Genomic DNA, 122,266 nt, shown 5'->3' with positions numbered 1-122,266 from the left:
AAGTACGGAACTGTACGTTTTAGTACGGGAAAATGGTGAGAAACGGGGAACACAAAAGGTGTCGGCCCAGTACAATTTCTTCTTCTTTGGTGTATAGTAAAACAAGCACCTTAGTAAAACAAGCACCTTCTGACATGGATTGTGACTTTCACAACAAAATTGCAGCATTGACAGCTCTGTATTTTTAAAGAATAACCCTGTTCCAGTCAATATAGCTTAGAAAATCACTATCATCAACAACGAACGTTTTTGCTACACATCATAGTTTTAAGTCCATGTTCATATTTCCAATACACATCTGTCATGGCTACCAGTCTGGAGTAGTTTTTTTAATCCATCCGCACATGAATATAGTCATGAAAAACACAGACAAAACAACTGTTAAAGACATCAGAAATGACACAAAATGTACACAGTGTCAGTAAATACATTTAGAATTTAACATGTCAAAGTAGGGATGGCTTTAAATTGGGAACTTCAAAATTTCAAAGAACTACTTCCTAGGATACAACGACCCGGAAGTACTTCAATACCGGGGTGACACCAAAAAATATAGAACGCGAACAAGTACCACCGTGTCCAACGTATATGTTGCATTTACGGCGGGCACGCTAAATACACGGTTTATTGTACTGGTTCGAGAGCTCATGGACTTTTATTGCAACAATTGAGGCCAAAAGAAGTTTATACTTTTTTGGAAACAATATTTCATATCCTCCAAGAAAACCCATGTCTTAAGTGTCAAAGCCGTGCCTATCTATATTTTGTTCACTTATGTTTGTGACAGGGGAGGTAAAACTCACTTGTAAAAATTTAGGGGGTAGGGTAAAGTTTACGTCACTGTTTAATTACATTAGCTACTAGTATCTGATTGTCAGTAAATGTATATATGACAACCAATGTCAGCAAAAAGAAATTCATCAAAAAGGAATGAAGGGTAAACTTGATATGTAAGGACAAAGCTCAAATTTATGTACAAATCATAAAAAATAGCATATTTGAAATTTATTTTTATTCTTAAAAATTAGTTTGTTATCATAAGTCATTCAGCTTTATATATGTAATGTATATATCAGCCAAATTCAGAAATGCAAATCTTATTGCAAAACGTCCAAGTCAATACTGATAATTGAAGGTCAAAGTTCATTTTCATGCAAAAATGTGAAAAATGTTACCTTTACTTTTTCTAACGTTTTTAATATGTATTCACATTATTAGTCACTGAAGTTAATTCGTGTTAACGTCTGTATGTCAGGCAAAGTCTGCAGTGCAGATGTAACTCCAAAGCTGCCAAGGGTTAAGCTTATATCAAAGGTCAAAGGTCAAATTTGTGTGGAAAAATTGCATGAATAACTTCCTGCTTGAAATATAACAGCTATTTCTAACCATTATTTGTAATTGATCGTAATTTATTTTAATGTATATATGTACTACAATGTCAGTGATAAAGATATCGTCTGAAATCAGACAAGTTCAAATGTGATATCAAGGGTCAAAGGTCATTTTCAAGTAAAAGAATGAAAAAAATAGCTCTTTAACTTTCTTCTTGTTAATAATATTTTGTCGATATTAATCAACGATATCAGTTCATTTTAATTTACAAAAATTAGGCAATGTCTGGTATGCACATTTTATTTCAAAATATTCAAGGTCAACCATAATATCAAGGGTCAAAGGTCAAAAAAGTAAGTGAAATGTTGCAATAATATCACCTGTTTGTAATAATTTTTATTGTTTAAAAGTATTTGTTTTGTCATTTTAGTAACTGATCGTTGTTCATTTTACTGTGTATATGTCAGACGATGTCATGGATGAGAAAATAAGTCAAAGGCGAACCTGGTAATAATGGTCAGGGGCCATTTTTGTGTAAAAGATCAAATTGTAGCATACTTACTCATTACTTTGTTAAAAATAATAGTTTTTGTTATAATTTTCTGTTAGCAATTTCTTTTAATGTATACATGTCAAGCAAGGTCAGGAATGTAATCCAAATAAGGCAAAACAAAACCTATTATCAAAGGTCAAAGGTCAAATTTGCGTAAAGCAACAAAAGAAAACAGTATTTTTGCAATGATTTTTCTTTATTTTGTTAGGCTATTTCAAAACTAGTAACTAATTATTATTCTTTTTAAAGTATGTATAACAGATGATGTCGTTCTTGAATTAATAATGAAAAATTAGTCAAGATCAAATCTGACATTAAAGGTCAAAGGAGAGGGCCTTCAAAAAACTCGCCCCCCCCCCCCCCCCAAAAAAAAAAAAAAAACAAAAAAACACTGGCTTGAACAAGTTGGGGAGCAAATGCAAAGATCCTCTGCAAGTCTACACAGGCAACGTACGGTCCGTAGCAGAGTACACGTCAACCCCATTGGTAACTCCATCCAAAACCAGTAAAGATAAACTGGACAAGGTTAAATTTCAGGTCTGAGGATAATCCCAGAGCAATGAAAACAACTCCAATAAAATAAATGGAAAAGACAGCCAACCCTGAGCCGTTAGAGATAAGACGAGAACACAAGCTTTTGTACATGCAGAGAAGGCAAAGAGACTACCATCCCACCCACACCACTCAAACCTCGAGAGCAGACAGAGTCTCAACCGCATCGTCAAAGAACTGCAAAAAGGGAAAGCAACAGCACTGGACACAGAGGCAGAGCCGCTCGAACCCAATGAATGGGTTCCCAGGCAATGTGCTCCCAAGATCAGATTGGAGGTGCCAGAAGTAGAAGAAAAGGGAACGCAACATCAGGCTTACCAACAATCTTTTACGCTAGAAATGATCAATAGCCGCTATCCAGCACACTCTTGGATCCAAGCATATACCGATGGATCAGTGGAAAAGGCAGTTCAGAACGCCGGGAGTGGTGCCTTCATCAAATTTTCAGACAACTCCTCTCTCACACTCTCTCATCAAGTCGGCAAGAGATGCTCCAACTACAGATCCAGATGCAAGCCCTCACATCGGCGACACTCGAACTGTATGAGCGAGGAGAAAAAGGACAATATATTCCTAATAGACTACAAGTCAGCTCTTCAGGCTCTCTCAGCAGGTCCATCAGATAACTTAGCCAGACAGCTGTTGCAAAACATCAATCTCGTGTCTGAGAACAATAATGTAGCATTTCGATGGATTCCTGCACATGTGGCCTAGCTGGAAATGAAGCTGCGCACAAACTTGCGAAGGAAGCAACCAGGCAAATACAGCCCTAACCTCCAACTTCAGACAGAGAAGCCCAGACTCTGTGGAAAAACAGCTTTGCGTCAGGCTGAAAGAACATAAATGGAGGCTACCTGCCAAATCAGAACAGTCTACATAAGCTAAACAGGCATAGCCAATTAACTGTCTTCCGTCTGCGCACTGGAGATTGTGGCCCGAGAAAACATATGAAGAATATTGGTGTTGCAGAGACAGCTAAATGTCAGTGCGGATCAGAGGAAGAAACACCGTTTCACATTCTGCAAAGCCGTTCATATCTGGAAGAAGCACGCCAGAAAGTTTGGCCAACAGACATCCCATTTTTGACCAAGCTGTGGAGAGATGCCAGCGACCTGCAGAACACGGTGCAGTTCATTGCCGCATCTAATCATAAGATATAAAACGGCCACAAGAAGATGGAACGCAGTAAGGAAGTAAGTAAATGTTAACATTGAAATGAATTAACATCAAGTTATAACAAGATATGTTTGAACAAAGAAGTAAAGTAACATTGCTAACTTTTAAATTTATTACCCGAAAATGAATTTTTAAACTTTAACATCAGGGCTGATCTAGACTCACGTCTTATCATATCTTCATTGTTGACATTGACACACATATATATACGTGTATGAAACTTCAAGGAATAACCATAAGATACTAATAATGACAAAATACCTTTAAACAATGAAAAGTTTTGCAAAAAATGCTAATTTTACGATCTTTCACGCAAATTTTACCTTTTACCTTTGATATAATCTTTACAAATCACTGTTTTTGAATTTAGATCTGCATTGCTGACGTTGACTTACAAATAAACATAAGACAGAATTATTTTCAATGAACAAAATGACAAAATAATTTTTAACGAAGAAGAAATTAAAAATGCTGTATTTTGAATTATTTTACATGAAAATGACCTTTGACCTTTAATGTCAGGTTTGACCTTGACTAATTTTTCATTATTATTTCAACAGTGATATTGTCTGTTATATATATACTTTAAAATGATTAATGATCAGTTTTACCAGTAGTGACAAAAATAATCTACACAATAAAGAAAAATCATTGCAAAATTGCTGTTTTTTTGCGAATTCTTACACAAATTTGACCTTTGACCTTTGATAATAGGTTTTCCTCTGACGTATAGGGATAAGACCTACATTGCTGACCTTGCTTGACATGTATACATCAAAGTATAGTGCTAACAGTGAATTATAACAACAAGCTAATTTTGAACATAGTAATGAGTAAGTATGCTACATGTTGTGATTTTTTATAAAAGAGTGATCACTGACCTCCAATACCAGGTTTGACCTTGACTTATTTTCTCATCCATTACATCATCGTCTGACACATATACAGTAAAATGAACAACGATCAGTTACTAAGATGACTAAACAAATACTTTTAAACAATAACAAGAGGGCCATGAAGGCCCTGTATCGCTCACCTGACCTATTGATCTAAAGATCATCAAGATTAACATTCTGACCAAGTTTCATTAAGATATGGTCATAAATGTGGCCTCTAAAGTGTAAACTAGCTTTTCCCTTGATTTGACCTGGTGACCTAGTTTTTGACCCAACATGACCCAGATTCAAACTGGACCTTGAGATTATCAAGATTACCACTCTGACTAAGTTTCATAAAGAAACAGTCATAAATGTGGCCTCTACAGTGTTAACAAGCTTTTCCTTGATTTGACCTGGTGACCTAGATTTTGATTCTACATAACCCAGATTCAAACTGAACCTTGAGATCATCAAGATTACAATTCTGACCAAGTTTCATGAAGATACAGTCATAAATGTGGCCTCTAGAGTGTTAACTAGCTTTTCCTTTGATTTGACTCGGTGACCTAGTTTTTGGCTTCATCTAACCAAGATTTGAACATGACCTATAGATCATCAAGATTAACATTCTAACCAAGTTTCATTAAGATATGGTTATAAATGTGGCCTCTACAGTGTAAACTTGCTTTTCCTTTGATTTGACCTGGTGACCTCGTTTTTAATTTTACATAACTCAGATTCAAACTAGACCTTGAGATCATCAAGTTTACCATTCTGACCAAGTTTCATGAAGATACAGTCATAAATGTGGCCTCTACGGTGTTAACAAGCTTTTCTTTTGATTTGACCCGGTGACCCAGTTTTTGACCCGACATAACCAAGGTTCAAACTCGACCTAAAGTTCATCAAGATTAATATTCTGACTAAGTTTCAGGAAGATACAGTCATAAATGTGGCCTCTAGAGTGTAAACTTGCTTTTCCTTTGATTTGACCTAGTGAACTAGTTTTTGATCCCACCTAACCTAGATTTAAACTTGACCTATAGAGCCTCAATATTAATATTCTGACCAAGTTTCATTAAGATACTGGACCTTGAGATTATCAAGATTAACATTCTGATTAAGTTTCATGAAGATACAGTCATAAATGTGGCCTCTTCAGTGTTAACAATCTTTTCCTTTAATTTGACCTGGTGACCTAGTTTTTGACCAAAGATGACCCAATATCAAACTTGTCCAAGACTTTATTAAGGGTAACATTCTGACCAAGTTTCATTAAGATTGGGCCAAAATTGTGACCTCTAGAGTGTTAACAAGCTTTTCCTTTGATTTGACATGGTGACCTAGCTTTTGACCCCAGATGACCCAATATCGTCCAAGATTTTATTTAGGGTAACATTCTGATCAAGTTTCATTAAGATTGGCTCAAAATTGTGACCTCTAGAGTGTTAACAGTCAAATTGTTGACAACGACGACGACGAAGACGGACGACGGACGACTGTCGACGGACGACGACGGACGACGACGGACGACGGACACAGGGCGATCACAAAAGCTCACCTTTGAGCATTTCGTGCTCAGGTAAGCTAAAAATTATTACAAATAGGTGATATTATGGCAACATTTTACTCACTTTTTTGACCTTTGACCTTTGATATTATCGTTGACCTTGAATATTTTGAAAGTATATGTGCATACTAAACATCGCCTAACATTTATACATTAAAATGAACTGATTTCGTTTACAAATATCGACAAGATATTATTAAGAAGAAGAAAAGTTAAAGAGCTATTTTTTTTCATTCTCTTACATGAAAATGACCTTTGACCCTTAATATCACATTTGAACTTGTCTGATTTCAGACGATATCTTTATTACTGACATTGTGGGACATATATACATTAAAATAAGTCACGAGCAATTACTAATAATGATTAGAAATAACATTTATATTTCGAAAAGGAAACTATTCATGCAATTTTTCACACAAGTTTGACCTTTGACCTTTGATATAAGCTTTACCCTTGGCAGTTTTAGGGTTACATCTGCACTGCTGACTTTGCCTGACATACAGACATTAAAACGAATTAACTTCAGTGACTAATAATGTGAATACATACTAAACAGATAAAAAAGTAAAGGTAACATTTTTCACATTTTTGCACGAAAATGAACTTTGACCTTCAGTTATCAAGGTTGACTTGGACGTTTTGCAATTTTTTTAAGACTTGCATTTCTGACTTTGGCTGAGATATACACATTACATAAAACTGAGTGACTTATGATAACAAACTAATTTTTAAGAATAAAAATAAATTTCAAATATGCCAATTTTTGTGATTTATACATAAATTTGACCTTTGACCTTAAATATAAAGTTTGCCCTTCATTTCTTTTTGATGAATTTCTTTTTGCTGACATTGGTTGACATATATACATTTACTGACAATCAGATAGTTACTGTAATTAAACAGTGAAAAAACTGGTAGACGTAAACTTTACCCTACCCCCTAAATTGTAACAAGTGAGTTTTACCTCCCCTATCACAAACATAAGTGAAAAAAATATAGATAGGCACGGCTTTGACACTTAAGAAATGGGTTTTCATGGAGGATAATATTATTTTTTCCAAAAAGGTATAAACTTCTTTTGGCCTCAATTGTTGCAATAAAAGTCCGTGAGCTCTCGGACCATACGTTCGATTACCTGCATTTCCTGTGGATTTTGTCAACACCCTGCATGGTGAGATAAGAAAAACTACTTATTTTCATTGAAGTTCAACGTGTTGAAAGAAGCGATATATTCAGTACGAGCGACATATCATTCACGCTTCCCATGGTAATGTGAATTTGACTGGTAATTTTCTAGTTTCTTCAAACATTCGAGTTAACTGACGTGTGGTGTCGGTTTCCAACGCAGACATTCACTTTCAAGTTCACGTTTGTCTCCCAAAACTATTCTATTGACTTTTCATCTGTTTAACAAGAGAATAGTATAACAATTTACTAATAAAAATACAATGGGAAATTATTTGTTATTTGTTGCTTGCCTAACCTATCTCAGCAGAACAGAACAGAGCATAATTTAATTTCAGTAACTTATACATATACAGTATCTTGTGACATACATACAAGTTTATATATAATAATTTCATATCAGCATACACGTGTACGTTTTTCTTCATATTTTATCTGAAAATAACAAAAAAAACCCCAAAAAACATGTGGTAGTCAATACGAGTAAATGTTACATAACGCAATACTTAATATGTCTATTATTACATATGTAATTCTTTGACTGGTTATTAACGTTCAAAATGTTAAAAAAGTAAAAGATATATGCGAATGAAAAAATATAATTCATGATCAATAACTATAAAAGAGAACAACCTTTATATATGACGTATTTCTGCAGATATGCCGGTTTATGGGACGTACAACACTATTTTTGGCACATAGCGCCCATGCATCAGCAATTTATGCCGTGATATATATTTTTATATAGAGTGTAATCAAACATATTTTACTTGATATATAAACTTGTATGTATGTAACGAGATACTGTATATGTATAAGTAAACAAAATATTCATCAGTCTCCATACAAAGAAACAAATGATGCACTTTTTGATAATACCATGACATTATTTTTGAATGAAACGGGATGAACTGGCTCATATACCTATTATCATATCTTAATGATTTACCTATCGATTATCAATATGACATCATAAATCCATTACACTTGACGTGTTTAGCGTCTTATATTTTATATTCTAACATGGCTCAAATTAATTACCAGGTAAACAAAGAAGAAAATCAAACGCAATTTATCCTGCGATAAACAACGGTTGACGCACGGACCGGTAAGAGAGCATTATGACGTCAATTTTGACGTCATGTAGCCGCCTGACGTCCGATACATTACTCCTCGCGTAAATGAATTCCAGCATATTATCTATTGAAATATATCAACGTGCATGTCAGAATGAAAACAATCAAGGCCTTCTTGTGATTTATCATCTAATTTACCACGGTTCATCGTTCAGATGCTTCAGTATTTAACCACTCGGGCTAACGCCCTCGTGGTTCAATTCCTATGCATCTGAACTCTGAACCGTGGTAAATTAGACGATAAACAACGCGAAGGCCTTGATTATTTGTTAAATATGGGCTGTTCCATGAGTGACGAAAATTAAAGTTGAAGTAACAAAATATTCAAGAAGAACATACCTGAAAATATGAATGAATTTTCTTTGTTATCTTCTTATTTTAAGTATGTAGAGACATGACGGAATGAAAGTTTTGAAAACAGTTTGACGTGGTCGTGCATGGTGCGTATATTTGACTTCATTTATGCTACAAATTATGTGTATCTCCAACTTAGCATCATATATTTTGAATATCTACTGAGAAACTGTTTGATAATATTTTACTGAAAAATAACTTAAACGTGCATTTTTGGTTTCAACAAGGGCCTTTGATTTATAAACGTTAAATTATTTATTTGTAAAATATGGTAGAATTTCAGTTTGCTTTGATAACTCAATTTCTAGTTTCCTCTTGAACACAAGAAAAAGAATGATTTCCGAATATCACAAACTCTAATGAAATACTTGTAACATGTCACTAATACAGTTCTTTTTTGTTATGGAATTGGTTATATGTGAATAATAGTAAACTATACGGTTACAAAACATGTATCAAGAAGTAGAAAAATATTCTCAAATGAAGAAAATCAGTAACTACTGACTGAGTGGCTAAAGAGAATGACAGTTTTATATGACGTATTTCTGCAGTTGCGCCGGTTTATGGGACGTACAACACTAACTTTAGCATAGCGCCCCTACATCAGCAATTTATGCCGTGATATATATTTATATTAGTAAATTGTTATACTATGCTCTCGTTAAACAGATGAAAAGTCAATAGAATGGTTTTGAGGGACAGAAAGTGAACTTGAAAGTGAATGTCCGTGCTGGAAAACGACACCATGCGTCAGTTAACTCGAATCTTTGAAGGAACTAAAGAATTACCAATCAAAATCACATTACTTTGGAAAGCGTGAATGATCTGTTGCTTGTACTATAAGTATATCGCTTCTTTCAACACGTTGAACTTCAATGAAAATACGTAGTTTTTTTTTTACCTCACCATGCAGGATGTTGACAAAATCAACGTTACAGGAAATGCCGGTAATGGAACGTACAATAAACCGTGTATTTAGCATATCCGCTGTAAATGCGACGTATACGTTGGACACGGTGAGTACGGATAGCTACGGGGTACTACGTTGAACAACGTTTTACTGCGCCTGGCAACTTTCTCAGCGCGTGGACGGGTCTGCACTTAAGTACGCGCAGCCTCGGATATCTACTGGATCAACACGCATGACAACGGCAAGGTACGTTTCAGTACAGATAACGACGTTTTAGTACGTTTAACTACGGTTGAATAAGTTTCAACCAAGTTGGACTAAAGTCATGCTCAAATGGCTACTGATCCCTCAAACTTTTGTGCATGTTCGAAAGTTGGAGAAACGTGCAAGTCTGAGATAAGTCTTGAATACGTTTTGATCAAGTGTTGGTACGGATTGATACGGATTACTACTTTGAGGTACGGCTCAGGTACGGATCGATACGGGTTACTACGTTTCTATCCGTGGCCAGACGTAGCTATCCGCGCCGTATGTGTGAATGGGTTATAAGACAAAAGCACAAAAGTTTGAGCGATCCGTAGCCATTTGAGCGTGACTTTAGTCCAATTTGGTTGAAACTTATTCATCCGTAGTTAAACGTGCTTAAATGTAGCCATCCGTACTGAAACGTACCTTGCTTTTTTGATCCGTAGCTGAACGTAGTTTTCCGAGGCTGTCCGTACTTAGGCGTAGTTTAACGTAGTTCACCGCAGACCCGTCCACGCGCTGGGCAAGTTGCCAGGCGCAGTAAAACGTAGTTCAACGTAGATAATGAATTATTATTAAAAAAACACACACACAAAATAAACTCGATAAACTTAAGTTATTTCTGTTTGTTTAGTCAATACTTTGCAAGTTTATTTAATACAAGGGCATGCATTATCGCTGTGCAAATCAGTTTGCAGGGTCGATACGGCTCGCATGCATCAATATAATTAAGGTTGTTATTTGATACTTGTAAAGGTAGTCGTTCGTTTCTTCTTTCAATAAGCGTCTTCTTAGGTATCTAGAATTTTCGCATTATTTAGCTGTAGTATACATGTAGATTTACGTATAAGAAACAACTTTATTACATTTTTTCGGACTAACTTTAGCAGGCGCATAGTATTACGTATGGATCTTAATGTGTGTATATGTAAGTATGAAACATGCTTGAAATTCTACAGGAAAAACTCGCTTATCACGACAACAAAATACACAAAAATTAATCAGTTTTTCATTTAATTTTTGACCATTTTCAACGTTTAATTGCTTTTAAAAGCATACGCGGAAACAATTTTAAACTCGACTATTTAAGATTCAAATCACCTTTTCGTCGTTGTCGGCATGTGCGTTACCAAAGTTTTGTATATAAGCAGTATTTTTTTCAACAACTACAAGGTCAAATGCTTTCAAACTTCACCTATGTTTGTAGCATAATAAGACGACCTCACAGAGCAAGTTATATAACTAGCCCGCCCACTTAGCTCAGTCGGCAGAGCGTTGGTCTACGGATCACAGGGTCGCGAGTTCGATCCCCGGGCGGGGCGTATGTTCTCCTTGACGATTTGATGAAAGACATCGTGTCTGAAATCATTCGTCCTCCACCTCTGATAATTCATGTGGGGAAGTTGGCAGTTACTTGTGGAGAACAGGTTTGTACTGGTACAGAATCCAGGAACACTGGTTAGGTTAACTGTCCGCCGTTAAATGACTAAAATACTGTTGAAAAACGGCGTTAAATCCAAAACAAACTAACCAACATATACTTAGTACGAGGGATGTTCGAAATGAATTGCTTATTTCTATCTGGAGACTTCAACTTTCAAGTAAGCCCAAAAGGGCTCATTTCATGCCCTCGAAGTACTCCCCGTGGCTAGAAATGCAAAGTTTCAGCCGATGTATCCACTTCTAGAAGGCGTCACGGTACGCTGATTTGGGCACAGTAATAAGGTACTGATGAATGGCAAAATAAGGTGAACCGTTGATAGTGATATGCCTATCTTTCGTGCAATATCACGAACTGTAAATCTAACATCTCTTTCAATGATTTCCTTTATTTTGGAAACGATTTCTTTACGAGATGCAGATTTTGGCCTACCTAATTTCGGTGCATTTTTGATGGACTCTACACCAGACTCAAATTTCTTTTTCCACCGCCGAACTGTGTCATAAGACACACAAGAAGGTCCATAAGCAGTAAAAAGTTCAGTCATCAGCTGCTTCAAAGAACAACCAAGTTTTGAGCGAGCTTTGATGTAAGCCCGTATTTCATCTTTCTTGTCGACGCTTCTACCAACCATTTTTACTACAGTGGTCAATGATTGCGTGTATTCAAATGGCAAATTTTATGTCTTACACTTAGTCTAACATGTACATTTATACACCGTTGTGTAGGTATTGAATAACCCTATACAGGTAGGTATTGGTTTTAATCGTGCCCCACGTGGATATCGAGCTAGAGGACAATAAGCAATTCATATTGAACACTCCTCGTATATAGCTTTGATTTTGTCAAAACTGTACCCATTTTAGGTTAAAGTTTTGCATGTAAGCAGGTTTCTCAGAAACAACTTGGCCACATGCTTTAAAACTTCTCGTGTTTGGAAGTTCGAGATTAAGGGACAAGTTACATAACTCTGGCTTTTGTTTAGTTAAAATCGTACCTCTTTTCAACTGAGAAATTTTGCGACAGTTTTGTATGTGGGCATGTTTCTTAAAAATTACATGATCGAATGTTTTCAGATTCCTCACACATTTTTGGCATAATGAGATGACCTCTCCTGGTAAGTTTCAAAACTCTGACTTAAGTTATATTTTAGCAAATTTGTGCCCCTTCTTCAACATAGAAAATTTTGCTGATGTATATAATCTAGTATTTAGTTGGAAGAGCTTCAATTTGGCCGAGCATGTTGTCATTAGACATTTATAAACATACAACTGATTTAGAAATAATCATTTCTGAATAGGGCACGTTACAAAACTCCAGTTGTTTAGTTTATACATACTTTATTTTAGGTCGATTGTGAAGGAAGTTCTACAACTTATATTAATCACACTCTCGACACCTCATTCCTGATGGAATCCATCGCCACGAGGGTGTGAGGGAAGAGGCCAGTTTCCCTTTTAATGCTGAGCGCCAAGCAAGGGAGCTACTGGTACCATTTTTCACGTCTTTGGTATGACGCGGCCGGGGATCGAACCCACGACCTCCCGCACTCGGAGCGGACGCTCAACCACTAGGCTATCGAGGCGGTTTTTGAAGTTTTACCATCTAGTTGATAATGTAGTTACAGTCTTATTCTATTGTACAAATATGTTCCTTATGTTACGAATCAACAATGAACAAGTAGAATTTTGTGTGCAAAATACGTTTCAATCCACATTTCTACTGTAGTGTCGGTGCCGTCTAGGTTAGCTAAGGTGGTTAAGTGCAACACATTCAAATAACAGGTCACCGGTTTAATCCCTAGACTGACTGACTTACTATTTGGATGATTATGCAGTGTGGGAGACATGCGTTTTTCTCAAAAGTAGCTCTAGTTACTTTTTACTATTCTAGAATGCAAAATGTGCATTAGGTTTTACACAGTTTTAAATAGGGAATGCAATTAATAGCAGTTTCTGTTACCTCAGCTATGAGGAGGTGATATGTAATATGTTTTACTATCTTGATATGCAATGCTTGGTATATATTTTACTGTATTTTAACCTTTAGCCTGCTGGCGGAAAGTGATTCTGCCTTTGCGACCAGTGCAGACCAAGATCAGCCTGCACATCCGTGCAGTCTGATCATGGTCTGCACTGTTCGCTATTCAGTCAGTAAATTTTCAGTGAATACCCCTTCTATTAATAAATGGTACTGCCCAAATTGAAAGATGGACCAGTACATTATAGGAATTTAGCAGGGTAAGGGTTAAACAAATGTACAAATTTAATAATAGCCGAGTCTCTCATATTTCTATTTTATGATATATATATAATTATTAACGAATGCTTCTGATCATTTAAGTATGGTAAAAGCAAAGGTATTCGTGTTAATCTTATATTGGTGTGAACAGAATATAATAAAAGCCGGGGACATTCAAATAAATAGTACAATAATTGTAAATAACTTGTAATATAATATGAATTTGTACACAAAAGAAGTTGTTTGTTTTGGTCAGTTGTCAATTTAATACAGCCTTTTGTTATCTAGATCCCCCGCGGTAAGAAGCCTGGACTATTTCTATTGTAAATCTGTTGATAAAACTAGATTTTCAAGTGCTTAAGTAACATAGAAAAATGAGACACATCAAAGTTTACTGACTAGTTGATTTTGTTTAAAACAGATTAAACAAGTTTTGATTTTTTATTTTATTCTGTTCAAGTAACTGTTTTTGGAATTTTCAGAAAAAGAGGTATGTTTTTATTCAATCATTCTTTTTTAACCAATGGGGCCTCCGTGACCTTGTGGTTTAGATCGCTGACTTCAAATCGCCTTTCATCGTTGTGGGTTCAAACCTCACTCGGGACGTAAAATCCTTCACGTGAGCAAGCCATTTAACTGCATGGCTTTGGGAAAGTCGGTGGTTCCGAACAAGAGAACAAGAGTCTTCCTCTACCATGAAAAGGCGCCATATTATTTATAACTGTACCGGTGTGACATTCAAAACCATATCTTAATTAACAAAAACTAATTTATTTGGACTTAAAACAGTTAAACTGTTTGTGTGTGTGTGTGTGTGTTTTTTTTTAAATGTCTGTATATATTTATTTTAAATTCTATATATCAAATACATTTTATATGAAGTTAATGATGATAACTACAGATTAACTGTAAAACAATGAAGTTGCCTAAATTATCTATTTTACAAATGAGCCGCACCATGAGAAAACCAACACAGTGCATTTGCGACCAGCATGGATGCAGACCAGCCTGCGCATCCGCGCAATCTGGTCAGGATAGCTTGAAGTCCTTCCTTCTACTTTGGCTATTTTAGTTCTGTAAAATAATGTGTTTTTTCTATTTAGGTCGTTTAATACCGTGTGAAAGGAGAACTCATTTCTGACATGAGACAAAGGTTAAAAGATGGAAGAGTCCGTAATACACACAGTAAAGAGGCTGAAAAACTGGTTTCTCGTTATATTGATGGTACCATTTGCACTCGTCCTTAGTTGTAAGCATACTAGTATTCAATTGATTAAGGTACAACATAATATAGCATAGCTTAAGCACCGATCAGTTCATTAGCTACTTTATCAGTTACTAATTTATATCACCATACATGTAATCTGTTATAATACAGAAAACGCAGACGTTCCGACACGTTAAAACAACCAGTGTTTACAGCTGCTAATTATAATAAACTATATTGATCAAAATAATAGAAAATATTCAAAAGCGAAGACATGTAGTGTGATAGGAATGCTACATAAATATGTTTTTAAATATGATGTTGTTTCTTCAGCAATGTTACAAGTTCTTGTTTGCCGATTGCAGAATGAGCTTCGGTTCCGAACCGAACCCTAATATTAATGAGCTAGCTTTAACCCGGGTCAAATGCTACTGCTACAAGCTAGTCTAAGATCACTAAATTATTCATATACTATACGTAACGATATGACTAAAGACACTGTCTATTTTCACTATTATTTAATGACGTTAATGCAAAAATAATAAATACAGTTTTCGAAGCCGAATTTGATTTCAGATTCACTAACTGGTTCGGGGACATTTCACAGGAACTGGAAAATAAGTAATTTGAACCAGTACCAGTTGACTGTCGTCTTGAAAGATAATCGACGTATTGACGTAACTGAAAAGACGCCTGTAGAGCCATTACATGTTTATTCCACTACCGGACACGAGGACAGAAAAACATCTGCTCAACAAAATACATCAGTTATAACAACTGCCAAGGATGCGACGACTTCTGCTTCAATGACGCACATAAGTAAGTCTGGCTTTGTGATTACATTTGTCAGACAGACAGACAACTTTTTTTTCTCCCAAAGTAAACAGTTTACAACATGGGGATGAACTGCATCCAAAATTGAAACTACAATAATACTTGTAAAGTTGGTTCGATGTCGTCACGTTTTGTTGAAGTGTTGACGGCGGCGATAAACGAAGGGAATAAAATGATCAATCTATTTCTCCAGCTGTCAGACTGTGAATAGCAACTTTCCACAAAATTGTAAGAATAGCTTGATAAGACTTGTGGACGTTTTTGTAAAAAAAAATGTGATGTATAGGTCATCCGGGAACGTATCAATAATGCAACTATTTCTAAGTTTATGATGAGCTATTGTTACCGCCGTGTGTGTGTGTTGTCCGTCACGGTGTACATTAGTTTGACTGTTAGTTTAGTTTATACTAATTTGTTTTAGATCGATTGTGATGAAAGCTTCAAGCTAATTGTAACCACTCTCGAGTCCGCTTCCTGGAAAAACAAGTACTGATGTCATATGAGAAGTCATGGTCGTGACTTTTTTTGTTTGACTGTTATAATACCTGAAAGGTCGCAATGTCAGACCAGTCTTAATGAAACGTGGTTGGACTATTTACCGCAATCAAATATTGTACTAGTTTGATGCTAAATCATCTTGGGTCAGAAACAAGGTCACTAGGGGGAAAATAGAGAAAAATGATATATATTGATATTGTTTGCAGAACAAAGGCCACATTCATTTCTACCTCAGTATCTTGATGAAACTTTGTCAGAATATGTATCCTATATAATGAAGTCTTGGTGAATTTTGAAACTTGGTTATCTGTGTTTAACACAAGGTCACTGTTTAAATTCCTAGTTGAAATTATGGTCATTAGTTCAAGTCGTAGATAAACATGTGAGCACTGTAAGGACCATGTTCATGAAAGTTTTCCAGAACGTTTGTCTAAGAAATCTAGGCCATGTTTGAAACTGGGTTATTTGTGAAAAAACTAGGTGGCAAGGCCAAAGTATAGAAAAAACTTGGTTACAGCTAGCATAAAACTTAGTCAGAATGTTTGTTTTAATTCAAAAGGGGTCGTCCGCGAGAAGAACTAGGTCAGATTAGCGATTAAGGACCTTCATGATCCTCCCGTTATACTTTAATGTTTCTGTTTTCAGAACGAGGCAACTTCACGGGTGTCATATTGTTGACGTACATGCGCAGTGGATCCTCGCTGACTGGTGACATTTTGCAACAGCCAAAAGACACATTTTACTTGTTCGAGCCTTTGAAAAGTGCGGAACACATTCAAAAGAGAAATGGATCCATTTCATACTTAAACGGGACAGTGATGTGAGTATATTTTAAAAAAATGTAGTATTTAGGCTAGTTAAAATATTGCTTATATATGGTCACATGATGGACAAGAGCGCTTATCACGAGAGCACGGCTTCACAGTTTCCTTTCCGTTCGCGTTATTTGATATTTCATTATAGCCTCCCCGCCAGCGGTAATGGTTTCTGTCCGTCCGTAACACCTTTTGTCCAGAGCATAACTCCAAATCTTTTGAAAGGATATTGTTAAAACTCCACACAATGACAAGATACAATTGAGAGGAAATGCAATGTAAAAGAACCATGACTCTACATGCTTACATCTTGAATTATCTCCCTTTTTAGCTCACCTGAGCAAAGGCTCAGGGTGAGCTATTGCGATCGCTCAACGTCCGGCGTCAGTCCGTCCGTCGTCCACACTTTCCTTTAAACAACATCTCTTCCTAAAACACCACCCCAATTTTGATGAAACTTCACAGGGATGATCCTTGGATGGTCTTCTTTACAAATGGTCAAATATGGCCCCACCCTGGAGTTTACATGGTTTATAAAGATTTGTTTAGAAGAAAACACTTTAAAAAATCTTCTTGTCTGGAACCACAAGACCCAGGCCTTTGATATTTGGTGTGCAGCATTGCCTTGTGATCCTCTACCAAGATTGTTCAAATTATTACCCTGGGGGAAAAGAGGCCCTGTCCCGGGGGTCCCCAGTTTTACATAGACTTATATAGGCAAAAACTTTAAACTGATTATCAGTGACCATGAGACCATCAATGTGACCTACTGACCTACTTTCTTGTGGTTTTTTTTTAAGATACAGCCTTGAAATTTGGATGGCATGTACAGTTTTGCAAACGGATCTTAAAACTGACTTTCAGTGACCATGAATGTGACCTACTTTCTTGTTTTTAAGATACAGGCTTGAAATTTGGTAGATATGTACAGTTTTGCATACCGATCTTAAAACTGACTTTCAGTGGCCATGAATGTGACCTACTGACCTTTCTTGTTTTTTTAAGATACAGTCTTGAAATTTGGGTGACATGTTCAATTTTGCACATCGATTTTAAATCTGACCTTCAGTGACCATGAATTTGACCTGCTGACTTACTTTCTTAATATTTTAGCATCAGTTTGATATTTGAAACAAGTAGCTCATATAACTCAGGTGAGCGATATAGGGTCATCATGACCCTCTTGTATAATTTAATCACAACTGTTTTGTCCTATTGCAGAGATTTTGTTAAAACTTCACACAATAATACACGGCATTGAGAGAAAGTGCAACACATAATATGTTTCTTTTATAATCATCTCCATTTATTTAACTTATAACTCATAAATCTTTTGCACAGAGCATAAAACATTAGGGTTTTTATAAAAAAAAATCAAAGAATTTTTTAATTATCTCCCTTTATTCAATTTGCTCATTACACTCTACTTTGGGGCAGAACTAAAAAATATGAAGGGGTCTCTTATAAGTTCATGCAATAACAGAGGCCTTAAAGAGAAATGGAATTTACAAGAAGCATAGTTCTTGCTTAGTTCTTGTTTGTTGCTTACTTCTTTAATTACCTTGTCTGAAATATAAATCTCTAAATACTGAAGGGATTTTTTATTGAAACTGCATACAAAGATGGAGTAATTTGTGAGGTAACCTTTTCTGTGCTTACTTCTTTACTTCATCGGCATCACTATTCCAAAGCAATTCAAAGGGGTTTGCTAAAACTTCTCACATTGACAGAAGACATTGAAAGGAAGTGCAGTGTACAAGAACCATAACTCTACTTTTCTAACTTACTGATTTCAACTCCATTTAATGAGTTTACTTGAAACCTTTGAAAGAAATTTATTTAATATTTACAAGTTTGTAAAAATTAGTTAAGGAACTGTGGTGTGGTTTATGTATGCATACTAAACATAGTAGTCTTGAAACCCCTCTTTTTCTTCTGTAACTAACATGTTCTGAACTATTTTCTCATAGTGTCCACCTTTTGCACCAAGTGTTTGCTTTGGCGGGGGAGTGACCATGTCCAACAAGGCTCTTCATTTTGTACTGTTGTATTGTAGTTGGATTGTATCTGTTTATTTGAATCATTTACTAGTCTGGTTTCTGGGAAAAGTCAGTACTAAAGTTATTCATATGTGGGTTTGGTTTACAAGATGGCCTCTCGGTTGAGTAACCGACACCTCATCCACTACATCACCACTCCTATTTTAACCTTTACCCTGCAAAATTTCTAAAATAAACTGGTCTATCATTCAGTTTGGACAGTACAATTTATTATTCAAAGGGATGTTCACTGAAAATTTACTGACTGAATAGCGAACAGTGCAGACCATGATCAGCCTATGCGGATGTGCAGGCTGACCTTGGTCTGCACGTTGCCGCCAGCAGGCTAAAGGTTAAGTCAAGTGTTTTCCCAGTTTTATAGCTGACAAAAATATTTATAGTGAGCAATAATTTTCAGGAAGATTTATGTAATTTATTATGTATTTTACTTATCTGCAGGACAAATGGAAGATATAACTTAAGTGCAGTGTACTTGGATACACTATTGGGTTGGCTAACCTGCAACTTTTCTAGAGTATACCTGGAATCTTTGTTGGATCTAGAATTCCTCGCATTTGGGAAGACACTTCAACAGTATACAAGTTGCATTTACCGAGCTGGTCTCGGAGACTTTCCTGAAACCAGTAAACCAATATTATACAACATTACAATACATCAGAAAGAATTACTTAAAACGTGCATGGAGGACTTGCGTAACGTGTGTTTACGTTCTAAGTACCGAATAGTGAAGACGATTCGGACAAAGATGTCCTTAGCTGCGCAAGTTTTAGAACAAGTTGTAGACAGTAAGTTGATACACTTGGTCCGAGATCCAAGGGCCACTATAGAATCAAAAAGTCACAGAAAGGTGTGTCCTTTAGGGCTGAGTTTTTGTATCAGCCAACATTGTCAAAGAGTTCGAGACGATATCATTGTGGAAAAGAAGTCAAGGTCACCTGAACGCTTTCACACAGTGTTTTACGAAAACATTGCTAGCAGACCGATCCAAACGGCGAAAATGATGTACAAATTTATAGGAATGGAATTAACACCCGTTATTTCAGACTATATCTTTAATATTACACTTGGAAAGAATAAGTCTGGTTGCAGTGTATGTACAGCAAAATGGCAAATTGGAAACTCCGCCTCCAGTTCAGAGAAACATGTTGACGCATGGAAACAGAAGTTGCCACCAAAGTATATAAATAGAACTCAACAGTTATGCAATGACGTGATTAAACATTACGGATATGAATATTATGTTGCTCCTTATAGAAGAAAATCAAAAAATAAGAAAGTGCTAATGAAGAAAGTAATACAAAGTGTAGGCAAATTTCAGCGGAAAGTTTCCTGAAATTTTGTCTAAGTAGATATTACATAGTAAATATTCAAAGGTGGAATACAAGTTTTCGCTCCGTCCCAATAGCCATAAGAAAGATAACTAAACATCTCTGCCTGGCATCCAGGATTGTAATGGACTGCCTTTTGGTAACAAACTTTATTCTAGTTTATTTTGTCGGTACTTTTTAGATCCTTAGAATGTTAATAACTTTCAAGATATTCCATAAATGCCAAAACAAATTATAATTATGAACTTCTTAAGAACAAAATTCGTGAATAAGGCACCTGGGTGGTCACACATACGTGATGGGACATTTCTAGTTGTACAGTGAACAATATCTGGAAAGTCTATTTTAATCAATATTAAAAATGAAGTGGAAATATTTTTGCAAAGAGTTTGAGTTTACAATTAATTACTGATGTGGCTATATTGTGTGTTACTCACTTCCAGAGAATAATGGCAATCACACTGAAAATTGTTCACACTCACAAATGAAATGTTAATGTATGTAACTGAACGAACTGTATGTCCATACTTTCCACTTTGCCTAATATTATATCTTCGCTTTTCATCATATTGAAAGTATAGTTTGTGTTCACCTAGTAAAACTGAGCATTCATATTAGCGTGTCGGTCACATATTTTGAGGCACAAAGATTACATTTCAAATCGGCCATGAAGAGAAAAACCGATAATCATGAAACGCCAGAGCTGTCTTATGTTAGATGAATATGAGGTATCTTCTTAATTTAGATTAGTGTCTTTTAAAGATCCTGTTGTGTCTTGTTTATTACTGTGTTATCATGTTGAGTTGCAATGCTATCATGTCTAATGTATGTACTATTTTGCCAGTGAGGCGTATTATTTTGTTAAACAACCATCCTATTTTCTCATAGCAACATGCTATCATGTCCAATTAACATACTATCTGTCCAAATGACGTACTATTTTGTCAGTGTGATGTGTTATTTTGTTAAACGACCATACTATTTTTCTCAAAGGAACATGCTATCATGTCTAGTGTGTAAACTATCTTGTCAGAGTGACATGCTATTTTGTTTAACGACCATATGACAGCTCCAGCGTTCCATAGATAAAGATACATTCTATTTCTGTGTTTTTGCGACATCTTCACATAAAGGAAAATTCAAATCGTTTGTTTTCGCTCTCATTTTTCTCCCAGTTTTGATCCCAGATGACCCAGTAAGGAATCATCAGAGATTTTATTGAGGGTAACCTTCTGACTAAGTTTCATTAAGATTGGCCAAAAATTGTGACCTCTCGAGTGTTTACAATTAAATTGTTGATGATGCATGACAAGGCATGATAACTTCTGTCACAGAGTGATTGCAATAACTCACATAGAGCACTTTATGCTCAGGTTAGTTAAAACAAGAGGGCCATGATGGCCCTATATCGCTCAACTGTTATCATTGTACTTGAGGACAAGAAGGTCCTCAGAAAAAATATCTAAGTCCAAAGGACAGTAACAACAAAGGGAAGAAATTTAACCAAAAAGAAAAAAAAAATTCTTACAAGGTACAGATATGTCAAAATACACCTAAAAATTGGAGGTACCATCCATGTTGTACCACAGAAAAGTGGTCCCGGTTTTTCCCTACGGCCAATAATAAAAAAGTTACTAAAAATAAGCTATTTATAGTAATGTAAAAGGGAAGTAATTAAAAAAGAATTATTGTAAGTGAACGAAAGAAGGATCTGCCAAATAAATCTGTTGACATAAATGAAATTTCAGATCAGTATCTTCATTAGTTACGGAGATATATCCATTTTAATTTGAAATAAAGGGAGGTAATCTGATATAAAATCAGTCCATAGTTATCTACCCTGATTGGCTCAGTCCAACTAATGACAATAATGAAATTTCAAATAAGTCCTATAAGTACTTACTGATATAAATCTATTTTGATTACAATCAGGGGAGGTTATCAGATATAAAATAACTCTGAACCTACGCTTGGATCTGACTTGTCATGGAATCCAAGAATTATTGTTGTTGAAATTATTTTGGAAGTTTGTATCAAATAAAACCATAAATGAAGTCTCTATATGGCTGCAAAAGCCAAAATAGCCAATTTTGGACCTTTAAGGGGCCATAACTCTGGAGCCCATGAGGAAATATGGCTAGTTCAAAAAAGGAACCAAGATCTTGTGGTGATACAAGTTGTGTGCAAGTTTGGTTAAAATCGAATCATAAATGAAGCTGCTATTGTGCAGACAAGGTCAAAATAGCCAATTTTGGCCCTTTCAGGGGCCATAACTCTGGAACCCATTATGGGATCTGGCCGGTTCAACTAAGGAATCAAGATCTTATGGTGACACAAGTTTTGTGTAAGTCTGATTAAATTCAAGTCATAAATGAAGCTGCTATTGTGCAGACAAGGTCAAAATAGCTAATTCTGGACCTTTCAGGGGCCATAACTCTAGAACCCATAATGGAATCTCGCCAGTTCAAGAAAGGAACCAAGATCTTATGGTGATTCAAGTTGTGTGCCAGTTTGGTAAAAATCAAATCATAAATAAAGCTGCTATTGCGCAGACAAGGTCAAAATAGCTAATTTTGGCCCTTTCATGGGCCATAACTCTGGAACCCATAATGGGATCTGGCTGGTTTAAGAAAGGAACCGAGATCTTATGGTGATACAAGTTGTGTGCAAGTTTGGTTAAAATAAAGTCATAAATGAAACCACTATCGTGCAGACAAGAAATTGTTGACGGACAGACGCACGCACAGACGGACTGACGACAGACAAAGGGTGATCACAAAAGCTCACCTTGTCACTATGTGACAGGTGAGCTAAAAAGCCATAATTCTTACAAGAGAGAATGATGGTTCCTTGTCCACCTATTCACTTAATAATGACAAACATTATGAGCAAAGTTTTAAAAATATAGCTCTTTTAGTTTTCAAGAAAAACTTAACCTAAACAAAAAACAACACCAAAGCCTTTTTTTTTTTTTACTTAAATAAGGTAAAAAGGTATTTTTACATAAAAAACACAAAATAAATACGTGTGTGTATTTGTGTGCAGGTTTAGCATTTTTTTCAACACTTTCAGTAATATAACTAGAGATGCTTTTGAGAAAAGCGCATGTCTCCCACAACTGCCCTATGAAAAATGACTAGTTTCTCGGGATGGTCTTGAAAAATGGATCAGTAATTCAAGGGCCATAATTCAAAAGTGCCTTAGCGGATTTGGCTAGTTATCTAACCTGGCCGAGGTCTTATGGTCAAACACATTCTGTTCAAGTTTGGTGAAGATCCGATGAGAAATGTTTGACTTAGAGTGCGGACAAGCTTTGTGACAGACAGACAGACAGACACACACACAGACAGACACACACACAAACAGGAGTAAATCAGTATGTCTCCCACACCACTGTGTGGTGGGAGATATAACAACTGTGTCGACTAGAAGCAGTGAGCACAATGCCAAATTTTATAGTGTTGCATCACTAAAATAGCATGCAATAGACACGTGACACGATATTCCAACCAGTCACATTACACTGACACCGGACTGAACTATACCCTTTAAATGCTTAGCACCAAGTGAGGAAGCTATTCGTACCATTTTTCACATAACTACAGCATTCATACCAGTTCAAGCAAGCATCTAAATACTATGTTTACCTTTTACTTATCTGGTAAAGTACACAAATAGAATGCACTTCATCAACAGACTGTCAAATGATCTTAAAACTAAATGTGTGTCCATAGGACCATAACTCTGATATGGTTGTGAAATCCCCCAAAAAAACACCAGGTGCAAAACTTCACATGCTATATAACAATCCTCTAATTTTATGACTCCAGGTCAAACACTTTTTGAAAGCATGGGCCATAAACTTCTATGCCCTTAATGTATAGTTTTGACTAAGTCAAGGGCCATAACTCTGGTACTGCAGAGTGAAATAAAAATATACTTAGGTGCACAAATTCATTCTGAATAATATTTCTACATGATTTCATGACTCTAGATCAAATATATTTAAGACATATGCAACACAAACTTTTAAGCACTTTACATGTATTTTTCACTAAGTCAAGGACCATAAGTCTGGTATAGCTGAGAGAAATCCCAAACAGAACACTTAAGGTTCACAACTTCACATGCTATATATGATTAAGTCATGCTTGAAAATTTCACACTATGTAAAGAATCAAGCAGAGCTTTAAGCAACACATGTTCGGTAAAAAATTGTTTTCACCATGTCAACCTGTAAACTTCTGTTCTCTGTACACATCAATAATAAATAGAGGTAGCTTATACAGTACAATTTTTATCCATGCACCAGGTTTTATATTGAGTTTGTTCGATATTGTTGAGCACTCAAGAATCTTTGGCTGTTTTTGGACCACCAGGTTTGTTGCGATATCGTTCATAAATTTTAATTAGCCTTTGCTGAACATCTCCCAGAACAGGACGCTCCAATGGCTTGTTCTCCCAGCACTTGGACATCAACTCCCAGCATTCATCGTCAAACACAGGTAGATATTCTGGACGTAAACCTATTTATATTGAACAAAAAATTATTGTAATATTTAAAGCAAAATTCTGGGAGCTTCTCTCCAATAAAACATATGCATATATTTGTTCGCTGTCAGTTATGATATAATATTTTTACCTTAGCCAGTCTAATTATAATATCGTGATTGATTCCAGGATTCTACTGCAATGTTTAAGAATTTGAGCCGTGCCATGAGAAAATCAACATAGTGGCTTTGCGACCAGCATGGATCCAGACCAGCCTGCGCATCCGCGCAGTCTGGTCAGGCTCCATGCTGTTCGCTAACAGTTTCTCTAATTGCTATAGGCTTTGAAAGCGAACAGCATGGATCCTGACCAGACTCCTTGCTGGTCGCTTACCCACTATGTTGGTTTTCTCATGGCACGGCTCATTTGTCTCATTTGGATATGAAGGAGTTGGTCCTTTATAACATACATATTATCTTTCATTGCATCTTAAAGCTTCTACCACCAGGTGGATTTACATTTTGTATACAGACCACATAAGTCATATTCAAATACTAAGGTTCATTATTAAAAGTTTTAGGTTTACTATCGTACGTATACCATTAAAAGTATTACTGTGTTTAGACACAGACAAAAAGAAAAGATAAATGATAAAAGTCTTTTTGTTTTTTTTAAAATATCAAGCCAAATGACAAAAACTGTACATGTATAAAAATTGAATCCAAATAAAACTGCTGAACAAAATTTAAACAAAAGCTGTTTGTAAAATACAGTGGCCGCATGACGACTCTTTAGAGTGGGCTGTTACCTTGACTTTGACATTAAGAGGCCATACCTCTCTCAACAACTTCCTTCAATGCTTGATAATAGAGAGAACAGCCAAAATACAACTCCAAAAAAGTCATATAGAAATTACATTTACTAACTCTTCAATCAAAACTGAGAATAGATCAGCTCTATTGTCTTGAGAACACCAAATACATTTATAACTAAAGAAATGCCAATGATTGGAAAATAAGCTATCGCCCAGACAAACTTTTGTGACAGCTGCACAGACAGACTGACAGACATATATTCATTCCCATATATGGGGAGAAAAAGTTCATTACCAAGTCTCATAAATGTGTGACTATTTAGTACAACACAATATCAGAGTAAAATAAGCCAAACTTCATACGCTCGAACTCAGTAATTCAAAAACTGCCCTCTACTTATACTTAAAGGATGATAGGGGAACAGTTAGGTGTAAAAAAATTGTTTGTTTCCGGTATCCCGACCTACCCTAAATTTTTAGCCCGTCCCTAAATGTTTTTATGGCCTTGGAGAACATTTTTTTCGACTTTTTAATAAAAAGTTGCAAAACTCCACTTTTTATGCTTTAAACATGGCCAGTGATGTTAGAAATCAACTTACTGATGCTCTAAAGGCATAACCGCCTTATTTATATTCATTTTTTGACACAAAAATAATTTCCGAAAAGTCTCCCTTAATAACCCCACCCCCCACCCCTAAAAAAATTTGCCGACCTCCTACCCTAATTTTTTTGAGCATGTTACCAGAAACAATGAATTTTTTTAGGCCTTAGCCAGGAATGGTACGCATACCTTTTTTCAATTTAGCAGAAAGCTGGTCCTTGTTTGCAAATTGCTCAAAGTTCTGTGGTTTTCTAACATTACCGGCACACACATGCCAGAACAATATGCCAAATGCATACACATCAACACTACTGTCGTACTGACCAGTGAATAATTCTGGTGCCATGTGAAGTGGTGTGCCTGAAATTGAAATTGTTTCATATTTTAATTTTTCAGAAAAAAGAAAGAAAGCTAAAACATAGATGTTTCAACCTTTATGAACACAGGTCCAGTAAAACATGGGACTGCTCCAAGTTGCAACGGGATAAGAAAATTCCTCAAGGTATCCTGGGTTTTCAGCCATCCTTATGATAACTAAAACATACATGTAGGCAAACTAAGACTGGAAATTTAAGTTCATATGTTTTTTATTTACAACCCTGTCAAGGTAAATTTGTTTTAAAAATACAAGGAAGAAGACCTGGACCAGGCTAACTGCTGGAGTGAACCTGGGTGCTCCAGCCACTGAAGCCCAAGTCAGCTGTGTTTTACTGTAATATATAATCTTAGAAAACCTGGTGATATGGATATAAGATGGGATCAGTAATACACAGGTTTGTTATTAGTGCCAGATTAAATTTGAGATGCTTGCATAAAACTGACATAGATCCAGCATAACTGCAGCAAGAATAGATGCTGCTTGTAAAATATCAAATAACTCACCAACAATACTACCACTAATCATGGCTTCAGGCTTACAGAAACCCAGATCTGTAATTTTACCCCTGTTTTCCGTGTCAAGCTGGAAACCAGAAAACATTTACTCAAACAATGCCTCAAAAATGTACCTATGTTGACAGGTGACACATTTTTTATCTATCAATTAATTACAGTTTGTTAAAATCATTCAGCTAACATAATAGCACCATCACATTTTACAGTTTTTATTTGAGAAGTATTTCACAACACAATAATGGAAATTTAAAAACTTAGTTATGTCAAATATGTTTTGCTTTAATTAGCTTCTGCAATTGATATACAATATGTCTTAAGGTAGTTCTGCACATCTGAAAAACTGGAAGAATTGGTGTAACATTACTTATCCAGATAAGGCGGAATAAAGCCTGGACTCGATATACAGAAATGAAAACTGTTTGTGAATGGATGGCCACCTGTGAATTTTTTTTATCAAAACGACAACTTTACTATCTTTCTAAAGATAAAATATCACACTCAAATGTTTGATACATTAGAGGATTCCAAATAACGTCAACATGTAATGTGTGGATCTCTTAAACCATTGGCAAATATCACAAAAACAAGCACACAAACCTATACATTTTATTTCACTAAAGAAGATATGTTGATTTATGCCTGTGATAAATTTTTATAAAATCTACATTGTACTAAAGTTCTGTTCTCAAAAATGTTATCAAAATTGTGATATTCTGATAAACTTGCGCGAGATCCAAATTTCTCAAATCAGTTTAGCAAAAAGTAAATCACATGACCCTATCTTTTTTATTTGCCAAATTTTCCAAATACATTCTGAAGTTTTGAAAAATCTGAGAATAATATATCATATTCTATATTGTAGAAAAACAAGAGCTGTCTCCATAGGATGACACATGCCCCCGATGGCACTTTAAATGAATAGTTATGGCCGATGTTAGAGTTTAGGACCTTTGACCTACGGAGCTGGGTCTTCGCGCGACATGTCGTCTTACTGTGTCACACATTCATGCGTACTTATTTTAAAATCCATGCATGAATGACAAAGATATGGACCGGACACGCCCATCAATGCACTACCATGAAAAATGACCTTTAACATCTAAGTGTGACCTTGACCTTTGAGCTACAGACCTGGGTCCTGCACGTGACATGTCATCTTACTGTGGTACACATTCATGCCAAGTTATTTGAAAATCCATCCATCGATGACAAAGATATGGACCGGACACGCCCATCAATGCACTATCCCTTAATGTCTAAGTGTGACCTTGACCTTTGAGGTATGGACCTGGGTCTTGTGCGCGACACGTCGTCTTACTGTGGTACACATTCATGCCAAGTTATTTGAAAATCCATCCATGGATGACAAAGATATGGACCGGACACGCCCATCAATGCACTATCCCTTAATGTCTAAGTGTGACCTTGACCTTTGAGCTATGGACCTGGGTCTTGCACGCAACAAGTCGTCTTACTGTGGTTCACATTCCTGCCAAGTTATTTGAAAATCCATCCATGGATGACAAAGATATGGACCGGACACGCCCATCAATGCACTATCCCTTAATGTCTAAGTGTGACCTTGACCTTTGAGCTACGGACCTGGGTCTTGCCCACAACACGTCGTCTTACTGTGGTACACATTCCTGCCAAGTTATTTGAAAATCCATCCATGGATGACAAAGATATGGACCGGACACGCCCATCAATGCACATCCCTTAATGTCTAAGTGTGACCTTGACCTTTGAGCTACGGACCTGGGTCTTGCGCGCGACACGTCGTCTTACTGTGGTACACATTCATGCCAAGTTATTTGAAAATCCATCCATCGATGACAAAGATATGGACCGGACACGAAAAATGCGGACAGACCGACAGACAGATGGTTCAAAAACTATATGCCTCTCTTCGGGGGCATAAAAATATCTGACTGTGCAGAACTACTTTTAATACAGACAACAGCAAACTGGGAAAGGAGGCTGGTGCATCTAATGGACATTGATGTTTTGATGCTACCATTGGTGTATATAAGTGTACATTATAAAATAAAGTGGCTTTGTATGTTCATATCTATACATTACAAAGAGTTCAATATAAGATTTCCTAGTTTTGCATGAGCTTGTTTAAGTATAAAAGAGTTAAAACATGACTTTGTTAATGGGTTTTATCTGTTTAACCATAAATAATAACTTATTATTATTATTATTATACCAGATTTATAATAATAATGATAATAATGATAATAATAATAACTTACTAGAACATTTTTCAGTTTGATATCCCTGTGAACAAGACCCAGGCTGTGTAAAAACCTAATTCCTTCAACCACATCAATGGACACTTGTAATCTGTAATTCAAGCATAAATTTTCAAATACTGAGCCAAAGCTAGCATCACAATACTTTAGACTATAAGATTCTTTTGCTGGTTCGCTGGCCTCGAGGGTAACTGTTTAGGCGGTAAGTCAGCAGAGCCTCGTTACCATGTAAACAGTTACCAGATAGCCGGATATTCCCATCTGCACCTACAGCCAGTGACAGAATCTTTTTCTTGCATACCATATTCAAGAAATAATAACAGAATTAAAATCAATTGAACAACTTTCTTTTTACAAGTATCTCTTATAGCAGCATACTTAAACAAAGCATGTGAAATAAACGTCTGTAAACAGGACCCTATGTGCAACCAAATGGAACTGTTTGAACAATCCTCATAGGGAATCATCCAAAGAACAGCCATGCCAAACTTCCTGAGCTTCAGTGGAAATGTTGTTTGAAGAGATGTGTGAATGGATGAACAAATGAATGGACAGATATTCAATGGCAGAAAAATGGTAAATGGTCACTACAGCTCATCCTAGCAGGTTTGGCTCAAATGAGCTAAATATCTTCTTTTTTTTATTTTTAATTTTAAATTATACAAAATTAATTTTCTGAGAAATTTTATGCAAACAAAGTTAAACACTTAAACTGTTTTTAATTCAAAGTCTTAAAGCTGACATTCTAAATTCACACACATAATCATAATGTAAATGACACTTGTTTCTGTGCTTACTATGTTTCTATATAAGAAATGTAAAACTTACAGACTAACCCAGTCCAAACGTTGTTCAATTGCTGTGTGGAGATCCCGCTGTAGCCTATCCATGATCAGCAGTACTGCAGGAGTTGTTCCCCCTCCATATGTGTAATCTATGATTGACCCATGTAGCCTAACCACCCTGTCATGGTCTGGTATATTCCTATAAATTATAGATAAACATGTAATTTTTAACAAGAGCACCGCCTACGGGTGCAATCACTCATCTGCAAGTGCTGGTCAGTATGTAAGAAAAAAAGTCATAGTTCAGAATTTGTAAGTACAAAAAGGGCCATAATTCTGACAAAATGCAGGTCAGATGTTAGTGAGTAAACAAACTGAAATATAGCAAATTTTGTCAATCAACGGGATATAACTCTGGACATACTGATCCGATCTAGCCCATAATCGAACTCATCTGAGGTCTTGTGACCAAAAACATTGTGACTAAGTTTGATTAAGATTGCTTTGAAATTGTGGATGCTTCAGTGTAAACAAACTAAATGTGAATGGACGACGGACGGATGGACAATGGACTTCATCAAACTGAATCCTACTAGCTCATCATGAGCCTTCGGCTCAGGCCAAGTTAAAAATTTAACATAAAATTTAACTTCATGAAGGAATGTCACCATAGCATTATAGAATCATAGAACTCAACATCAACAAGCAAATTCAGATAATTTATAATTATCTCCCTCCAAATAAGTTGTTTTTGTGAATGTTGGTGGGGGGACTATACTTTGACAGATATTTAATTTCCAGATATACACAACTAATGTATAGGAGAGATTGTGTTTGTATACAATTACGTAGCATTTTCTATTTTTAGAACTGATAAGACACTGATCGGGTGGGCAGACGCCGAACGTCCATGTTTTTTGTAAAAGTGATGTTTTTCTAATGACCTAAACTTTCTTAAAACACAAATTATATAAATAATTTTTTGATCAATGGAAAGCTTATAAGACAAGCAATTTATCAATTACTTTTGATTATTATTTTGAAATAAAATGGATTAATTATGAATGCTTAACTTAGTGTTTTTCTAAAAGTTTTGAACATCACTACGTCGCTATTAAAATTAAATGTTATCTAAAACAGTTATTCATTTAAAAAAGATATTTGAATACAATAATATGAAAATTGTAAGTATTTAAAACTTTTTAAATTTTGAAAATCCATAAATGAGCAAAAACATTTTTAAAATAAAAAAAATTCCGATCCCATACACAAACGGTGGAAAAAAATTGTTTTTGCCCAACACCATGAACAGATGTTAATGCGTGATGTCACAGCGATCTTTCCTATAATAGGACTATGCAATGTTTTGTTGGTTCCTATTTTTTACCAGATAAAGGGGAAAATTTCTGCTCTAATGTGCTCTATATTTGTATTAAGTTTCATGAAGATCCAACAATGGATTAGATGTGTTTTGTTCTGAGGGAATTTAAGAGTTTTAAAACAATGAAAGAGCAATATCACTGCAGTAACAAAACAGATCCTGAATATGAAATATGTGCATGCGCCACTGCCCTATAGTGATCTATATTTGTGTTAAATTTCATGAAGATCCATCAATGAATTACTTTGTTATGTGGTAATTTATGGATTGTAAAACAAATGAAGGGCAATAAGTCTGGTTTTTGAAGTGATCCTGAAAAAAGCTGCACATGCGCCACTGCCCTATACTGATCTACATCTGTGTAAAGTTTCATGAAGATCCATCAACCGGTTATTTGGATACATTCAAAAATCCTTTTTTACAAAATTAAGGGGAAAAACTCTGCTTCTAATGGGTCAAGGGGCATAATAATTAAAGTGAGCAAAGGTCATGTGCTAAATAATGATTATGTAAAGTTTGATGATTCTAGCTAAAATTCTTTTTGAATTATAAGCATTTCTTTTTTTATATTAAATCAAGGTAAAAAACTCTACTGTTACTGGGTCAAGGGGATAATATACTTATGTGAGCAAATGTAAAGTGCTAAGTGAGGTTTGTGTTTCTAGCTAAAATTCTTTTGAATTATAAGTATTTTCAATCTTTTTTACCAATTCATCAGGAAAAACTGCTTTTACTGTGTCAAGGGGATAATATACTTACGTGAGCAAAGGTAATGTGCTAAGTGAGGTTTGTGTTTCTAGCTAAAATACTTTTGAATTATAAACATTTTCAATCTTTTTAACCAATTCATCAGGAAAAAACTGCTTTTACTGGGTCAAGGGGATAATACTTTATGTGAGCAAAGATAATATGCTAAGTGAGGTTTGTGTTTCTAGCTAAAATACTTTTGAATTATAAGCATTTTCAATCTTTTTAACCAATTCATCAGGAAAAACTGCTTTTACTGTGTCAAGGGGATAATACTTTATGTGAGCAAAGATAATATGCTAAGTGAGGTTTGTGTTTCTAGCTAAAATACTTTTGAATTATAAACATTTTCAATCTTTTTAACCAATTCATCAGGAAAAACTGCTTTTACTATGTCAAGGGGATAATACTTTATGTGAGCAAAGATAATATGCTAAGTGAGGTTTGTGTTTCTAGCTAAAATACTTTTGAATTATAAGCATTTTCAATCTTTTTAACCAATTCATCAGGAAAAAACTGCTTTTACTGGGTCAAGGGAGATACTATATGTGAGCAAAGACCATGTGCTAATTAATAAATTAAATATGAAGTAATGATTTTAGCTAAAATACTTTTTGAATTAAAAAAAAAATTCCATTTCAGATGGAGAGAAACACAGATGGACACACATGGACAAAGAGCTGGATGGACAATGCCAAAACAATATCCTTCCTCCTTTTGGCGGGGAATAATAAAGAATGTGACCCTGTTTTAATGAACAACTCATTACACTGCAGTATTCCAGTTTGGGATCTTATCAATAAACCATTTGAAAGAATTCTACTCATATCGGAGGCTGGAGTTCAAATACAATGTATATCAATAGAAAGTCTGTAACTAGACTTTCTGCTATAGATCAGTGACAGAATGCACCAGTCCCAGTTCAAAGATTAGTTTATACTAATTTACTTTAGCTTGATTGCGATGAAAGCTTAAAGCTTATTTGAACCACTCTCGAGTCCACTTTCTGGAAAAACCAGTACAGTGTCATTTGAGAGGTCATGATCTTGACCCTAGTTACCAGGGGCTGGAACTCACAACCCGGGTTCAGTGCCTGACACCTTTTGAACTGAGAATGAACCAATAGGATGCTGGAATGTTGAGACTGGTCTACAAATTCAGCTTTAAATCTTTGAGAACTTGATATGATTTGTTTCAAATGGTGATACATTCCAATACTTACTTTGTATAGAAGAATTCTAAAGCAAGATCATTCAAGTGTTTGTCGTCGAGGGGAACAACTGATTTTATTGCACAGGGAGAGTGACCTGCCCACTTATCACAGCTGTGAACCACACCATACTGTCCTCGACTAATTTCTTTACCCATTTGAGGCATTCCTGTAAAAGTCCAGTAGAAGAAGTGATTGTTATACAGGAGCTTTTTAGGGTACAAACAAATAAACAGTGCATGTGCTGCTATTTTTTCACAATGGGTTTCTAAAACCTGACATTGAAAACGTGAAAACTCTTTTTTTTTTTGTAGAAAAAAGCTTTGTCCTCTCATGAATAATATGCTCAAAATAGATCTATCTGTGTAAGTTAATTATACTTAATTATGGTAATTCTAATAATGTGACTGCACCATTTACAATAAAAACATGTTTTTGTTTTCAATCAAGTAACACACAGCAATATACAAATGTATTGCTTTTAATGACTGTTAAATTATTATAGAAATGTACCATATAGGATGAGATCTTTCAGAGACGTACTCTCAAGCGCTACCTTTGCCAAGCGTGGAGCATGCACTTTCTGAAGTTTTAGTCTTTCCTCCTCAATCTTAACCAGTCTCCCAACATGCTTCGTGTCAAGCTGCTCGAGTGCTGACAGGAATGCCTCATGAGGTTTCTTCAGCCGATCTTTAATCTGCGAGGATATACTCTTTGCTAACCTACATCAGGAAACAATACGTGAAGTCACTCAGTGAATACCACTTACGATATAGTTAATATTTAACACAGTTTTTTAACCTTTAGCCTGCTAAATTTCTAAAATGAACTGGTCCATCCTTGAATTTGGGCAGTATCATTTATTATTTGAATTTTCAATGAAAATTTACTGACTGAGTAGGGAACAGTGCAGACCATGATCACATGCCACCAGCCTGCTAAAGGTTAAGACCAGGCTTAATTTTGACAATCAACAATAATTTTGTTGTTGTTTTTTTTTTTGCTTCAACTTACAGTTATTCTTTGATAAATTTTATTTGAAAAACACTTTTCCAAGCTTGTGTCTGTAGTTAGCAGGTGAAATAACACTGTTTCAAATTTTCCTTTCAAAATAAGCAAGTGCCTTGTATGGGATGATTCTTTGTGAATTGTTGATACTTGATATGTGCATAAAGGTAGGATTGCTTGAGAACCAAAAGATGAAATTTTCCATGATTTGCAATTTCAAAAACAAGAGCTGTCGTAAGACAGTGCATTCGGCTATCTAACAGCTTTTTAGTTGAACAAGGGTGACATAACTGGGCAAGGTTAAGTAACTGTATTATCTTATTACAATTTATTATATTTTTTTATGCCCCTGGCACCTAATGATGCGGGAGGCATATAGTGATTGTCCTGTCCGTTCGTTCGTTTGTCCGTACGTACGAGGTTAACCAAATGGGACTGTTTCGTCTAGTATCAATACCTCTTACTAGAATGACTTGATACTAATGCAGATGTAACCTGTGACCATTTTTCATCTTCAGACATCACCTGACCTCAGTTTGACCTTGACCTTGAACTCGTTTTGGACTTAGGTTGCTTTGTATTGACAAGGATGCCACCGGGGGCATCAAGTGTTTATTGAACGCAGCTTCTTGTTTTAAATTTAAATTGCAATAATAGCAACTTGCACACAAATCTAACTTATTTTAGTAGGTCTGATCACTGGGAAGTGATGTGTGAAGTTTAAATGGCAATATATATAACGCCTTGATAGCTTGTTGCAGGCGAAACTTTAATCAATGCAAATTATCTAAGCTGAAAAAGGGATATAATCTGAACTAAATGCAATCATGAGTTATCTAACTTGGTTATTTCAGTAGGACTGGAAAATGTCAATCCAATAAATGCAAATGAATAGACCAGCTAGATACTAAAACATTGCTGGCTACAGCACCAATTGCTAAACCTCTGGTGGCATCACTTGAGATATTCAATTTTCCTTATATTTTCTATGTTAAGACTGCCAGAAACCTTTTATAACTCAAGCATTTGGCCCATTTCCTTGCAACCTTAAGTAACTGACATTAATTACCTGAGAAAACATGAATATTCATAAGGGACTAATTTTCAGTTGTCTCAGTCCTTGGAATTTAATCTTAAAATTCCAACAAATTTAAGTCTCAACAAAAATTTTGTGTAGACGAAATCAGATAGTTTCACAGTATGGCTACCAGCTAGTGAATAAAACTGAAACTTAAACTGACTAACATATTGGCACTCACCTTGCAGCACTAAGATTAGCTAACATATCGGCAGCAACTTTTGTCTTCCATTCATTATCAATCTTGGGACTATGGCTCCATGGCATGGCTTGAACTAGCTGTAGAAAATATACTGTTTGATCCATCTAATCCATAACAGGATTTTTCCTGGACTGCAGATTTATTTAAATCCAGATATAAACTACATTGTATACATTGTTCTAAAGATCTTAAAGGGTAGTAGATTCTTTTCAACTTTTTTCAATATCTTAAATAATGTATTATTGCCAAAAAGTATTTTTCTCATCACTGAATTGTGCAATATCACATGAAGATGTTGCTTTTATGCTAATTAAGATATCCTGAAAGTTTTATTATAATCAATTCCTTAATAAAGTAACAAGAGCTGTCAGAGGACATCAAAGCTTGACTTTTCAGCACCCCCTGTCACTAAAGATATTTAAATAAATGAAAAGAAAAGTCAGAATACCCGGTAAGGGGCATAATCTTGTAAAAATTTAAAATAGATTTATGGAACCTGTACAATGCATGTCAGGTCATTACAGTGAACTAGTGTGTCGAGTTTCAATATATTCCTATAGAGTTAGGGAACTTGTCCAATACGTCAGATAGCCACAGTGAACAAGTGTGTCAAGTTTCAATTCACTCCCAGAAACCAGTTTACATGCAAACACTTAACCAACTAGATGTGTGTCCATAGGACACTTGTGCCCTGACTTCCTGTCACTGTACATGATTTCATGGCTCTAGGTGAAATATTTTTTTAAGATATATGCAACATAAATTTTTAAGCACTTTATGTGTATTTTTCACTCAGTCAAGGTCCATAACTCTAGTGTGGCTGGGTGAAATCCCAAACAGAACAACAGGTGCATAACTTCACATGATACATAACAATCTTCTAAATAAATTAATCGTCACCTTAGCACAAAAAGTGAGTAAGTCCTTCTTTAAGTCAATGGAGTTATCCACTTTTTGCACTGAGGTGATGTAATGTTTTATGACTCTAAGTCAAGTACATTTTAGGATACATGAGACACAAATTCTTATGACTTTAACAAATATTTTGACTAAGTCATGGGTCACAACCATGGTCTGGCTGTGAATAATCCCAATATAAAAACACATTAAAAACACCAGATATACAAATTCACATGCTAAATAACAATCTTGTGAGGTTTGATAACTCTAGGTCAAAAACTTTTTGAGATACCTGGTACATGTGACACAAATTCTGATGGACAGATAGATGTACAACTACAAGGGCAACTCTAAGTGCCCCCTCCATCCCTCCCCTGCCCCCCACCCCACAAAAATGTGTATTGACTTGTTCCCTACAAGATTTGACACTTCCCAACATGAGTGGTGGTCTAGTGGTTAAGGTGTCGGACGCTCAATCCAGGGGTCGTGGGTTCGAGCCTCACTGGGGACACAACCATGACTTCACATATGACACCAGTACTGGTTTTTCCAGGAAGCGGACTCTAGAGCGGTTCAAATAAGCTTTCATCTTTCTCCAAAATCGAGCTTAAATAAATTAGTATAAACTAACTAAACCGAGGTACAGGGCAAAATAATTCACACATGTTGTCTCCCATCAAATAGATGCAAAGAACATTACACACAACTTGTGTCTTCACAATTCAGTCTTGATATCTACTTATTGAGTAAATAATATGAGTTTTACTATGGTCATAGAAATGGCAAAATGTGAAACATCCACAACTTATTTTATGTCACCTCTCTGACATAAAATGTCTACCTTAATTATTCTTCAAGAATATATTTGTTGTCATGTAAAACTATCTTGCAAAATGCTGTTTGCAAAGAATTTAGATTTAAAATAATACGAAAATGATTATTGAGCTGTGCCATGAGAAAACCAACATAGTGCATTTGTGACCAGCACTGATCCTGACCAGCCTGCGCATCTACAGGCTGGTCTAGATCCTTGCTGGTCGCAAATGCACTATGTTGGTTTTCTTATGGTGCAGCTCATATTATCTGTACATATTGTTTAGGTGTCCTAACATGTTCTTGATTAAACTACCACCAACAAGCAGAAATTAGGTATGTAGAAACATAGACAGTGGATATATTTATCAATGTAAAAGATATAAAGAAAGAGCTATGATACCTGTTTCATTCCTTGCAGAAGAATGTTTATAATACTAGAACTTGATCGAACCGTAATCTCAACTTGGTATGCTGCATTCAGAATCTGCAACGGAAAGACAGACAGACATGCTTCATGCATTTTTACCAGACTGAGTACCTTTTAAAATTTTCCTCTGCTGGGCTTAAGGTGGATACAGGTAGAGCAATATTTTGTCAAAAGTAATTTTGGAAATGAGAAAGTACAATACTTATATTCATAGCTAAGAACATACACTCTGTGGACTGAAGATTTGTCAAATGTAAAGTTAAACTTACAGTAAACAAGAGTGCTCAACTGTCACAATATATGCTCATCACAGTAAACCAATTCAAGGGCCATTACTCCAGAGCAAAAACGACTACCTGACTGATTATCAAACTAGGCCAAGATAATATGCCTATAAATATTCTGGCTAAATTTGGTGAACATTTGATAAGAACTGCGTAACTTATTACCGGGACATTGTCAATTTTTGTAATTTTATGTTTATTAAAGGAACATAACTCAAGAGTGATGGAAGTATATGGCTGGTTATCAAACTTGTTTGAAATATTATGCTAATAAACATTGCGAATTAGTTTGGTGAACATTGGATGAATAAGAACTGCTAAAGTCAGGGAGCAGACAACTTTAGTAGGTGCCATCCACAGTGTCACTGTGTGCCTGCTCCTGCAGGTGATCACGTCTCATTTCACAAGCCGATAAAAAGGAAGACATTTGTATCAAACTTATAGCTCCTCTTCCATAGTGATTTCAAGCTACCTGTAATCACCACTCAGTACCCACAGAAAAAGCATACATTGACAAAAACCCTACACAACTATATTATAAGAACAGAAAAAGAAACTCAACTTGATCAATACATATCAAGTTATCAGGATTTTATAAGAAGACAAGTAATATTTGAAGAATAAACAAAAAAAATATAGATATATAAGATGAGATAATTCATACAAATAGGAACAACTCATAAAATGTATCTGAAAACAACATCACCAACATAATTATATGTATATATCATTTATATACTGTTGAACCTGTGTCAAGCAGCCAGTCAAGGGAGCAACATAATCTGGCTGCTAAAGGCAGGTGGCTGCTTAAGAGAGGTTGAAATAAGAACAGAAAGTCAATTTGGGAAGTAAGTTGACTGGCCGATTAACGCAAGTGACTTGTTGATAGAGGGGACCGCTGTTCAACTGTACATTACAAAATCAATACAATTCTACTCGTTTCTCTTCAATATTTTGTCCAATAAAGATCAGACTTGCATTTTATCCTGGTGAGAGACACTCCTTAACAGGAACTTCAATGTAACTTCATCAGACTTAAGATGTTCCATAGCATTTGTCACAAAATACTGTGTGAATGATAATTTGGAATTGATCTAAGCCAAAATGCCACCAACAACCCATCTGAATCATCACTAACATAAATTTTAATTTTGTCAATATTTTATAGACTTTTCTGCTTTCTGATATTTTTTAAATCAATATTTCATTCTATGAAAGTACTTAGGAACAAGAGGGCCATGATGGCCCTATGTCGCTCACCTGTTATCATTGCACTTAAGGACAAGTCTTCAAGGTCAAAAGATCATAATAGAAATCAATGAAAAGAATTATGAGAAAATATAGTTGAAATTTTCTTTAAGTAACTTTAAAAACAAGATTTGAAAACTTTTTGTAGAGGTCCACTAGGCAATGCTACATGTCAAATATCTAAGCTCTTCTGGTTTATTTTTAGAAAATTTTGAAGATTTTTCTATGTACAATCAAGTAACCCCATGCGGCAGGGTCAATTTGACCCCAGGGGTCATGATTTGAATAAACTTTGTAAAAGTCTACTAGGCAATGCTACATGTCAAATATCTAAGATCTAGGCCTTCTGGTTTATTTTTAGAATTTTTTTTTAAGATTTTCCTATGTAAAATCAAGTGACCCCTAGGGCGGAGTCAATTTTTACCCCAGGGGACAAGGTTTGAACAAATTTTGTAGAGGTCCACTAGGCAATGCTACATGTCAAATATCTAGTCTCTAGGCCTTCTAGTTTATTTTTAGAAAATTTTTGAAGATTTTCCTATGTAAAATTAAGTGACCCCTGGGGCGGGGTCAATTTTGACCCAGGGGGTCATGATATGAACAAATTTTGTAGAGGTCCACTAGGTAATGCTACATGTGAAATATCTAAGCTCTAGGCCTTCTGGTTTATTTTTAGAAAACTTTTGAAGATTTTTCTATGCAAAGTCAAGTGACCCCTAGGGCAGGGTCAATTTTGACCCCCGGGTCATAATTTGAACAACTTTAGTAAAGGTCCACTAGGCAATGCTACATGTCAAATATCTAAGCTCCAGGGCTTCTGGTTTTTGAGAAGAAGATTTTTTAAATATTTTCCTATGTAAAATCAAGTGACCCCTGGGGCGGGGTCAATTTTGACCCCGGGGGCCATGATTTGAACAAATTTTGTAGAGGTCCACAAGGCAATGCTACATGTCAAATATCTAAGCTCTAGGCCTTCTGGTTTATTTTTAGAAATTTTTTGAAGATTTTCCTATGTAAAATCAAGTGACCCCTGGGGCGGGGTCAATTTTGACCCCGGGGTCATGATTTGAACAATTTTAGTAGAGGTCCACTAGGCAATGCTTCACGTCAAATATCTAAGCTCTAAGGCTTCTGGTTTTTTGAGAAGAAGATCTTTTAAGATTTTCTTATGTAAAATCAAGTGACCCCTGGGGCGGGGTCATTTTTGACCCCGGGGTCATGATTTGAACAAATTTGGTAGAGGTCCACTAGGCAATGCTTCACACCAAATATCTAAGCTCTAGGCTTCTGGTTTTTGAGAAGAAGATTTTTAAAGTTTTTCCTTTCGGTTGCCATGGCAACCAGTGTTCTGCATGGAATTCAATTTTTTGAACAATTTTGAAAGGGGGCCATCCAAGGAACATCCCTGTGAAGTTTCATCAAAATTGGCCTGTTGGTTTAGGAGGAGATGTTTAAAGGAAAGTGTGGACGGACGACGGACGGACGGACGGACGGACGCCGGACGGTGAGCGATCACAATACCTCACCCTGAGCACTTTGTGCTCAGGTGAGCTAAAAATTGCCAGTGATTATCAAGAAATGATATTACCAACCACCTAATGCAAAATTGTCCACACACTTACAAAAAATTACTTCTGTGTTAGTGTACCTGTTTCAGGGCCTCTGTAGTACAGTTACCAGGATTTTCTCTTTCTACCTTCTCTAAACTTTCTAAACATCTTGTCAACGTCCCTGAAAAATAAAACAGAATTATACTAAAAACAATGGGGAGTCTGACACAAATTTAACAAACATTTAAATGGATGTGTACCAGAGACAACCTTCTAGTAGTTTAGAAGTGAAGACACTTTATCCACATCTCTAACAAAACTTTTGTTATTCTTGTCTGGCTGAGTGAAATCCCAAACAGTGCACAACTTCACATGCTGTATTACAATCCTCCAAACTAGGTCAAATACTTTTAAGACGCAGATGACACAAACTTTTACGCCCTTAATTAATGCACATTTTTGACTAAACCTTAAGGACAGATCCAAACTTTCAGTCTGGTGAATGACCTATATTTTGTAATAAATATAAACATTAAGTCAGCAAAAAACTTTTCTTCATGATCCATAATCTATCAGTAAAATCATCTTTAATTTTCAACTTGGTAAAAAAAAAACAAGTTTCCATGCAGAAGTTACAAGAAACAGATATTACTACGGTAATAAGAAAAAAAATCTCTCTGACTACCAGTTAAAAATACAAGAGGACCATGATGGTCCTGAATCGCTCACCTCTTCCCACATGACCCAGTTTTGAGTATGACATCGTTTTTTCTATTATTTGACATAGTGACCTAGTTTTTGAGCTCATGTGACCCAGTTTTGGACTTGACCTAGATATTATCAAGATAAAAATTCTGACCAATTTTCAAGAAGATCCATTGAAAAATATGGTCTCTAGGTTTTTCTATTATTTGACCTATTGACCTAGTTTTCGAAGGTACATGACCCTGTTTTGAATTTTACCTTAATATCATCAAGGTGAACATTCTCACTAATTTTCATGAAGATCTCATGAAAAATATGGCCTCTAGAGAGGTCACAAGGTTTTTCTATTTTTATACCTACTGGCCTAGTTTTTGACCGCACATGACCCAGTTTCGAAACTGACCTAGACATCATCAAGGTGAACATTCAGATCAATTTTCATGAAGATCCATTGAAAAATATGGCCTCTAGAGAGGTCAAAAGATTTTGATAATTTTAGACCTACTGACCTAGTTTTTGACCGCAGTTGACTCAGTTTCAAACTTGACCTAGATATCATCAAGATGAACATTCAGACCAACTTTCATACAGATCCCATGAAAAGTATGGCCTCTAGAGAGGTCACAAGGTTTTTTATTATTTGACCTACTGACCTAGTTTTTTACGGCAGGTGACCCAGTTTCAAACTTGACCTAGATATCATCAAGGTGAACATTCTGACTAATTTTTATGGAGATCCATTCACAAGTATGGCCTCTAGAGAGGTCGCAAGGTTTTTCTATTTTTAGACCTACTGACCTAGTTTTTGACAGCACGTGACCCAGTTTCGAACTTGACTTAGATATCATCAAGATGAACATTCTGACCAACTTTCATGAAGATCCCATGAAAAATGTGACCTCTAGAGTGGTCACAAGGTTTTTCTATTTTTAGACCTACTGACCTAGTTTTTGACCGCATGTGACCCAGTTTCGAACCTGACCTAGATATCATCAAGATGAACATTCTGACCAATTTTCATAAAGATCCCATGAAAAATGTGACCTCTAGAGTGGTCACAAGCAAAAGTTTACAGACGCACACACGGACGCACGCACTTTGTGACAGGTGAGCTAAAAAATCGTAAGACAAATAATGTGTATATTAAAATGGAACAGTCAAACTTTTAAACATCTGAAGCATGTGTAATTTCAAACACTGACCTGTGTATGAATCTCTCATGATATCCACAGAATTGACAAGTTTGCTGGCTACTGCCTGGGTCAGTCCACCTAGCACAAGCTCTTGGATCTGCCCTGTACAGATTTTCAGTCCTTTATGGGTCAAGACTTCTCCTGTCTCACTAAATTCAACACCTAAGAAAAACAACATAAAAATAGAAAACAAATACATATCACCACTTACACTTTTCTGGATATATGCATTTTGAGTTTATAGACATTCTGTAGGTGTCTTTTTTTCTTCAAAATAACATTTTACATCGAAACAATGCAGGCCATGCAGGGCCTTTCCAGCTTTGAATTGAAAGAAGACTTTGAACCCTCTGGGCCACTGGGCAAAACCAAAAACTTTTCAAAACCTTACAGACATAGGTGATCAATAGTTGTGCATCTTCTTTGTAAACACTGATGGTTAACTCTTCTCAAGGCTCAGAGCAAAATTTCATCACTGGATGTTTACATTTCTACTCATGTTGCAGTTTTGTTTTCTTTCCATTTGGATTGGCCAAAAAGGTTTTAACCCTTACTGTGCTAAATTTCTACAATGAACTTATCCATCTTTCATTTTGGACAGTACCATTAACTGTTAAAAGGGGTGTTTAACCAAAAAGATACCGACTGAATGGCAAACAGTGCAGATCATGATCAGATCGCACGGATGTGCAGGCTGATCATGGTCTACGCTGGTCGCAAAGACAGAATAATTCGTATCCAGCATGATAAGGGTTAAGTATTTTGGCTTGAATCAGAAGTGCACATTATATGTGGGTCCACATTATACCTGGGACTACTACTATGGTAGGCCATAAAAAGAATAAAAACAAGAGCTGTCTGTAAGATAGCACACTCGACTTTTCACAGTGCTTGACTCTGAATTAGAGCTTTGCCAGTAAAAACTTTATAAAACTTTAACCAAACAAGAGGGTCATTGACCCTAAAGCGCTCATTTGTGTACAAGGCTTCAAGTCTTCTACGTTAGCCTATATTATATACATGTCACACACACTTTTGAACCTATGGCAATAATTTGAACAATTATGGTAGACATTACAAATCTGATATCACATGCCAAATATCAAGGCTCTAGCTATTATTCATTCAGAGAAGAAAAGTGACCATGCCCCCCTGGCAGCCATGTTTTTTGACGAATCGGAATAATTTGAACAATCTTGGTAGAGTGTCACACAAGAACCATTTGCGTAAAATTATTTTAAAATCAGGCTTGCATTTTCAAACAAGAAGATTTTTAAAGTTTCCACTATATACATATAGGGAAAAGTGACCACGCCCTCTGGCGGCCAATTGTTTTTTGACGAATCAAAATAATTTGAACATTCTTGGTAGAGGGTCACACAAGGACCATTTGTGTAAAATTATTCTAAAATCGGGCAAGCAGTTTCACACAAGAAGATTTTTAAAGCTTCCACCATATACATATAGGGAAAAGTGACCACCCCCTCTGGCGGTCATTGGATTTTTCTCCTGATGTAGACTTTGATAGTAAATAACTACTTTAAGTTTCAAGTCAAAAGCTTTGATAGTAACAGAGATATTTGACTTTATCAAAAACTTTAATCAATGGCGACGGCAATGCCGACATGGGTCGCTGTCGCCGGGGTGAGTGCAATAGCTCTACTTTTTCTTCGAAAAGTCGAGCTAAAAACGTGTTTTATTTTCAGTCAAAAGATACTGAATTCAGTCACACTTGCTTTTGTAATGTATCATCTTCACTTACCAACAAAGTCATAATCGTGTGCTTTTTGAATAAGATGAGCTTTCCTGTCTGCAATTGTACATTCAATCATTTCTTTAATCTCGTCACCTTTTTCAATTGTGATTTTCATTAATGATTTAAACAATTCTTTTTCTTTGTCACGGGCAAACTGGATCTTCTTTGGTGTAATAAGGACTTCTCTTGTCATGTCAAAGGCACAGATTATGAATGTATCGAGACATCGTTTATGAGTATTGTTTAAAACAGTCACAGCATTTACTAAGTAACGCTGCATTGTTTGTTCCGAAAATGTTGTGAAAGACTGTTGAAACTGGTGCAAGTCTGTAACTAATATACTATCAACTTGAAAATAATCTTCCACCTTTTTTTGACTGAATTTTCTAACACCTGGTGTTTCTGTAAGATATCCAACATTACAAAGTTCGGTGAATATTGTGTGACAGTTATTTGGTGGTACTGTCGTGACAAAAGCTTTACCCATTCTGTCACTAGGGGATGAAACTGTAGGTAAAGAGGACTCTGGCTCACCAGAAGATGTGGATAAATAAAATGCATTTATTTTGTCTTTATCACATTTTGCACATTTCGTGAAATTATCTAACGCATGTTTTGTTTCACTGCTTTGTTGATTACCACTTTGAACATTTGTATCAGCACACAAATTACTTTTGGTGCTCTCGCCATTTTTTAGCACATTCTCAGTTATTGTATTATTGTTGTGTTCACAACTCTGTGAAGACCGCTTCCCTGTCTGAAGTGTTGGACTGTGAACAACACCACAGTATAATGGATCTCCTTCTACAGTCTGTGGCATCGTTTCTGGATCAGGGACACGTACAAAACAAACTGGCTGAAAATTGGTAATCTCCTTCAGCAGTTCTAAGTCTTGAATCTCCTGAAATGCGTAAGATCGAAATATCTGATAATAGGAAACCGTAGCATACAAGAAATCATGTATTTTCACTTGGTAAGTTTTTAAAATCGACAAATTACTAAAAAATCTTATATATGACTCAAACAATGAACAACAGAAAATGATTCTATCACTTTTCATCAAAAATGGAAACATATGCTTAGAAATGGGCTCCAGGTGCACCCATCATTTACATTTAATTGGTTATATAACTGGTAGAAATTCCTTTAAATCATTCTAACAAGACCAGAAATGTGTTAATTTCGACAATATTTCTCCACTTGTTCTGCATAAAATTCCCCACTCAAACCACTTGACCTGTTAAAGTTATGGCCAGGGTGATTTAAGCATGCAGGCAAGGCAACCAATTTTTCTTACTGAAGTGAGCAATAGTTGCTGCGAAATTCTTTTTGAAATGACAAAACTACTAACAGAATTACCTTGGTGGTGAAAGATTCTGTATGAAATGCATAGATAAGTATTGGTGATATGTTTTCCATGCAGCGCTTGAGTTCCTCCTCAAAGAGCACATTTGATGCAGCCACCACTAATGTACACCCACATCTCAACAACTGGTGATTAAATGAAACCTCCAAAACTGCAGTTCCTACTGCTGAATCAGGCTCTTCATTCTCAGAGATCTCAAGATCTTTGCGTGGAATTGTATTCCAGGGACTTTTGTATGCTTCTAAGTTCTCGGCAAGAGAATATTCATCAGGCAGTTCAAGATTGATGCAGAGATTTTCTCCATACTTAAATCTCACTGTTCGGTATCTTCTTTCAATATCATTCGGATAAAATGTTGGGAATATAGTTCTTTGAAATAATTCATTCACCATTTGTGACTTGCAATATTCATTTTGTCCAAGAACAACAATGCCAGGAAGTTTGTCAGCAGATGACAGGATTTCTTCTACCGCTTCATGAAGTACCTCGAGCGACACAAGTGGACCTGAAAAACAAATAAACAATTCAATTCTTTTGCCACATTATTAAACAGTTGTATTAACTGATTGAATTATCATTATTTTTCACCTGAATGTTTGGTAGCATCCGGCCAATCCATGTTTTCATAATTATACTAACAAGGGCTGTCGGAGGATGGCAACGCTCGACTATTCAACAGCCTTGTCAATTGAATGAATATTAAAGTCGAAAAAGGTAAATTCACTTTAACAGCAAGAAACTGCTTATCAACTAAAAAATTTCCAATTTTGTACTATAAATCAATAATAAGTCTTGAAAAAAAGTAAAAACTTACTAGAAAAAACAAGAGGACCATGATGGTCCTGAATTGCTCACCTCTTCCCACATGACCCAGTTTTGAGTATGAGTAGTTTTTTCTATCATTTGACATAGTGACCTAGTTTTTGAGCTCATGTGACCCAGTTTTGAACTTGACCTAGATATTATCAAGATAAAAATTCTGACCAATTTTCATGAAGATCCATTGAAAAATATGGTCTCTAGAGAGGTCACAAGGTTTTTCTATTATTTGACCTATTGACCTAGTTTTCGAAGGTACGTGACCCTGCTTTGAACATTACCTAGATATCATCAAGGTGAACATTCTCACTAATTTTCATGAAGATCTCATGAAAAATATGGCCTCTAGAGAGGTCACAAGGTTTTTCCATTTTTATACCTACTGGCCTAGTTTTTGATCGCACGTGACCCAGTTTCGAAACCGATCTAGATATCATCAAGGTGAACAGTCAGATCAATTTTCATGAAGATCCATTGAAAAAATGGCCTCTAGAGAGGTCAAAAGATTTTAATAATTTTAGATCTACTGACCTAGTTTTTGACCGCAGTTGACCTAGATATCATCAAGATGAACATTCAGACCAACTTTCATACAGATCCCATGAAAAGTATGGCCTCTAGAGAGGTCACAAGGTTTTTTTTATTATTTGCCCTACTGACCTAGTTTTTTAAGGCACGTGACCCAGTTTCAAACTTGACCTAGATATCATCAAGGTGAACATTCTGGCTAATTTTTGTGGAGATCCATTCACAAGTATGGCCTCTAGAGAGGTCACAAGGTTTTTCTATTTTTAGACCTACTGACCTAGTTTTTGACTGCACATGACCCAGTTTCAAACTTGACCTAGATATCATCAAGATGAACATTCAGACCAATTTTCATACAGATCCCATGAAAAAGATGGCCTTTAGAGAGGTCACAAGGTTTTTCTATTATTTGACCTACTGACCTTGATTTTGATGGCACATGACCCAGTTGCGAACTTGACCTAGATATTATCAAGGTGAACGTTCTGACCAATTTTCATGAAGATCTTGTGAAATATATGGCCTCTAGAGAGGTCACAAGGTTTTTCTATTTTTAGACCTACTGACCTAGTTTTTGACGGCACGTGACCCAGTTTCGAACTTGACCTAGATATCATCAAGGTGAACATTCTGATCAATTTTCATGAAGATCTTGTCAAATATATGGCCTCTAGAGAGGTCACAAGGTTTTTCTATTTTTAGACCTACTGACCTACTTTTTGAAGGCACGTGACCCAGTTTTGAACTTGACCTAGATATTATCAAGATGAACATTCTGACCAACTTTCATAAAGATCCCATGAAAAATGTGACCTCTAGAGTGGTTACAAGCAAAAGTTTACGGACGGATGCACGGACGCACGCACACACGGAAAGACGACGGACACCGCATGATCACAAAAGCTCACCTTGTCACTTTGTGACAGGTGAGCTAAAAAAGGAGTATAAGGGGAAAAAATTGGTCCCGGTGGGGCATGAACCTATGCCCCCTTGAAAAATTCAAGTCAAAAGTAGGTTTATGGTAGGATGGTAGGAAGACTGTTGAGTTATGCACGGTTCTTAATCTACTTACTTATTTAATAATGATATTTTAAACAAGTCTGCAAAATTTCAAATGTCAACATGATGTCAACGCATAACTGTATTTTTAACAGTGTTAAAATATGGGAAGTTGCACATACAGCAGAATAACTTACACATCTACCAAGTTATTTTTCATGTTTAATAACCTATGTTTGGATTTGTTGCGTGTTGTATTGCATGTTGTGCCTTGACCTAGAAGAACTAACGGTAAGTGACACACAACACAAAGTGAGACAATGCAGCTTGACACAGGATAAGACCAGCGACAATAAGACACAACATTGTGTCAGACATTAATGTCATGCATCCTAAAGCACTTTAGTACATTCTGTTGCATTGTTTTGCCTCCTGTTGCATGTTGTGATGTATTGTTACACATATTGTGTTGGCTTTAAACATAAGGGACGACACACGACATGAGCTAAACAGGATTCGGGACTTCAGTGACGTGGTTTGAGTGTCCACTTAACGATCATGATGTTCAAGTAGGGACTTGTTTAGGTTTAATTATTTTAATAGTGACAAAGAAGTTTGATGGGCTTGTGCAGACAGCATAGAGGGTAATTCTGGAGAGCTGGTCAGCTCAAAAAAGTAAATGTGGAGAAGAATTATTACAGCCAACTACGGACCAAGAGTTCTGGATTTTTAAGGCTGCGACTAGACCTAGACCTCTAAATTTCCATAACTGCTGACACTTTACATGCTTCAGGTTTAAATGCCGATTATGTCACAAATTGGCCATAAATTCAAATAAAACTTACAAAATTGTCTCAAAAGGGGATTCAATTCCTCGTTGATTTATCTAATCAAATATTTCCAAAATTACGAATTTTCTGGTGATTTAAACCTATGTTTGTACTGTGCATGATTTTAAATGTTTACTATGTCTACACAAAATATACGCAAGCGATAAAACCAATGACTTTACATGACTGTGTACTGTGATTTATTCTCCATTAGTTTGGTCCTTCGGAATTTTGACATCAAGCATGCAGATTAAGAATAAGTTTGCCAGTCACAAATAGAAAACAATCTGAACGTCGAACTATCTTGACTACTTATACACTGGTTAATACAGTAGGCCTACATAATAATACATGTATATTGATCAACGGACCCCAAGCCACTTCCTTATTTTATACCTTGATAACTTGATCTTCGGGCCGTAATATTAGCTGCGCTATCCTGGCCCCTCTTGTGAAGTATCTTCTGAGTAAATCTCAAAACTAATTATTGCTAAAGTCTCTTCAACGTTTAGCCTGCTGGCGGCAAGTGATTTGCCTTAGCGACCAGTGCAGACCAAGATCAGCCTGCACATCCGTGCAGTCTTCAAATAATAAATGGTATCGCCCAAATTGAATGATGGACCAGTTCATTGTAGAAATATAGCAGGCTAAAGGTTAATGTACTCTTCTTTTTTTTAAATTAAATGTGAAATTTGCCTCACCAGTTTCGTTTTTGCCCCTTGTATTGATATCATCAAAACATCGTTTTGTTCCTTCAAGAATTGTCTGCAGTCTTTCAGAATGGTTACAGAAACACTCTATCCCTGAAACTAGTGTTGACAGCATTTTGCACCTCCTGTCATTTCTTCCATAAGTCATGGAAGACTGAATTCAGCCGACTGGTTGTTGTTTTTTTTTCAGCGAAGGAACGTCACTCCCGATTGACCGGTGATCAGGTAAAAATATTCAACAAGTTTGCACAATTTCGAAAGTATTTTATGAAATACTTGGTCGAAATTTCATTTAGCGCATATATTTTTTACAATACTCTGTATGTCTCCATCAATTTCTACCCATCTATATGGTTATGGTATTGCTTGGTTTATCAGTTTCTCAGCATCTTATGTGCGAAGTACTCGGATAGTAATTTTTCGGACGGCAGTGTCTAGTTTTATCTATCTACCTATTTATAATGCATCACTCCTCTTTACGGTGTTAATGCGTGATGTCACGGCGATCTCTCCTATTTACATATAAAAGCAGTTTAAAAACAGGTCTATCACGTTAAGCATTGTGTGCAAGTTTGGTCAGACGCTGCTTAAACTGGTTCAGGGTGGGGGCTTGCACAAGTTGTACCGGAAGTGAATTCCAAAGCACTATGGTTGCTAGAAAAAATTTAAGAGTACTTACTGGTACTGATGATAAACTCGAACAGATGATAAAGTCGACCACCTTCAAATTATTCAATTGCAACTGGTTTTTTATATTATTGAACATGCCGTCTGATAGCAACCACTTACAACACCAACTGTTGTAAACAAAAACAAAATTGGTAAATAATATGTAAATAATAATCTGATAGATATATAGCGAAGAACTAACTCCAGATATGTACTTTTTACTTTAAAACTAACATGTTTCATCCATTGGACTTCATCAGAGTATAATAACAAAACGGTATGACGTCATAGGAAAGTACGACGTCAAAACTTGTTACCCATAAATAATATGTATAAATAATTGACTTACATTTGTCTGTTTAAAAAATATTTATCCAAAAATACTGGGGAAGAGGATGTTTTTTGCGCATGCTCACTGTCAACACATGAAGGCCTGACATTGGCCGATTGGGTCACTTTTCATTACTTGATCGGGAATGACTGTTGCAACATTTTTGGGAAAGTTTCAATATAATACTATGGAGATTTTTTTTAAATGACAAAGTGGTCGAATTTATTATCAGTCAGCCTTTGTACAGTCCCCATTTTACATACCCCTTTCAGGGCCTCACTTCTTGTGAGTTTGCTTATTAAATATAAATTTAAATTATGTCAATTATTCAGTAAGAGCTAAGCTTTATTTTGATACCAACCATTGATAACAGTTTGCAAAAATAAAAAAGTTACAGGTGAAAAACCTCATTTTCTGTCCGAGTTTATCATCAGTACCAGTATAGTAATTACAGGGAGTGAGGATCTGGGTATAGGCGTGGGGATGCATATGTCTTGTTAGATGGGATGTGGGGGCTGACATAGGGAGTAAGTGGTACAGCAACCAAACCATTCACTATTTTGTAGAACATTTAAGGAGGCATGAATCAGATCTCCTATTTTCAAGGGTATGCCATCTCAGCTGACTTAGCGTGTTTGTGACAGTGTGCTGTAAGGGGACTAGTCATGATTAACCCATCGCGCTGCCCTCCGCTGAATCATTTCAATTTGGTGGATGTTGTGTTGGGTATAAGGGCTCCAGACGCAGCTAGCATATTCCAGCTATGGCCTGACTAGAGCTTTATAAGCTACTTCCCGAACTTTTGGGGTTTTGCATGGAATTTTTTGCTTAATGAAGTTAAGTGTTCAGGTAGCTTTTGATGTGACTAAATTGAAGTTTTTATTCCAGTTAAGATCTGAGGATATAGTGACCCCAAGATATTTTGCATCAGGAACTGTTTCCAAGACTTGGCCATGGAGTGTATACTTTGATTTGAAAGGGTTTTTTTGACCTTGTTATGTTCATAACTGTGCATTTTGAGGGTTTAAACTCCATGTCCCACTTACATTCCCATAACTGTAACCTATTCAAGTCTTGCTGGAGGATGTTTTCTTGGACTATTTACAGTTAAATAGACAGCAGTGTCATCGGCGAATAAACAGACCTGTGAAATCAGATTTTCAGGCAGTTAATTTATGAAGAGTAAGAATAGAAGGGGGCCTAGGACGGAGCCTTGTGGGACTCCGGATGTTACTGGAACTTCATCTGATGCTTCACCATTCACAAGGACAGATTGGCACCTGCCTATCAAGAAAGACTTGACCATTGCAACGTGGTGCCCTGAACACTGTGTTGATGAAGTTTGTACAGAAGTTTCAGATGGTTAACCTTGTCAAATGAAAGGCATATAGAGCAAATCTCGCTAACATCACAGGGGTCTCGCGAGGGAGTCAAGAAGTCGTTATCTATGCCCGAACTGTGCTTTATTCCATGATCAAAGTGAAATCAACTTTGCCCGCAAAATTTCAAACCAACAACAAATCGAATACATGTCAATTTGTGCCTGAAGCGTTGACTCTGCCCACTCGACTGTCAAAATTTCTACTGTGTAATGCGTCTGCAGTGTTTATTGATAAGCTTGTAATTAAAAAGATGAAGAAACACGTTGTTTATAGTGTGTGAACATGAAGCACAATCATCTTATGGATTGAAGGAACTGCGACTGTTTGTTTGATGCACACATGTTCAGTCGCTGATGTGCAACGCTTGACTGTTTAATGGATTAATGAAATTGCAACCGCGGCATACTTAAACTGACACTTTCAATGTGTATTGATATATTTTGTGGTATAAGATGGCTGATGTGATTGATAAAAAATTTATTGACTGATAGAAAAATGATTACTTGATTTTATAAGTAATGATCTTACTTTATGACTTATGAACTGATGTGATGATTTATTTACCTATTAGACAGTGACTATTTGATGATTGAGTAACTGTATGATATTTCACTTGTTTATGTATGGTTGTATACTTAAACTGACCATATAATTAGCTGTCAAATAAAGTGTCTAGCCATCTAGTAACTGGACACCTAATACTGTCATTTAACTGACACTGACTACATTTTACACAATTTTTATATTTTGATTAAAATAGATAAAGACATTTTAACTTTCTAAAACATATTTTTGTCTTTATGATCATGTTTATGTTTTAAAATAAAGCATGTTAAAAGAGGAAATTATCATTACTTCCTATGCAGCATATCCTCTAACGTAACATTTCATCTTTGCCATCTTCTTTTAAACTTCAGTTTTTCAATATTTTAAACGAAATTAAATATACAGTGAAAGTTTGAAACACAGCTTGCTAGAGCATTGATAACTGAAACTCTTAATCTTACCTATATAATTTTATACATATAGTTTTCTATAATTCAGTCTCTAGAAACCCTGGCTTACTCAAGCATTTTGCCTATCCCTTTGCAACCCATAGTATTCAGTGTTTTATAGTATATACTTTTTAAAAAAATATGATTTTCAGTTTCATTTCATGTTAGTTACCCCTTCATGAAATACAGTGGCATGTCTTACACTGTTTCGGTTTTTAGCTCCACTATTCGAAGAATAAGTAGAGCTATCCTACACACCACGCATCGGTGTCGGCGTCACACCCTGGTTAAGATTTTCGTACCAGTCCACTTTTTGACAAAGTCTTTTGAGATAAAGCTTTGAAACTTTCAACACTTGTTTACCATCACCATGTCCAGTTGTAGGCAAGAGTACATTATAACTCTGTCAAGCATTTTGACTGAATTATGGCCCCTTTTGACTTAGAAATCTTGGTTTAGTTTTGTGTACCAGTTCATATTTTGACAAAGTCTTTTGAGATAAAGCTTTGAAACTTTCAACACTTGTTTACCATCACCATATCCAGTTATAGGCAAGAGTACATAACTCCATCTAGGATTTTGGCTGAATTATGGCCCCTTTTTGACTTAGAAATCTTGGTTAAGTTTTTCGTACCAGTCCACATTTTGACAAAGTCTTTTGAGATAAAGCTTTAAAACTTTCAACACTTGTTAACCATTACCATGTTCAGTTATAGGCAAGAGTACATAACTCCATCAAGGATTTTGGCTGAATTATGGCCCCTTTTGACTTAGAAACCTTGGTTAAGTTTTTCGTACCAGTTCATATTTTGTGTAAAGTGTTTGACGTATGGCTTTGAAACTTTTATAACTTGTTCATTATAATCAGTAGACAAGAGTACTTAACTCTATCATCTATTTTGGCTGAATTATGGCCCTTTTTGGAATTGGAAATTGGTTCTGTTTTCGTACATGTCCACATTTGTCAAAGTTATTTGACATATGGCTTTTAAACTTTAAACACTTGTTTATCATCATGATTTCCATCTGTAGGCAAGAGTACATAACTCTGACAACTATTTTGGCTGAATTATGGCCCTTTTTAGCTCGACTATTCGAAGAATAAGTAGAGCTATCCTACTCACCACGGCGTCGGCGTCACACCTTGGTTAAGTTTTTCGTACCAGTCCACATTTTGACAAAGTCTTTTGAGATAAAGCTTTGAAACTTTCAACACTTGTTTACCATCATCATGGCCAGTTATAGGCAAGAGCACATAACTCCATCAAGGATTTTGGCTGAATTATGGCCCCTTTTGACTTAGAAATCATGGTTAAGTTTTTCGTACCAGTTCATATTTTGACAAAGTCTTTTAAGATAAAGCTTTGAAACTTTCAACACTTGTTTACCATCACCATGGCCAGTTATAGGCAAGTGTACATAACTCCATTAAGGATTTTGGCTGAATTATGGCCCCTTTCGACTTAGAAATCTTGGTTAAGTTTTTCGTACCAGTTCATATTTAGACAAAGTCTTTTGAGATAAAGCTTTGAAACTTTCAACACTTGTTTACCATCACCATGTCCAGTTATAGGCAAGAGCACATAACTCCATCAAGGATTTTGGCTGAATTATGGCCCTTTTTGACTTAGAAATCTGGGTTAATATTCCGTACCAGTTCATATTTTGACAAAGTCTTTTGAGATAAAGCTTTGAAACTTTCAACACCTGTTTACCATCACCATGGCCAGTTATAGGCAAGAGTACATAACTCCATCAAGGATTTTGGCTGAATTATGGCCCCTTTTGACTTAGAAATCTTGGATAAGTTTTTCGTACCAGTTCATATTTTTTGTAAAGTGTTTGACATGTGGCTTTGAAACTTTTATCACTTGTTTAGTATAATAGTCTCTATCTGTAGGAAAGAGAACATAACTCTGTCATCTATTTTGGCTGAATTATGGCCCTTTTTGGACTTTGAAATTGGTTCTGTTTTCTTACAAATCCATGTTTTGTCAAAACTATTTGACATATGGCTTTTAAACTTTGAACACTTGTTTATCATTATGATTTCCATCTGTAGGCAAGAGTACATAACTATTTTGACTGAATTATGGCCCTTTTTGGACTTTGAAATTGGCTCATACAGTGCCATTTAGTGCAAGACTTATCGAAATCAAAGAAATACAGGAACATTGTTTGTCTAATCTATTTATTTCTTTTGTCTGAATATCCGTGGAAATATTTTGACCCCATTCTTCAATCAATGCTTCGAATAGTCGAGCGCGCTGTCATCAGACAGCTCTTGTTGAACTTTGAAATTTGTTCAGGTTTTCTTACAAGTCAGCGTTTTGTCAAAACTATTTGAACTGTGGCTTTGAAACTTTTAACACTAGTTTATCAGCATGATTTCCATCTGTAGGCGAGAGTACATAACTCTGTCAACTATTTTGACTGAATTATGGCCCTTTCTATGCCCCCGGCATCTACTGCTGCTGGAGGCATATAGTGATCATCGTTCATCCGTCCGTCCGAGCTCACATTTGCATACTTAGGTGGCTATAGGAACAATAGGTAACTGTACTTTTTCTTTGATGTCATTCATTCCTTAAGGCTTTTATATGGCTATTTAATAATTTTTCTCTTACGTGGCTAAAAGAACAATAGAGAGAACAAAAGAGTAGCCACATAAGTATCCATATGTAGGAACTTCCGTACAAGGTTAACCAAATGGGACCGTTTCGTCTAGCATCAATACCCCTTACTAGAATGACTTGATACTAATGCAGATGTAACCTGTGACCATTCCTCATCTTCAGACATCACCTGACCTCAGTTTGACCTTCACCTCATTTTGGACTTAGGTTGCTTTATATGGGCCATCTCTTGGTTAACCAAATGGGACCGTTTCGTCGAGCATCAATACCACTTACAAGAATGAATTGATACTAATACAGATGTAACCTGTGACCATTTCTCATCTTCAAACATCACCTGACCTCAGTTTGACCTTGACCTCATTTTGGACTTAGGTTGCTTTATATGGGCCATCTCTTGGTTAACCAAATGGGACCGTTTCGTCTAGCATTAATACCGCTTACAAGAATGAATTGATACTAATACAGATGTAACCTGTGACCATTCCTCATCTTCAAACATCACCTGACCTCAGTTTGACCTTGACCTCGTTTTGGACTTAGGTTGCTTTGTATCGACAAGGATGCCACCGGGGGTTCTTTTATTGAACGCAGCTCCTTGTTGGACTTGGAAAGTTAAATTTTTCATACAAGTCCATATTTTGCCTAACATATAACATAACATATTTGCCATCATGGTCACACATTGCCATTTAGTGCAAGACTAATCAAAATTCACAAGTACAGGAACATTTTTGTGTTTAATCCATTTTTTCTGAAAGTCTGTGGTAATATTTTGACCCCATTCTTCAATCAATTTTTAAAATAGTCGAGCGCGCTGTCATTCGACAGCTCAAATGTTTTTGTGTGATAAAGGTGAGATCTGACTGGTCAATTTGTGATGTCTGTACTTTAAATTATTTACAGTTCCACACAACCACCAGAATGAACCAGAGAGTGGAAACATTCTGGGACCTGAGGAGGTTCCTGAAGACTGAAAATGTAGAAATAGAGGGACTTATGAAGTCCGAATTGAGGAACTGGTATACAAATGAGTACAAGACATACAAACAACAGATATCACCCGATGAGAAGCTCCCAACATTCTTTCTTATCATGCAAGCAGTGTATAAACTGAAGATAGCTCATTATGAAGATGAGAAACTAGTCCTTGGACCGAGTCCGGAGATGAAAAAAGAGAGAGAGAAGACAGCAAAACAGAAACCCCAGAAACAAAAACACCTGAAACAAATGAGAGTAACAGAAAATGTCAACCAAAGGGATAAGAGTTCCTCACAGAGTTCAGCACAGAAATCTGCACAAAGATCCCCACAGAGGGATGTACATGAAGAAATTGCGAGACATGAAGATGGGACTATGACATTAAATGGAAAGATGGTTACGAGGAAACAGCTGATGAAAAGGCATAGAATGGCTGTTGATCAGCATCTGACGTTCAAGTCTGGTCTTGCTAAAGTTGTCAATCAGCCGGATTTTAAAGGTAAATCAAATTTTTCTGGAGTACACTATTAGCAATTTTATAATTAGAAAATACGGTGATCTTACATGTATGTTGCTTGATATATGGAATCTATTGTCACCATAGGTTTTATGCCAATAGAATTTGTCATATATCATTATGTGGAAAATTTTATATCCAGGTTGTTCTTCAGTTTATGTTCATAAAATTTGCTACAAATTAGAATTTGTGGTCAGATGATCACAGTTAGCTGAAAAGCTGCGATGAGCTTAAAAAATTAAAAGAATGACACAAATCAGTAATAATATATTTCTGGGGTGAAAATTCCTCAGATGTTATAGTTAATTTGCCAAGTAAAGCTTATAATCCTCAGATATCTAAGTTTATATGAAGGTAATTCACCAGGTATAGGTACTAATGACAGGTATTGTTTTCTACAACTGGCAGAGGTTTAAGTAACAATTACAGAATGATTGCCCTATAGTTTTTAAGAGATTTATCTTAGAAATAATATAGTTTTAATAAGTAGTCTTACTAGTATGTTGGCACATCTATGGCACAGTGCTAAAATTGCAAAGGTTAAGAGGTTATTCCAAGGTTCCAATTTGCATCTAAAGTAATGGCTGGTGGGACACCTGTGGTCTTCCTTCAACATTAGTTTCAAAGCTGTAAAATTGCCATATGACACTTGATTTTATTAACATTTCTTTAAATTTGTCTGCACTAGGTGACCCCAATGAGTGGAAGTTTATAGGTAAAACTGAGAGAGGCTTCTACTGTACACTTTGTCAGTCAAAGCTCACATCACATCCTGATGCAGAGAGACATTTAGAAGGAAGAAAACATAGATTGGCTACCTCTATGAACCTGATCAGATCTAAAAAGTAAGTGGCAATAGTTTCTCACGTCTCATTATATTTCAAGAAATTGCCTTACTTTCCAATTTACTTTGTCTATAAATTTGTACTGCTGTTATTTTTATAGGTATTTGTTTTACGTTATTTCTAGATTGAAGCTGTATGTAAAGGATAAGAGTAGGTGCTTTGATATATGATCTTATTACATACCTTACTGTAGATAGTTACAAAACTGCGTAGGACTAAATCCTGTAACCCAGACCAATTAACAGGAAGCAGGCATTGTAACGTTTTATTGACCCACCAGAAATGAGTGACGTCATTTTTGATGTAATATTACCCAGTGTCGTCGTGATAAAATATTTGTTAACGTCAGTATTTTATGTTATTATTAAATCTGTATTTATAGTCCTTTCTATTGGTCTAGATGTAGTCACATGATCAATGATAAAAAGTCGTATTGACTCAAAGGCGGAGCCAAAAACAAGTATTGACCTCCAGCTGTGATGTCATCACGGTTTGATGGCAAAACAATGTGACCTCATACACAATTTACCACGAAAAATGACCAAAGTCTGCAGATATTTGTATTTAAAAGTTATCCTTATTAGTAGGCTGGATTTAATAAACAATTTTTGCCTTTTAAGTTCGATCGATATGTGGATTTATCGACCTCGCCAAAAGGCAATAATTGTATATTATTAACTGATTCATCATGTACTGTTTAGGTATACAAATGTACATTATAATAAACAGCTCATAAAATGGCAATGACGTTCCTTATGTGATATTGGCACTCAGTGATACTCTCTTGTGCAGTATAGGTTTAGTCATGTTAATACCCACTTCAGGCCTGCCATTGCCGTTTGAAATTAAAGTCTCGTCACTTGTAGGATTACTGTTGTGCAAGCATATCATGCTGTAGTCTGTGGTCTTTAAATATAATTACCTCTTGAAAAATTTTTAGCAAGGAATGTTAATGAAACAGGTATTATGTTTCATACAAATTTCATCACACACATTGGGTTTCTAATAAATTTAAAAGTTTTACTTAAAAAGTCAGTTCTTGTTTTTCAACATTTTAGCTGATGCATGATTGCTATATGTCTCATTGATTATTTCAGATACCGGTATATACTTTTCAGAACATTTACCACATAAATACAGTAATGAAAAAATTACCATGCAGTTCTACTGACCTTGTATAGCTTGAAAATTAATTTAATATGTAGGTTTGTATTAGGCTTATAGCATCTTCAAATAGTGCTTAAAAATCTATTACGCTCGTCAGTTACAGTCAACATGGAAAGTAGTCCAAACATGGTAACCTTTTTTTTTAATATGAGAACTTCAAAACTTTCTGTGAGTCTATAGCATCAGGTTATTTTGCACTGTGCATACATGGCTTCTTTCTGTAACATTCTCACATATTTGAGCTGCATCATGAGAAAATCAACATAGCGCATTGGCAACCAGCATGGATCCAGACCAGCCTGTGCATCTGCGCAGTCTGGTCAGGATCCATGCTGTTCGCTTTCAAAGCCTATTGCAATTAAAGAAACCGTTAGCGAACAGCATGGATCCTGACCAGGCTGCGCGAATGAGCAGGCTGGTCTGGATCCATGCTGTTCGCAAATGCACTATGTTGGTTTTCTCATGGTGGGGCTCATTTTATTCAGAGATAAGCTGGTTGAAGGATCTCCCACCATTTCAATAACTGCTGATACAGAAGAAAAGGAGGGAACTTACTTCATAAACACTGAGGAAGAAATAGTTAAGGTGAGGGTCATTCTGATCTTGGAAGAAACTTGGTCATAGGGTTACAGTATAGGGGGCTAAGTAACAGTTTACCTGTTTCGTTATTTAGAAAGAAGCTATTTCAACTTGAAGATGGAATATTTTTATATACATCTTTAGGATTACTTACACTCACCTTTATTACTTATAATCTTGATTGTTCCATGTTGTTGTTTCATCAGACAGACACATCACACTCTCCAGTGTCTGTGTTTAACTTCCCTTGACAGATCCTTTTACAAGGAGATAATTCAAACATTCTTCAGATACCCTGATATTATCATAAATAATCTGACCAAAGAATATACTATTGAGACATGTAGTTATGAAAATGAGCTGTTTCATTTATATATTACCTGTATTAAGATAAATGTATTTAGATACCTTTTATTAATTGTTATTATAGATGGTTGAGATTACAATAACCAATAAAGGTGATGTACCTGTAGAGCTTGCTCACTGTGAAATGATGAAGAAAGTTCGAGTGTTTACTCTGCGTGACAGTAAAAAGGTTACAGATGGTATGGGAACTGCCAAATTGAGTCCAGGTTGGTTCTTTTACATATTTAGTACATCTGTTGACCATTAACATGCTAAAACAAAATAAAAGAAGCAATGCTTTATTGTGTATACTGTGTATTTTTTCAAGTACCATTTGAGCTGCACCATGAGAAAACCAACATAGTGCGTTTGTGACCAGCATGGATCAAGACCAGCCTGCGCATCAGCGCAGTCTGGTCAGGATCCTTGTTGTTCGCTTTCAAAGCCTACTGCAATTAGAGAAACCATAGGCGAACAGCATGGATCCTGACCAGACTGCGCAGTCACAAATGCACTACGTTGGTTTTCTCACGGCGCAGCTTGTTTGGTTTCAAAATTCAGATCATTGCAGTTTTAAATTTCAAAACATTGCAGTTTTAAATTTCAGAAAGGCACTTTTGTGAAACTCTAATGACTTGCCATACATATAAAATATTTAGCTGCTTTAAGCAATTCAGTTACATTGCAATTTATGCTCTTTTCCAGTACAATTCATTTCAAATCATTATATGAGCCGCACCATGAAAAAACCAACATAGTGCATTTGCGACCAGCATTGATCTAGACCAGCCTGCACAGTCTGATCAGGATCTATGCTGTTCACTTTCAAACCTACTGCAATTAGAGAAACCGTTAGCGAACAGCATGGATCCTGACCAGACTGCGCAGGCTGGTCTTAATCCATGCTGGTCGCAAATGCACTATGTTGGTTTTCTCATGCTGTGGCTCATATTCAGAGAAGAAGAACGGTAATAGAGTCTTTATTATAAATTTGCATGAACTTAGACTTCTTTTTTATGCCCCTGGCATCTACTGATTCGGGAGGCATATAGTGATTGCCCTGTCCGTCTGTTCGTGCGTTTGTCGGTTCGTCCGTCCATACGAAGTTAACCAAATGGGACCGTTTCGTCTAGCATCAATACCGCTTACAAGAATGAATTGATACTAATACAGATGTAACCTGTGACCATTCCTCATCTTCAAACATCACCTGACCTCAGTTTGACCTTGATCTTGACCTTGTTTTGGACTTAGGTTGCTTTGTATTGACAAGGATGCCACTGGGGGCATCAAGCGTTTATTGAACGAAGCTACTTGTTTTTTAGGTGATTCGTATAAAATACAAGTGAGAACACAAGCTCAACATGTCGGCAACTATCACTGCCCACTGATGTTTCATTTTATTGTGAGAGGGCAGAATGGCAAACAAAATGGTTATATCCTACGATACCTACATTGCAAGTGTAAAAACAGCCTGATAGATGATATGAAGCCTACAACAAAGTATAAAAGACCACCAAGAGTAAATAAAGGCAAAGGGGCTGCCACTGAAATTGTTCCAGGTTTCAAACTTCCAAGGTATACAAATATCATAGCTTTAAAATCTTCATTTGGCAGTTCACACCATTTTCTTTGTTTGATTTACCAAGATTACTCTGATCACATTTAGCACTTGGTCTTTAATTCTGAACTTTGTCGTCTTAGAATTTTGTGGCAGCTATTTTTCTGTTTATACAGTACTTCTAAGGTTTTATATCATTAAAATAGATTTTTTCCTAAATTAAAATTATATGTTATGGTTGCAAAATGTTCATTCCATGTAACATAAGGTGGAAATATTTCTTGGTCTTTTTTTCAGACATTTTCCAATTATATTTGTTGCATTTAGTGTTTAGCCATTTGATTTAGCCATAAAACTTTGTAATGCAAAACATCACTCGTGTTTATTTGCAGTTCAACTGGAGATTATTTAGAGAGAGATATAGAACTACCAGGGTCCACAGTTCCACAGAATGTGCGTAAAATGATCAATCGTGGTCTCATTGATCAGCATGGCCTCACCGAACAAGAAATAAACGAAATGGGAAATCTTAGGTAAGCAAAAAATAATTTAAAAGTTAGATAGACTCTGAAATTAAAGAATTGAAGCAGAACATTGCAGAGTTATACTGTCAGACTCTGTTATATCTTGTTTGGAGGGGGAACTCTAAATGGGTTGAAGACAAGTTTTCACAGTTTTCAGTGGTGACATATACAGTATGGATCATCAAGACATATTTGAATTTTTAGTTAAAATGGAATTGTGATGTAGATTAATATTTCTCAGTGCTGACATAGACATACGTTCAACGAAACGAAATACTGATTTTCAGGTTTTGTCATAGTAATGATCAGATTTAATTATAATCATATTTCTGAATGAATACAGGTGTGTTTTGGATGCAGACCTAGATATGGTCCTGTACCAGAGAAGGTTTAAAACTCTGCTCTTCTTTGAGGAGGTACAGATGGAGGTGGATATCAGGAAATACGATATGGAAAATGTGCCGATGAGAAATTACAGCTCGAATAGTAGATTACTTCTCCTGGAGGTATTTTTCTACCGGTATTCCTATATCTCAGAATCTAAGAATTTAAATTGGATAAGTGGTTACTGTTAGAATCACCCGCCTCCTACCTCTGTCTGCTCAAGCAGTGCTTGTAGGATCATACAAAGTTAAAGTATATACTAACATGTGACGCGAAGAAACAAAACCAAACAAGTTGTCTGTTCATGCTTGAATAATTTCTGGAAGAGCACCTCTGGTCATGCTCCACCATTAAAAGCTGGAGTGTAAAGTATGACCAAGCTTATGTCTTTGTGACTTTAAAATTCAATTAGCAAATTAAACGGGGTGTTAGATTTAATGACAGCATGTCAAAAAATACAGCCCTTTTCGCTATATGCTAGGACCTAGAAATGGTTCTTGAATTATGTTTTTGAGTTTCTGGACCAGCAAAGTGCTTTATTAGCTATTGTTTGTAAATGGTTGCCACAGTTCTTCAAAATGAAGGAAGTTGTAGTAAAAGTATGCTTTTCAGTTAAGAACAGTGACATAGTTAAGAGTCAATAAGATACAGGTCAAAGTTTTGAGTACAATATCTGTCATGTTATATGTCAGTGTGATAGATTACTGCCTTAGTATTATTAAAGTTGAAGAAAGGAATGTCAAAACATTTAAAGTGTATATATTTTGTGGCACTTAGAGACACTGCTCACTTGAAATTAGATGACTCAAAATTCCCAGGGCTCATGCGAGCACTTTTTTTGAACACTGGCTGTTCTCCTGATATATTCTATGATTATTTTAGACTGTAGATAAGTTGAGCATTTTTCTTACACCCTTGCAACACCAAGTGATCGGTGTTTCTCTGGTCCAGGAGTGATAATGAAGTTGGACCTTTATTTGACTCATTTGCAGCTTCAAAGGTAGTATTGTAAAACATCTTTTAAAGATATGTGTTGTTCTATTTAAGAATTTATTCACTTAATAACAGGTACCAGGATTGTCTGAGAACCGGCCATCTGTGTTACGAGGAGATTGGTTGTTTGTCAGTCAGTGTGATGCAGAGGGAAATAGAAGCAAGAGGGAATACCAGGGATATGTACATGAGGTATTACAGAATGAAGTAGCATTAGGATTTGATAAAAGGTTTGTTGATATTTTTCCCAAGAAAAGCAAATCTGCATACCAGAGCAATTCTGTATTTCTCATAAAAATATGCACTTTGTAAATTAATATGAGCACTTAATTGTTAAGGTGAGAAAATGGTGTTATTGTGACAGTGGCTTGATCTGGGATGTTGTATTTGGCTGGAATGGATTTTACCAGGTGCGATCACTCAAGGCGTGCAAGCACAATACAGGATTTTCAGTACAATACGGAAGTAACTTTCTACCTGGCAGGCTGTTCATATTTACTTGTAAAGTACAAGCCATTTTTTAAAGCAGAATTTAAGAGGTTTTATAATAAATGATATTACTTTCAGTTTCAGGGATTCCTTCATTGAGAACCAGAAATTCAATGTCCGATTTGTATTTAATCGCCTTCCTATCCGTCTACAGCATAGGGCTTGTCAACTTGCATGTGAACTCAGTCTTGGAGAAATTCTGTTTCCACATGAAAGCAGACTTCAAAAAAATGTGGAACTCCCAGATTTAAAGTAAGTCAATACCTCTCCTTTCATTAGATTTTCTCTTTTGCTGTTCTGGATACTTTGGTGGTAAATTGGCACTGATTTTACTATAAATATACTTTGAGATGTCAAATACATGTATCCTTACTGTTCATGAGCATTAACCTTTACCCTGCTAAATTTCTATTATGAACTTGTCCATTTTCCAATTTGGACAATACCATTAACTGTTAAAAGGGGTGCTTACCAAAAAGATACTTGCTGAATAGCGAACAGTGCAGATTATGATCAGACTGCACAGATGTGCATGCTGATCATGATCTACACTGGTCGCAAAGGCAGAACCAGTCGTGTCCAGCATGGTAAGGGTTAACACAGAATCTAATACATTAAAGGGTATCCTGCGTATATACATCATAATGTTATAATTTTAAAATCTGCAGTTTGTATGGATTTTTTTTTGTAAAGATCATAAGTAAATTTTATTTGAGTTGATACTCTATAATGGGTATGGTAAAAGAGCTATTTTACTTCAGACTTTAACCATATGACTAAATGCTGTTCATAGCTTTTTCTCTATATTTTACAGACTGTTTTTCCTAAAACTGAATAAAGCCTACTCTTTAAATCATCTGATTTTATTTCTACTCTTAATGACTAACAAATGAAAAAAAATGACCTCAATTTTGAGTTGTAAAGTAACAATATGATAATTGAAATACATTTTTTGCACACCGGACTGGCGTTTCCGGAGATTTTACCCATGCCGGCAAAACCCATCTGGCACCACCATGCCAGATAACTCTCATGCTGTTAATGACAACTAGCGATTCATGCATTGTTTATGTAAATTACGAAAGAATTGGGTATCTTGATAGTTTCTCTCCTTATAGTATATTTCTCAATTCAAAATACATTATTTTGTGGTAAAAACATACCGTTACGCTACAAACGATAAAACTAAAGTGGACTTTGTTATTGTGCATCACTGAAACGTCATGATGTCACTTCTGATTACCGACGTTAATTTCCCATGTTTTGTGTATGCTCTACTATAACAAAGAGTGCTACAAAGAAAGTATTTCTGTTTGCTTTGTTTATTCAGTTATTTGTAAAATACTGTATGCAAGAAATATAATCTGTCAGAATAAAAAGATATGTATACGATATGCAAGAAAAAATATCAGTCATGTGTTTACAAATTGGATAGAAAGATTCATCCCTCGGCCACATGCGCATGGGTGGTAACTCAGCTGAAGAGTTACTATCCATGCACAGGTGGCCGAGGGACGGTTATTTCTATCCATTTTGTAAACACATGACTGATATTATTTAATTTAGTCATAAATGGTTGCGAGATTAAGTATTTCTCTAGGACTTTCAGTTGTATTATCGTATATTTTAGACTATACAATCAAGACCTTGAGAAGAATGAGCAGCAGAAATATGCTGTCCAACATATAATTGCCGGAACATCTAAACCAGCTCCTTACCTTGTGTTTGGTCCACCAGGAACAGGCAAAACTGTGACCATCGTTGAAGCTATTAAACAGGTAATAATGATATGTCAAGAAATTATAGACCTATTACTCAACATTTCAGATCTTATAGAAAAAGTTTTCAGTGGTGAAGTAACTTTTCCTTTTCACCTGACATGTACATGTAATTTAAACTTCTTTAAAAAACATGCCAGGCTAAGGAGGAAAATTTACTTCCAGTATAAAAAATCACACTTTTTAAATCATCCATGTGATTAATTTACATTTCTACAAACATGCTTGAAAGACACTTGTTTTAAGAGTCTACTTTTTCAGTTCCTTTTTTTGTTTGTTAAAGTACAAATTGTTGTATTAAGAGACCAATTGTGTTTAGAGACCAGATTTTTCTTCCCAATAGGTGGTCTCATAGGTTGTTAAGCATGTTGTAAAAAGTCAAGTGATAAGGTTGGTTAACTGGTTTTAATTTGAAACTTATGTCAGCAAAAACAGATTATATTTTGGTATTTTTTTCTATAGATTAGGAATACAGTCAACATCGTACATGTGACCACCTGTATTAAGCAAATTTTTCATTTGACAACCGCTCCAAATCCTGCCCAAACATTTTTACTACATACATGCTTTCTATTAAACAACTTTTCTATTATGCGACCAGCGATCTCATAAAACCGGCCCCAGCAGGTACAGTTGTGCTCAAAATATACCTATTAAGGGACCATGTTGGGAACATCTCTTCTGTTATTCTCATACCTGGCTAATTTGTGAACAGTTTTATCAAATTTATACAGAAAACTATCAATCAAACAAACATTTCTCGGTATCCGCATTGTTTTTAAATGACAACCAAAAATAGAACAAAGGAAAACCCTAATTATTTTAACCAATCAGAACTGGACAAATCGTTCATTGCACAGCCATGAAAATGCGTGACATATCTTGATAATTTGCACGTTTTGATATGTTTCAATTGTAAAGCCTATTGTTATGATTGTATACTTGCCTGTTCTGAGATCAGTTATGTTATTACGTTTAGCGAATGCTATCAAAAATGACATGCTATCTGGTCTTCATTGTCACTATGGCATTTAATAGAGACAATCGATAGATTTCAGTGAAACAACACTGTTCAATACATGTATTTTTAAAATTATGATTTTTGCAACTGAACACAAAGGGTTATTCAGGATCTGAAATTTTAGCAAATTGTCTTAATTTTATTAAGTGACCACATTTTGGTAGTCCCTTTGGTGTTTGTTTAATAAAACATCTACTGTATAGATACTAGGTCTTCATAAAATTGTTCTGATGTTCTAGATATGGAAATGCACCTCATCTAGTCATATCCTGGCATGTACACCATCTAACAGTGCAGCAGATCTGATTGCCAAACGATTGATTCAACACATTCCTAAGTCTGAGATTATACGACTGAATGCAGCTTCAAGGTCATGGGCAGCTGTTCCTGAGGAAATAAAGGTAATTTATTGTATATTGTTGTGCTAAATTATAACATGTGTTGCACATTTAATGCCATTTTCTTCATGTTAAAATATCTATTAGCTGAGAGGAATGTTTACTTGCAATATCTTACATATTTCTTCCCGGAGAGGAAACTTTCCACCTTACATGCAGAAGATCAGGGGACTATCTGTACCAAAAGTAATGCTTAGAGGCTCATGTTTAGGTAAAGCTGGAAGTTTGATCTAAACTGTGTTAGTCGTACTAGATCAAATTAAAATCACAAACACAGTTTAATCAGTTTTGAAATAACTTTATCAGATATTGTAATATTGCATTGTAATTAATTTTTGGGGCTGTTTTCGCAGTTTGAGCCAACTTGGCCTTTCTTGAGAATATGAATTTGTGGATTTTGACTTTTGATCATTAAGTGAATGAGAAGTTATTGAGGATTTCACACTATCAGTAATCACCTGAAATATTATCAGTGAATGGATATGAAGCGTAGGAAGAGATGAATCTAGATCTCTCTTGTAGTATATGCTAGATCGACAGGCTGTTTACATAGCAAAGTCTTTAACTTAATGTAATTATATATGTTTTACTGAAACAAATACATTTTACAGTGTGTGTGTAACTACAACAAAGACACTCGCCACTTTTATTACCCTCGCAAATCAGACCTTCAGAAATATAGAATCATCATTACAACTTTAGTAACAGCTGGCAGGTACGTGGTTCTCTGTGCGTGAGATTGTAAAATGAGCCGTGCCATGAGAAAACCAACTTAGTGGCTTTGTGACCAGCATGGATATGCGGATGCGCAGGCTGGACTGGATCAGTGGTGGTCGCAAACGCACTATGTTGGTTTTCTCATGATGCGGCTCAAATATTTCTTCAGGTTCTCACGAACCAGGGATGGTACCGGTAGTTAGTTTATGAAATATGTATGTTTGACTTCAATATGTTACCATTATTAAGCTATCTTGCGGTGTAAAGGATTAATTGCATGTTCTTTCAAATGATTTTCTTTAGATCATTTACTTATGACTGATATAGTGAAAGTAGACATAGAGCTTGAAACATTTATGTAATTCTTTCAATCTGTTTTTTTACATGTAAGGAAAAGGCAGATAATATGAAAAAAAAACTCTTAAGGCCACAGGGACTGAAATAAGTTTTTCTTTGCTGTGATCAGAGTTTCTTCATGTATCCATTTGATATACAGGCTTATTACCTACTAGCAGGGAAATCTGTTTGTTAATTCATATTGATGGTCTTTCATTGCAAAAAAGAAGTGTATAATCTTTTTAAGACCAAAATAACATTGCTTTATGTAATTTGTTTGGCTGTCATGATTTTGAATTCTTGTATTTATAAATGATATGTGTTGTGAAGACAGATTAGAAATAGGGACCAATTGTTTTTTATCCAAGATATCTGTATAGTGGATGAAAATTTCAAGTTAGATAATTCTCTCCAAAAATTAGTAAAGAATTGTCCACTACAATAAAATGTCTTGGGTTGGGACCCTTTGGGGTTCGCGCCTGGAACTGATTTTGACTGCTGTCTCATCAGTCACAGACAGCAGCACTGCTTAGAGTTTCAGGAGGTGGTCATTGAATGTAGTTTAAATAGGATGAAAGAACATTTTCTCTGCATGTAATATAAAATAAATTGATTGAAAACTGAACAAAAAAACTGATGAAAATTGTGTATCTTTTCCCTTGTATCTGCTGTTATTGTAGGAACGAGTTGAACCAAGTTCATTTCATCTGTGTGAAAATTGTCTCCTGTAAGATCTACTAACCTGAGTTATACTTCATGTTTAATGTTTGAAATTGCATCAGTTAAACTCACAATGTTAAATTACATGTACACAATGTTCTTACTAAAACTGCTGCTTCCAGCTGCACATTGTTTTCATGCTTCATTTTTATAACTTCTTTTATCACATGTTTGATGTTATGGAATTGGAAAAACTTCCTGTCATATTTTCAGTATTACACTAGTATAATAGCATTTTGATGTTGTTTTTTCCATTGTAGAAGACGGTTGATTTGATTTTGTCTTTGCTAGGTAAAGAAAGAAGAAATTTCAATGTTTTGGCTGAAAAAAAAGTTAACATGTGATAAAAAGAATGTTACATATGTGGTTTTCCATATTGAAGTTATTAAACTTGTTGAATGAAATGATAAAATGATTGGCAGAGCCTTGCTTTTCTTTATTTTATTCAACTTATTAACTAGATTCAGTATGAAAAAAAAACAAAACACTTCAGTAAGATCCACTATTTACAAGCTTTAGACTTTGCATGCTTTCTTTGTTATTTTTTTATGGCATCCTCAAAATTGGAGGTTGGCTAGGTGGGTGTATAGATTTAATGATGTCTGTCAGTACATCGAAAACATTTATTGTTTTGAAAAATTAGGTTGAAATTTCACATATATTGTTTAGGTATAAGTAAAGAAAGGATTTTTTAAGGGGATTTAATATTCAGTTAAACTCCTGTAATCATAGTCTTTGTTCTGTCATCATAAGGATAAATCAATCTGCAAATTTTAGTGAATTCTTTAGTCATGACTGTTAATATTGCCACATTAATCAATTTCCATTTTTATCATTATAATTAAAGTTCCATTTGCATGCATTTTCTTTCATCTAGAGATTAACTTTCCCACCTCTTGCAGTCTACAGAAATTTCAGTCCTGGGAAGACAGACGATATGTTTATAACTGGTATATCTTAGTTTATCAGAATGCACTGTTCACCGGAAAATAAAACTTTGGCACTAAGATAGCTGTGTTTACTGACCTGTCCCATAATGCAACCTGGCCATTGGTCAGGGTCAGTAATGTAAAAAAAATATTGTTTTAGCCAACAACTATTTCCTGTGAATTTGTTGATTTTACATGGATTTCAATTTGTTATTAAGATCACATAAATGAAAATGATACTGATCCATTGAGATTTAACTTTGCTGGATGATGAAACCACGTTAATTACCGTATAGCGGGTTATTTCTGCAGTCAAAATATTCTGCCTTTTGACCCCTAAAATTGTGAAACAAATTTCTGCGTGTTTAATTTCTGCGTTTTCACATAAAAGGAAGAGAAATTTCTGCGATTTCGATGCCAATGAGGAGGTTATTCCCCGTATGATGGGGCGTCATGAGAATGATAGCATATGAAAACAATAAACTAATTTACTGGTAACTGCTGTAAAGTAACTTTACTTTTAATGAATACATTGTAGGATATAATAACATGTGAATTGAAAAAATATAAGTCCAACAACAATTATACAAACTACAAATGCAAACTACGGTATATCAGCATAACGGTTACACATGTATAAAGGTTACTAAAGTATAGTTCGGAAGATCTTCACAAGGGATTAATAAGGACAACTCGAATGAAATTCACACAGTTTATTTCATTGACAAAAAACGTTTTCTGAGTGATTAACAGTTAGGACTTTGATTGATCATCACACCTAATTATACAATTATCGGTACTTGTTAGATGTCGACGCTAATTTCCAATAATTAGACCATGCCATCGTGAACTTCGGATTGCCTCGGGTAACATAGCATGAAACAACGTTGGTGAACAAATGCAGATTGTTTGCTTTTTAAATTTTTGCTGGATGAATATTCTGCTGGAAATATTTTTGCGATTCTACCGAGAGACCGCAGAAACGCAGAAATATTCCCCCCGTAGAAATAACCCGCTATACGGTAGTCCACTATAAATATTAATCATTTCTCTTTATACAGTATTTGATACCTTTTTAATAACTTTCAGACTAGTGTCAGCAAACTTCCCATCAGGCCATTTTAGTCATGTATTCATTGATGAGGCAGGACATGCACCAGAGCCTGAAGCCTTAATAGCTCTAGCAGGGATCATGGAAGTGAATCCAGCCCTCCAGACTGGAGGTCAAGTTGTGATAGCAGGAGACCCTAAACAGCTAGGCCCTATTCTCAGGTCACCATTGGCAATCAAGTATGGACTAGGTTTGTACTGAAACTTCTTTTTGTTATTGATATTGAGGTAATCATTATCTTTGAATTTACTTGTATATGATAAAGATTTGAAAAGGTCAAGGTCAGATTAAAAAGAGTGAAAACATTCTTTAAGCTTACAATTTTTCTTGTGTCATGTTCAGTACATTATTAAAGTCTAAAACATGTAAATGGGGTATTCAAAGTATAAAGTAAATATATTCTACCCTAATGTGACTTTTCAAAAATCAGTCTTTACCTTTATTAAATGCCAGTATATGCATATGCTCACATTGTTAACCAAAACATTGCATACAAGAAGGGAAGGGCAACTCATAAACTTTCTGTTTAATTTTTAGCTTGACTGTTCAAAGAATAGGTAGTCCATAATTTTATTTTACGTATTTAGAAAGTTATGTCCCTTTTACAGCTAAGCAATATTTGGTTAAGATTTTGTATGTAAGCTGGTATCACAGTTCCTACGTGTGAGAATTTTTTTTTAATTTCACACACTTGTTTATTATGATGATCTGACACGCTAAGTACAGGTTTCAATAACTCTTGTTTATCTTTCTCACAAAGTTATACCCCTTTATCAACTTTGGTATGCATACATTTAGATTTTTCAGTGACAAGATTTTTGAATAGTCAAGCATAGCATTCTTCCGGTAACTGTTTTTTGTACAGTGAAACACCATTCACTCGAGCATAAGTGGTTCAGGCACTCTGGGCCCACTCAGATAATCCGTGTAGTCCCAGGCATTTTGTCCAAATATTTTGTAAGTTTTGATAATTGGAAACCAAGGATAACACAAGCTCATTCCCTCGCAACTTTTAGAAATCAATGTTGTCAGTGTTTAACTTAATTAATATCAGTTGTAAATGTCTCATGAAGTGTTTGTGCCAAACCATTACGTACAGACACCAAACATCCTATCTTAGCTGTGGTAATCTGCATGATCTTTATGAATAAATAGAAAATAATAGGTTAGTGCCGTAGATGAGAAAGTTTATCTGGCAAGGTGGAGGAGGTTGATAACGTCCGGAGACGAGCCAGATAAACTTTCTCCATCTTAGGCACTAACCTATCATTCTATTTATCTTGTCATTATTTCATTTTCCGATATTTGGCAATTTTTTTTACAAAAAATAAGTGTGCAACAACCATTTTAATGATGTCATATTTGTAATGACGTCACTTATATAATCACATAATCACCGACACAGTAATGTGGTTACAATTAAAAATCGCAATAACTTCTTCGTTTTTTAATAAAAACTCATTATTTGACCACTCATTTTCTTAGTTCGGACATTTCCAACGCAATGGTGATGGTATCAATGCAAAATTTCTTATGACAACAAGATCGATTATAAGGTCACATGATCAACTGACCGTATATCACTGGTCACGTGTCAACTGATGGTATATCAAAAAAGATATACGGCCCCCTGATATCGGGTCGAAAATATTGCAAGTGACAGGATAAATAAGTACCTATTGTCATTGACTTTATTCTCTGTTCATAGGCGTAAATCTGTTTTATAGACATATCATTGTTGGAGCGGTACATGGAGTCATGTGACCTATACTTGCCATCAGGTGATGAGGGCGGTCACAAAAGTTACGATGTACGTGTGATAACAAAGCTGCTCAACAATTACAGATCTCATCCTGCCATCTTGAAACTTCCCAATGAAATATTCTACGACAATGAGCTTGTTCCTTGTGCAGGGATAGACAGAGAGAAACTTTGTAAGCAGTTCATTCATTGTCTAGATAGTCAACTGGTTAAACATGTTTCATAAATATCTGGTAAATTGACAAAATAGTAGAAGCATGTTGAGCTAAAATATAGGTTAAGGTAGAACCTGGGTTATCTAGGTTAAAAAACTAGGTCACTTGAACAAGCCATAGAAAAACCTTATTAACACTGTCAGCATATATGTTAATGAAAAATAGGAAGGGATGATAATATCAGAAGGAGGGGCACAGAATTTCAGAGAAATAACTGGGTCATCTGGGGTTAAAAAAAAAAAAGAATGACCTACTTGGCCTTCATGACCCCCTTGTTTATTAATGATTTTTTAGCTCACCTGAGCACGAAGTGCTCAAAGGTGAGCTTTTGTGATCGACCATGTGTCCGTTGTCCGTCGGCGGCAGCGTCAACAATTTGACTGTTAACAATCTAGAGGTCACAAATTTGAGCCTATCTTAATGAAACTTGGTCAGAATGTTACCCTCAGTAAAATCTTGGACGAGTTTGATATTGGGTCATCTGGGGTTAGAAACTAGGTCACCAGGTCAAATCAAAGGAAAAGCTTGTTAACACTCTAGAAGATACATTTTTGGCCCAATCTTAATGAAACTTGGTCAGAATGTAACCCTCAATAAAATCTTGGACGAATTCGCTATTGGGTTATCTGGGGTCAAAAACTAGGTCACCAGGTCAAATCAAAGAAAAAGCTTGTAAACACTCTAGAGGTCACAATTTGGGCCCAATCTTAATGAAACTTAGTCAGAATGTTACACTCAATAAAGTCTTGGACGAGTTTGATATTGCATCATCTTTGGTCAAAAACTAGGTCACCAGGTCAAATCAAAGGAAAAGCTTGTTAACCCTGTAGAGGCCACATTTATGACTATATCTTCATGAAACTTGGTCAGAATGTTAATCTTGATGATCTCAAGGTCCAGTTTGAAACTTGGTCATGTGGGATCAAAAACTAGGTCACCAGGTCAAATCAAAGGAAAAGCTAGTTTACACTGTAGAGGCCACATTTATGACCGTATCTTAATGAAACTTGGTCAGAATGTTAGTCTTGAGGCTGTATAGGTCAAGTTTGAATCTGGGTCAGGTGGGGTCAAAAACTAGGTCACCGAGTCAAATCAAAAGTTAAGGTTGTTAACACTGTAGAGGTCTCATTTATGACTGTATCTTTATGAAACTTGGTCAAAATGGTAATCTTGATCTTCTCAAGGTCCAGTTTGAATCTGGGTCATGTAGGATCAAAAACTAGGTCACCAGGTCAAATCAAAGGAAAAGCTAGTTTACACTGTATAGGCCACATTTATGACCATATCTTAATGAAACTAGGTCAGAATGTTAATCTTGATGATCTATAGGTCAAATTCAAATCTGGGTCAGGTGGGGTCAAAAACTAGGTCACTAGGTCAAATCAAAGGAAAAGCTTGTAACACTCTAGAGGCCACATTTATGACTTTATCTTCATGAAACTTGGTCAGAATGGTAATCTTGATGATTTCAAGGTCCAGTTTGAATCTGGGTCATGCCGGGTCAAAAAATAGGTCACTAGGTCAAATTAAAAGAAAAGCTAGTTTACACTTTAGAGGCCACATTTATACCATATCTTAATGAAACTTGGTCAGAATGTTAATCTTGATGGTCTTTAGGTCAATAGGTCAGGTGAGCGATACAGGGCCTTCATGGCCCTCTTGTTTTTTGTTTACCTGTTATAAAATGTTATAAGTTTTGAACCAATTAGATATTAAGATTGCTGAAAGAAAAAACATTCATGATAAGATAGTTATAAACATGTGTTACCAGCTTCACATTCAGTATATTATTTCTGACAGGCAGATGGGAAGGATTACAGAAACAGGGGTTTCCTCTGGTATTCCATGGAGTGGTTGGGGAAGACATGAGAGAGGAGAGAAGCCCTTCATTCTTCAATCCACAGGAGGTGTCCATTGTTGTGCAATATGTTGAAGACCTAATGACCTGCAAGAAAGGGGGAATAAATCTGAAACAAAGTGATATAGGAGTGATTTCCCCTTACAGGAAACAGGTATTCAATCCTGCTACAAAATGTTTGAAACTTTTTTTTATTCATAGATCATTTAATCTTTGCTCATTATATTTCTTAAATGAAAACAGAAACTTTTGTGCGCTATAAGTTAGCACCACTTTCACTGTACTGATCTTCATTTATTTAATAACTTTTTGTGTATTTATTTCACAAGACAGCCTATTTTGACATTGATTGTTTCTTGAGCTCACCTTAGCACAAAGTGCTCAAGATGCACAGTTGTGGTCACCCTGTGTTTGTCTTCATTCTTTGCCAAAAAGTTGACTGTTTGCACAGTCTAGAGGTCAGTTTCAGTCCAATCTTAATGAAACTTGATCAAAATCTTACACTTGATAAAATAATCAAACAACTTTATTACTGAGTCATCTGGGATAAAAATGTATGTCTTTGTTTCAGTTAATAGGAAAACCTTGTTAACACTCAAAAGGTCACATTTTCTACCTCATTTACATGGTACTTGGTTAAGAAGGTTTGTCTGTTGAAAATCAGGGATAAATTCATAACTTGGTCTTGGGTGCAAAGCTGGGTCATTAGGTCAAACAATTGAAAAAAATTGGTTAATGATCAACCAGATTTACAAAAAAGTATGGTCAGAATGTTTGTTTCCATGAAATGTGCTTTAAATGATATCAAAGAAATGTTCTTTCTCTGACCATATACCAAGTTTGTTAAATTGTATTCTAGATTGTTGAAAACATTGCCATCTGAAGGGATAGTCACTTTTTCATATATGAATACAGTATTTCCTGCATGCATTTAGTGGATACTTTAGCAATATTCTTGTTAGAAAATGCTGGCCCAATTTCAAAATAATTGCACAGATATTTTCCATGTTCGGCCTATGAAAACTGTGAAACTCAGGTGAGCAGTCTAGGGCCATGATGACCCTCTTGTGAAAGATCATGATAATTTTAGTTTTTCTGAAAGAGTTGAATTACTTGGTATATTATAGTAACTGAACAAATTAGAAATCTTCCATTGCTAATGAAAATAACAGCACAAATTGATGACTAACTACTAACCAGCTGTTGCTAACTGTATCAAGATTTTGTCTGTTTACTAGACAACAAATTTTAGCAACACACACAGTTGACAGAAACAGAGGTAAATAAGATTGTTTTCGCCACTTCAGGTTCAGAAGATAAAGCAAGTATTAAGGAAGAAGAAATATGACAAGATATCTGTCGGATCTGTTGAGGAATTTCAAGGTCAGGAACGAACTGTGATAATTGTTTCAACTGTCCGAAGTAAACCTGAGTACATGTCCTTTGATATGCAGTTCCGGCTTGGATTTTTGAGAAATCCGAAGGTATAAGTTTAATTGTTGTACAATTTCATAAAATGTTTAAGATGCATGCATTATTATTAATGATAGGACTGTTATTTCCTAAGTTTTGCTTTGGTAAAGGTTACAGACCACCAATTGTTTTCCCATCGACATCCACTATAACATTAGGGTATGTAGGGCCTTCCATAAATCTATTTATTTCAAGAACTCTCTTAGTAACATGAAAATAACAGATGAAAAACATATGAATAGTGATACTTTGTGTATTTTCATGCAAATGATATGATCACCTATTTACATTGTTGGCATGGTGGGAGAAAACTTGTTCTTCGAAACTTTTTTCAGTTCATATCAGGTGTGGTAAATATTGTCAAAATGTATAACAAGATACTGTAAATGCAGTTAGAATATTCATTTTAAAAAAATCACTTCTTTGGTTTGATTACATTACTGACAATTCAGAATGTACTAAACGTTACCTTATTCCAAGGTATACCATTACCTTATTCCCAGTACTTGTTTTTAATTGGTGGTCTCTGAACTGTAAGTAAGTATATTCTGCTTCCAGGAAAAAACAAGAGCTGTCGGAGGACAGCAACGCTCGACTATTCAACAGCCTTGTCAATTGAATGAATACAAAAGTTGAAAAAGGGGCATAATTTTGTAAAATGCAAAGTAGAGGTATTGAACCTCTGTACTGCATGTCATATCATGACAGTGAACAAGTGTGTGAAGTTTCAATCCTTTCCAATTTGTGGATACTGAGATACCAGCTTACATACAAAAACTTAACAAAAAACTGCTAAGTCAAAGGGGCATAATTTTGTAAAAATGCCAAGTAGAGTTATGGGACCTTCACAGTGCATGTTAGATCATGACAGTGAACAAGTGTGTGAAGTTTCAATCCATTCCAATTAGTGGATACTGAGATATCAGATTACATACAAAAATTTAACCAAAAACTGTTAAGTCGAAAAAGGGGCATAATTTTGAAAAAAAAAGAGAGTAGAGTTATGGGACTTGCTTAGTGCATGTCAGATCATGATAGTGAACAAGTATGTGAAGTTTCAATCCATTCCCATTAGTAAGTACTGAGATACCAGCTTACATACAAAACCTTAACCAAAAATTTCTAAGTCGAAAAAGGGGCATAATTTTGTAAAAAAGCAAAATAGAGTTATGGAACCTGTGCAATGTAAGTCAGTTTGTCACAGTGAATAAGTGTGTGAAGTTTCAATCCATTCCCACAAGTGGTTACTGAGATACCAGCTTACATACAAAACCTTAACCAAAATCGGGACGCGGACGCGGACGCCGACGCATGGGCGAGTGCAATAGCTCACTATTCTATGAATAGTCGAGCTAAAAACTAGTACTGGTGTCACACTGTATTGTATTAAGATATTTATGCATACATTAATGCTTTTCAGTAGCTGATTTTACAGCCAGCGGTACTGACTGTTATACCTACCTTGAAGTCACAGAACATACAATAAGCTTTTCCCATTTCAGAGATTCAATGTGACTGTGACACGTGCAAAGGCATTATTGATTGTGATTGGAAACCCTAATACATTGAGTGGGGACTTACACTGGAAACAGTAAGTTTGTAAACTATTTACATGTTTTCAAAAACTTAAGTGTTATTTGTATAAAAAGTACTAAATGCATGCTTGAGTTCAAGATGAAAGTTTTGTGAAGAGAAATGGAGAATAAAGGTTGGGAGCAGGGTGTATGAAGGCAGTGGTGACAAAATATGAGCTGTGCCATGAGAAAACCATAGTGGGTTTGCGAACAGCATGGATCCAGACCAGCCTGCGCTGCGCAGTCTGGTCAGGATCCATGCTGTTCGCTTTCAAAGCCTATTGCAATGAGAGAAACAATTAGCGAACAGCATGGATCCTGACCAGACTGCGCGGATGTGCAGGCTGGTCTGGATCCATGCTGGTCACAAACCCACTGTGTTGGTTTTCTCATGGCGCAGCTCATATGTAGTTTATTAATACGGATTACGCTGGAAAATGGAACATATCAGATATCTGAGTAATGTACTTTCATAATAGTTAATATAATGGGAGCATTTAGGTGTAAAAGTGATGCTCTTGTCATTTTAGATTTTATATAGAAGAAAATTGGGCATGCTGGATATTATGGTACTCTTCATGTCAAGTTGATGGATTTATGTTAAGTAAACGGGGCATACAAGAGTAAGGTGATGCTGTATTCATTTCAAGTCAAAGAAAACAGGGCATTCAGGGGTATAGTAATGCTCTCTTTGTTTTGAATAGATAGATGTATGTGACAAAATGGGACATACAGGGGTATGGTTTCAGGTTGAGGATGTGGAACATCATATTTCAGGTTGATGGATAACTATGGAGAAAAGTAGGACATACAGGAGTATAGTGATGGTTTAGTGATTTCAGATATAATAGATTGTGAAAAATGGGACATGTATAGGTAGAGTGAGATGGCTTTTATTTCAGTTTAAAAAATTACCATGAGAAGGGGAAAATTGATTTTCTGTTTATTTCAGATTGAAAGCTTATTGTGAAGAAAAAGGGGTAAACAGGGGTATAGTGATGCTGTGACTAAATTGGGGCATACAGGGGTACAATGATGCTCTATTCATTTCAGTTTGATTTGTATTAAACTGTGGAGGAATACAGAGGCATTGTGATTAACTATTGATTTCAGGAAGACAGAATGGGGCATACAGGTTTATAGTGATCCTCTAGCCATATCAGGTTGACAGATTATTGCAGTGAAAATTTGGCACACGGGTTTAGCAATACTGGATTCATTTAAGGTTTATAGATAACTGTAAAAAATGGGATGTAGAAGGGTATAGTGATGCACTATTCATTTCAGGTTGATAGATTACTGTGATGAAAATGGGGCATACAGAGGCACAGAGAGAATGTCAGAAGATGATGAACTGGAAGATCTCATTCAGAGACTGGCAGCTGTTGAACTTATTGATGGTATGTATAATCATCCTTTCACTTGTTTGGCAGCTGTTTTTAGTTATTATGTCTCCTACCACACTGTGGTGTGGGAGACATATTAATTTACTCCAGACTGTGTCTGTCACAAAGCTTGTCCTCACTCTGTCAAACATTTCTCATCCGATCTTCACAAAACTTGAACAAAATCTGTTTGCCAATAAGTCCTCGTCCAAATTTGATAACTAGCCAAATCAGCCCAGGCACTTCGGAGTTATGGCCCATGAATTACTGAAAATGGAACTTTTAACTCTTGTCCGCGCTCTAAGTCAAACATTTCTCATCTGATCTTCACCAAACTTGAACAAAATGTGTTTGACCATAAGTCTCTGCCAAGTTCGATAAATAGCCAAATCGGTCCAGGCAGTTCGAAATATGGCCCTTGAATTACCCAAAATCGGTCTTTTTACTCTTGTCTGTGCTCCAAGTCAAACGTTTCTCATCCAATCTTCACCAAACTTGAACAAAATGTGTTTGACTATAAGTCCTCGGCCAAGTTCGATAACTAGCCAAATCGGCCCAGGCACTTCGGAATTATGGCCCTTGAATTACCCAAAATCAGCCTTTTTACTCTTCAAGCGTATATTTTTTGGCTTACTGGTTAGATGATTAGGCAGTTGTGGGAGACATGCACTTTTCTCAAAAGCGGCTCTAGTTAATATCTTATCTTAATGATAACAATAACAAAATATTTCTTACAAAACAAACAATTCATATTTGTAATTTGTAAAATGAAAACCACAAGTTGATTAGTGTAGTAAGAAACAAACAGGTGGTGAAATTCTGTGTTTTTGTTTCAGATGAATGCAGGCTCATTCCAGAAATACAGAGTGATTACAATGAACAAGCATGGAGAAGTGATATTTAGTCATGATTTACAGCAGGACTGTGATAAGTCTCATGAAAAAATGAAATTATTTTTAGCATGGTCATGTAAATTTTATTTTCATATTGTACTGTATGTTTATTTTGAAACATTTGAATTTGATTAATTTTAAAGCTGTGACACATCAAGTGAGAATTAAAAACAATATAACTAAAACAGACAGATAAGAATTTATTGTAGTCTCATTTTTGTGCATTAGCAATATAATACAGACTAAATCTGTAAAACGCTATTAAAGGCAACAGAATGATTTTAGATCTTTCTATTTTTCTAACATTAACTTTTTATATCATTTTAGAGTTTTACAACTTGTGTGTTGCTTAAATGTGTAATTGTTATTGAACAATAAAGACAATAACTATGAAGTCTTTAGTTGACAAGAATTGTCATTTGAAATTCTATATGCTGGTTACAGTACACAATGTACTTCGACAAAAGGGACTTCTTTTTTCCCTGGACAGCCTCTTGATAATCAGTTGGTTTGGTACACATTCCAGTACCTTGTGCAACCCACATATTTAACCTTTTTTAATAAACACGAAGTGCTCGAAGGAGAGCTTTAGTGATCGCCCTGTGTCCGTCGTCAGTCGTCCGTCAACAATTTGACTGTTAACACTCTAAGAGGCACAATTTTGGCCCAAACTTAATGAACTTGGTCATCTTGTTTCCCTCAATAAAATCTTGTACGAGTTCCATATTGGGTCATCTGGGGTCAAAAACTAGGTCACCAGGTCAAATCAAAGGAAAAGCTTGTTAACACTCTAGAGGTCACATTTTTGGCCCAATCTTAATGAAACTTGGTCAGAATGTTACCTTCAATAAAATCTTGGACTAGTTCAATATTAAGTCATCTGGGGTCAAAAACCAGGTCACCAGGTCAAATCAAAGGAAAAGCTTGTTAACACTCTAGAGGTCACAATTTAGGCCCAATCTTAATGAAACTTGGTCAGAATGTTACCCTCAATAAAGTCTTGGACGTGTTCGATATTGGGTCATCCAGGGTAAAAAACTAGGTCACCAGGTCAAATCAAAGGAAAAGCTTGTTAACACTAGAGGCCAGATTTCTGAATGTTTCTTCATGAAACTTGGTCAGAATGTTAATCTTGATAATCTCAAGGTCCAGTTTGAATCTGGGTCATGTAGGATCAAAAACTAGGTCACCAGGTCAAATCAAAGGAAAAGCTAGTTTACACTGTAGAGGCCACATTTATGACCATATCTTAATGAAACTTGGTCAGAATGTTAATCTTGATGATCTTTAAGTCAGTTTCAAATCTGGGTCAGGTGGGATCAAAAACTAGATCACTAGGTCAAATCAAAGGAAAAGCTTGTTAACACTCTAGAGGCCACATTTATGACTGTATCTTCACGAAACTTAGTCAGAATGTTAATCTTGTTGATCTTTAGGTCAAGTTCGAATCTGGGTCTTGTCTGGTCAAAAACTAGGTCACTGGGTCAAATCGAAGGAAAAGCTCTTTAACACTTTAGAGGCCACATTTTTGACCAAATCTTAATGAAACTTGGTCAGAATCTTAATCTTGATGATCATTAGGTCAATAGGTCAGGTGAGCGATACAGGGCCTTCATTGCCCTCTTGTTTTCTGAAATTCATAAATTGTGGCTTTATTTTACAATAACCATATTATGTACTTTACCTGGTTCTAAAGTTCTCTGAGGGTTGTAGGATGTTTGGAAGTTTTATGATATCTTTAATAATGTCACTTTTATGTCTCCCATTGTAAGGCAGGCAGAATCAAATTTCAAAATGAAAAATTACAAAATTTTACCATTTTTAGCTCGACTATCTGAAGTATGGAGAGCTGTCCTACTTGACCCAGCGTCGGCATCCTTCTGCGTCTGCACTTTGGTTAAAGTTTTGATGCACTTTCTTTTTATCTCTGTAATTACTTGATGGATTTGTTTCAAACTTAAAATAGTTATTCCTCATCATCACCCACATCATATGACACAAGGGCCATAACTCTCACACCAATATTTTATGAATTATCCCCCTTTTTACTTAGAATTTCAGGTTAAAGTTTTGACTTCAAGTGTGACAATGACCTTAGGCCTTGTGACCTGGTTCTTAGCGCATGACACTCCGTCTCATGATGGTGAACAATTGTGCCAAGTTACATCAAAATCCCTCCATGCATGAAGAAGAAATGTTCCGGACAGTCATTCTTTAATTTAACATTTCACCTCTAAGCGCAACCTTGACTTTAAACCTACGGATCTGGTTCTTGCGCAAGAAGCCCCGTCTCATGGTGGTGAATATTTAAGCCAAGAAGAAGAAATGCTCTGGAGAATGTCATTCATATGGGCGCATAAAATATGTAGGCAAAGTAAAAAGCAGTTACCTCAATCCACAACCCAATAGTGTTATTTTATTTATGGAGGATAGAGCAAGAAATGTCTATTGTCTCAAAAAAAGTTGCATGCTCCCCTGAAAATTTCTGAATTGTAGAACAGCTCTAGCGCATTTTGAAAATATAATCTTCCCTCTTTTTAAATTATTACCTCACCTGTCACAAAGTGACAAGGTGAGCTTTTGTGATCCCGCGGTGTCCGTCGTCCGTGCGTGCGTGCGTCCGTAAACTTTTGCTTGTGACCACTCTAGAGGTCACATTTTTCATGGGATCTTTATGAAAGTTGGTCAGAATATTCATCTTGATGATATCTAGGCCAAGTTCGAAACTGGGTCACGTGCCATCAAAAACTAGGTCAGTAGGTCTAAAAATAGAAAAATCTTGTGACCTCACTAGAGGCCATATATTTCACAAAATCTTCATGAAAATTGGTCAGAATGTTCACCTTGAAGATATCTAGGTCAAATTCGAAACTGGGTCACGTGCGGTCAAAAACTAGGTCAGTAGGTCTAAAAATAGAAAAACCTTGTGACCTCTCTAGAGGCCATATATTTCACAAGATCTTCATGAAAATTGGTCAGAACGTTCACCTTTATGATATCTAGGTCAGGTTCGAAACTGGGTCATGTGCCTTCAAAAACTAGGTCAGTAGGTCAAATAATAGAAAAACCTTGGGACCTCTTTAAAGGCCATATTTTTTCATGGGATCTGTATGAAAGTTGGTCTGAATGTTCGTCTTGATGATATTTAGGTCAAGTTCGAAACTGGGTCACGTGCGGTCAAAAACTAGGTCAGTAGGTTTAAAAATAGAAAAACCTTGTGACCTCTCTAGAGGCCATATATTTCATGAGATCTTCATGAAAATTGGTCAGAATGTTCACCTTGATGATATCTAGGTCAAGTTTGAAACTGGGTCACATGCCTTCAAAAACTAGGTCAGTAGGTCAAATAATAGAAAAACCTTGTGACCTCTCTAGAGGCCATATTTTATTATGGGATCTGTATGAAAGTTGGTCTGAATGTTCATCTTGATGATATCTAGGTAAAGTTCGAAAGTGGGTCACATGCCTTCAAAAACTAGGTCAGTAGGTCATATAATAGAAAAACCTTGTGACCTCTCTAAAGACCATATTTTTCATGGGATCTGTATGAAAATTGGTCTGAATGTTCATCTTGATGATATCTAGGTCAAGTTCGAAACAGGGTCATGTGCGGTCAAAAACTAGGTCAGTAGGTCTAAAAATAGAAAAACCTTGTGACCTCTCTAGAGGCCATACTTGTGAATGGATCTCCATAAAAATTGGTCAGAATGTTCATCTTGATGATATCTAGGTCAAATTTGAAACTGGGTCACGTGCCATCAAAAACTAGGTCAGTAGGTCAAATAATAAAAAAACGTTGTGACCTCTCTAGAGGCCATACTTTTCATGGGATCTGTATGAAAGTTGGTCTGAATGTTCATCTTGACGATATCTAGGTCAAGTTTGAAACTGGGTCAACTGCAGTCAAAAACTAGGTCAGTAGGTCTAAAATTATTAAAATCTTTTGACTTCTCTAGAGGCCATATTTTTCACAAGATCTTCATGAAAATTGATCTGAATGTTCACCTTGATGATATCTAGGTCAATTTCGAAACTGGGTCACATGCGGTCAAAAAACTAGGCCAGTAGGTATAAAAATAGAAAAACCTTGTGACCTCTCTAGAGGCCATATTTTTCATGAGATCTTCATGAAAATTAGTGAGAATGTTCACCTTGATGATAACTAGATAAAGTTCAAAACAGGGTCACGTACCTTCGAAAACTAGGTCAATAGGTCAAATAATAGAATAACCTTCTGACCTCTCTAGACACCATATTTTTCAATGGATCTTCATGAAAATTGGTCAGAATTTTTATCTTGATAATATCTAGGTCAAGTTCAAAACTGGGTCACATGAGCTCAAAAACTAGGTCACTATGTCAAATAATAGAAAAAACGACGTCATACTCAAAACTGGGTCATGTGGGAAGAGGTGAGCGATTCAGGACCATCATGGTCCTCTTGTTAATAAAATGAAGATGTCTGTTTCAATGCAAGAAACAAATATCTCACTGAATACATTTTCACAAGTGGCACAGCTTAAGTGAATATGCTAAATTGAATGTTTGCGCTTACACAAGCCCGCTGGATAACAGAATTCAACATCAAGAGAGTTCTAACCGGAATTGATTCAAATGAAGTGCCTCAACCACTAGATGACAGAGGCCAAGTAAACAGAACTTTACTTATCCACCTTTACAGTAACAAGGTCTTTTCCCTTTATACGTGAAACAACGCCATTGAGATTATATATCATTCTAAAGAACTTCAAGGGTAAATTGTTATAGGATCTTTTTTGGAAATTTTCAAATATCTTGATTAGCTTTGAATTTATCTTCCTAAAAAGAGTTTGGTTGGAGAATTATCAATGTCAGTTTCTGCCATTTTTGACTCCGTAGATAAAAAACCAATTTTGACTTTATTTTTAGCTCACCTGTCACAAAGTGACAAGGTGAGCTTTTGTGATCGCGCAGTGTCCGTCGTCCGTCAGTGTGTGCGTGCGTCCGTCCGTTCGTAAACTTTTGCTTGTGACCACTCTAGAGGTCACATTTTTCATGGGATCTTTATGAAAGTTGGTCAGAATGTTCATCTTTATGATATCTAAGTCAAGTTCGAAACTGGGTCACGTGACGTCAAAAACTAGGTCAGTAGGTCTAAAAATAGAAAAACCTTGTGACCTCTCTAGATGCCATATATTTCATAAGATCTTCACGAAAATTGGTCAGAATGTTCACCTTGATGATATCTAGGTCAAGTTCGAAACTGGGTCACGTGCCTTTAAAAACTAGGTCAGTAGGTCTAAAAATAGAAAAACCTTGTGACCTCTCTAGAGGCCATATATTTCACAAGATCTTCAAGAAAATTGGTCAGAACGTTCACCCTGATGATATCTAGGTCAAGTTCGAAACTGGGTCACGTGCCATCAAAAACTAGGTCAGTAGGTCAAATAATAGAAAAACCTTGTGACCTCTCTAAAGGCCATATTTTTCATGGGATCTGTATGAAAGTTGGTATGAATGTTTGTCTTGATGATATCTAGGTCAAGTTTGAAACTGGGTCATGTGCGGTCAAAAACGAGGTCAGTACATCTAAAAATAGAAAAACCTTGTGACCTCTCTAGAGGCCATATATTCCATGAGATCTTCATGAAAATTGGTCAGAATGTTCACCTTGATGATCTCTAGGTCAAGTTTGAAAGTGGGTCACGTGCCATAAAAAACTAGGACAGTAGGTCAAATAATAGAAAAACCGTGTGACCTCTCTAGAGGCCATTTTTTTAAGGGATTTGTATGAAAGTTGATTTGAATGTTCATCTTGATGATATCTAGGTCAAGTTCGAAAGTGGATCACGTGCCTTCAAAAACTAGGTCAGTAGGTCAAATAATAGAAAAACATTGTGACCTCTCTAAAAGCTATATTTTTCATGGGATCTTTATGAAAATTGGTCTGAATGTTCATCTTGATGATATCTAGGTCAAATACGAACAGGGTCATGTGCGGTCAAAAACTAGGTCAGTAGGTCTAAAAATAGAAAAACCTTGTGACCTCTCTAGAGGCCATACTTGTGAATGGATCTCCATAAAAATTGGTCAGAATGTTCACCTTGATGATATCGAGGTCAAATTTGAAACTGGGTCACGTGCCATCAAAAACTAGGTCAGTAGGTCAAATAATAAAAAAACGTTGTGACCTCTCTAGAGGCCATACTTTTCATGGGATCTGTATGAAAGTTGGTCTGAATGTTCATCTTGATGATATCTAGGTCAAGTTTGAAACTGGGTCAACTGCAGTCAAAAACTAGGTCAGTAGGTCTAAAATTATTAAAATCTTTTGACTTCTCTAGAGGCCATATTTTTCAATGGATCTTCATGAAAATTGATCTGAATGTTCACCTTGATGATATCTAGGTCAGTTTCGAAACTGGGTCACGTGCGGTCAAAAACTAGGCCAGTAGGTATAAAATTAGAAAAACCTTGTGACCTCTCTAGAGGCCATATTTTTCATGAGAACTTCATGAAAATTAGTGAGAATGTTCACCTTGATGATATCTAGGTAAAGTTCAAAACAGGGTCACGTACCTTCGAAAACTAGATCAATAGGTCAAATAATAGAAAAACCTTGTGACCTCTCTAGAGACCATATTTTTCAATGGATCTTCATGAAAATTGGTCAGAATTTTTATCTTGATAATATCTAGGTCAAGTTCAAAACTGGGTCACATGAGCTCAAAAACTAGGTCACTATGTCAAATAATAGAAAAAACGACGCCATACTCATAACTGGGTCATGTGGAAAAAGGTGAGCGATTCAGGACCATCATGGTCCTCTTGTTGAATTGATTGTTATGAAACCTTCATGATATCTTAGTTAGCATACTAGTTAAAGCAATATTTTCATGAAACAAGAACTCCGCCAAGCGGGACAATATACACCCAAAAGGTTATATCAGAGGACGGAAGCAAAATTTAAAGAAAAGATTAAAGATTTTTTTTTTGGTGGTGGTGAGTGGAAGGGCACATCATCTCATCACCGCCTTACTACATGCCAAGCTTGAAGTCGGTACCTTCAATAGTTAAAAGTTATGCTCCAGACACGAAATATGATGAACAGATTTGACCTACGAGTTCAATTTGTGACCTTGACATTGTACTTACAAAGCCGGATCAAGCGCCATCCACCTATATGCCAAGTTTAAAGTCAAGCATTTAATGGTTATGCTCTGGACACAAATTATGATGTATGGACGGACGGACGTCTCACCGAAATGAAGGAGGGGCCTTTATTAAACTGTTCAGCGAGAAATTCAATTACCGTTTCCAAAGCTGGCGAAAATGGAGAAATTTTTCTTTCAGTATAGTAGTGAAACCACCTGCTGATGTGTGTGTTATACTGCTTTTTAGTTCCTGATTTCCAGGACAGTATGAAAATGTTGGTAGAGTCTTCTGAAAAGCCACGTTGTCTGAAACTGTTCCTGACACTTTGCAAGCAATCAGTCTGAGTTTTCCTTCCAGGGGATGTGTTACCTCTTGATTCGGTAGTTTCAGTAGACCTTTTGTCTTGCGAATAATGACTGGTGTCTCCACCAATATTTCCATAAGTCTTGGAAACCAAGGCTGAGTCGGCCACAGTGGAGCTATGATGATGTCCTTGGCCATGTCTCTTCTCATTTTCTGCACGCATCTTCCTAACAAACTGAAAGGAGGATAAACATACACATTATCTACAATTTTGCAGTCAAAGGGAAATGCATCTACGTAAGTGCAATCGGGATCAGGTTTCCAAGAACAATTATTTGTTAACTGTGCATTCAACCTAGAAGCAAAACAATCTAAATCAGGGACACCCCACAAGTCACATATTTTACTAAAGGTATTTTCATCTAGTTTCCATTCAAGGTATCCTTAAACTTTCTTGATGCTTCATCAGCCTTTGAATTACGCTTTCCTGCAATGTGTGCGGAGGTAAACCAAATGCATGAGTTACGCACCATGTCCAAATATCAACAGCAATCCTATTACACTGTGGAGACACAGTTCCACCTATATTATTAATATAACTGACAGCAGTTGTATTATCTGACATTACTTTTACATGTGTGGAAACATTAGACTTCTGAAGACCGTAATGCATGGAAAATTGCAAGTAATTCCAATACATTTGTTTGATTGACTTTCTTCAACAGTCCACCTACCTCCTATTTTTGGGGTTTGATACTTTGACCCCAAGCCAACGAAGGATGCATTCGTTTCAATAATGTTACTTGGATTTGACCTATCAATTACTCTCGACTGTTGCTGTAAATTATGAATCCACCAAGTTAACTCAACTTTCATTGTGTCTGTAATTGGCATAACTGCAACGTAATTACCAAAATTATGCTTCAGAGAAATAGTTTTTGCTAGTTCTAAATTTCTGTAATGCAATTTTCCATTGTCTACGGCAGAAAAACTAGCTACAATAAGACCAGTAACCTTGGCCACCTGTCTTACTGGTGCCTCAGATTTTTCATACAAATCTTGACATTCCTGAATAATTTTATCCTGCCTCTCTTTCGGCAAAATGACAATCATTTCTTCAGAATCTATTATGTTCCCCAAGTAATGCAATTTTGTAGTCCGAACCAATACCGATTTTTCTTCATTTATAATAAAACCAACACGTGACATCAGATTAACTGTTACATCAATATTATCAACACATTCATTAAAAGTATCACCCAACAAAATGCTGTCATCAATAAAACCTGAGCTTATGTATCCCAAGCTAGGCAATCTTGCATAAATTGGCTTTAAAAGCTTTGTGAAAAGACGAGGGCCTTCGTTGACTCCATTAGCTAAGCAGGTATATTAGTAAATTTGGTCGCGCCAAATGAAACGGAAACATTTTTGCTGTTCATCAGTTATTTTTATAGATTAATCTGCATGACGGATGTCAACCGATCCCATTTTTACACTTTTCGTTATCAATGTGAAAGCTTTTTCAAATGTTAATGTTTATAAGGAATAAATGTATTAACCTTTTTTTAAATTCAAAATCAATCGATATTCCCCGTTCTTTTTTGGTCTAAAGAAAATTGGTGATAATATTTGACCTTTCTCTGCCTCGACAGGCACAATAACTTTCAAGTGTAAAAGTTTCTCAATTTCACGATCAATTTGCTGAGATTCAAACATGTTAAATTTATACTGAATGTTATGACAAAGTTTTGAATCTCCCACAACAATTTGAAGATCAACGTGACAATTTTCTACTATATCAAGAATTTGAGGATCAGATATTAATTTCTTCCATTCTTTCGCAAATTGTGCCAATCTACCTGCTTGAAAATCAATAACATTTACCTGTTTTACTGCTTTAATGGCATCAGAGACCCCCGTCTCTGGTAGTTTTTTTTTAATCAACTGCAGGTGTACCAGGTCAAACTTTCCTCTGCCTCTTGGCCGCATGCCACGGTCATATCCTCCTCTGAACCGGAATTCTCGATTCGTAAATCTACGAGTTGGCCCCCCTCTGAAAGGGCGGCGATCAAACATCCTATTACTGATTTTCGAGCAGTCTTCAAGCTCTTTGGCTTATTTAGAGACATCGTCCCCAAATAAGAATTTCGTAAACGGTTGGGACTGGCTACACAAATGAGTGTACTCCTCGCTCATCTCTGGACGTAAGAAATCCTTCCTAGTCAGGTTTACTTGTTTGTTTGCGTGCCCAAGCAAGGCCAACACATCATTACATTGATCAATCACAGTTCCTAACTGCCCATCAGAATGCTCAGATTCAATCATAGCCAGCTGATTCACAGCTTTCACCAAAATAGTGCCACTTTTCACTATAGATTCTTCAATATGCCGAAGTTTCGTATCAGATGTACGTGCATTGGGTGAGACTGCGTCCTCAATCAACTGATTCATTTTAACCACAGTTAAGGCGTCACAATTTCCAGGCCTTGCATTAAGGTCATCTTTCTAACTCTTGTATTTTCACATTCTTATCTTTCATTTGCTTATCGAACGAACGTTTCATAACTTCCAACAAGTTAAGAATCTTGTCTTCGGCAGTATTAACCAAACTCGACGAGCTGGCTTTTTGCTCAACCTTTTTAGGCACTTTGGCCGGCGCTTTGCCTTTATTCACTTTTTCTTTATCTTTTCACCTGATTCTACAACTTTCTTCGAAGTTGTATCTCTCGATTCTTTACTAGCATCCGCCATTATGACGGAAATGAAAAATCACACCACGTGCGACCTAAAATTCGCCTCGTTTCGCGAATTAAATTAACTAGATATGCACTATGTGCATACAAAATTGTGTCAGTAACTAATCCAACAATCTATAATGAAATTTCCAATATATTCTACGATAAAATCAATCTACGACCGATTGAAATTTTTTAAACTATGAGGCGTGTTTCCTGCAGAATTGCAACCGGAAAAGTTACCTGCGCATGCGCAGCCGAATATCAGGTAAGCCTGAACGAAATTCTTAAACGAAAAAGAATTAACCTGAAAGTTTAAGTAAAAGGGGAGCATAATTCATGAAATATTGGTACCAGAGTTAACTAACAATTTTGTCCGTAGCATTTCTTCTTCATGCATGGAGGGATTTTGATTAACTTGGCACAATTGTTCACCAGCCCTCGAAGGGCGTATTTTGTGACTATGGCACGCTTGTTGTATATATGTTAATCACGAACACCCATACATACACTAGCTGCTATGGGGTTGTGGGTTGAGATAACCGTTCTTCGAACACCTACTGGACATATATCCTTGTTTTAATCTATTATATTCTTGCCTACCTGTACCTGTACATATACCTATCTTTATTGCGATTAAATTGTTCAAATTATTAGAATATTTTGCAAATGTATGAAACAGAAACAGAAACAAAAAAAAATCATGTTTATAATGGCGAAAACCGAAATTAAGGTACCACAAATCGCCCACGCCGCCCCTCTTCGTATAATTAAGTTACACAACAAGGAAAGCAATAATCGTATCTCATCTTCTATCATAAATATATAGTCGAAGGCGGAAGAGTTAAAAGTTTAACTTTTTATTTGTAAGAAACTTTGAACACATTCGTAAAGTGATTCTAAAGTGAACAAACCACTTAATATTATCATAAGAAAGTATAAACAAAACAATCTGCTACACGGAAAACTATGGAAGGAGAGACTTTTGTCAATAATATGTACAGTGGTGAATTGGACGACAAACTCTTCTCAGAAGACAGTACTATGTACATGGATATAGAATCTTGTGATCCGGGGAACTCCGGCATAATTGGCAAACAGTCAAACGAAGTCAGTACACGGCATGACGGAGTTGGTATAAAGAGGTCTTCATGTTACATAGTTTCAGGTCTCATTTTTGTTGCTAAAGTGTTTTCTGGAATTATAAATGTTGTGCATTTGATTAAGAGTGATTGCTTTAATATACCGGAAGGGTATGTTCTCCTCCCAAAGCAATACGTATTCAAGGGAAAGGATATAGTTCACACAAATTAGCTATCGCAAAACGTAACCACGGCACTCAAGTCTACAATCAAGGGAAAGGATATAGTTTACACAAATCAGCTATCGCAAAACGTAACTTCGACACTCCAGTCTACAGACGTTACAACAAGCGTGGGAATGAAGAATTCAACAATATCCTACGTAAACCAGGCATCAGTACTTACCAATGCTACAACGCAAGAATTGAAGAACTTCACAACATTCTCCACAGACCTAGTATCTGAATCTACCGTTACCACAACACAGGCATCGAACAATACAACCACATTCTATGTAACAATTGCAACCGTCTCGTTTGACCTTACACCAAAGGAATTGGAGAAGTCAACGACTTCCTTTGTAAGCTCGACTAACAAATCTACCGATGGTACAACGCGCGAAATGACGACTTCAAAACCATCTCCCATAACTTCGGCATTTGAATCTACCAATGCAACAACGCCACTTGATACGAAGAGTTCAAAAACATTTTCCGAAAATACACTAGAAACTTTAACAATATTGACTGGGACGACTGAACAAATACGTACAGAGTCGAAAGGTTTGTCTTTGCCGTAGCACTGGTTTGTATATACAAATGTATTTAACGATTTCATAAATTGTTCAATGAAGCTTTCAAGAGATTATCTGCGTTACGACAGCTACTGTTTTATACGAGGATTGTCCCAGAAAATCGCAAACTTTTTAATTATTTCGAAAGAAAAAACGACGCATAAAATAATTATTTTAACTGATGTTATTTCAATGTATACTCGACAGGACTATAGAGTTTAAAATTAAATATCTGTCATATTACTTGAGTATTTTTTTTAAATAATAGACGGCAGTCAGTGCTAGTCGGCGCACGCTTCTTTGAGACTGGCGTTTCATTTTTAGCGCTGTTACCCGTAGGCCAAATCCATTCACATAGGTAACTGTTAAAAAATTCTACGCAGTACTCGTTGTGTGGGTTTTTCATTACATATCAGGAAGTTAGTATCTAAAATATGCGAAATTTCTTGTCATTTGCTGTTACTTACTGGTAAAGTGTACTGTATATTTTCAGCTTAAATACAGTATAAATCACGATCTTTGAATATTTCAAAATATATCTTTTCAATTGCAGGATGCCCAGCTGGGTGGTTGATATACGGCTCATCATGTTATTTTCTCAGTATCCAACAAGCAACTTGGTCTGAGGCATTCGTAAGTCGTCATTTGTTATCCAAATTTTAGTCTTAATTTTATAAATGTTGATTTAAATTTTGAAATAATTCCTTTATCATACAGATCGTTGTCCATTCGTAGTCCGTTATTTTTGTCTTCATTTTGTTGAATATACGTGTACGGCGCTATTGCCCGTTATTTTTTAACCGTACAATGTCAAAGCGTTTTAAAAGCGCATATCGACTTTATATACTTTTCGTAAAATATATTTTTTCTAGATCGAGGCCTACACTTTAAGAACAAAGAGCAGCAATGAAAGTATTTAATTTTAATCAGGTTAAAAATATGATTAACACGTGAATCTGCTATGATTCGTGTAGTCCGTTAGATGTCATTTAGAACACAGAGTCACCCTTCATCCTGGACAGTAAGACCCAACACAGGTGGATACAACAGAAACTTTCGGTTACATCTCTAATGTAAAAGCAACTTTACCCGAATTTATGCTCACAAATGTTTACGAAATATTTCAATTTTCCTTTCAGATCGATTGTACAAGCTTTGGAGGTTATCTAGTTGAAATAAACGATGCGGCTGAAGACCAGTTTTTGACTGAACAAGTAAAACGTGGGAAGGGTATGTATAGATTGGCTCAAACTGAATTTAGTTTATCCAAATAATATAAATCCTCTCTTCAAAGAGGGATGTTTAAATCCATAATGTTAATGTCAATCCTTTTAATGTTAAATATCCAATCTGGTAATATTTTATTAAGAAATACAGGAAAGTTTACAAAGTAAGTTCTACCTGGCCTAAAACAGCTTCTTGTTTAAAACATCATGGAAGGTTCCAGCACTTTCATGTATCCCCAAGAATAAAAAAAATGAAACTCGGAATAATCCAGATTTGTAACACCCTATTTATCAGTATTTGTGATAGAACACTCTGAGATTATAAATAATCATAGATTGTAAATACCTTATTGACAAACATGATGTCTCAAAACTAGGTCAGGCTTTTCAGTGAACAATTAGTCATCAGTACAAAATGATAATAAAGCAAAGAATATGGAGGAAAGGCATACACATAATATGAAATAAAGCTTCATCGGCAATCTGATTTAATGATGCACGTCCTATTACCTCTCATGCTTAGACTAAGTCATACCATGTCTGCTATCATTTGCTTAGTTGGAGCACTTTTAGAATCTGTCCGTAGGTAAAATCTGCATAATTTGCAATATCCAGTACCTGTATGGTTTAAATAAAGGTAAGGCTTTTTAGTTTGTATATTTCATAATTGGGGGGCTGCTGCCCCCCACACCCCCCGCATTTTCTAAACCTGGCGAGGAAAATATATGCTACCATATCGATAAATAAAAGAATGCCCAAATAACGAGAATAGCTACGGACAGATTCTAAAGTCTAGCCGCTTAGTTGAATTCTATGCACCAAAAAATCTTTTTTACATATGTTATTTACCTACTTTGATGCAAGACAAGGTAGGGCAATTAGAATATGAAGGTCAAATATTTAATTCGAAAACTTGTCACATGTTTTCACTACTCATAATATTTCCAGGGGTATGTTTCTATCTTCATTAAGTCGAAATGTCCAAATGTTTATCGCGAAAATATATGATTTGCCGCTTTGCCTATCTCGTAAGACCGGCGAGAATTCAGTGCCGGGAAGCTTTAAGCCCCGATCTCACATTCCTGGTGACTGCCCCGGTTCCTCCCGGTAAACATTAGCCGGTATACCTGGATGCATCTATTGCTTACCTAAATAAGATGCAGAAAGTCCAGTTATTCAGAAATCTCGCAAGTATTTAAATTGACAAACTGACACATTTTTGTTTGACTGTCGGCGCCACATGTACTTGTAAATATTGTCGTCATATTTCCGGTTATTGGTAAAAGCTCTACCCTACTGTATGACCAATCATTTATAGTTTGCATTGGGACTTGTAAAAGGTAGCCCTTTACCCGGCATAAGCTTAAGGACATTATAATAAACCCAACGGCGGACTATTTCTTACTCTTTTGTTGCGGCGGATGGTTACACAGAAAGGGAAATTCCGTAGAGTTTCTGATTGGTTGAAATGGCCATTTTGGTGGAATCCAGAATTCTGATTGGATGGACCGGTAAGTTACAGCTTTCAGTCTTGGAATCGAAGTATTATGGCGCGGAACATATATAACTGGACGCGCACCCCGAACGCCAGCTTTTCACTTTCTATTTTCGGCCAGGGCCACTCAGAGTTACGGTCGTCAAATTTCTTTTATAAATCTTTATAAACTTAACAACACTAATGTTAATTAACATTTCCCTGGAGGGTCAGAGGACCATACAGGAGCTGACCAGCAGCAATGTAAATATAACTTTAGATAAAATAAGGATATCATACAGACTTTACCAGAACATTTGAGTAGATCTATTAAATTGGATTTATATTTATACTAATACATTAACCTTGCCGATTTTAGCTATCAAAATTAAATATAATTATCCGTTAAACATAAGTATAGCTTATTTATTTCTCCCTTTATGAAATGCCGCTCGGCCCGCAGTAAGTATACGGAAATTGTCGCCTGTCGACGATCGAGTACTAGTCTCACCGTTACGGTATGTTTAAGCAAATCTGGAATTAAGCCTATCTATTTTCTTTTCCTCCAAATTAGAAATATTTTTATTTACACAACTCATTATTTTTCTAAGAAATACAGCTGATTTAAAGTTATCTTCAATGTTCCTGCTTCGAAATGAAATACGTTACTGAATCATGAAATGTGTTGAGTGTGGACTGGAATGATTCGGATGAAGCTAGATGGGACCAAATAACGCTTCATCCGAATAACGCTCCTCTTTGAACTTTATTCGCCGGTTGAAGGACTGCAACACGCCTTTTTTTCTTCGAGTGACGTTCCCAGGGGAGATTCTGTGGAGTGAGCTTTACACTGTCTCACAATTAGAAATCTATGCTGTTTTATAGTTGAGTATAGTTGATTATTTATTTAAAGTGCAACATTCCTTACTAAATAAAGAAGAGTGAAACTGTGACACTATTTTGCAACAGCGCCATAATTATTCCGTCATAGCGTCAAAGGTTATAGCGGCGCACTGAGAATGAATACCGCACAAACCGTCAAATATTTGGTGGATGTCGTAAATGATGGAACATAGTAATGTTTGATAACGTGTTGAAATCGATATAATATATCTCAAATGCTGGTTTTCTCATGAATAATTTAATATATTTGTCATTCAGATACGTCCGCGGAATAATTTGAGGTGGGCGTAGCCCTAGTGAATTATTCTGTGGGCGTATAACCGATTGAGTGTATTAATTTAAGTAAAACATGATTTCGCTATACATTATTTCGATTCTAATATGCTCTTAATTAATATAAAAAAGTAGATAAAATGTAGTAGCTCACTTTCTTGGTCGCAGCAAGAATATTGACGTAATCGCACGTTAAAGATAACATTTTTTGTCATGTAGTTTATTATTTCTTTTTCAGTAGACAATACACTTTCAAATGATAACAAAATTATATGAGTTTTTCATGCAACAATATTGGATATGTTTTAATAATACTGTTATTTAGAACTTGCTTATTTGTGGACCAGATACCTTAACCTTTAGCCTGCTTGCGGCATGCCGCAAGTGATTTTGCCTTTGCGTCCGTGCAGTCTGATCATGTTCTGCATTGCTCGCTATTCGGTCAGTAAATTTTCAGTAAACACCCCTTTGAAAAATAAGTGGTATTGTCCAAATTGAATAATGGACCAGTCCATTTAAGAAATTTGGCAGGGTACACTTTTAATATATTTGCTGTGTGAACTTTACACGCAAAAGAAAAAAAAGTAATCTCAATAAGCTTATTATATTAAAGCAAAAACAAAAAATGATGGAAAACATCATTCACTGTGCAGCTGCAGGACTTTAACCTCGATATGAAAACAAATAATATGGTCAGGAACAAGGATATTAATTGGATAATAATATGTAAGTGCGGTGGTTATTTGCAATTTGACCTTTGTAAATGTTCCACTTAAACCAGAACAACAGAACACTTAGAACAATTAACACACCGGATAGAATGAGGTGTAGCATGCTTGATAAGAGTATATTCATCTTACATATTATTTATATTTTCTCTGTTTAGAAATACCATGTAGGATCATATGACATGTCTATTAAAAGGTACGAAAATGTAAAGTTAAAGACATGTCAACAGTATCTATTGCACTTTTCACACAGTATAACTACATGTATAAGTAGTTTCGGGAACGAGTACTTTACTTGTTACACCCAAAAAAGAAAATATTACCATTTGTTTTGTAATCTTATTTATACTCGCCAGCTGATATGGGCGACACTGTCCGTGATGTTAAATTAGTGGGGAGATACAGAAGATGCTCCTATTCCGGAAACTTCCTTGTTTCTTTAGCGTACCGAGGGCTAATTTAAGCAGCCATACACGGTACTCTTATCCCAACGCTTGTATATTTTCAGTTGGAGGAACGGAAGTTGTCCCACCTGACCGCTCGGGTTTCGTAGTTAGACAATATTACAACTCAATCACTGCGTCTGCCCCCGAATATGATCGGAGTTTGCATGTGCGGTCGACTTGCTCAGGAATCGGAAACACTGTTGTAAACTATGTCCATTTGCGACAATCAAGCCAATTCATTTGAATCTGCATATTTAGCAAAATTTCAATAAAACATTTACTTTTAGATGTAATGCGCCTAATTTGAAGTTGTTGGGTTCCGTTTCGACATTTTGTTTTATATAAAATTCAGCATATTCCTCATAGAATGCGTATTTTACTGTTATATTTCTGTAATTTTTTTCTCTGCAAACCTTCAAACACGACCATTGACGTCCATTTCTTATGAACCGCGATTTCAACTCATTTAGATTTGAAGATTGAATACTGCTTAAGCCGGTGCTAGGGGGCGTGGGCGGTGTTGCATTTTCCATTACTGCTCATGAACAGACTCAATCAAACCGAGTCTGCAGTTTTCACTATTTGCCTTGTTTTCGGTGCTTCCGAGGGATCTACTTTTCAGATTTTTTTTCACGTCCGTCAGACGGTTTTCGTAAATCGTTCTATTCATTCGACAAGAATCGATTTGCTTTTTCTCATCATATTTTCTTTTTAAAATGCCTTTAAAATGATGTATAATTTGTGGAGATCATTTTAACGTAAAATTCAATATTTACGTTAAAGTGACATCAAGCGACAAATATGACGTTGAGTCAGTTTGAATAAAAAAGTTTGCTTTAATCTTGTCTGATGTAAAACCCAAACGATAGACTTTGACCAAAATCTAACATGATGATGAAAACTTTATTTTCTGTCGATTAAAGGAATAAAATTATGGGGTCACCGAATTCATTTTCGCGTAAAATTACATTACGCTACCCACTGGCGCCAGATCAGAAAGAAAATGCCTCTGTACATATTATACCCTACCCCTAGGTATTCTATAAGAACCATGGTCGTGAACGGGAAAATATACTAACCCGTTTCAATCGCGCATTTCATACCTAAAACACGCAGTGGGGTAAATGTGTACTATGGATATCAAACAAGTGGTAATTTATCTTCCATTGTGCACCGGTCACATTTTTCAATACATCTTATCTTATAAAAACAACGCGTAGTTTATAGTAATTTCAACATTACACAAAAAACTTGCTTGAACTTCCCTGGTGAAGTTCCGTTCTAGATTACAAAACCATTCTGATTGGCTGTTGTAAAAATGTATGTCAATCGTCATTTTACTACACGTGTTCGCTAAAATGTGAAAATGCAGCAAAATGTGCAAAATGAATAAAATATACAGAACAGACGCAGACCAATGTACGATTTCAAATTAAAGATCATATACAAGATGAATTTCATTCATCATTTCGAGTTTTAGTGTAAAATTTTGATTTTTTTAAAATCTGTTTTTGTTTGTTTACGTTTCGCCAAACATGTGCGCACTGCCGTGACCTCTAGACCGGATGTTCATTAGGGAAGTTCAAGCAAGTTTTTTCTGTAACGTTGACGAAAGCATAAAATATGTTGATAATCTCAGCAATATGGAATATTGAGACAATGTGACTGGTGCACGATGGAAGATAAATTATCGCTTGTTCAATATACTAGGTACCCATTCACCGAACTGCGCGTTTAAGTTGAGAAATGTACGATTGAAACGGGTTAGTGCACTTTCCCGTTCATGACCATGGTTCTTATAGAATACCTAGGGGTAGGGTATAACATGTAGAGGCATTTTCTTTCTGATCTGGCGCCAGTGACGCTACCCCTACCCCCAAATCACAAGATGTACCTTTGTGAAAAATGGCATAGTTCAAAGTACAATTGAATGCTGCACATAAAACGTTCACCCAGAGACCATTTCTTTTGCATTTTAGGTACACAGGACAGATACCTTTTCATATACAGGATATGTGGGTAGGACAAAGAACATTTAAAAAAAGCGTAATAAACTCAATATTGGCTGCTTTAATACATTGTATTCAGAGTTTTTATGTCTTTAATGTCAAAACAAACAACCGCTGAAGAATGAGAGGTTGAGGGGAAGGGGTCTTCCTATGTCCGAAATATGTAATTCAATATAAGTATGATAAGACATTTCTAAATAAAAACTCATAAATGTACTGAGGGACCTCTCTGGTCGGATGGTTCAGGTAGCTAACTTCGAATCATATACGCGTAACTGCTGTGGAGATGTCGAGAAAGCAATTCGGCTAAGTCCGTGAAAGGTTGGGTGAGGTCCTAAAAGAACGTATTCTGTATTTTCTGGTCCTTTTGGACCGCAAAGTTTGTTTGTGTCTATTCGTGAAAAGTAGTAAAATGTGTATCACCCCTTATTTGCCCTAGCACCGGCTTTATTTGAGATATATTGGACAGATATATTAAAAAGACTACATGATCCCTAGGGACAAGGGCGAAAAACAAACACAGAGTCATATAGTAGGACATTTTTACGGCCGCTGTATGGCACTTAAAATCTAACAACATTAAAACATTGTTATTTTGCTTAGTTGCATTCTTTGCTTCCAAAGGATCGTCTTATAGACTTTGGAGGCCTCTATGCCCAAGTGATTAAGGCCGCCGACTATGAATCACTTACCTGTCACCACGTTAATGGAAGCAATTCAGCTGGCTTTCGGAAGGTCGGTAATTCTACCCAGGTGAACACTTGTGCTTGAAATAATGCGCGGCGAGGCATCTAGGGTATTCCTTCACAATTAAAATGTGTCGGTGTTACGCTAAACACAATAAGCATAAAATCCTTAAATTTTATTTACGTGCCGAATGGTCGTAGGGGCACCTTGGGTTTACTAGTTAATACAATTAGGAATTTTTATTGGATAATTAAGAGATTATTGAGTTCACACAAGAGACATATCTACTCCTTCATTGAAGAATGAAAGTACTACAATATAGGCCTAACGTACGTGTTGCGATTTTTATCCCAGGCACTTTATCAAGACCGGCACCAAGTCATATCACTTTCTCCCTTTCCATATAGATGGAGCATATTTCAACAAATGCGCTTCGCATTGTGCTCAGGTCCATCATGCGGTTAAAGTCACGGGACAATGTAAATAAAAGTAATCCCCGCCAGGTGAATCTCTAACACACGCGATGGAAACAAAAGACATGCACCATTGAACGTGTTTATCATGAAGAGGGCGTTATATAAATCTTGTATAATAATAATAATAATGAACAGGCTCAATAAAACCGAGCCTGCAACATTTTTGTGTATGTCGTGTTGGGCGACCTTTTCTATTCTATTCGTAGGGGTTGAGATTTTGGATGTACTTTTCTGAACCGTCCGAGGGTTTGTAATGTTTCCCGTTGGATATATCTCACAATTTCTGTGGCTGACACATATTCCCTTATTAGCATTGTCTATTAGTGGTTATTATTAAGTTAAATTAAATTAATCAAATTGAATTAATCTAAACTTGTGTCTACTATGACATTTTTTTTCAATGACCGTTACAAGGCGGTGCTCCAGAGTATAGACTAAGACTTAATTAATTTCATGCCACTGTTATGGGAATGTGGTTCAACTAGAATTATTGTTTGATTTTGAACTTAACACAGGGTTATTTCCCATTGGCCAAGTACGCTTGGTGCATAATGGCTATTTCAATAAAAACTCAGTGAGTAGAATTATAAAAAAATAAAAACTTATACTAATGAAAATACTAATTGTGTGATATGTTACGTGTCCAGTAAAAAACTTATCTTCCGCGGCCGGTGGTAAATTGCCATAATATTCAGATAATTCTAGAAGAACTATTAAAACACTGCACTTTACAATAATAATTTAAAAGTATTGATTTAGCTTCGTTGAGGACAACTGATACAGAAACTGACGATTTTGTTATACGTACACATCCATTTTATGAAGCTATGTCTCTGAGTCAAAGTTATTCGGAACATTTTCTCATGCCTTACATTGATTCTGAATCCTATCATAAACGCAACTTTCTAAAATTATCTTTCCTAAATAAAGGAATCGAGTTTATTTATTTACCTAGTATTTTAAATACCAATCTGCAGTTAGCTCTATTCCTAAATATTTTAAGAAATTGGAAACACATATTTTCTGATAAACCAGTTAGAAACGTTATATTTGATTACAATAAAATTGTCTCGGATTTAGACATAGAGCGTTCCGGATGGTTGTATTTGTAAAGAATGTAAATATCGTTATCAACCGGCAGGTCATATTATAACGATTCATTTTAAAATTATTGATGATAAAAGAATCAGAAACATTTTCTCTAAAGGTCCAAAATATAGAATTCCTTCGTGTATAAACTTTGAAACTTGTCTCTCTGAAATAACTCAGTCTATAGATGACTATGCTAGAAAATGGTGTCGGAAAGCAAATGCAGACCCGAACGCCCTTACTGAATGGGAAAAGAATATTTTCAAGTTAAGTATGTAAAAGGATTCTTTGGAAGCAAAGAATGCAACCAAGAAGAAATCATAAAAACTCGCATAAAATCTTATTACCTCCTATACACAAGTATTCACTTCGAAATTTAAAGAAAGCTATATCTAAGTTACATACTAATTTTGTTTTAACTCCTGCAGACAAAACTTTAAATAATATTATCATTATCTGACGCATTTACTACACAGAAATATTACAAAATGAATTGAAATACACGAATACTTATCAGTTATCGCCACAAGATGATAATAATATTGTAAAAAGTCATGTAGATAAATGTATAAATTTTGATGTCGGACTTGATGGCAATCAGATGAAGCTCCCTACTCTTTATTGGATTCCTAATGCTAATTTAAACTACACAAAATCCCATATAAAGCTCGATTCATTGCAGTGCAAAAAATAAAAGACCACGTGTAGAAATATTGCTCCAAAGTATATGAAAACTCGGGCGTCAGTCTGTTTTGGCCCATCAAAATTTCTGGAAATGTTATCAAAAAGGTATTAAACACTAAAAGTGTTCGACTATAAGCACTTATATTTTTTTCTACTCTGTATACCGATTAACCATATAATCTAATAAAATAAAAACTGGTAGCTTTAATTGAGTAAACATTTACAAGAGAAAACGTTAATTATCTGGAATGTAATGAAACTAGAGCATTTTTCTTCTAACAGTAAATATAATAAATACACCCCATGGAGTTGTGATCAGGTTTATGAAGCGCTAAGGTTTCTGCTTGATAACATATTTATTAAATTTGGCAATAAAACTTACAGACACGTAACTGGTATCCCGATGGGTACTAACTGTGCCCTACTCATGGCTGCTTTATTCTTATACTGTTCTCAAGGAGATTTTATGCTCAGTTTGTCCACTGAAACACAATTTGACATTATTTAAGTTTATAATGAAACTCCAAGGTACCTTGATGATTATTTCAAATATTGACAACCTATATTTTTCTGAATTGATGAAACACAGTTATCCAAAAAAGTTACAGCTTTCCACTTTTTTCTATTTTATACTTCAGATGTAGAAGTGTCAGTTTTGGACTTATGTTTAGGGATTGTGAGGAGTCATTTAGAAACAAAATATTTGATAAAAGGGACGATTTCAGTTTCAATTGGCAACTTCACCCATCTTGATAAAGATGTCCCCGAGCAACATCATACGGTGTCTATATTATCACAACTTATTCGTTTTGCAAGAGCTTGCTCAAAGTTAAAGGATTTTGATGACAGAAATCTTCATATCACCAAAAAGTTATTACAGCATTACTACTGATATCATAAACTACGGAAGGCTTTCACTAAATTTTACTATAGATCGTCCGAACCTTTAAAGAAATAAAACACAAACGTTAAAACACTTTAAAAACTTAGTCTTACACACCCGGTATATTATTGGGATGTAGTTTATAAATTCGGAAAATTCAACATAATGCTCATTTTATTTTAATTAAATATTAGTAAAATGTGTAAAAAAGATATATCAAAAGAGGATACAATGAGAAAATCGTTAAGCACAGTGCATTTTTGGTGATCGACCAATCTACAGTTAGTCGCTACGCTTTCCTATTTGATAAAGTGTAAGACTCCTTGATGCTTTTCTCCTAAAGTCTACAAAAAACGGACGGAAGGAGTGGAATTTTGTCTTCCAGCACTTAAAAGTGAGGCTCTTGGTGCTCTGACGTCAGATAAGTTGTTGAGTATATTGGTGTAATTATATTAAAGACTGACCCTATTTATATTACCGTTATTATGATCTGGTATTTTGTCACTATAGTTAGAGACTTTCTCAGCGGGAGTGATTTTATTTACACTGTCTTGTCTAACTTGTTGAAAATAGGGTGAGTGTGAGGTTGACATGCCCTAAACGCGTTTAAGCCCCCATTTTCCTACTGACCGTTCCAAGCCAAGGCGGTGCCTCTATTATCAACTTGTTTTCTGTTTGTCTGGTACTTTGTGATGCGTATGTTGTCTTGTTTGTTGTCGGAGTTTCTTTCCTCCATCCAGTCCTACCCCCATCGCCCAAACCCATTCCCCCTTACAACTGCGCTCCCTTGCATTTGTACCCCCTTTCCTTTTACTATGAGCGAGTTATTGTCCCCGCCATAATTTTGGCCACCGGCCGATCTTGGGCGGTGCCCAATAGTTGTTTTTATCCCGCTTTTGTGTGTGTATGTGTATGTAGCTTGGGTGATGCCCCACTGTGTTGTTTTTTCTCACTTGTCTGTTTATCTGTGTATGTTAGTTGCGTGCGTGCATGCTAGTGTGTGTATATGTCTTGTGTACGTGCGTGTCTGCGCTGCTGCGGTTTACGGTGTAGGGAGTCTGCGTTTTAGGAACGTAGCTTTCCCTGTTGAATACTCATCCTTCCTTTTTCCACTTTCCCCAAACACCCGACGCTTTTATCTACCCCTTATCCCCCCCCACCCCCTCCTTCTGTATTTTGCATATAATAAAAATGCACTTGTTGTTGGATTTTTGAAGCAATCCGTCCATAGTATTTTGTCATTACAGTTTCTTATTGTTGTAGGCCTACTTTGCGATGCACGGCTCTATGACTGTGTTTGTGGTGCTCTGTTCTTCCGGGAAATCTACCCTTACCTTTTATTTTTTAAAGAAACTCCTTTCACTACATGCAAGCCATATGGGCAACTCCTAAACAATATATGCATTATACTTTACGGTGTTTCACGTATACCACACATACCTGATTCCATTTCAAGAGAATATTTGTAAGTTAAGATGCAGGAACGATGACTCAACTCTTGACACTTGATTTCTAGGCCAGCACTAGTTTACTACAATGGGCTATAATAAACTCGTGCAAGTTAACAACTGAACGTTATACATTTTTCGCCCACATGACTCAGAAACTTAAGTAGATCACTTGATGTAAAGCCGAGACTGTTAAAAAAGTCTAGTATTAAATACACTATTTTGTTATAGTGTTGTAACTTCTTGGGATTAAATTTCAATACCAGTAGGAATGGAAGAAACATCAATGGACTATTCGCTTTTAAAGATAGGTAGAGGAGAAAATAAAAGCGACCCAGTGAGGCCTGTGAGAGATAATAACAGAATTTCAATGCAAAAATCAACATTATATATAGTGGTAATCTGTTTATCAGTTATCATAGTTGGAAGTGAAATATTTATTTATCTGATGTCAAGCAGAAATAACAACTGTAACGTTGTAATCCCTGAAGGATACTCAGTCTTGGCAAGAAAAAGCTCTTCCCGCCACATTTCGTCTGGCAACACATTGCCTCAAACGACAGCGGAATCAACAACACTTGTTACAAAATTAACGACTAATCAAACAAGACAGGAATGGACGAAAGCTGAAGGGGTCACCACCGTCGCTACAAAACAGACGACTGAGAATTTAGGTTTGTATGCATTTTGTACAACTGACAAAGTAACGCTTAAATGTAATATTTGCGCACGTGAATAAATCATACAATAGAAAAAAGAAAGGAATAGTGATTCCAGAACGATCACCTGAGTTTTACAACTGTCACATATACAAATATGCATGCTGACCACTCTCAGCCTGGTCTTTAACAAAGCAAATAGTGTAGACAGCCTAAGTAAAAACATTCAATGAAGAATCATTTTTGATACATTGTTTTGGCAACACAATATACAGCAAATAAGTCACGGTCAGGGAGACAATACTTAGGACATAAACAGGTATGGTAGAGGGACATTCAAGAAAACTGTGTGTAATTATTCAAAAATCGAAATATTAACCTTTACCCTGCTAAATTTCTAAAATGGGCTGGTCTGTCACTCAGATGGACATTACTATTTATTATTCAAAGAGGTGTTCACTGAAAATTTACTGACTGAATAGCGAACAGTGCATACCATGATCAGCCTTGCGCGGACGTGCAGGCTGACCTTGGTCTGCACTGGTCGCAAAGGCAGAATCACTTGCCGCCTGCAAGTTAAAGGTTAAGACAAGAACAAGTTCACAGTGTGCACTTTGAACATACTTTTATAGAAAAAATATACCCGCTTTTGTTCACACAATCGATCTTTTGGTTCCTTCAATCAGAATTGTTAATACGTCTCATTTATTTGTATGTGCATTGTATATAACTGAAGCATGTGATGTGTGTGCAAGTCCAAAAACTAATCATTAAATCTTATCCTTTTTATATTGCTTTGACAGGACAATCATATTGTTAAATTTTGTTTTTTGAAGATGTGTTGGAAAATAAAAACACACACAAAAATGTCTTCTTTATATATAATATGGAAATTAGCCACTTAACCGTCGTTAATCTGATTTTGTTCAGCTGATGTATTTCAAAGACAGTTGCTAACATGATAATTCACTTATTGTATACACTGATCCTTAATACATGTTAGATTTTCAATGGAAGAATTTTTAAAACTTGATTTTCCTATCCTTTCTGCCATGCTAAGATCGCGATATTTTAGCAAAGAATTTTATTAATTAAGTAAATGCGTACTTTGCATAAGGAATGGTATGAATATAAGGCATTGACAAGTACTGTAAAGAAACTGATGTAATTTCTTTTCAGTAAAAAGAAAACACACTCTCCTAGCTAATCTTTTTTTTTTTTAAGTATAAAAATAAATAAACACGTACTTTTTCTGTGGAAGAACGAGACAAAACAAAGAAAAATCTAGGTTAATTAATAAGCACGTCACTATAGAAAAACATGTTGTTTTTCTCACGAAGTGCACATAAAGTACCCCTAAAACAATTAGTCAGGTCCTATAAGTGTTATATTGCGGTAAATTGATTGACATAGGGTGTAGTCGATTAAAAAGCTCCCCTTACGAAATGGTCAAAAAGCTGCGAATATGCCGTGAACATGCCGCGAACATACCTATTCGCAGGAAGTATTCGCGGGATATTCGCTGCTACCCGCGATCATGCCGCGATTGATTTGATACTAGCTCGCGGGATATTCGCAGGAAGACCAATGATCGCGGCATGTTCGCGAGAAGAACTTATAAGATTATAACCTTTTGGTAAACTGAAGGGCTTTGATAAGAGCAAGTAACTGTAGATCAATTAATTTGTAACATTATCTGTAAGGTCACAGTATAAGTTTAATAAGTTAATTACAACCAGATATTTTTGACATGTTTTAGAGGGAAATCTGTATGCATTTCAGACCTTTTTCATTTATAAGTGAATGGTTATTCTTAAAGGATGGTAGGAATATATTCTTATTTGTAGTAAGTCAGAAACTTTATGTTTAATATCTATACTCATATATCTGAATAAACATGAGGACTTTTGAAAATGAATCAAATGCTTAAACTTTTGCAGAGCTGAAACAGATTATATAAAAATAAATATAAAACTAATAATGACAATTTCTAAGTTTGATAACATGTAAAACTATAACAGATTTGTAGTCATTTATATAACTTATAAGCAACTGTGAAGCAAAAACATTGGAATGAAATGAATACGTCATGCACTGAAACACTAGTTGTTAATGAATAAACACAATTAACATTTAAATTCAAGTTTATTTCATTCAAGTTCAAAATGCACCAAAAAAGATATGAAAAAGTTCAGACATTGACAATTTGAACCTGTTACAGCCTCGGTGCTCAAGTTTATTTAATAAATTTATATCCCTGATTCCTATTAATTTATTTGTGTTTGCACTTTTTCTGTGCACAATTTCTGGCCAGGTTTTGCTTAGTAGTCATGGTTTTCACTAGTTTCGCGGGATGTTCGCAGTAACTAGTTCGCGGGATGTTCGCAACAACTAGTTCGCGAGATGATCGCAGCACTTGTTCGCGGGAAGCTCAAAGCTACTTGTTCGCGTGAAGTCGCGGCAACTTGTTCGCGGCAAAACTAAATTGCATGTGAAAAGTGAACATCAAACGAACATCCCGCGAACATTATATAAATTATATCAAAAGTGTTCGCGGCATGTTCGCCGGATATTCGCGGCATGATCGCAACAAGTGTTCGCGGCAAACTAATATTTCCGTAAGGGTCAGTCAGAGCTTATGTTGTATTGTTATATGTCTTGCCGACTTAAAATTAAACTTATCTTATCTTAACTTGAGTGATTGATTTTACTTATATGACCAACCTGTATAAATATGGAGACAAATTGTGGTGTATTGCCGGGAAGCAGGCACGCACAGTAACCACGTGGTGGCTCAGAAGCCGGCAAATGCTAAGGTCTTCCTGAGAATGAAGGAAGAAGAAGGCAGAGAATTGTAAAATGTTAAAAGGCTAATTTGTACTAGCTGAAATTTCGTTACCTCTGTCAATTAGAAGTTAGACTATTGGTGACGGAAAATAAGCAAAATTGAAACTAAACAGTGTGTCAAGTTATGTATCCAGCGGCTTTCATGAGCGCTACGCTACACTGTTGATTTGGTGCCGTACAACCAAGGATCATACAAACACGGACACATTGTCCCAAATACTACAATACAAGGACTACTGAGATTACCAATAATATGATAACTGTATAACGGATCAAACATAATTATTTTGATACACACATTACAACGGCTACTCGGAACACCGGAACAAAGAGTATGCATTTGTCAGCTATTGCTAACCTGGTTCATATGGCCACGTTGAGAAAATACATTAGAATGCTGAAGCTTAGGATTGTATAGGAGATAGTTGTTTTGTTTAGTTTTGTTTTATTTCTGTTTAAATCATTTTTTCTTTCTAAATGTTTTTTCAACATAGACTAGTTAGAGGTCATTTAATTCATATCTTTTTTTTTTCTTGCGGAATTTTAGTTTTTTATGCTGCTACATTTATGTGGGGGTAGGGGAATATAGCGTTGCTCCTGTCTGTACGACAGTACGTTCTTGTGTGTAAAATACCTTTGATCTTTCTAATATTGTGAAATGAAATAGCATTCTAGAATTTTGCTCAGTGATAGTTAGACTATCCACAACCACCTTTAACATAAACATATAAACATTCTGTGGCTCCTGTTCGTAAAAAGACATAAACTTTCAAAATACATGCATCTTAATTAGATCAGGTAAAAAGGTAAAGTGAGGGAAAATTCAGGAAAGTGGTAGATCATTTTATTTTTGACATTATTAACTTGACAAATTCTGTAAGCTTAACAAGATCAGTTATATCATGGCTTGTAAAAAGCTTTTCACAATTAAACGTGTTGGGTCTTCTCAGGTTTAACGGAATATATTTTTTTGCGATCAGCCTTGAATAATTCACACCCATATAGATAGTGAAATTGTACATATATATATTTCAGGTTGTCCTGATAACTGGTTGACATACGGACAATCATGTTACTACTTCAGTAATCAGTCAGTCACGTGGTTAGATGCGATGGTAAGTGATATAATTATGCAGTAGTAAAATCGAAAAACCAAACAATATGGAAAAAGTTAGAAGATTGCATATGTTTAGCATATTTTTGCGAAATACCTAATGAAAAGCAAAATTAATTTTGTATATTCTGATGAAACCTATGCAACAGACCTTTCGTAGATGAACTAGATTGTATAGTAAGCAACCAGGTTCTCGTCCAGTCGTACAAATAATGACCCACCACCTGAATTTTTAAACAAAAATAACCAGTAATGTTAATATACGAAAGTGTACGAATCGCCGTAATGTTACAGAGGTTTACTTTGATTATAATAATATTAACGAAAACCTGTTTCTTAAAGGTCCAATACTAAGGAAAGTGAACATTTTAATTTCTTTTAAAAAGCACAGAAACTATTTCATTTTATTGGAAAATGAAAGTTGGTATGTAGAAATTCGAAATAAATCGCAGTATATGTACAATTATTTTTCTATGAAGTATGAAGAAAGTTAAAAAGACCTGGGGGGTCATTCTGTCGATTCATTGAAATTTCAACATAATACACATACATTTCTTTGAGTTCCAAAGACCTTCTGTAAATTTTGACCTGCCAATCTTCATTATTTAGTGTCTTGCAGAAGTCTATGCACTGGCTATGAAAAAAATTGCCAACTCACTTTCCCTTAGTAATGGACCTTTAAGGTATTAGATCCATAATAGTGTTCCTTCTTTTGAAGAGTATTCAATTCCTACAATAAACCTACCTTGACTTTAATTTTTCAGGGAGCATAGGTTCAAGTCCCACTGGACTACAAATGTTTTTCCTTATATTCCATTTTTTGTAGTAATTTTTTACTTTTTTCAAGACTTATTATTGATTTGGTGTACAATGTGAAAATTTTTCATTTGATAAGTGATTTCTAGCTGTTCAAAGTGTATTTACCTCTGAAATAGAAGGGGCAGAGTTAGACATCTTTAAAAATACTGAGTTACATGCGGTAAAAGTTCTCTATTTTGCTTTTACTCTTTAGATTGCATATTATGGAAGAAATGTAGATAGGTTTTACTTCTGCCCAAAGGTTATTTTTGAATGAAGTGAGCAAAATTTAAAAAAAATTTTTATTTTTCCAGTGTTGGAATTTGAATTCTGTCTCTTTAAATTCTTTTACTTTAACAGTTTTATTTTGTGTTTTGGTAATTGATTACCAATAGTTTGACGTTTCTTTATCAACATTAATGGTATAATGAATGCTCTACAAACGTTTTGGACAGTGGCCATCATTTTGAAATTTGTCTCTACATGAGCTTGAGGAAATATCATAAATTATACAAAATTTATATAAAAAACAAAACGTAACGGTAAAAGTTGTTTAAAATTGCAACACAGTCCGAAATAAGGTCAACTTTAAGAATATAGCAAGCGAATGCCATTTTAAACATTACTATTAGGGGTCTAATACCTTAATAACAATAATGATAAGTTTGAAAGAGAGAAAACAAATTTTGTTGTCATTGTTCTTAGCAACCCGCCGCTTAGCTCAGTTGGGTGAGCGCAGATCTACGGATCGCGGGGTCGTGAGTTCGATCCCCGGGCGGACCGTATGCTCTCCCTGACGATTTGATGACAATGTGTCTGAAATCATTCGTCCTCCACCTCTGATTCATGTGGGGAAGTTGGCAGTTACTTACGGAGAACAGATTTGTACTGGTACGGAATCCAGGAATACTGGTAAACCAAACTGCCCGCCGTTATATGACTGCAATACTGTTGGAAAACGACATTAAACCCAAAACAAACAGACATTGTTCGTTAGTTTTTAAACCACGTCTATATCAATGTACAGAAAACGGACCATATTTGATTTCTACATAAATTTAATGGGTGTTAACAAAGATTATTTGAACACGTTTGTTTCAGGCACGCTGTCAAACACTGGGCGGCTATCTCGCCGAGATAAACACTGCTTCAGAAAACCAGTTTCTGAGAACACATGCCAAACAAATCAATAGCAAAGGTAAGCAATGTCATTCCTATTTGATTTCACCAGTTGTCTTTTCATCAACCAACGAAATAAATTATTGCAAAAATAGTCAGGAACGCCTCTCATAATATTAGATGAGACTATATAGTGAACGAATATAGTTAAGCATCTCCAACTTAAGTTTTATCTTGAGAAACGAATTAATATCGAAAATATTGTTGCTTGTTTGAAGGACAAGTTAGATGTATACCATTCAAAATGGAATGAATTCCATAGTGATGAAGAACAACAGAGAATTTTTGATTGAGCAGAGCAGCCTTTTTTCTTTTTATACCTAATTTCCTTTCCCTTCCTAAAACCTTCCTTTTTTTTTTTAGCATTAAAACCTTTTTTCTCTTCAAACATGTACGGTTCTTTTCCCTTTTTTAAGGACACTCCATCATTTCATCATTCATCTATCATTTTCCATCCTTCTTTAGAATTTGAATAAAATATTTCAGAGATAAATGTTATATACAATATATATATTTTTTTAACTTTTTTGAAATATAATTCTGGACAAAAATATATGTTGAAACATGTAATGTTGAAATTCTATGAGTATTGTATCCAAATAATGAACATGCTGCAATGTATTGAAATGAAATAAACATTGGAAAAAAAAATATTGAATGAAACTTTATGTATCGCAGTCTAACCTGTTGAATGTTTACATGAGATATATTTATTTAGTTTATAGTGTGAAAAGTACAGAATTAAATAAGAAAGGGTCATTATTCCATAAAAATATTGATTCAAATGTCTTCTACACAAATGACTTACACTTCATACGTGATTATTTTTAGAATGCTTTCCATCTACGTTAATTAAATATGAAGGTTTGCAAACCACGACGTATGAGGGCCATGTATGCCAGCGATGGGATTCGCAGAAACCACATAGCCACAGCCGAAATAACATCAGAAAGTTCCCGGAAACGAGGCTAGCTGATGCTGCTAACTACTGCCGCGATCCTGATGAGGAAGGGATCCCTTGGTGCTATACTACTGATCCTGATATAAGATGGCAGTATTGTGACATCTATAAATGCCCCGGGGGTGAGTCTTTTCCTAATACAGAAACAACCCAACAGCAATTTTGAAGAGCTTGGTTGCTTTCTTTGCTTCTAAACATTTTAGTTTGGCCAAATATTATTGACGTACACAGATTGAAGGGACAAAACTGACAAATATAAAAATTCCTCTGAAACGACTGTGTCAGAAGTCTTTGCTTTCTTGTCCAATAAGTTCAAGTGAGATCTGAATGTATTATATACACCATGCGAGAGGCTACAGACAGATTTAAGGGTCTGTAACCAAACAAATATCGAAATTCCTCTCAAAACGGATATACCTAGAAAATTACAATGACATTTTCAATTGTTTCTTTCATTTTTCATAATTTCAAGTGTTTTCTTAATATTGAAACAAATCAACAGCAATCTTAGAAAGCATTTTCTGTCAGCAAACACATTCTTGCGCATATTTGAAAGATATCCTTCAAACATTTTGAATTCATTCTATACACCATACATTGCAGACACTATAGACAAGCAAAACGTTATTAAGTACGAACAGATTTAAAGTACCATCGACGACAAATACCAAAATTCCTCTTAAACGACTAACACTATGCCATTCTTAGTTTTTTTCCTTTCAAGCCCCATTATGTGAAGTGAGAACCGAATACATTATTTACAGCGTACAAGAAGGGTTGCTGATGCTTTAGTCAATCCGAATATAATTGAAGTACAAATAGATTAAAGACTGATATGAGCCAATTCATGGGAAAACCAACGTAGTGGGTTTGCGACCAGCATGGATCCAGACCAGCCTGCGCATCCGCGCAGTCTGGCCAGGATCCATGCTGGTCGCTTTCAAAGCCTATTTGAATTGGAGAAACTGTTAGCGAACAGCATGGATCCTGACCAGACTGCGCGGATGCGCAGGCTGGTCTGGATCCATGCTGGTCGCAAACCCACTATGTTGGTTTTCTCATGGCACGGCTCATATTGTTTTTTCACTCCAATTGCAAGTAAGAGTGTAATGCAGATTAAGTCTTTGCTATAAATACACGTGTATGTTTTGAAATTGCAGGAAACTGGTGGATTGGAATGGTGATCCTTGAAAGGAAGTGGAAATGGATGTCTACACAAACAGAACTGGATAAAGGTTACACTAACTGGGGAGATAATGAGCCTTCCAAAGGGAATTGTGGCTCCTTTATGGGAGCTTTGGACTTTGCATGGAATGGGGAAAATTGTAATTTTCCAGCAATGTACCTTTGTGAAAAATGACATAGTTCAAAGAATAATTGAATGCTGTATATAAAACGTTCACCTTTCTTTTGCATTTTAGGTACACAGGACATGTACAGTATAACTTTTCATGTGTAGGATAGGTAGGTAGGACAAAGACCATTTAAATGCTCTCTTTGTAAAAACATAATAAACTTAACATTGGCTGCATTAATACATTGCATTCAGAGTTTTTATGTCTTTGATGTCAAACAACTGCTGAAAAATGAGAGGTTGAGGGGAAGGGGTCGTCCTATGACCGAAATATGTTAAGAAATTTATAAATAAAAACTCATAAATGTATTGAGAGACCTCTCTGGTCGGATGGTTCAGGTAGCTAACTTCGAATCATATACGCATAACTGCTGTGGATATGTCGAGAAGGCAATTCGGTTAAGTCCGTGAAAGGTTGGATGACGTCCTAAAAGAAGGTTTAGTCAACTGATAAAGTATTTCTGTATTTTCTTGTCCTTTTGGACAGCAAAGTTTGTTTGTGTCTGTTCGTGAAAGGTAGTAAATGTGTATCACCCCTTATATCCCCTAGAACAGGCTTTATCAGAGATATATTGAACAGATATATGAAATAGACTACTTGATCCCTAGGGACCAAGGCGTTTAACAACACAGAGTCAAATAGGAGGAGATTTTACGGCCGCTGTATGACACTTAAAATCTAACAATAATAAACAATTGTTATTTTGCTTAGATGCATTCTTTGCTTCCAAAGGATCGTCTTATAGACTTTGGAAGCCTTTAGCCCGAGTGGTTAAGGCCACCGACTATAAATCACTCACTCACCTGTCACCACGTTAGGGTTTGGAACCATGCTTGAGACGTCTTTCATGCAAGTGAGCAGTCCAGCTGACTTCCGGAAGGTCGGTGGTTCTACCCAAGTGTACGCTTGTGCTTGAAATTATGCCTAGAGAGGCACTCGCGGGGTCTTCCTTTACAATTAAAATGTGTCGGTGTTACGTTATTTCGTTATACACAAAAACACAAAATCCACTCTTTATTAAAGAATGAATGTACTATAATATAACGTACGTGTTGCGATAATTATCTACATAAAATTAACATTTTGTCACCTTTCTTTTTCGTTTCCCTATTGATGGTGCACATTTCAACAAACTTCGCATTGTGCTCAGGTCCAACATGCGGTGCATTTGTATGCGTAACGTGAACATTTCTTCTGTTAAAATACATTGCGCCATATAACGTTTATATTCGCGAAACAAAACACTTTCTTTTTTTTATTCCAAGTCTGCGTCTACAAAAGAGAAAAGTAAGTTCTTATGTTTGAATAATCAATTAATAAGGAGCAAAGTTTGGTTAGAATTCGTGGAGGCAGGCGTCTTAGAATAAGCTATACCAATTCAATGATGATAAAAACACATCGCCAGTTCCCTTCACTTTATCGTCCGATCTTAAATGGCACGAGCATATCAGCCACATAGAAAAGTCTGCTTGGTAAGTTTTGAGTTCTATGAGAGCACTAAATTTCAAATTAAAAAGGTCTACTCTAAATCAAATTTACATTTCATATTAGAATATGCATCTATCTTATGGGATGGATGTACTGTACAACAAAAACAATCCTAAGAAAACAATACAATATGTAGAAGCGCGTATAGTTACAGGATTAACAAGGCCCGTCTCAATATAAAATCTAGTTCAAGAAATAGGATGGGTCTCCTTAGAAGACAGACGAAATATTCAAAAGCATATTACAGTTTATAAAGCCAAAAATAGTAACAATGATAACTATGTAACGATAGTCCGAAGAACCCAGATTTATAGAAACTCATTTATACCGTCATCTAGGTTACACTCTACCAATTCAAGTCCTTATTTATTTCATATTAATAACAAAACATTCAGACCTCATTTTCAGCACTTTAGAGCATTTCAATGATATGAAAACCATATATGGTCATTTAGTATAACATGTCTTCTTATCAAAAATAGAAAAATATTGACATGTTATGTTGAATATAAGAAAAATAATCTGTTCTGAGAAACATCACCCTCTAAAAATGCCCCCATGAAAACAGCCGTTTAGCAGTTACGCGTAGGTAGACATTTTTCGCAAAGAATAAAACTTATTCCAAGAAATTTACAATGAAAATGGTCTAGATCTATTCTCAGTACTATAAGCAATAAACATAAGCCAAAAATTTAACTGTCACCTCCTCATGTCACTCATTATACCAGATTTCATCCATAGCATGGAACTACATTTTGGACTACTTCACATGTAACACTGAGTAGTCATTTCCGGTTTGGTGTAATCTGTCCTTAAAGAAACATTTTTCATACTCAAAATGTGTTATTTTCACTTAAATTGTACCAGTACCCTAAATGCATGAAAAAAATACCAGTTTCAGTTTGATACAATCAATTTTCAAGGTTTTATGGCTTTTTCCGTAACGTATGCTAGCGTGCCAAATTTCCTGGAAAAAAGTTGTCGCGACATCATTTTTGACCACTTTTCCTTGCTTGAGCTTATTTTTGCCATATTTTATCAAGTTTTACCATAAACTGCACTCAAATCACATACTGTTACTGTAAAATATACCCAAACTCACCCCTGACACCTAAAACATACCAATATTTAGTCAATAAATATGCATTTTTTGAAAAAAATACACCGAAAACAGTGATTTTGAAATATTTTTAGTTTTTCTTCTTTTTCTCTGCTAAATTGCACTGAAATTGTCATCTTCTATCATAATCTGGCCAAACTAGCCTGTTTACAGCCACATCTAAACAAGTCTAAATTTTTACCCCTGCACAACTTATAGGTTACCACTCTACCAATTCAAGTCCTTATTTATTTCATATTAATAACAAACATTCAGACCTCATTTTCAGCACTTTAGAGCATTTCAATGATATGAAAACCAATATGGTCATTTAGTATAACATGTCTTCTTATCAAAAATAGAAAAATATTGACATGTTATGTTGAATATAAGAAAAATAATCAGTTCTGAGAAACATCACCCTCTAAAAATGCCCCCATGAAAACAGCCGTTTAGCAGTTACGCGTAGGTAGACATTTTTCGCAAAGAATAAAACTTATTCCAAGAAATTTACAATGAAAATGGTCTAGATCTATTCTCAGTACTATAAGCAATAAACATAAGCCAAAAATTTAACTGTCACCTCCTCATGTCACTCATTATACCAGATTTCATCCATAGCATGGAACTACATTTTGGACTACTTCACATGTAACACTGAGTAGTCATTTCCGGTTTGGTGTAATCCGTCCTCTACCGATCTATGGGATCCATTAGATATAAATATAAAAACAACATCTGAATCCCTTAATATGTTTAAATCAATGTTAAAAGCCATGTTAAAAGCACCAGAATCTTTATATTTATTAATTTTCAATAAAACATCAAGTTATCAAAAACGAATACAGTTACTCCTTCACTGGTGGGAAACGGATCCATTAGGGAAAAAAGCAATATCAACATCATATCCAACATTAAACTGGTTGTATTTATCATTCTCTTTTTCTTCAGTTTCAGTTACGCTTGGTCTTTTTGCTTAAATCTTGTTTGTAATACATGTTAAAATATATATTTGTTCATTTCGTAATTAATATCATGTAATAGCTAACTTTCAAAGGAAGGGCCGTTTACTAATGTTGGCAGAACTTGTGGCCCGGCCCTATTGCTATAATTTCATTGATTGTTAATGTCTATCTGTACTGTTATTATATAAATACATGTATTATATGCAATAACACATGTTTAAACTAAATGAAGAAACGGGACTCAGATACCAGATGTCCACCTGCGCAAGGATATCAAAACATTTCAAAAACTAGAGATGCTTTTGAGAAAAACGCATGTCTCCCACAACTGCCCCATTGAAAAATGTCTAGTTTCTCTCGATGACTTTGATGAGTGGACCCAATCAGTAATTCAAGGGCCATAATTCAAAAATGTCTGGGAGGATTTGGCTAGTTATCGAACTTGGCCGAGGTCATATGGTCAAACATATTTTGTTCAAGTTTGATGAAGAAAGGATGAGAAATGTTCGACTTAGAGTGCGGACAAGCTTTGTGACACACACAGACACACACACACACAGACACACATATACAGACACAAAGACTGGAGTAAATCAATATGTCTCCCACACCACTGTTTGGTGAAAGACATAATAAAAATCCTGTATTAACAGCACGTGAATCGCCTTGTTAATACACGATTTTTCTCCCGTTAATAATCGGCGGATCCAATAAAAAGAGTAGTTTTTATACAAGAATGTTAAGTAATACAAAATATTTGGTTTTATGTTGCCCTTTTTGCATAATAAACCTGTTTATTTTTCATGGACCCCTGTCCCAGTAAGGAGGTCGCTACGAGAAAAGTATTTTAGTATTCAGTCGTGCGCTAGTTATTTCCCTTAGTATTTTGGACGCAATTTGTAATGAAAAAAGCGTGAATTTCGTTTTTGGATTTGCTACGTTTGCATGGCTATTTCAATCCACGTCAGCAATGGAACAACATAGACTTTCACTGAATTTATCTTGCATATCCGTCGTGAGAAGTTATCCACAACCTGAAGAAATATGATTGGTAGGCCTATAAAGATCTTCAGAATAAGTGTGTGGACAAAGCAGCTATCGTGGCTTTTGGAATGGTTACAGTCATAGTGCATCTTCATTGATGGAAGCTCTTAGACACAAACGAATGGTGTACCGAGTGAGTCGTATTCTTTAATTTGGTTCATTAAATTCAATTCAGTGATAGAAAGAATCTAAGTAATATTTTAAGAATGATCGAAAATGCGGTCATATTGTAGACAGTAGGTCAATGGCGTAGCTGTAAGAGGGAACTTTAGGCCAAGTGCTAAAAAATTGTCCAATAGCGTCATATGCAGCTCTATATATGGACAGAGATATGTACCAGAAGTACTATAAGCTTGAGCGTGCACATAATGTCTGTCTGCAGCTGTTTGCATGTTTAATTTGAACCACAAGTAATATTGTTTATATTGTAAATGCATTACGCATTATTGTGAGAGTGTAAACATTCAAATAATATTAATTTCCATTCTTTAGCCCGTTTTTAAGTTATTCTATTTTACAAGTAAAAGCACCAGGCGAGCTTAGTTAATAGCACATCTGACTGAAAAAGTAATAATAATAAAAATAAAAGAATTATCGAAGTGTGAGGGGTCACAGGTTCAAGGCCCATATTGAGCACTGGCTTGTTAGGCCCTACGTAAGATAAGATTTCTAATTTTAATTATTAAGGTAATGTTATTTGTGCTCATTTTGAATCAGAAAAAAAAAAGGAAAAAAAAAATATGGGCAAATTATTAATGGGGCGCTGTGTTGTTTTTCGTCCTTTAAGTTTCACAGCGGGGCTAAAGCATTGAGCTATTGTACCTTTCATTGTACCTTTTGGTGTAATGACTGAAATGTAAGCATGAATGCTTGGTTGCGGAATTATTTGTCCATATGTGCTATTAGCTAAAAAGAATTATATATACTGCCAACCAGTTGTTACGGCAGCTTAAAAAATGTAATGATAAATATATAGGCTGATTATAAGCGTGTAAGCTTGCGCAAGCAAGGATATAAATAAGCAGGGGCACAGTGGCCCTTGGCCTCTAGATATTTGGCTGGGCCCCTAAATTGTTGGATAAAATGCCCATATACCCAATGTTTAACATTTAGTTTGGACAATCTGGGCCCCTAAATGAAAATAGCTAGTTTATATCCCTGGTTTGGCAGATAATATGCCTGCAGCCACGTCTTCATAATCTGTGCAGCGATGTACTTTTGTTGTGGGGGCACAAGTACATGCTTTATATTGGTTTAGTAAAACCCCTTAACTGTTAGAGGCAGCCTTGACTATAAAAAAATGTCGGCTGAAGTGTCGTCTATGTCGGCTTCCCTTAACTGACCTGCGCTTATATACTTCAAGGTAAAATGTGCTTCTCATCGGCCGTCCCCAAGCGTCGAAAGTTGCAAAAAAAAAGAAAGTTAAATAGAAATAAATGTCTTTGCTAAACCTCTAACAACCAGGGTCCCACCAAAGAGGACCCCCTTGAAGCGTATCCGTCTGTTTGGTCAGTGCAGGTCTGTGTTTGGGAATAACTGTATGCGCAGTACAAGGGTACTGTATCCTTTTGTCCTATGAACAATTAGGTTTTTAGTAAAATAGCAAAATTCGTACAAGTAAATTTTGTCTATAGCTAATTTGAGTTCCGCATATAGGGCATGGCAGTGTTGATTCCTGTTTAGTTGGTATTTTTTTGCATGATTCGGGCATAATATGTTTGTCTTGACCTGTCCAGTTAGCGTTCAAGTGCATTGTCATAAAAGTCTTTAATGTTCAGCTCTTTCATTAATTTTCATGCTTATTTAGGAAAATACCTCCAGGTCAACATTAAAATTAAATTTATAAAAGAAATAGTCGTTGGTAAAGGTATAGAAATGATATGGGTGACTACACTTTCATGATATGCATGTCAGACAGCCAGACTGCATTTTCTAGCCACCTTACAGGTCCTTTTTTCTTCGTGAGTTTTGTTTTCCGAGGAGTATCACATATGAGACTAATACCATAATCTTACATCCGTTCTGCTGCTGTTTCATTCATATTTTTCAGCGGCATTGGCTAAATTATTGTCATCACAGATTCCATCGATTGGCACACAACGGTTCACAAATTTCTTACTGTCGCCATGTTTCAGTGATTGCGATATGGGTTGTATACCTGTTGTGATGGACATCCGAAAAAAATCTAGATGAGCATTCAATTAACAGGATGATTTGTATCTGTAGCCATCTATTGTAGTGAAACATCTCTATTTTAGAAAAGGCAAGTATCTTATATACATGTTTATATTACATATAACAAATCATAATAACTGTCTAGACGGATCGCCTCCGATACATACATTTTATTTATTTTGCTGATTAATGAAACATTATCATGACCATTTTTCTAACCATATTAAGGGGCTTGCCTCCGCGAGGACACCAAATGCTTTAATTTTGCAAAACTGTGTAGTATATTTATGAGAAACATAAGCATATGTTTAATATCAACTTTGAAATGCTTATAGAATATTAAAGAAATGAAATTCTACCCTTTTTTTTTCTTACATCACTTTTAAATTGCTCTACTGTCGTTTATGTTATATGTTTATTTCTCAGTGTGTTTAACATGTTTAACAAATGTGCCACAGATGCGGCTACATTACCAAATAATGAAAGTACATTCTCGTGATTAAAAAAAAATCTTGAGGGGTACCACTTTAAGACAGACGTTTACATTTATACAGTGGTGGAATTCGCCCATTTTGTTGAAATGTGTTAGGTCCATGTTTTGGAGAAGAAATTTTAAACATCATCGAATCAGAGAAAGTAATGATTGTTTTACACGAAAATTTAATGTAGCATATAAAGCATTTTTCATTCTGTAAATCCATCGTCAATTTACTCGTATATATATTTATGTATTGGGTTTCGAAATGGCCTGCATGAAGGGGTCATACTTTTGTCAGTTCAGCGCCTTTGAAACCTCAGCATTGTTATAAAAAATGTTACATGTCTTCCTTTTTGGCATTTGCAACAATGTAAGAATGCTTAATATTTACATATCTAGGTTAAACGTCGTTTTTGACTATTGTTTAATTTTATTTATGTACAAATGGCATTATTTTTGTAAGGGAACAAATCTTTTCGAATATTTAAGTATCCAATTCTACGGACAGAACGGTAAAAAAATGTGTTTGACAGATGGGTTGTTTATAAAATGTTGATCGTTCACTAAAAATTTCTATGGTTTTCGGATATACTGCTAAACCTTACACAAATTTCTACTTTGATATGATAAAAGTAATGCTTGGTTTTAACCTTGGGGCAATTATTATTTTATTCAGCAGTTTCATTTATTTATAATGTATATATACGTATGCAAAAATAATAATTTTAGTGGCCCTTCAACACACATAAGTGCATTTCAGGTATGGCACTAGGCAAGGTGATTAATAATAAAAGACAGAAAATAATGATTCAAATCAGTTCTTTGATAATGTTTATTGCCAACAGATAGATGCCCCCTTTTGCAGCCATCGCTGGGGATGATTGTTCTTTCGATTGATTCAAATTTTATCTCATTATTTACTGTATTCTGTTTGTACCTTTGCAGTGTCGCTGGGGCAAATGAAATTAGGTTATTTGCAATATACATCTTTAGCTGTTTGTATAGTATGTGCATTTTAAACATTATCTCACCTTGCCAGTTGCCATGAGAAATCTTTAAATAAAGTCGCGGCCTTTTCCCACTAAACTGTGTTGTAGTTTTCATTTATACTGATATTTTAGTTGTAGTGGGTGTGACAGACGTATGTGGACGGACGCTAACTCATCTGCCAACGAAATGATGATATTATCAGTCATTAATAAATTTATTCTTGTTTTCTTTTAAAATGGCTGATGATTTTGCGTC

The 122,266-nt window shown here is 35.8% G+C and overlaps 5 protein-coding genes across 13 annotated transcripts; 4 read left to right on the top strand and 1 right to left on the bottom strand.

The window, feature by feature from the left end:
- Positions 1-10,666: 10,666 nt before the first annotated feature.
- LOC123528958 (carbohydrate sulfotransferase 6-like) lies at positions 10,667-21,468 on the top strand. Of its 7 annotated transcripts, none has more exons than XM_053521472.1 (7): positions 10,670-10,823; positions 12,413-12,453; positions 12,686-12,780; positions 14,681-14,826; positions 15,361-15,603; positions 16,762-16,936; positions 19,430-21,468. In XM_053521472.1, the coding sequence occupies exons 4-7, from the start codon at positions 14,739-14,741 to the stop codon at positions 20,322-20,324; spliced, it is 1,401 nt and encodes a 466-aa protein (XP_053377447.1). In that variant the 5' UTR covers positions 10,670-10,823; positions 12,413-12,453; positions 12,686-12,780; positions 14,681-14,738; the 3' UTR covers positions 20,325-21,468. The 7 variants fall into 7 exon arrangements, with proteins under 7 accessions (XP_045165006.2, XP_053377446.1, XP_053377447.1 ...); XM_053521470.1 differs by having other exon boundaries at positions 12,686-14,067; XM_053521471.1 differs by lacking the exon at positions 12,413-12,453 and having other exon boundaries at positions 10,669-10,823; positions 12,686-14,067.
- Positions 21,469-23,270: 1,802 nt separating this feature from the next.
- On the bottom strand, positions 23,271-50,067 carry LOC123528959 (dual serine/threonine and tyrosine protein kinase-like). Of its 3 annotated transcripts, XM_045309075.2 has the most exons (14): positions 49,911-50,067; positions 46,027-46,538; positions 44,674-45,568; positions 42,921-43,073; positions 41,112-41,194; positions 37,905-37,988; positions 35,768-35,865; positions 34,014-34,222; positions 33,513-33,669; positions 30,206-30,361; positions 29,378-29,468; positions 27,108-27,186; positions 26,415-26,585; positions 23,271-24,845 (listed from the first exon to the last, which is right to left on the bottom strand). In XM_045309075.2, exons 1-14 carry the CDS (start codon positions 50,065-50,067, stop codon positions 24,667-24,669), a joined length of 3,024 nt encoding a protein of 1,007 aa, XP_045165010.2. In that variant the 3' UTR covers positions 23,271-24,666. The 3 variants fall into 3 exon arrangements, 2 of the variants coding, with proteins under 2 accessions (XP_045165010.2, XP_053377441.1); XM_053521466.1 differs by lacking the exon at positions 37,905-37,988; XR_008366723.1 differs by lacking the exons at positions 23,271-24,845; positions 26,415-26,585 and having other exon boundaries at positions 30,214-30,361.
- Positions 49,944-80,883, top strand: LOC123529031 (putative helicase MOV-10). Its single transcript, XM_045309198.2, has 20 exons — positions 49,944-50,144; positions 56,839-57,412; positions 58,119-58,275; positions 59,928-60,027; positions 60,452-60,593; positions 61,692-61,944; positions 62,320-62,460; positions 62,795-62,957; positions 63,904-64,058; positions 64,396-64,569; positions 65,948-66,095; positions 67,356-67,517; positions 68,126-68,229; positions 71,306-71,517; positions 73,055-73,261; positions 75,104-75,315; positions 76,469-76,645; positions 78,137-78,225; positions 79,496-79,608; positions 80,430-80,883. The coding sequence occupies exons 2-20, from the start codon at positions 56,857-56,859 to the stop codon at positions 80,495-80,497; spliced, it is 3,333 nt and encodes a 1,110-aa protein (XP_045165133.2). The 5' UTR covers positions 49,944-50,144; positions 56,839-56,856; the 3' UTR covers positions 80,498-80,883.
- A 10,739-nt stretch (positions 80,884-91,622) lies between these two features.
- LOC123528960 (uncharacterized) lies at positions 91,623-93,933 on the top strand. The gene is made up of 3 exons (XM_053520693.1): positions 91,623-92,522; positions 93,087-93,166; positions 93,673-93,933. Exons 1-3 carry the CDS (start codon positions 92,099-92,101, stop codon positions 93,805-93,807), a joined length of 639 nt encoding a protein of 212 aa, XP_053376668.1. The 5' UTR covers positions 91,623-92,098; the 3' UTR covers positions 93,808-93,933.
- An 11,090-nt stretch (positions 93,934-105,023) lies between these two features.
- On the top strand, positions 105,024-113,959 carry LOC123528964 (asialoglycoprotein receptor 1-like). Its single transcript, XM_045309080.2, has 5 exons — positions 105,024-105,533; positions 109,401-109,480; positions 111,379-111,475; positions 112,288-112,539; positions 113,578-113,959. The coding sequence occupies exons 1-5, from the start codon at positions 105,131-105,133 to the stop codon at positions 113,775-113,777; spliced, it is 1,032 nt and encodes a 343-aa protein (XP_045165015.2). The 5' UTR covers positions 105,024-105,130; the 3' UTR covers positions 113,778-113,959.
- The last annotated feature ends 8,307 nt before the right edge of the window (positions 113,960-122,266 follow it).

This window comes from Mercenaria mercenaria, chromosome 13, assembly GCF_021730395.1.
Source record: "Mercenaria mercenaria strain notata chromosome 13, MADL_Memer_1, whole genome shotgun sequence".
In the NCBI taxonomy this organism is placed as follows: domain Eukaryota; kingdom Metazoa; phylum Mollusca; class Bivalvia; order Venerida; family Veneridae; genus Mercenaria; species Mercenaria mercenaria.
The sequence above is the reverse complement of the archived record's forward strand: the minus strand, read 5'-3'. Positions and strand labels throughout refer to the sequence as shown.

What these genes read in the sequence shown, in the direction of transcription:
- LOC123528958 (XM_045309071.2), top strand. Translation starts at nt 14,739, where the DNA reads ATGGAAGAGTCCGTAATACACACAGTAAAGAGGCTGAAAAACTGGTTT. An exon ending in ATTTGCACTCGTCCTTAGTT is followed by an intron (nt 14,827 to 15,360) that starts GTAAGCATACTA and finishes ATTTGATTTCAG; the next exon opens with ATTCACTAACTGGTTCGGGG. An exon ending in TACTTAAACGGGACAGTGAT is followed by an intron (nt 16,937 to 19,429) that starts GTGAGTATATTT and finishes ACTTATCTGCAG; the next exon opens with GACAAATGGAAGATATAACT.
- LOC123528959 (XM_045309075.2), bottom strand. Translation starts at nt 50,067, where the DNA reads ATGACTTATGGAAGAAATGACAGGAGGTGCAAAATGCTGTCAACACTA. An exon ending in GATTAGTGGTAGTATTGTTG is followed by an intron (nt 26,586 to 27,107) that starts GTGAGTTATTTG and finishes TTTCAATTTCAG; the next exon opens with GCACACCACTTCACATGGCA. An exon ending in TTCTGCTAAATTGAAAAAAG is followed by an intron (nt 24,846 to 26,414) that starts GTATGCGTACCA and finishes CAATATAAATAG; the next exon opens with GTTTACGTCCAGAATATCTA.
- LOC123529031 (XM_045309198.2), top strand. Translation starts at nt 56,857, where the DNA reads ATGAACCAGAGAGTGGAAACATTCTGGGACCTGAGGAGGTTCCTGAAG. An exon ending in CAATCAGCCGGATTTTAAAG is followed by an intron (nt 57,413 to 58,118) that starts GTAAATCAAATT and finishes TGTCTGCACTAG; the next exon opens with GTGACCCCAATGAGTGGAAG. An exon ending in AACGAAATGGGAAATCTTAG is followed by an intron (nt 62,461 to 62,794) that starts GTAAGCAAAAAA and finishes GAATGAATACAG; the next exon opens with GTGTGTTTTGGATGCAGACC.
- LOC123528960 (XM_053520693.1), top strand. Translation starts at nt 92,099, where the DNA reads ATGAAGAATTCAACAATATCCTACGTAAACCAGGCATCAGTACTTACC. An exon ending in AATACGTACAGAGTCGAAAG is followed by an intron (nt 92,523 to 93,086) that starts GTTTGTCTTTGC and finishes TTTCAATTGCAG; the next exon opens with GATGCCCAGCTGGGTGGTTG. An exon ending in CAACTTGGTCTGAGGCATTC is followed by an intron (nt 93,167 to 93,672) that starts GTAAGTCGTCAT and finishes TTTTCCTTTCAG; the next exon opens with ATCGATTGTACAAGCTTTGG.
- LOC123528964 (XM_045309080.2), top strand. Translation starts at nt 105,131, where the DNA reads ATGGAAGAAACATCAATGGACTATTCGCTTTTAAAGATAGGTAGAGGA. An exon ending in ACAGACGACTGAGAATTTAG is followed by an intron (nt 105,534 to 109,400) that starts GTTTGTATGCAT and finishes TATATATTTCAG; the next exon opens with GTTGTCCTGATAACTGGTTG. An exon ending in CAAACAAATCAATAGCAAAG is followed by an intron (nt 111,476 to 112,287) that starts GTAAGCAATGTC and finishes GATTATTTTTAG; the next exon opens with AATGCTTTCCATCTACGTTA.